This window comes from Marmota monax, unplaced genomic scaffold (genome assembly GCF_021218885.2).
Source record: "Marmota monax isolate L192 unplaced genomic scaffold, Marmota_monax_Labrador192_F-V1.1 WCK01_AAM20220418_F8-fsc00952, whole genome shotgun sequence".
In the NCBI taxonomy this organism is placed as follows: domain Eukaryota; kingdom Metazoa; phylum Chordata; class Mammalia; order Rodentia; family Sciuridae; genus Marmota; species Marmota monax.
This window is the reverse complement of record NW_026693393.1, coordinates 1-117,066: the sequence shown is the minus strand read 5'-3', so window position 1 is coordinate 117,066 and position 117,066 is coordinate 1. Positions and strand designations below refer to the sequence as shown.

At 35.7% G+C, this 117,066-nt stretch overlaps 1 protein-coding gene and 1 pseudogene across 1 annotated transcript; one reads left to right on the top strand and one right to left on the bottom strand.

The window, feature by feature from the left end:
- The first annotated feature begins 9,850 nt into the window (after positions 1-9,850).
- Positions 9,851-96,334, top strand: LOC124101200 (zinc finger protein 91-like). Its single transcript, XM_046457026.2, is given in 5 exon segments — positions 9,851-10,002; positions 34,257-34,383; positions 39,588-41,043; positions 41,045-41,338; positions 95,230-96,334. Coding segments are annotated over 5 exon segments (2,913 nt in total). The 5' UTR covers positions 9,851-9,942; the 3' UTR covers positions 96,206-96,334.
- On the bottom strand, positions 73,366-74,213 carry LOC124101199 (B-cell CLL/lymphoma 7 protein family member A-like; annotated as a pseudogene).
- Positions 96,335-117,066: the final 20,732 nt, after the last annotated feature.

Sequence of the window (117,066 nt, the reverse complement as noted above, 5' to 3'; positions counted from 1 at the left end):
TTAGGATGAAGCTTGAAAAATACATTTATTTATTAGTCAATTTATATTTTCAAAAATAATAATATTTTGGATATAGTGGTTTAAGTTATTAAATTGATTTAAGCTGTCCTTCTTAATTTTTATTATGAATACTAGAAATTTTTAAATTATACTAATGCATTATATTGTTTTTCCCTCTGGGAAAATATTAATGCCTTAGGACATTGCTTAGAAGTTTAAAATAAAATTTGCTTTCTCATAAGACCAGACAGCACAAAAGTTAAATGAAATTTTAAAGTAATTTTGATAAAATTTTTATTCATAAAAGTATATATTTTGGGTGTGTGGGAGATATTCCTCTTGGTTTTATTTTCCCCATTGGGTTTCTCCCCACTGAAATTAAGTTTTCATCACATGAGAAGAACATCATATAGTCTTTTACTTTTCCCCCCTCTCACTAAGGTGTGGCTGTAGAGTTTAAGAGTGGTGAGGATAATACAAATGATGAGAAGTGATGAGATGTCATTCCAAGTCCTCATCAGCCTCCCCAGCTCAAGTGCATTTTTTATTGAGCTGGCTGAACATCTGTTCATTTGCTCTACTCTTTATACTAAATTTTGCAGCTTTTTTACCCTTTTTTCAAACCTTGTTAGTTACCACCAGATTTTGCCATGACATCATTTACTCTAGGGCCAGAAACATCTGGTCTGGTGGTCTGCACCTTGGTCTTCTCACCCTTCCCTCTTATTAGGTGAGGACAACCTGCCAGAGGCCTCACTCTGTTTATCAAGGTGAGAGGAAGTGATTTGTTTATGTCTGAGGGCAATACTGCAGGGCTTCTTTAGGCATGCCTGGTGAGACTGCATGTTTCAAACTGAAGTTTTTAAAATGGAGTTTTTTTAGGCCAGGCCTAAGGCCATCCTCACAATAGTGTAGTTAATTTGTCCAAAATTAAGGTGTTTTTTGTTTGTTTGTTTGTTTCTTTAATGTATTTGTCCTCAATTGAATTTTTTTCATTTTTCTTCTTTTTTTGTACCAGGTATTTAACTCAGGGGCACTGAGATACATCCCCAGTCTTTTTTTTTTTGTATTTATTTAGAGAGGGGGTCTCACTTAGTTGCTTAGTGCCTTGTTTTTGCTGATGGTAGCTTTGAACTCATGATACTCATGTATAATTCTTCTGTGCCACAGGGGTTATGGCCTGTGCCACCAAGTTTGCTTTCAACTGAGTTTTTAAATATGTAAAACAACTTTATTAAAGTGACATTTAGAAGCATTCCTAATATTCAAGCAAACTCCTTTGTCCTGGTGTGGCAGGAAATAAAAGTGGAACTGGACTTTAATTTAAATAACAAGAAAGTTGAATTGCAAGGGCTTAATTAGAACACAGATAATTAGAAGGTTACAGGCCATAGCGCTGTTGTACTTGTTTAAAATAATTTTTTTCTTAGTTGTGGATGAACAAAATATCTTTTTTTTATTATTATTATTATTATTATTATTATTATTATTATTATTAATGTGGGTCCAGTATCAAACAGACTGCCTCATGCATACTAGCCAAGTACTCTACTACTGAGCAACAACCCTAAATCCTTACCTGGTATTTTTTAAAATATTTTTTTATATTTAATTTATTTATATGGGGCACTGAGAATTAAGCTCACGGCCTCATATATGCTAGGCAAGCACTGTACCACTGAGCCACACCTTCAGCTCTTTCCTGGTACTTTTTAAATACCTGTTTTACATAAATTTTAATTAGTAGCTTTAACCCTTTTCCAATATCTGTTTGGATTAAATCAATAACCTAGAAATCAGTGAAGCAAAGTCTAGTTTTATCTCAAACTCTGATTTTACTTCCTCTTTCTTCCCCAGACCAGACACCTTATCACAGTGTCTGAATTAAGATTCTCCCTTGAAGAATTTACTGTATGTTGTCCACATTCCAAACTCCAAAATTTACCTATTCCTTAATTTTGGAAAAGTCTTACAGAATTTTTCCGGAGGTACCAAAATTTCTTGGAGTACTCAGAAGAATCCATATCTGAGTCTTGCCTTTTCGGGAGCAGTTTGAATTATACATATGCAGCCTTTAAGGCAAGTAGATGGATGATCTGCAGCTGGAAGAAACCTTTTCATCAATACCTTGCATCTAAAAGGCACTTCATTTGATTCCTTTTATTAGATACTGTGAATAAACCTACAATAAAAATGGAAGTGAAGTAATATCTTTAACAAAAGTGTTCCAATTTCTTTAGATATTTACCCAGAATTATAATTACTGGGTTATAGGGCATTTTTTAAACCAAGAATTGTTATTGTTATTTATTTTTACTTATTTAGGCACTTTACCACTGTGTTACATCCCTATTTTTTTTTAATAAGACAGGATATCACTGAGTCACTTAGGCCATTGCCAAGTTTCTGAGGCTGGTCTTGCATTTAAGTTCCTCCTGTTTCATCCTCCCAAGCCACTGAGAGTACAGACATTCACAATGATACCCTGCTTAAAAAAATATTATTAGTGGATTATATGGCATTTTTATTTTGAGCTCTTAAGAACCATTATAGGGGCTGGGAATGTGGCTCAAGCAGTAGTGCACTTGCCTGGCATTCATGTGGCACTGGGTTTTATCCTCAGCACCACATACAAATAAAGATGTTGTGTCTGCCGAAAACTAAAATGAATAAATAAATATTAAAATTCTCTCTCTCTCTCTCTCTCTCTCTCTCTCTCTCTCTCTCTCTCTCTTTAAAAAAAAGAACCATGAAATTTTTTTCAAAAGTATCTTTATTAACTTTATATTGTAACCAAAATTTTTATCTATGCATATACACCTATACTCTGGAGTCCCTACTATCTTTCAGATATTTGTTTTGTTTTGTGTGGTTTGGTGCTAGGAATTGAACTCCGTGGGTGCTTACCACTGAGTTATGTCTCCAGTCCTTTTTTTTTTGAGACAGGTGATATATCACTAATATCTCAATAAGTTGCTTATAGCCTTTCTATGTTGTTAAGGCTGTCTTTCAAATCACAATCCTCCTGACTTGCCTCTCCAGCCTCTAGTATATTTGCCACCACACCTAGCTCTTTTAGATTATTATAATAATCTTTTCAACAATACTGCCCAGGCTACAGAAAATCTCTTTGACTGATGCATTTTATCCCTGAGGAAAGTTTATATGAAGTAGCCAATGTAGGACTATTCTGTAAAGATTTGTTGGAATAAACAGGGATCATTGTTTTTTAAGCTCCTTTCTGAACAGCTGTTTGGTATCATAGTTCATAAAAGTGCTGGGAAAAGGATGTAAATTCATTTGTTTGAAATCTACAGAGATTTACATAAGCTCAATCACCTTTTGTTCTAGAGTTTGGAACTTCAGGACATAGTAAGGTAAATAAAATATGTTAAAGTTGAGATATTCAGTACACACATTGACACACACATACACACAAAAAAAAACTTTCTAGGAGCAATTGTTAATTTTGGCATTATTACTAGTGTATCAGGGACATAGTAACATAAACAAAATATGTTAAATGTGAAACATTCAATACACACATACACACACCCACAAAAAAACCCAGAAAAAAAAAACAAAAAACAAAAAACAAACTTTTTCTAGGAGGAATTGGTAGTTCTGGCCTTATTACTAGTGTATCAGTGTTGGGCAGGATTCAGGAAGTGCTAAAATCTCACTCACACTTAGAGTAGTTTACTGGATTCCTCCCTATTTCACCTATAATACAAGCTAGAGTGAACTTCATCTGTCAGCAACAGCAATTGGGAAAATATGCTGGCAGATTTTTTTTGAGATAAATTGACAGCTTTGATATTTGGGTATTTTTGTGTCTTGGTCACAGCTGATGAAACACTTGTGAAAAATTTTATGGCTCCTAGGTATCACCATTTTTTTTGTATCATTTCTTTCATATTTCCTTCTTTTTTTTTTTTTTTGTGGTGCTAGAGATTGAACCCAGGGCCTTGTGCATACAAGGCAAGCACTCTAAAAACTGAGCAACATCCTCAGCCCCTCTCTCACATTTCTGTTCACTAGAGGTGATGATGGTAATTGGGAATTTTGTCCCAAATGTGGTACATTTCTTAAGACCGGACTAATATCCAGTGTATCTAAATCTCTCTACTCATTCATGATTTTGCCAAAGAGATACTCACAGTAGTTTTTTTCCTTAAATTTATCTATAGATGGAGGGAGAGTGTCTCATTTAATATTCTGCTTTATTTTCAACATCATTCCCTCTTAATATTTGCTTTTTATAGTGTTGCTAAGTTTGGAACTGACTATCTTGCACATTCTGCACACACACTCTAACAGTGAACTTTGCCTCTATGTCCCAATTCTAACTTTAGGTTGGATAGATACATTCATTCACGTCTAATGTTATTTTTCATATGGTCCATTTTACATATGCCTTTCTATTGCTCTTAACAATACTATTGATCTACATATGGTTTCAGATTTGATTTATATTATGATATATTGGTCTGTATTATTGCAATATAGTTTCATAATATACATTAAATGTGTCTCATAACAATAACTACATTATTTGTTTTTTTTATTAAAGGTTTTGGGGTATTTTACATATATTTTATTTCTAAGATAATTTTTTTGGTCCCTTCTTTTCTTTTCTTTTATTTGGTACTTGGAATTAAACTCAGGGGAATTGAGCCACATCCCCAAACATATTTTGTATGACATTTAGACACGGTATCTCACTGAATTGCTTAGTGCCTCACTTTTTTTGATGCTGGATTTGAGCTCACAATACACCTCCCAAGGCACTGGGATTACAATTGTGCACCAACAGGTCCAGCTCTCTTCCTGAATTTAAAGAAAAACATGCTAAAATTTTGATAGGAAAATATTATATATTAAATTGAGTTAAAATAGTTGTCTTTGTAATGATTAGTTTTATTTACACACATGCTATTTTATGTGCTTTTGTACATTTTTATTTAGTTTGTGATAAGTTCCACATATTTTCCTTGAAATCCATTATACATGTGATGTATTTAACAGATGTAACTTCAGTATAATACTTATGTGGTATTTTGTACTCTAATTAAACCAAAAATCTTTCTGGGATCCAGAACCATTTTTTCTCAAACCTTATTATTTTTATTTTTCTGAATCACCTCCTCTTTCCTCCTAGGCCGCACATTTCTACTGTATTGACAAGTATAGCTCTAGTCTTATGCTATCACTTACTTGTACACTGTCATTTTACACACATACTATAATTTCTACAGGTCTAAGCTGCTTGGTGAGAAGTATATATATATACAGTTTTCATGATGAAATAACAGCAATTTCTACTCCATCTTTAGTTCATGATAATTTGTTCTGTGTCCTCATCAATACATTGTATTCTTTTTGTTGTTGTTGTTTCTTAATGTAAATTTAAATCAGGGGCACACAGAGACTGGGTCACACATAGTTGCTTTGGGCCTTGCTATGATTCTGAGGCTGGCTTTAAACTCAGGATTATCTTGCCTTAGCCTCACAATCCATTGGGATTAGAGGTGTGTGCCATGGAACCTGGTTCTATTTTATTTTTATATTGAAATATATATTACTTCTGAAAATAATTTATTCTTGATATTAAGAAAGCATAGAATACCATTTTCCCCCACAAATAACCCCCTTTTTTGGAAAATATGTCATTTTTTTGGAAAAGATGTCAGTAGTGCCAGAAGTATAATTTATTAATGTCTAAATGGAAAGTTTATTATTATTATTATTATTATTATTATTATTATTATTATGCTATGTATTAGTTACAAAACTTTATTTGTTCATATTATTATAAGGTATATACTCTTTTCTATAACTTCATAGCATACAACAATGTGTATCAAAATGACATTTTGGGGGTTGGGAGGTGAGGGGAGGGATCATGGGGTTAAAAATGATGGTGGAATATGATGTATATTATTATATAAAGTACATGTATAAAGAAGTAAATTCATGTAAATATAATTTGTATAAAACCAGAGAAATGAAAAATTGTGCTCTATGTATGTAATAAGAATTGTAATGCATTCTGTTGTCATATATAATTAAAAAATATTTAAAAATTAAATATAAATGATGGTATTATGTTCTAACTGAAAATAAATACTACTCCTTTTAAAAATTGAAAAAAAAGGTCTGTTGGACAGTTGTAAACTTTATAAAGTACAAAATGTATCCTGAACATTTGGTAATACATAAACCTAGATGTAGGTATTTATAGTGTTGTCAGCAAAATTTAAAAAAAAAATTCTGTAGAGTTCTCTTTTTGCAATGTACACTCCTAATTATATGAGGTGCATTTTGTACATTTACATGTATACTACCATTATATATAATTAATAAATGATTACTACATCTCACATTAACTATGTTTATTTCAAATTAATTTGTCTTTTGAAAGCACTTATATATGTCACTCTTTGATATGTACCCTTGGTGTGTCTTCAAATTTTTCAACTTTATATATTATGTTCTTTCCTTTATTCTCCTTTTTATAGAATTTCTTTTTCCAAATTATTGAGATTAATGAATTTTAAACATTTCAGTTTAACAGTGCAGTCTGTAGATTTTCTTTTTTAACTTAAGACAAAATACATCCCAATTTTAATAGGCTTATTGTTATGTAAATGACTTTAAAAACCTGCATATATAACATCCTTACCTGACCTTACTCTGGACTATTGATATCTGGGTGGAGGGGATCTCAAAGTGATCCATGGAAAAGGCAGAACAGGGATGGATCAAGATGTGACCTTGGTGGATACTGAGTATGTAGTAGTGAGTATTTATGAAAAAGTATTGGTGGAATAGGTACGGGTAGAGAAAAAAGTGCTGTGAAGAAAAGAGGGAAAGAATGACCAGCTCAAGAGTTCAGATTTAAAAAGTCTAATGGTGGATCAATGGTAGTATGAGGGTAAAGGGTAGTTTCTTTGGAGGCAGAAATAAGGTAGAAGTGAAAGAAAAAGGTAACTCTGGCACAGTCCCCAAGAGAAAGAGTCAAATGAACACGTTATGTGTTTATTTCTTCCCACCTCCAAGTGGAATTGATAAATCAGAGTATGTTTCAGTAGGTAGTATAAAACCATTTCCAAGTAGCTTTACAAATTTATATGGCCACAATCAACATTTGATAATTCCAGTCACATAAAATCTGTGTACTTTTTTATCTGTTTTGTTTATTTATATATTTATTCATTTCATTTTTTTTCATTCACTTTTGCTTTACTATTATTGTGAAATAGTAAAGCAAAAGTGAATATATATATATATATATATATATATATATATATATATATATATATATATATATATATATATCAAACTTCTATAACATTAGATTAAAGTCAGCCAGCCTCAGCAACTTAGTGAGGCTCTAAGAAAATCAGCAAAATCCTTTTTCTTTATAGAATAATTTATTAAAGGCTGAGAGTGTTTCTTAGGGAAAAAGCATATCTGATTTCAATTTGTCATGAGAGAGAGAGAGAGAGAGAGAGAGAGAGAGAGAGAGAGAGAGAGAGAGAGAGAGATCTTGCAAAAATAAAAAAAACGTAATCAGTGACACTCTTAGTGTCAAGGATGTAAATAATTTAAAAGTAATAATGAGCTAGTTGGAAATCTCACCTAGGTTATTAACTACTGCTTGGGAAGTTAGTCTGCTCTCCAAAATATAAAAGTGAGAGAGGAATTCTTTATTAAAGTGTGTATAAGAAAAAAGAGGAGTTTTGACACAGCTTTTAGTTGACCCAGACTGGGTCAACTTTAGTGGGTGATTAGGGTTCTGCCAAGATGATAAATCCTTGAGTTATTTGGAATAATGTGATTTTATCTAGTCTTCATAAATGAAGATTGAGGTGTAATATAAATCAGGCTTGGCAAAGGAAAAACATTTCAATGAAAAGTAAATGTATGAATAAACACATAAAACAATATTTAACAAAACTTCAACATTCAGAATATTTATGCAATTATGTAATCACCAGTAATGTAAAAACAATGACAACTAAAGAATAAGTGAATTAATAAAAAACAAATAAATAATGTAATGAATGAATTAATTAATGAATAGCTAACAAGTGCAAAGATGTAATGTGACTGGAATTGTCAAAGTCAGCTTGTAGCCATGAAAAAGTGTAAAGGTACATAGAAATGGTGTTTTACTACTTACTGAGACATACCCTATGAACTATAAATTCCACTCCTAGGTGGGAAGAGTTGAACACAGAACCCATTCACCTGGCTCTCTCACTTGGGAACTGTGCAAAAAATTACCTTTTTCTTTCCCCTCAAATTTTATTGCTGCTTCCAAGAACACTACCCTCTATATTCACGCTTTCATTGTAGACTTGTAGCATCTGAACCTGTCTACTGTTCAAGTTTTTCTTCTTCTTTTCATTGCTCTTTTTCTCCCTACCCCCATATCATCCACCAATACTTAATTTGTATAGCAAAATCTACATACTCAGCAATCACCAGTCTTATGTCTACTATATCCATTTCCTACCTTGTGCATGACCTCTTTGAGATCCCCTCCATGAAAACATCAATAGTCCAAAGTGATCAGAATGGGGGTAAAAATTGCAGAATATTAAAGGTCAATTACACAACAAGAAAGCTATAAAAAGTGGGCTTCATTTAAAGGTGAAAATAAAAAGAAAATCTTTAGACTTCACTAGTTAAAATAAAGGATCAAAAATTTATGAGTCTCAATAATTTGAATTATACTTGTGAGTCACATTTTGGGGGAAAGGGATATAAGGACATTGTTAATGAGTTTAAAGCTCAAACTGTTTTTTTTTTTTTATGAGACAAAGAATAGAAAAATTTAAAAAAATATATTAAAGTAATTGTGATATCATTTTCATAAAATATATATACATATTTATTCACAAATTGCTTTAACCTTATAAACAGTTATAAGTGTCAATGCATTTCTCTCTGGGCGAGGTCCTATTATTGGAAGAAAACTTTGCCTTAAAATAACCCCATACAGAGGCATTTAATGCAATTAACAGGCCATCAAATAATAATAATAATAATAATAATAATAATAATAATAATAACAATAAGTGAGGTGTGGCGGATTTCAGGGTTGTGAAACATACCTGTTATATAAGTTACTTGAAAAGCCATCACAGGAGAATTTTAAACACTGTCTGAAGACATATATGTAAATATTATTTATAAAAAGTGTTAATGGGTTCTGTAGTGAGGGTGCACAAGTCCAATACACAGTCTTTTTGTTTTCTTGAATATTTTTTGTTGTAGATGGACACACTACCATTAGTAATTTGTTTGTTGGTTGGCTTTTTAATGTGGTGCTGGGTGTTTAACCCAGTACCTCACACATGCTAGGGAAGCACTCTACCATTGAACCATAACCCTAGGCCCCAAAGTCCTTTACTTAATTCATTTTTTGGAGGGATTGTATGTGTGTAGTGCAGGGCATTGAATCCATGGCCTTATATAAGCAAAACACGCACTCTACTGACTAAGCTATATACTCAGCCATGATCTGTAGTCTTTTTTTTATTTAAAAAAAGAAGCGAGAAAATGTATTTCTGCAGACAGCACCTTTCTCTGTATGTCATGGAGAGGATCGAACCTGGGATTCATGGATAGCAGGCTAGCGCGCTACCGCTTGAGCCACATCCGAAACCCCTGGTTTTCGGTCTTTTAACATTGACAATGGAGCAGCCTGTCATTCAGACTTGGATTCTGCACCCACTTGGCTCAGGTTGGAGGCAGTGCCTGAAGCCTTGGCCAATCAGTCTCTTAGGCGAGAACTGTCCAATGTGCACCCAGCTGCTGATGAGGGGGTGGGCTTCCACAAACTTCCGTTCCCTTCCAGTCTGGAGCCGGCCATTTTTTCGATCATTTTTAGGCTTTCTGTCCTGGATCCGGAGCCCAGGTTTCTGTGCTATGGAGAAGCTGAAAAGAAACCACAGGGAGACCGCTGAGAACCCTGAAAGCCAGGAAATGGTAAGTGTGCCTTGTCATCTTGAGACTGCGTAGGAAGGTGGCTTAAGGCTGACAGGAGTGGCAATGGTGGAAACTGGCAGTTGTGGCTAGGGACTCCTCCTGATCCTCTCCAGAGGCTTGTGGCCAGAGGGTCTCTCTGTAGCAGCTTAGCCTTCACCTCCCTCTTACTAGTCTAGTGAGGCTTAGATCAGCAGTTGAAATCCTGGGCATTTTGTTTCATTATTGTATGGTGTTTTCAGCTTCTTTCTAAAGCCCCCTTTGTGGGCTTCCGTGTCCCATGAGTCCAGCATGACTCCAGATTGCATAGTGAAGACTGAGATAATTATCAGGAGAGGACCCCAAATCCATTTGTTGTACTCATGTATGAGATAGGCTGTTGATTTTAGGGCTTGTTACTCATGAGGGTTTGTTTGTTTGTTTATTTATTTATATATTTATTTATTGTGTGTGTGTGTGTGTGTGTGTTGTTTTCTTTTTGGTACCAGAAATTCAACTCAGAGGTGTTCATCCACTGATTCACATTCCCACCCCTTTTTTTAAAAAAATATTTTTATTTAGAGACAGGGTCCCTTTGAATTTCTTAGGGCCTCACAATTTGATGATGCTGGCTTTTAACTCATTCTCTTCATGAGTCCTGAGATTTTTAAATGTAGGGGAAGCAGTATCTCAAATCCAGAACTTCAGTTTAGCTCTCCATAGGTCTCAGAATAAACCCCAAGTTTTCCAGCTCTCTGTTCACATATCCAAAACTAGGGTTCTCTGTTCACAGAGAATAAGATAAATAGAATAGATAGTATAATGACCATGTAATGTGGATAATGGGTCTCACTCAAACACACGTGGCCGCTAACTGAAAGATATGTTAATGAGCACCATTAAGGCCTATTTCAAATGTAAAAGACCTTGAAGCCCACTTGTGGGAACACCTTCAACAAAGTCCTTTGTCCCAGGGGTGATTCCTGATTGAATTTGAACATAAAAGAATTGGTCACAGAAAGAATGAAAGTGAACCCCTGTGGTAGTCAGGATGCCTTTTCCAAAGCCTATTCTAAATGCATTATGCTCAGGTGTTCTGCCCAAAACCATTAGTAAACTTCTAAGATGGCACATCAAGATGAGTTTTTTTTTTTTTTTTTTCTTTTCTGGTATCATTCCTCATATCACATAGTGGGAATTCTATTTCTTAGATTTTTTTTTCTTCAAAATTTATGAGACAAGCACCCAGGTGCAATTGGCAAACTGAGAAATTTTGGTTCATCTCAAAACTCCACTTTCAGCATTATCAATCATTATTTTTTCATATTTTATTTGAATTGGATGCATCATTTATGTTTTTCTACAAGAAATGAAGGGCATTTTTAAAAGAGTTTAATTTATCATTCTGAGATTTTCACATCATGAGAAGAAAGCAGAATAAAATTTGGTGACATTAAAAAGAATGAATCTCTCCTAAATGAGGTTTATGTGTCCCAATTAATAAATTTTAAAACCTGTAATGGGTCATCAATTGATGTTTTATTTATTTATTAATGTATTTGTTTGTTTACTTATTTATGGCCAGACCATTTTATTAAAATAACCCACAGAAGGGGCTGGGGTTGTGGCTGACCTATAGAGCACTCACATAGCACGTGAAAGGTCCTGGGTTGGATCCTCAGCACCACATAAAAATAAATAAATAAATAACCCACAGAAACATTCCAAACATTTCAGGAAACTCTTTTCCTGCCTGGTGTGGCAGGAAAAAATAAAAGTGGAATTAACTTGAATTTAAATTACATGCAATTTCAATCTCTCTCTCTCTCTCTCTCTCTCTCTCTCTCTCTCTCTCTCTCTCCCCCTCCCTCCCTCTCTCTCTCTCTCTCTCTCTCTCTGTACTGCAGATTGACCCCAGGGCCTCATGCTTAGAAGGCAAGCACTCTACAAGCTGAGCTATTTACTCAGCCCCATTTTTTTTTGGGGGGGGGAGACTGGGGATTGAAGTCAGAGGGACTCTACCACTGAGCCACATTCCTACCCTTATTTTGTATTTTACTTAGAGACAGGGTTTGAGTTGCTTAGTGCCTCACCATTGCTGAGACTAGTTTTGAATTCATGTTCCTTATGTTTCAGTCTTGTAAACAGCTGATATTACAAGCATGCACCACCATGCCTGGCCAATTTCAATCTTACGGGCTAAAGTACACAGCAAATTAGATCAAAGTCCATGTCAATAACTCGGTACATTATTTAATATATATATATAATATTTTCTTAGTTGTTGATAGACCTATATTTTATTTACTTATATGTGGAGCTGAGAATTGAACCCAGTGCCTCACATGTGCCAGACAAGTGAGCTACCACTGAGCCCCAGCCCCAGCCCCCGGAACATTTTTTATGGGGGATATTGGAGATTGAACTCAGGAACACTTGACTACTAAGACACATCCCCAGGTTTTTTTTTTTTTTTTTCTTTGCTTTATTTAGAGACAAGATCTCACTGAGTTTCTTAGCACCTCATTTTTGCTAAGGCTGGCTTTGAACTTTTGATACATCTTCCTCAGCCTGTTCAGCAACTGGGATTACAGGCTTGCACCAACACACCCAGCCCCTGGTACATTTTTAATACCTGTTTTACATAGATTTTAACCAGTAGCCTTAACTTTTTTTCTAATATATAGTTGATTTGAATCCATAACCCAGAAATCAGTGAAACAGAATCTATTTTTTATCTGCAACTCTGCTTTTGGTTATGTCAGTGTCTGAGTTAAGATTACCCATTAAAGAATTTACTATGTGTTGTGTTCTCATTCTGACTTCCCATATGACCTAGTTCTGAGTTTTAGAATATCTGAAACAGCTTCCCAGAGATTCCTTTTTTTTTTTTTTTGGAGTATTTAGAAAACACCACTCTCTGAGTCTTGTCTTCTAGGGACCAGTTTGAATTTTAAGTGTGTAGCTTCTGAAGGGATGGACTAATTGGATGCTTTGCAACTGGAAGGCATTTTCTGATATACTTTCTATCTAAAAGGCACTTTATTTGTTTCCTTTTGTTAGATACTGTGAATAAAGGTACAATAAAAAATAGATGTGTGGCAATATATTTAGCAAAAGGATTCCAAATTTTTTACATACATACCAAAAGTTATTATTACTGGATTGTATGGCATTTTTTTACTGTCAATTATTATTCATTTATTTTTATTTATTTAAATACTGGAGATTAACCCCAGGGCACTTTACCAGTGTGCTACATACCCAGTCTCCAACACTTTTATTTATTTATTTATTTTTGAGAGAGGGTTTTACTGAGTTTCTTAGGACCTTGCCAAGTTCTTGAAGCTGGTCTTTAACTTGAGAATAAATCCCTAGTTTTCTACCTCTTATTCTCCTAAGCCACTGGGAGTACAGGCATGTATGATTTTGCACTGCTACCCCAAATTATTACTAGTGGATTATGTGGCATTTTTATTTGGTGCTTTTAAAGAACCTTAACACTTTTATAAAAAATATATTTATTAAATTTATATTGTCAACAACATTTTTACATATTTGTGTACCATTGAATCCCTATTAATTATGAGATATTTGCTTGGTTTTGTATGGTTTGGTGCTGGCTATTGAACCCAGAGTTGCATACCACTGAGACACATCCACATTCTTTTTTATGTTATATTTTGAGACAGGCTCTCATTAAGTTGATTGTAGCCTTGTTATGTTACAGAGGCTGTCTTTGTACTAACAATTCTCCTGTGTCATTTCCCATAGCTTCTAGAATTTCAGGCATATGCCACCACACATGACAATTTTAGATTTTTATAATAGCCATTCCAACAGCACTGCATAGGCTGAATAAAATCTATTTGATTAATGCATTGAATCCCTGAGGCAAGTTTATGTGAAGTAGCCAGTGTAGGAGTGTTGTGTAAAGATTAGCAAGGATTGTGGAATGTGATAGACATTATTATCTAAAGTACATATATGAAGATAGGAATTGATGTGAACATACTTATGATGTGAATATACATATGAAAAATTGTTCTATATGTGTAATAAGAATTGTGATGCATTCCATTGTCATGTATTTAAAAAAATAAAACAAAAAAATCTTTATATGTATTGCTGAGAATCAAACTCAGTGCTTTGCACATTCTAGCAAAGTAGTCTACAACTGAGACACAACTCCAGCCCATGTACCCAGCTTTTTATACTCTCTTTGTAGTAATCAGAAACAACTTTAAAAATTAAAATTGCATTTATACCACTTTCTTCGTACGGTAATGTATTACTAACTAAACTTATTCTTAGTATTTAAAAAAAAATCTAATGGATGACTGTTATTTTTTTCAGGGATTATTTTATCACTTCTTTAGGCATTGGTGAAGGGTCTTTTTTTTTTCAGAATATAGATTCCTTCTATTAACAAATGGGTCCATGCTAACTGTGTTGAAAATAGTGATTCTAAAAGTTCACACAATCCACACATTTCCAAGACTATAGGGGAAAGGGAAAGACAATATTCACAACCAAGAAACCATTTCCCATGGAAGCACAGTATCAGTGTCCATCCTGGAGTGTAATCTAGATCTTTCAGTGATAAGGTTGTTTAAGAACCACAACCATAAGTTTTTGGGATCCTCTAAAGTACACTGAATGGCTTTAAATCACTTACTCTTCTTCAAAATAAAATTTCTACTACCTACTTAAAAAATAAAGCACTATGAATGAGAAAGGTGAATGAGACTTAAGTTCTTTGGAGGTACTGAGGTTGACGTTTAATTATAGTTTATAAATAGTCAAATAAGAAGTGCCTTTGAGTTGTCTCAACTTTTCCAACACATGATATAGAATACTTAGATGAACTGACATGAAATAATGAAAATGCATTTCAGGGAAGTGATATCACAGAAATTTTCAGGGTAGAATCTTGGAAATGTGGGAAAAATACATTAATATACATATGCTTTTCTATAGAAAAAATAAGTGATAAGTACATGAGTATGAGGGTAAATTCAGTGTGCCTCATGCATTGTAGGTTGAAGGTAATGTTAAAGTAGTAACTGAGGAGATCCAGAACTCTATAATCCTGGGAGATATTAATAGCAATTTAGAAAAAGAAAATATAGTTAAATCCCTTTAGATTTGCCTATGTCCTCTGTTCCTCTTACGAATTTGATTCTGTCAAATGAGATTATGTGGGTATGGTTCTCTCTGAATTTATGTTTTCTTTTGTTTTTAGGATTTTGTCAGCTATATCATGTAAAGCCCTGTCTTAAACTCACTTTGGGGGCTCTTACGTCCTGTTCTGGACTGCAGAGCAGAGACTCACCTCACTCATTCTGTGCAATGAATTGACTTTTGTCAATCTTTGCAAACAATGGTTGGAAGAACAAGCATATTGGAGCATCTTTCATATCCTATAATATGGTTGTCAGACCCTGTGAGTTAAAGGGTAGTTACTTGCTATTTTAGAAACATCTTCCCTATGAGAAGGGCTTATCTATATATTTTTTTTTTGTTTTGGAAGCCCCATAAACATAGAAGAGAAGCATTTATAGTCACAAACAAAGGAATGCCAGAAGCCATTAGATATGAGAAAATACAAAAATCTTAGAGCTTTTAGAGGTAAAAAGTGTATTTCTGTTTTGTGTAAGGAAACTAAAATTTCTCTTTACCCTGACAATATTTTGATGTTTTAAACTTGCTTGTAATTTCTACCTGTGTTTTGAATTCACCTATGCCTGGCTATCCCTTACCAGATAACAACCCTCTCTAAAACCTTACTGGTGCCTCATAAATCCTGGCTCCTTCTGACCAAATAACAATTCTCTCTAAATTTCAGTGGCAACTTATAAATTCTAATGTCTGGAGCTGAATTTATTTTCCACCTTGAAATGTTAGCCACGTAGATCCTTAACCTGCTATTTGACTTTGTATTATGATTGTCAAAATCTTGTTAGCTGTAAGTACCTTAGACACCCACCTCCTTTGTAACTTTTTGTGCTGTAAAAACGTTTTCCTGAAGATCAGGGGGATGATCTCTAGCATGGAGTCTTGTAAGAGACAGTCCTGGCCAGCTTTTGTGTACACAATACAATCTTGATTTAATTTGATTTAAAATTTGAGTTGGTGGTCTTTTGTGTTTTGGTTTAACATTAACCTTTTTTAAATGTCACTGTAAATAAAACCAAAGAACACAACAAAACTCCTGTAAGTGAGTCAGATGCATAAAAATAGTCATTCTTTACTGAAAGCACAGTATTCATTATAGAAATGATATAAGCTTAAAAATTAATTAAAAGATATCTCAAATATCAAGTGAATTTAGGAGTTAGAATTTTTTTCTCTTTCAGAATATAGGTAGTAAAATAGGACAAAAGAGAAAATGTGAAGCATAAATATATTAAGTAATATGCAAAAAATCACCAAAATATTTATTACAAAAAAAACGTATCTACAGAAATGGTTCAAAAGAAGCAGTCTTTTTGTCAGGAATAAACATTTGGACAGGAATGGAAGTTTTGGTTCTCTTTTTAAGTAGTTTTACTCCTAGTGAATAATCTTTACACTATTTCTGCATTTTTGTGGTTGGAATTAATTATAATTGATATATCTGCAGAAAAGGTACTGAATGCAGAAAAATATTATTGCTCATGTTTAAATCACCTCCATTATTTGATCTTTCCCTTTTTAAACCAAAAATCTGCATAAAACCATCTCTTAATAAATATCTCTATCTCTGTATATTAGCAGCAACTGAGTTATAAAATTTGCTATGATCACTTGTCTCTTCATGTACTTAAAGACTATGAATTTGCTATTTAGCACTTAGGTATAATACTCTATGATATTCTCTAGTTATTTATGTCACTCTGCCAAGTTTTATACCAAGCTCTTAGTATGTGCCTTAATTACTCTGTGTAGCAATGTAGGATTTATGTCTTATTTGTGACACTTTGTTCCCAGAACTGTGTCTAAAGGGATATTGTAAAACTGATTATTCAGGAAAAAAAAATCTATCTAATATTATATTTTATTTTATATTTATTTATATATTTATGTATACATATTTTTATTATAATTTGAAACACTTTGGTCTTAAACTACACTGATTCTAGTGTATTTTAGCTTGAATTGGTTGTGAGAATCAAACTAACAAGACTTTTATGTGTGTTGGTTGGTGATTTCTGCAACCTCAGGAACCTAGTGAATAATAGCAGAAATAAATAAGTAACTCTTTAGTTTGAGGCAGAACCACCAAACTAGATGATGTTTTGCCTCTGCTTTCTATCTTCATTATTAGAAATTACATGAAACACTTTTGGAATTCTGTTCTGTTAGTCCTTCTGAAAAAATCAATGAAAGTGAATAATAATGCAGGAAAGATAAATAATTAATTTCAAACAATTCATTTCTTAAAATAAATATTTTTTTTTTCAAATCACCAAAAATTCTGAACAGTTAGAAAAGATAAAACCTTTAGAAATATCCTAAGGCAATTTCTCTTTTGCTCAGAACAGTAGACTCTATCTCCAACTCATTCTTCTCTAGAATTGGACTGTGTGCAAATATAAAAAAAAAGTGCTAAGATGCCCCAAATGGCTTATAAGTTTTAAAATCCTGAAAGGAGCTCAAATCTGCCATTTTTCTACTTTACAAAATACAAAATCTTAAATTTGTATACTTAACAAACATTTGCAGAAGTGTAATTCAAAATGACCTAAAAAAATGAAAAATATCATTGAAGGACTGACCCACTGAACATGAGGGACTTATAATATTGAATCCCTTATATTAAATGTCTTTTTATCATTGTCAAAAATTTCCATGTTTATATTATCATTATATTAATCAAAATTTTTATGCATTTAATAACAAATATCTAATTTCCTATTTTATTCAGTCTTTTAAAAAATTAGTAGTAATTAATATTAATAATTTAATTCTCATACTTGTTAAAGTATGAAACGTATACTTTAAAAGCTATGGCTATAGCAATTGAAAAATCCAGCCTAATTTCCTTTTAAGATTGGGAGCCATCTCATCACAAAGGCATGAAAAGTTAACTTTTGCTTCATTATAAATTACTGTGATTTGTAAACTTGCTTGAAATGCCTGCCAGTGCCTTGAACTCACCCATGTCTGGTTTTCCCTGATGAGATAACAACCCTCCCTGAAACTTTAGTGATGACTCATAAATTCTGGCTTTCTCTGACCAAATAAAAACTCACTCTGAAACTTTAGTGGTGTATCATAAATTCTGATGTTGTGATCTAAATTTACTCCCTAAGAGCTAAACCATTTAGACCATTAACCTACTATGTGTCTTTGTATTATGCTTGTGAAAATCCTGTTATTCGTGTAAGTTCTCAAGTCACCCCCCTTTTGTAATTTTTGTGCTATAAAACTACAGTCCTAGAGAAGTGGAGTGCTGTCTCTTTTCCCATGGGTTTCAGGAGAGACTTATGCTCAAATGCGGCACCCCCAAAAGACCACTAGAGACCAAAGAGGTGTTTATTGCAATCTAGCTCAGTCCTCCACACTCACAGAAACTGGTAGCTTAGAGGCCCTGAGCCCGGGGTTTGCAGCAGTTTTATAACTTTTTGGGTAAGGTAGGTACCCAAATACATCATAGCATCTCTTAGCAAATCATCACAAACCTTGGGAAAATCATAAACAACTCTAAAACAAGATTAGAACATTCTCTGGAGGGAACAAGTTGATTGGTTGATTGGTTAGTACAAGATGGGGATTCAGTTGAATAGATTGGCTTAGGCCATGAGGGGAGTATATGCTGAACTATATGGTTTCCCAAAAGGTTATCAACCACCATAAACTACTGGAAGTGTCATTTGGAATCCCAGGAATTTTCCCTGTCTCATGCTGATTGGTGGCTGCTAGGGGGTTGCTATGGATCCCCACCTAGCCTGACTGAGTCAGGGACACCAAGCACAGCAGATCTCTCCTGTTATTTGTAGATAAACAGCTCAGCAGGGTGGGCATGAGCCTAAGAGTGCTCTGTGTTTCTGTCCAAGGACAAGAGTCATGCCCCCTTCCTTGGACAGTCTTTGCTCTGAGGTAGAGGTTAGTTTCTCACCTTGTACCTTATGTTTTTTTTTTTTGTGTGTGTGTATTTTTTTAGCTGTAGCTGGACACAATACCTTTATTTCACTTATTTATTTTTTATGTGGTACTGAGGATTGAACCCAGGGTCTTGCACATGGGAGGTGAGCACTCTATTGCTGAGCCACAATTCCAGCCCCTTATGTGTTGTTTTTGTTGGGCATTTTTACTTTAGGGGTTTTCTTCCCAGTTCAAAGTATTTGCAGGGAAATGGATGGCACTAGAGCAGATTATGCTAAGTGAAGCTAGTCAATCCCTAAAAAACAAATGCTAAGTGTCATCTTTGATATAAGGAGAGCAAGTAAGTACAGAGTAGGGAGGAAGAGCATGAGAAGAAGATTAACATTAAACCAGGATGACAGGTGGGAGGGAAAGGGAGAGAGAAGGGAAATTGCATGGAAATGGAAGGAGACCCTCATCGTTATACAAAATTACATATAAGAGGAGGTGAAGGGAAAGGGGAAAAAAACAAGGGAGAGAAATGAAGTACAGTAGATGGGGTAGAGAGAGAAGATGGGAGGGGAGGGGGGGATAGTAGAGGATAGGAAAGACAGCAGAATACAACAGACACTAGTATGGCTGTATGTAAAAACATGGATGTGTAACCGATGTGACTCTGCAATCTGTATACAGGGGGAAAATGGGAGTTCATAACCAACTTGAATCAAATGTATGAAATATGATATGTCAAGAGCTATGTAATGTTTTGAACAACTAATAAAAAAAAAAGAACTCAAAAAAAAAAAAAAAAAATACAGCACTCAACGACCTGAGATTCTAGCCCTTATTCATGCCTGGATTGGATAATATTCCCTGTCACTCAAAAAAGGGCTCACTTCTCTCAGATTCAATGTTCATGATCTGAAGTCACTTCCAATCAAAAGCATTTTGTGGGAACTGTCTAATCATGTGTCATCAGGGAGGAGGAGGTTGGGCTTTCACTTCTTATCTCCTGAGTCCTCCATTTTTGCCATCTGTAGTCTCACACTTTAGAGTCACAGGTTTTTCTGCTGTGCAGGAACTAAGGATCCCAAGTAGCCCTACTCCTGAGAACCAGGAAATGGTGAGTGTGCATTAGCCTAGCAAGGGATGCTTGGGGAGAAAGACTATTGGAACCACAAGACTGGCTGTGTTGAAAACAGGAGCTAGCACATTGGGACTCTGGGCAGTCTCTGGAGTCTACAGGCTTTACTCCTCCACTTGGCCACTATGTCCTCAGTCCTACTGGCCAACCAGGTGGGGAACATGTCAGTGGCAGAGACTCTTTGCTGCCTTCCTTATGCTCAAAGGGCATCCTCAGAATCTGCATAAAATATTATGTGGCAGGTGTGTTCCTGCAGCCCAGATGCTGGAGATTGACAGGTGGAATAATTATCAAAATCAAATCTCCAAGGTCCATTTTCCTGCAGGAAAGGAGCTGTCATTTTTGGGTACCTAAATTCCTTTTTAGCTAGCTAATTTTCATTTTGACATTCTTTTATTTTTACTTTCTTCATTATTATTATTTTGTTAAAGTTAGGTGAACTCAGGGATACTGTACTACTTAGCCATATCCTTGGTAGTGGAGCCAGATTTACAGATAGGTAGTTAGTGTAGTTAGGTAAATTGGGTCTAATATCCAGTAAAATCAAGAACAAACACCATATTGAGGATGGAGTCCAGGATAGGGGGAATTGAAAATGTGCCCAAGGCCCTGAGCCCATCCCAAGAAAATTTTAATGAAGCAGCTCACTGCAAACATGGAGATGCTAATCCAAAAGACTTTCCTGCCCAGATTGCTCCTTCAGCTCACCTGTCCTCCACACTTTGGGCCTTCCCACCTACATTCCAACACTGCAAGAAAACAGAACAAAGGACAGCAATGTGACAGGAATGCAGGATAGCTGAAGGAAGACCTTAGCTATAAAAAAGCTAAAAAGACCTTAGTTTAAAAAAAAAATCCCTTTCATGGATTCTACCTCTTGGGTCCCCTTTTTCTTCTGGGGAGAAGTCCTTTGTACTGTCCTTTAATAAAGCTTCTACTTTCCACTCTAAACTTGCCTTGGCACACTTCTCTGATGTTATACTTCAGCATTGGGGAAGCAAGGACTCTTCACCAGTAAACAGCCCTAACAGGTTTAAATTTATTTTGAGAAAGGTCCTAGCTAAGTTGCTGAGATTATTTTTGTTATGGTTTGATTTATCTAGAATTTGCTATTGCAATAAAGCATAGTGTTTTTACATACATATGTATTCATATGGGGATCTTATTTATATTGTGATTCTTTATTATTGTAATATTATATTTTCACAATATATATGAATAGTAGGCCATGATAAGTTCTTTTATTGCTCTTATAATTGAAAAGGTTTTTGGCTAAAGTTACATATATCTTTGTAGATGAATTTTAAAAAAATATGCTTTGGTTTCTTACTTCATTTAAAGTAAAGCTTGATTTTTTTTTATTATTATTACATTATTGTTGTATTTAATAGTCAGGTTTATTTTGACATAACCATAAAACATAAAATATAATTTGCTCCCCTTCAGTATCCAGTAGTTCCCCTTTCCCTATTCTCCTACTTTCTTTTATCATATATTTATTTATAGTTTTTTTTTAATTATTGCTTTATACAATACACATAAAAGTAGACTTCACTCTGATATATTCATATTTGTACATAGCAGTTTTGGTGAGATATATTGTCGGTTAATTTGGGGGAATATGATCACCTTTGTAATGATGAATGTTATTATTTACATGGGATGTATAATTCAGTCTTTTATGTGCTTTTTGTGACTTTTATTTTCTCATAAGTTCTATATACTTTGTTTCTAAAAATGTACACATGTGAAATACTACTTGCATAAGGCACCTATGTAAAATTTATACATAGTGTTTTATGCTCTTTTTTAAACTGGATATATTGTGAAATGTGACTGGCACCTGTGACTATTTTTCATACAGATTTTTATTTATCTCTTCCAAGATGTATATTGTATTGAGTCATGCCCTTGGGCTTCAAGTGTTTGGATGAGTACCATTGCATACTTACATGTTATCATGATCACATATGCTCTAATTTCAGTAAGTCTCTGTGATGGGGAGTATCATGTATATTCAATAGCAAAATAGTTTCCACAAATAGATATTAATTTAAACTTCTTTTGAGATAATGATTATTAATTTGCTTTAAATGTTCATCAATATTAATTTTTCCCATGATGGGTTTTTATTTTGTATTTCTTAAATTTCTAAAGATTTTGAATATTTTTATAGTTAATAAACATATCTCATGTATAAATTTGAAGTTCAAACTTCTGTCTTTTATATATTTTTGGCTTAAAAGTTGAGAAAAGGATCCAAAAATGCAGCTAGAGATTGATTTTTTTTAAAAAAAAGAAAAAGTTTTAAATTATTTTTTAAAATTGACTTTTTTTTTACTCATCATTTATTATAGGTTTCTTGTATGATTGTAAGGTTAGGTTATTTAAAGTGGATTATAGAGCTTATCTTTGTTAATTACTACAGGAAAAACTAAATAAGAAATTTCTCTACACTATGGCTGCAGGAAAATGAATAAATTTCTTTAAAATCATATGGTAATAAAATTGTTAAATGACATAATTACTAAACATCCACTCCTTAAAATTTTTTTTCTGTAATATTTTTGGCAGTGAATCATGAATTCTATTATCTGGATTTTGGGATTTAATATAAAATCATATGGAATAAAATTTGGCCAATTCTAGAAATATTCATACATAATTTGTTGTTTACTTAATGACATATTGTGGAGATAGCAACTAATGAACATTTATTTTTAGAAATAGTTACTTTTTTGCTTTTCAGGTTCTAATGAGCCTTTTAGATTTATTTCCTTACTGAGTCACTCAGGGCCACTGATTTTTTTTTTTTTTTTGTAATCTCCAGGCATTTACCCTTCTAAGAAATCTGTCTTGTGAGCTCTGTTTCTGAAGAGTTTCTTAACATGAAAGAAAAAAACAGTCTTTATGTTGCCCCTGAAATGTATTCTCAATGCACTCTCTTCAAAATGGAGAGAAAATAATATTTCCTCAGACTGACATCCCTGTGTCAGGAGCTGACAATACATTGATGGTCTTTGAAGAAATTTCATACAGTTCTGTCTCTGGGTAGTTTTCTGTGGGCTGATGAATTGCCATTTAATATCTAGATACCCATGTTTTTTCATCTGTACTATGGAAATAATTTTAGAGGGCACAGATGAATAATGCTCTTCATGGAGGCTATGAATACCTGTATGTTCTGTAGTGCACAGCTGACAAAGCCCCTGGAATACACTGTGCAGATTTTATTTGGTTAACCATTATCTGCCACTCACATGATTTTTCTTTCAAAAGCTTGTAATAACTTTAGGCATCCATGTCATCCACATTCCCAATTATAAAAGTTTGAATCTTTCTTTTCTGAATTCCACGTTCCGTTTCTCTTGTGGTTCAATGTGGTACAAATAACTATGTTTTTTTTCCTTTCTTTTACACTGTGTTTCTAATAAAAATGTTCTCTGCTCCAAACCTATATTTCCCATGTCCAGCTATGTTTAGAAAATGACATAGATAATTTATTTGATAATTTATAAAGGAGAGTTGAGAATAATTCTTGCTCATGTTTCCCCTCCTTAGAAACTGAACAAAAACTTTTCTTGGTCCTGAAAAGGGAGGACCATAACCAATCATATATATATAAAAATGTTGATTGATTGTATATTCTCTTCTCTGTTCAGATCCTTGGCCCATTTCTTGATTGAGTATTATCATCATCATTATCATCATCATCATCACAATTATTATTATTTGTTTAGTTTTTTTGAGTTCTTTATGTACCCTAGAGATTGGTGCTCTATCTGATATGTGCGGGGTAAAATATTCCTCCTAAAATGTAGGCTCTGTCTTCACCTCACAGATTGTTTCTTTTGCTGAGAATAAACTTTTTAGTTTGATTCTATCCCATTTATTGATTATTTGTTTTAATTCTTGTGCTTTCAGTGTCTTATTAAAGAAATTGGGGCCTAATCCCACATGATGAAGATTAGAGCCTGTATTTTATTCTATGGGACACAGAGTATCTGGTTTAATTCCAAGATCTTGATACACTTGGAGTTGAGTTTTGTGCATGGTGAGAGATAGTGGTTTGTTGAAGAGGCTATCTTTTCTCCAGTGCATGTTTTGACACCTTTGTCTAATATATAATAATTATAATTTTGTAAGTTAGTTGTCTCTGTGACCTCTATTCTGTACCATTCGTCTGCAGTCTGTTTTTTGTTTGTTTGTTTGTTTGTTTTGTTTTGTTTTATTGCAAATGCAATGCTGTTTTTGTTACCATTGTTCTGTAGTATGGTATAAGGTCTGGTATAGTGATGCCACCTGCTTCACTCTTTCTGCTAAGGATTACTTTAGCTATTCTTGGTATCTTATTTTTCCACATAAATTTCATGGTTGCTTTTTCTATTTCTATGAGGAATGCCATTAGGATTTTGATCAGAATTGCAGTAAATCTGTATAGTGCTTTGGGAGAATTTTTATTTTGATAATATTAATTGTGCCTATTGATGAGCAAAGTAGATCTTTCCATCTTCTAAGGTGTTTTTTGATTCTGTTCTTTAGGTTTCTGTAGTTTTCCTTGTATAAAACTTTCACGTCTTTCATTAAGTTGATTCCCAAATATCTTTTTTATTGAAGTTATTGTAAATGTGGTAGTTTTCTTCATTTCTTTCTCATAAGATTTTTCACTGATATACAGAAATGCCTTTGATTTATGGGTGTTGATTTTATATCTTGCTACTTTGCTAAATTTATTTACTAGTTCTAGAAGTTTTCTGGTGGAGTTTTTTGAGTCTTCTAGGTATATAATCATATCTGCCATTTGAAGGTAAATGGATAGCATTGGAGAAGATAATGCTAAGTGATGTTATCCAATTCCAAAAAAAAATGCCAAATATAAGAAGGCTGACTCATAATGGGGTAGGGAGGGGGAGCATGAGAGAAATAGATGGATTCTCAATAAAGAAGAGGAGTGGGAGGAAAACAATGGGGGCAGGGGATTAGCAAGAATGGTGGAATGTGATAGAGACCATCATCAAAAGTACATGCACAAAGACACAAATTTGTATCACCATACTTTATATACAATGAGAGATATGAAAAATTGTGTTCTATACATGAAATAAGAATTGTAATGCTTCTGTTGTCATTTCTTTAAAAAAATCGATAGAAATATGAAAAAAATTGTTCATAAATTATATACATTAAATATTATATATATGCATATATGCATATATATATATATATATATATATATATATATATATATATATATATATATGCATATATATAAATCTAGGGAAAGGCAAGTCTCTTTCCTGAATTTTTAAAAATCAATTAATTTATTAATTTGTTCTAACTTGCTAATAGAGCAGAATGCATTTCACTCTGTAGCACACAAATGGAACACAAGATTTTATTTCTCTTGTTGTTCAGAAAGTATAGTTACAAAACCCATGTAACTCTACTTTGTGTACAACAAGATTTTCATCTCATTCCACCATCTTACCTACCTCTATAATATCTCCCATCACCTCCCTCCCCTTCGTCTTATACAAAGTTTCTTCATTTCTTCCATGCTACATCCCACTTCCCTCATTGTGGATCACCATCCTCTTAGCAGAGAAAACATTATTGTCTTTGGTTTAGGAGGATTGGATTACTTGCCTTAACATGATATTCTCCAACTCCAAAGAAAAGAAAATGTTATAGACAGGCCATTGGGTCTAAGGCCATGTCATAAAAATAAAGAATATTCCATTAGTCAATTTAAATAATAGACTCAAATCTTTGGATCTGGGGGAAATATAAATAATACAAACGCACACACACACACACCATACACTTTCTGGTGAAATCTCCTTGCCCTGACTCAGGGGAGTTTCTCTCTAGTTTTTTATATCTCAGGAGAAATATTGGTTAAAAAAAAATAAATGTATCATTCACCTGTAGAATCAAAAGAAGTGATCATGTCCTTCATCTTCCTGAACTCATAACTCTCAAATATGGTTCTGTGAACTGAGATTTTCTGGAGTCTTGACATAGTTTTGAGGGTGCTGTTCCAAAAATACATATACTTTATTAGTAATATTTTAAATACATAATGGTAATTTTCACATAGTGGAAATTATGGGTTATACTATAAAATTCAATTTTACTTTTTATATGAATTCTAAAAAAATAATTATCTTTCCACCTCATATAATTTTAATGTTCAATCTGTTTCCATACAAGAGAAGTTAACTGAAATTTTACAGGATTGTCACTGTATTATTTCCATCCATAAATAATATATTTACATATATAATCTACACATTCAAAAGGCCTCATATGCAAGTTTAAATGCAAATGCTTTTCTGGGTTGGCTGGATTTTACTTCTCCAAGGATACCTTGCCATAAATTTGATGCAGCCTGAGGATCTGGATTTCAATTCCCAGATCCTCAAAATAAAATAAATAAATAAGTGTACAGACAAGACCCTACAATTGTGACATCATTTATTTCTGGATTTGAGGTTATATCCTGACTCTCAAAAAACTCACTAGGTTCAGATTGAGCATATGAAGACATAAGTTGTGTCCAATCAGGACTCCTTATATAAGCATTGTCCAATCTACACATATTCAGTAAAGAGAAGCAAGTTTTGACCATCTGGTGTCAAGTCTGCCAGAGTGGGTATCCACTTCTAGGCTTCATCACTTATGTTCAGTGAACCTGATTTTTTTTTCTCCTGTATAGGTACTTTGTGATTTATAGAGAGGACATGTGGTTCCTAAAAATAGAGTTAATGATGAGTGTGCAGTGAAATCCTGAGACTGGATGGTGAGTCTGGTTGAAACTGGCTGCACTGACTATGGTGGGAACTGGCAATGGTGGACTAGAATCCCTGGTGTAATCTTTGGTTTCTGCAGTCCTGCGTCTTCTGAGAAAGGTCAGCTATGAGTCTCCACTGGCCAGTCAACTGGACCATATATTAACAGTAGACCCGGAAGTCCTATGTATCCTATAGAATATCTTCAGCCCTACCTTAAATTCTATGTGAGAACATTTGTGGCAATATTTCCGAATCTTCTCAGATTGTGTTGTGGATTCTGGAGTGGGGAGATCATCACAATCACAACTCCATATATTTTTTCCTCCAGGAGGGGGGTGAGATACTCTATAGGTATCTCAGTTTTTCTTTCCTCCTGAATTCATTCTCCTTCTTTTTGGAGATTGTGGTATTGTGGATTGAGCCAGAGGTACTGTACCACTTAGCTACATACCTGGTAGGTTTTTGTTTTATTATTATTATTATTATTTTTTATCTTCAGACAGTTGCTGAGTGTGATTTTAAATTTGTGCACCAGTATTGTGAGTTGTATTTATATATAAAATTTTAGCTTCCTGTTCAATGACAACTTCCCCCTTTCCCAGTATTATCAGTTACATTTTTGCAGTATTATCAGTTACTTTACCCATCTTATATTTCAAATGAACATGGTATTTTCAATTGTTATACCAAAAACTGGATGAGACTTTAAAGTATTTTTTTCTCTCTGAGTGCAATGATGCATGCATATTAATTCCAGAGACTCAAGTGCCTAAGTCAGTAAGATTTCAGTTTCAAGTTAAACATCAGGAACTTAGGTAGACTAATTAGACAATTAGAAAAACCTGTCTCAAAATTTTAAAACATGGCTGGGTATGTAGGCCAGAATTAACATGCTCCTGTTTCAAATCCCCAGTACCATAGAAAAAAAATCAAAAGCAAAATTTTTTGTTGTTGTTGTTGTTTATGAGCATTTTACATGATTGAAAAGTAAAGAAGAATTGCTTGATCTTGGAAAAATCATGTGTTTCTATTCTTCCTTTGTGTCTCCAAAGGCAGACAACCTGTCAGAGTGTCTTTATGCTCAGATTTCCTTTTGTGGAATGTATATGAGAGCATTCTCATTCCCTACTCTGATATTTTCCTGGAACTGTGTTTCAGAACTATGTAATATGAGGACCCCACAGCTGGCAAATCTAATGTCTCTCGCAAGTCCAGACCAGTACTTGGGGCTTTTCTTGTTCAAGAGCAGTATAAATGTAGACAGCTTAGTTTCTCAAAGAAGTAACTGAGAGAACTCTCAACTTCCATTTTTTTTAAATGTCTTCACTAATTTTATAGTCTAGCACAGTGTTTCTTTCTTCCATATTCATATAATTGGAGTACTACTTACTATTCCACTTTTTCAGAGTAGCCATTCTAACAGCTGTTCTCAAGCTGCAGAAGATCTTATAGTTGGCTGGTGCACTAAAATTCTGATGCAAGCTTTTTAAATTCCAGGGTGTCTTATGCTCACTGGAAAAAAAAAAAAATTGATGTGCACCTATTTTAGAAATAAAGAGGGATCTGTGATTGTAACCATTTTTCTTCACTAATATTTGAGATTTTAGCCCATTACAATGTTTGCACACCAATGTGAAAACACTCCTTTTTGATCTAGGGAGATTTGCACCTGCACAGTTACCAGTGCTTTCAATGCTTTGAGGTTTCAGATATAGTCCATTGAATGGAAAAAGTTAATATCAGGACAAATTACTTACAGAAAGAATTGGTTAGGTCTGGTGTTATTAGTAAAGTGAGCTGGGTGAGAGAGCTCAGGAAGTGCTAAACTGCCACTTTGGATTTCAGTGGTGGTCTGTATTTCCCTGTTAATTTTTTGGTACTGTCTAGATAAAAGTTCAACTGTCAGCAACAGCTCTTTGCATTTTTAGAGAATGTTGGCAAATCCCTCTAAGGGATTAAGGGGTTCCCCTAAGATTTAACACCTCTTCCATCTGGTCTAATGGAATAAAGCCCATGGATCTTGCATGGCCATAGAAAACCACTTATTTTTTCCCCCCTGGAGTTGATACTCATGTATATCTTATTCCTTCCTCTGTGTGTACAGATAAATTAGCATTCAAACTACAGGCAATTTAGAGTTAAATAATATATTTCAAACTCAAATCAATCTTCCTTTATTTATATTAACACTGGATTTGGGCATTTCGTTTCAGTAATTTTGCATATTGCTCAAATCAGGAAAATCTTCAAGTGCATATTACTCATCTCGGTAGATATTTTTTTTTCCAGTTTTCCAATGTGTGTGCCTCTAATTCCTTTACAGTTTTAAGAAGGACTCAAAACAGGAGTATATATTTATTTGGTGTATCCATAAATGGAGGGAGATTTATATTCTGCTTTTATTTAGTTTTATTTTATTTTTTTTTTAAATTATCTCTCTTTATATCTGCTGTTTGGTGGATGCTTGTGTATAATTCCAATGTCACACACATTCTGCACACAAGTCCCTTCTTGTGATCTATGCCTTTTATTCTAACATCTACCTTGAGGTTGGATTGTAGCATTCACTCACATTAAATATTTTATTGATATGTTTTGATTTATATACTTATAATAATTAACAATAAAAAGATATTTGCATACATATGAATTGCCCTATGTACTTTTCTGTATTGTGATTTCTTTATCTTAAAATTACTACACTCTTGTAATATTATAGCATGCATTAGTGTCAGGTAATGATCACTAGTACATTTACTCTTATTTTTTTTTTTTTAATATTTATTTTTCAGTTTTTGGCGGACACAACATCTTTGTTTGTATGTGGTGCTGAGGATTGAACCCCGGCTGCATGCATGCCGGGCGAGCGCACTACTGCTTGAGCCACATCCCCAGCCCACATTTGCTCTTATATATGAGAGAGTTCTTGCCTAATTTTATATACATTTATCTTTCCAGGAAAATTTTAGAAGTTTTTGCTTTGATTTCTTCTTTAACAAAAAGTAAAAAATGGTAAAATTTTGACCAGTTATTATTAAAGGGTACCTTGGGGAAAATGATCATTTTTATAATAGTTTTATCCTTTGTAAATATGTTGAATATTTGAGTCTTTTATGTTCTTTTCTGTATTTTTATTTTCTCAAATACTGCATATTCCTTTTGTAAACATATTTACATATGAAATGCAACATTCATGTGACATCAGCATAAAACATACATGGTATTTTATAGTATTTGTCAAACTGGATATAATACATCAACAAAAATTCTAGCTGCTAGAATTTACATTTTACAAAATTTAATAATTATTTCTTCCTCTAGCCATGCCCCTTGATTTCACCTCTGGAAGAATATGGCTGTATTCTCATGTACAGTTGCTGTAATTTTAGTCTCTGTTTCCTGTGTGGGTGTATCATATACATTTTATTACAAAACAGTTGCTACAAATGGATAATAAAAGCTTAATTATTATTTTTCTCTTTTGTGAATGCATTTATTCCACATATTCATCAATGCTATTTAATTCATCTATATGATGTGATTTTATTCAATGTTACCTAATTTCTAAAGATTTTGAGTTTTTATGATTATTGAACACTTAGATATATCCTTTTTAAAGTGACTCTTCAAGAACTTTTTCTGTTTTTATTTTGCAATCTGTATTATTTCTTCTTCTTATAAGCGTTTGATGATATGTGAGGAAAATAGGGTTTCTTATTACCTTGTCAGTTTCACACCTTTTAATGTAATCACTTGATGAATATATTTTTGTATTAATATTTTGTAATTCATAAGTTTAAGCCTATTATATTCTATAATTTTGAAAACAAAAACTTTTTTTTTCTTTTGTGATATTAGGGATTCAACCAAAGTGTCTTATTGCTGAGCATATGCTCAGCTCTGTTTTAAATTTTATTTCTAGATGGGGTTTGCTTAATTTCTTCAGTTGGCCTTAAATTTTGAACTTCATGCCTTAGACTCCAGAATAGTAGATAGTTCAGGTGTGAACCACCATATGAACCCTATCTTTTGTATGTAAACTTTTGAGCTTTGTACTTTCTTATATATTTCAGTATTATTTATTAATAACTTATATTTACCATTTAGTGTGTCAAAATATGTTGTTATGTTTTATGAGTGAAGGGATAAAATAGCATTTTATTATTACACTGTTTTCCCAATATCCTAGCAAGTTTTAAGAGTTTTGTTGTTGGTGTTTTCTGTAGTTCCACCATTTATTTTATTATGAGGTTTACCCTGATTGATTTTACTTTATAACATCAATCATGTGGCATCATGGTATTTTGGTCAACAGTAGACTTTATGTACAACCATGGATCTAGCAAATATCTTAGCCATGTACTAGTCTATACCATCTAGATTCTGTCATTGCACTCAGAGAATTGGAAAATTGCACAAGATTCTTAGGATAAATTTTCCAGAGTGTATTTCCATAAAGTGAGAAATCATTATATATGCCTATATTTGCAATTATACGCTGTATAATTGATATAATTTTTATTTGTTGAATTTTCAAATTTGCTAATGCTTTCTTTTTTTTTTCTTTTTTTTTAATTTTTTTTATTGGTTGTTCAAAACATTATAAAGCTCTTGACATATCATATTTCATACATTAGATTCAAGTTGGTTATGAACTCCCAATTTTACCCCAAATACAGATTGCAGAATCACATCGGTTACACATCCACATTTTTACATAATGCCCTATTAGTAACTGTTGTATTCTGCTACCTTTCCTATCCTCTACCATCCCCCCTCCCTCCCCTCCCATCTTCTCTCTCTACCCCATCCACTGTAATTCATATCTCTCCTTGTTTATTTTCCCATTCCCCTCACAACCTCTTATATGTTATTTTGTATAACAATGAGGGTCTCCCTCCATTACCATGCAATTTCCCTTTTCTCTCCCTTTCCATCCCACCTCATGTATCTGTTTAATGTTAATCTTTTCTTCCTGCTCTTCCTCCCTGCTCTGTTCTTAGTTGCTCTCATTATATCAAAGAAGACATTTGGTATTTGTTTTTTAGGGATTGGCTAGCTTCACTAAGCATAATCTGCTCTAGTGCCATCCATTTCCCTGCAAATTCTCTGATTTTGTCATTTTTTAGTGCTGCGTAATACTCTATGGTGTATAAATGCCACATTTTTTTTTTATCCATTCATCTATTGAAGGGCATCTGGGTTGGTTCCACAGTACATTGCTGGTGGGACTGCAAACTGGTGCGGCCAATCTGGAAAACAGTATGGAGACTCCTGGGAAAGCTGGGAATGGAACCACCATTTGACCCAGCTATTGCCCTTCTTGGACTTTTCCCTGAAGACCTTAAAAGATCGTACTACAGGGATACTGCTACATCGATGTTCATAGCAGCACAATTCACAGTTGCTAATGCTTTCTTTTTTAATTGTATCTGCTTATTTTTTTTTTTATTGGTACTGAATATTGAACCCAGGGGTGCTTAACAATAAAGCCACATCCTCAGTCCTTTTATTTTATATTTTATTTAGAGACAGAGTTGCTAAGTGCCTCACTAAGTTGCTCAATACAATATATATAAGACAATATTATATATAATATTATCTTAGAATTTATGATCCTTTTTTCTTATCCTCCTCAGTCACTGGAACTACAGTTGTCCATCACTAGACTGGGCTCATTTGCTTTTTAAAAGCACCAACATTGATATTGGTAACTCTGTGTTATGTTTATCTTAAATAGCTTCTAATTTTGCTCTTTTCCTTAAGACTTTCTTTACTTTTAGTTTTTAAATTTTACTTTTTATTGGGATGGATGATTCGATAAGAAATTGTAACCATTTTGTGGATTACTAATTTTTTGTATGTTTTATTTTCACCTCAGGTATAGATGAATTCCAATTTTGGCAGCTGTATGGAGGTCTAAGTGAAACATAATAACCTGTATGGATATTGTTAAAGAAATGGAACCACAATTTTACCCAGTTTTTCGACTGCACTGTATATGCCCAAAGGACATAAAATCAGCATACTACATTGACACAGTCACATTAATGTTTATAGCAGCATGATTCAGAATAGCTAAGCTATAAAACCAACCTTTCAATGATGAATTAGTCCATTCAGTGATGACAGGATAAAAAACTGTTGCTTATGTACACAATAAACTATGAATCAGCCGTAAAGAAGAATGACTTTATGACATTTGCCAGGAAATGGATGAATCTGGAGATTTTACGCTAAGTAAAACAAACCATTTCTTTAAAACCAAAGGTTGAAAGTTTTTGCTGATATGTGAAATCTAAAGCTCATAAAGTGGGGAAGGAAAAGAAAAGAAGATCAGTAGGTTGCACAATAGTAAACAAAAAATAAATAAATGAATAAATAAAAGGGACAGGGATAGAAATATAAAATATATATCTCTAAGTGAATCCTACCATCGTATCCACCAACAAGAACAGAATTTTTATTAGGATAAGATATATCCCATGCTTGCATAATACCATAAAAATCGATTTTACTGTCAAGTAGATCTAGAAAGAACAAATAAAATAAAAAACAAATTATATTTGTTTGAAGAGCTATATGTATATTCTATATAAATATCATACAATATAAACATCGATCAAAGTTTATATATATATAAAGTTCATATATATATAGTATGTTAAAAATGTTAAATTATAAAAAGGAAAATTCAAACAGGATTGTTGTTGCTATTTTTATATTAATAACATACATAAATACTATAAAATGTTTGAACTTAAATAAACTATTAAATATTTCCATTAAGTGGTCTGTCTACCTTGTTACATTTCAAAATTTCTCTTATACCATTGGTATTGGAATTACTAGAGATCTCACTACACATTCAGAACAGCCAACTCTATGAGAGAAATAACAAATAAGATTCCACACATTAGTAAATCTCTGATTCGTGGTTGTACAATTAAAATTTGAGGATTTCCTTTCTTAATTACCATAATTTTCTCATCTGAATAATATACATAATTTAGATCATGATATAAAAAATTAGAAAATATATATTTTTACGGTAATGCCTGAGTTTTATATTATGTTTCATAAATGTGGAGTATGTATACTTTTTTGAACTTAAATCACTTTTTCTTCAGAAGTAGATAACAGTATCATGGTGTTCCAAAACACCACCTACATGATAGTCTACTAACTCTCATTTCAACTTCAATTACATTACAGACTGTACAAATGTTCATGTGGTCAATGTGTTATTTATTTGCCTATTCTTATTTTAGGAACTGTTAACATTCAGGGATGTAGCCATTGATTTTACTGAAGAGGAGTGGGAATGCCTTCAGCCTGCTCAGAAAAATTTATATAGAGATGTGATGCTAGAGAACTATAGAAACTTGGCCTTCCTGGGTAAGTTTAATTTCCCTTTAAAATTTGAATTAATAATTATTATTTAATTTACTTCTGTTGCAGAGTATCTTCTGGGAACTTCTCAATAAGAATGAGTTTCAGATTTTTGTTTCAAAGAAAAAGGGTATTTTATACAGATATTTCTCTCTCTCTCTCTCTCTCTCTCATATATATATATATATATATATATAATTTTACTCTTTAATCTGTCTCTTTCTTTGTGTGTTATACATCCTTCCCTTTAGATAAGTAGTACCTAGTATAATTTAGTGGTGTAAATTATTGTAGACTACACATAGCAAGGGACACAGTTGAGTCATTCAAATGTCAAGGAGAAACCAAACTAAAAAATGTTGAAAGAGTAGTTATCCAGCAGAAGAAATTTTCAGAAGCTTAGGTTTATTTATTTTGATTGTAATCATTGAGTACATACTGCCCTATATTTATCACATTTTCAAATTCCTTGTTGTTCTCTATTTTCTTCTTTAATGATGTCCCAGTTTATTCAGATTAACCACCAAAACTTACCTTTTGTTGTGAGGGACAGCATGATCTGTTTCAAATCCTCTTGTGAGGAAGCCTTTAAAGAAGAAAACAGAAGAGAGAGACACACACACAGTGAAAAGGAAAAAAGAAAAAAAAAAACTGGCCACCCCTCTTAACAGCTGCACATATAATACCCCAAAATTACATAGCTTCTGATACCATGACTACATTCTAACCCAGTGTTTCTTTAACCCCAAGTGCTAGATAACCAAGATTGGGTACAGTTAATACAAATAAAGACCCCCTTCTCCATGAGGACATTACCACAGAAACTAGATAGTGCACCTGTAGAGTTGTCTTAATAGCTTCAGGGAGAAAGTGCTGGGCATTACAATTGTGGGACTCAGGGTGCCAGTTACCATCACCCCCACACTTTCCTGTCTATTTCCAAGGTCAGAATACCTAATACCTCCCCTCTTTTTTAAGGCCTTTTGAATAAATAATATTACTTATTTCCTTAATGCTGATGGGGGCAAAAAATAGGGCAGGCATAGACAACAGCAAGTTCCAACATAAGTAAACATCCACCTATGAATATTTTTGACCCAGATGTAATTGAGTAAACATGAAGTTAGCCATTCCAACAAGTCTAAACATCCATCATCTTGTTGAACCTTATTAATTATGTATTTAAGGTAATCTAAGTCTTTTGAAATAAAATTACTATTATAACTTAAATTGAAGGAACACATGTTACTAAACTTCTGATATCCTTTATGATGTAACAATAACACACAATCAATTGCAGCATGATTGTCAAGTATGGCTTGACAATGTTGTTTTTGTTCTTCATTAAGCCTATTTACATCCATGGAGGCATGATTAATACTGTTTATGATAGCATAGGCGAGTTTCATACTAGTTTGCACAACTACTGAATCATTATAGTTTTTATCAAGAGGAATAGACCTTTTATGAATAAATTCCACAGGATGGTGACCTATTAAATACTATGTGGATGGTAAGGACACATTATTCTGCTAAGACAACAATGAATACCATGCGACATTTTTACAGGTATATGACAGTTTCATACAAGTGAGTCAAGATATTGTAATGGGTTCTAGAAGTCCAGGATCTGACAGTACTGAATTTCCCACAGCTGGTGTACACAAAACAGAGCAACATTGTTATTAAGACTAAAGCATTTACAGAGTTTTGTGTGAGTTTAGTAATCAAAGAAGTAACAAAATTATCTAGAGTACATTCTAACCCCATTTTAGCCAACACGTGTTGAGCTGAGGCTGTTAATGATTTTATACCCCCCAAGTAACTAGAATTCAAGTATCTTGGGGTCCTCTTTTAATGTATCTCCTCTTTTGAGGAGAATGATTATTCTCTTGTTTGGATGGACTCTTCTCATCCAGGGTTAAATGAAACTTGGAAATCAGCTTGTGAAGTCCCTGATGTTCATTTATAATTGCTATTTTTCATACATGAAGCTAGAGTCCAAACAGGACATGTTGGCATCAGTGTAGCACTCTATGCTTTTCCTCATGTGATCAAAGGCATAGGATCTTGTCATGCTGGTGAGGTGGAACCTCATATATTACATAATTTTTTTGGTAATGTCTGTTTGAGAATAAAATGTCTCTATTCAATGCAGATGACCAATTTTGTGTATTTACTTTATGTTGTATATTGAGCACATTAACTGTAAATAAAACAATATTTAATGCATATTAATATAAGAGAGGATAGATCTTTGTTTGTTTCCGTTTTAAAAGGCAAGTATTAGGATACAATTTGCTCACTCAACCAAAGTGCGTCCAAAAGAATTATGAGAAATTTCATGATTTAAAACTATATCTCATTGATTAAAAATTGTGCAAAAGGATGAGATGTAAAGGCAGGCGTATTATCCATCTTTAAACAAATAGGGCCTCTAGGAGAAGATCATGCTTGGTTTGTTTCCATGCTCTCTGCTGGAACTGACTTGACATTTTCTTTTTTTAGATTCAATTCTGGTAGTAAAATTTTTTCTTTTGTTTTGTGTTTTGCAATAATGCATTAGTAATCATAAATATTTTGAAGTGAATAAATCATTATACTTCTACTTTGTAATTTTTTAATGTTTTTTGTTTTTTTCTATTTTGATTACTGATTTAATTTCTGGATCATTGTTTTTTTATTGTGGCATGCTTGGATTCTTTTCATACTTTCTATATCTATATCTATCTCTCTCTCTCTCTCTCTATATATATATATATATAGAGAGAGAGAGAGAGAGATACATTGTATACAATATATTGTATATATTGATTCACATGTGGAAGTCAGAAATTTAGTGAGCAAAATTTTGCTCACCAGGTACTGTGTTTTGTGTAGGGTTGATATTATAGTCAAAGTCTCCATATTTTTATTTTATTGAGCATAATAGGGTCAAGAGTTTTATTTTACCACATAGTGAGTGTATTATGTTCTTCATAAATACTATTAGAAGGAATACAATACCTTGTAAGAACAAAACTGATAATTATATGAAATAATGATTGTGTTGATTCATTCTATTTAGTCATATATATATATATATATATATAGAGAGAGAGAGAGAGAGAGAGAGAGGGGGGGGAGAGAGAGAGAGTGTGTCTTTGACTATAATATCAATCCTACACAAAACACAGTGTGTGTGTGTGTGTGTGTATAATATATTTATATATATATATATATATATATATATATATATAATTTCACTTCTCTTTATATATCCTATAGATTTTTAATTTTTACAGTATTTTACAAGTTGCTTAGACTTGTCTTAAACTTGGTACTGCTTGATAAGCCTCTCCCATATTGGTAGAATTTCAGATTTGCACACTAGGCATGCCCCTCTCATTTTTTTCTTAAAGAATTATTCACATAAACATTGTGCTCATTGATGTTAATATTTTTCAATTTCATTCTCTAAACTTTTTAAAATAGTTATTTAGTGTTCTTTGAGTAATTCATAACTGTCAGTATCGTAATGTTAAATTCTTAATGTTTTTTTTTTTCTTTTTTTGTCCCTTGGATTTAGCCATGCTTCTCTTTGTTTATATTTGCTGTACTATTTTTTATTTGTTAATTAAAGGAGCCATCAGTAGATTATATGGTCCATTTTTGAGAAAAAGATATAAAAATTTTTAAATAAATAAAAATAGGCAAGAACAGTGCTGCATCCTGGTAATATTTGCTAATTGGGAGGCCATGCAAATGTACTTCATGATTGAGAGAAGTCACAGAAATTTAGAAACAGCATGGCTCAAACAATTTTAAAAAGACATGTGTTGTAGTTCATGATATAGAATTTTTGGAGTAACCTCAAGCATTACACATGAAACATTAAAAGTTGGATGACCTAAAGACCCAGAATTGCCAGTACTAAATATGTATCCATGAACAATTAAATCTGAAAATTGAAGAGATACCTCTGCTTTTGTGTTTAGTGCAAACATTTTTCTCAGTATTAAAGCTAGGGACTCAATGTGTGTGCCCATCAATGTCAAATGTGTAAAAATATGTACTTATATACTATTATTATTTAGTTATAAAATATTTTGTCTCTTAAAGTGTTATAAGGAATATATGCAGGACTTTCAATTAAATGAAAGGTGGCAGGCAGATATTAAGTTGTAGGAGCATTTGATTCACATGTGGAAGTCAGAAATTTAGTGAGCAAAATTTTGCTCACCAGGTACTGTGTTTTGTGTAGGGTTGATATTATAGTCAAAGTCTCCATATTTTTATTTTATTGAGCATAATAGGGTCAAGAGTTTTATTTTACCACATAGTGAGTGTATTATGTTCTTCATAAATACTATTAGAAGGAATACAATACCTTGTAAGAACAAAACTGATAATTATATGAAATAATGATTGTGTTGATTCATTCTATTTAGTCATTTTACCTTGTATATATAGTATAAAATACCATGATATATTTATAAATAAACAAATTTGTATTTGTCAATAAGGGAAATTCTCATATCACACGAATGTAAAAATATAAAAATCAATTTATTATACTTGATGGTCATGTTTTGAATTCATCCAAGTATTATCGCCATAGGCTATGCAAGGTTTTTATACTCTTTTAAAATGTTTTTTATGAAAAATTTTATAGACATATATGTGTATATTTCTTAGTAAATTTTTTGTTCATATTTCTTTTTTAAGAGCCCATTGCCTCTTTACGCTTGTTGAATATTTATGGTATTATCACTCAAAATCTACTAGTTATTTTCATGTCTCTATGTCACGGTAGACAAAAACCATTTTTTGGACACTCTTTGAAAAAGCCAGAAATGTTTGTATATGTTTTACATTTCTCTTATTCTACTGACAGTGAAGGTAGCTGGTAGATATTTCCTAAATACACAATACTATCTTATGAAGGACAAAAGGCTTTTAACTACACTTTATTATATTACTCTTCTTAATGATGTACTCCTCTTGGATACTGTGGTGTCTACAAGAATTTGGGTAATATTCTCAAGGTAATTTTGTCTGTACATTTTTATTGAAGTAATATATTTTTTGGATTTATGGTGACTTTGGACTTACTAATCTGCTACACTCCTGATGTACTTATTTTACCTTAATTTCATGTTATATATGCAAAATATATTTATCCCAGTCTAATAGGTATTGTTTTTTTTTAAAATTTTTGTTTCTTTCAGCCATGACTTCTAATCACACCCAAGAATATTCACCAGAAAAGGGCCTAAAACATATATTTCATGAAGTGATAAGTGCAAAATATAGAAGTTGTGATCTTGGCTATTTACAACCAAAGAAAATATGGAAAAGTACAAGTGAGAGTGAACACCAGAAATCATATAAAAAATCAGGCCTTGTTCACCACCAGAGAATTTATACTGAAGAGAAGTCCTACAAATATGAAAAATGTTGCAAAGCTTTTAGTAAAAACAAAGGTCTTATTTACCACAGAGGACCCCACAATGGAGAGAAGCTCTACAAATGTAAAGAATGTGGCAAAGCTTTTGGTCAAAAATCACACCTTAATTGCCACAGTAGAACTCACACTGGAGAGAAGCCCTACAAATGTACAGAATGTGGCAAAGCTTTTGGTCGAAAATCACACCTTACTTGCCACATCAGAACTCACACTGGAGAGAAGCCCTACAAATGTAAAGAATGTGGCAAAGCTTTCAGTCTAAAATCAATCCTAATTTGCCACAGTAGAACTCACTCTGGAGAGAAGCCCTACAAATGTAAAAAATGTGGCAAAGCTTTTGGTCGAAAATCAAACCTTATTTGCCACAGGAGAACTCACACTGGAGAGAAGCCCTTCAAATGTAAAGAATGTGGCAAAGCTTTCAGTCAAAAATCACCCCTAATTTGCCACAGGAGAACTCACAATGGAGAGAAGCCCTACAAATGTAAAGAATGTGGCAAAGCTTTTGGTCGAAAATCACACCTTATTCGCCACAGGAGAACTCACACTGGAGAGAAGCCCTACAAATGTAAAGAATGTGGCAAAGCTTTCAGTCGAATATCATACCTTGTTTGCCACGGAAGAACTCATACTGGAGAGAAGCCCTACAAATGTAAAGAATGTGGCAAAGCTTTCAGTCTAAAAGAAGGCCTTATTTACCACAGCAGAAGTCACACTGGGGAGATGTCCTACAAATGTAAAGATTGTGGCAAAGCTTTTCGTCAGAAATCACACCTTGTTAACCACAGCAGAACTCACACTGGAGAGAAGCCCTATAAATGTAAAGATTGTGGCAAAGCTTTTGGTCAAAAATCATACCTTATTTACCACAGCAGAATTCACACTGGAGAGAAGCCCTACAAATGTACAGAATGTGGCAAAGCCTTTGGCCACAAATCACACCTTGTTAACCACAGCAGAACTCACACTGGAGAGAAGCCCTACAAATGTACAGAATGTGGCAAAGCTTTTGGTCACAAATCACACCTTGCTAAACACAGCAGTACTCACAGTGGAGAGAAGCCCTACAAATGTACAGAATGTGGCAAAGCTTTTGTTGCCAAATCAAACCTTATTCACCACAGCAGAACTCACAGTGGAGAGAAGCCCTACAAATGTACAGAATGTGGCAAAGCTTTTGGTCAAAAAATAGGCCTTATTCGCCACCACAGAACTCACTGGAGAGAAGCCCTACAAATGTGAAGGATGTGGCAAAGCTTTTACTCAGAAAACAGGCTTTATTTGCCACAGAGGAACTCACACTAGAGAGAAGCCTTACAAATGCAAAGAATGTGGCAAAGCGTTCAGTCAAAAATCACACCTTATTTGCCACAACAGAACTCACACTGGAGAGAAGCCTTACAAATATAAGGAATGTGGCAAAGCTTTTAGCAAAAAAACAGGCCTTATTCACCACAACAGAACTAACACTGAAGAATAGCCCTACAAATGTAAATAATGTGGCAACCCTTTATAAAAAAAATAAAACTTTATTCACCACAACAGAAGACAACCTTGTGAATGTGAAATGTGAATAAAGTGATAATAACTTTCAAAGAAAAACTAAACCTTGGGGCTGGGGTTGTGGTTTAGTGATAGAGTGCTAGTCTCGCATTTGTGAGATCCTGGTTCAACCCTCAGTACCACATAAAAATAAATAAGTGAAATAAAGTTATTCTGTCCAACTACAACTAAAAAAATAAACACTAAAAAAATGACTAAACCTTATTAACAACAGAATTTATACAGAAAAGAACCCCTACAAATTAAAACAATGCAGCAAATCTCTTAATAAGAAATCAATTCTTATCGCCACTAGGCTATTTATTCTGGAAAGAAGACATGTAAATGTGGAGAATGTAGAAACATTTTCAGTTACTTTACTAGACATCAGAGGAAACACTGGAGAGAAGCTCTACAAATGAGACCATTGTACCATTATTCTAAGAAAGGGACAACATTTAATCATCACCACAATAACCGTAGCATAGAGAAAGTTTTGAAATGTGAAAATTTGACAATTTTCACATTGACAATGTGACAATGCCTCCAAAATTTATTCACCAATACTCAGTACCTGTGGATACATACTGGTTAGAGAAAATACAAATGGGAAAAAAAATTGTAGCCACATGTTTCTTAAACACTGCTTATTTTTGGAGAATTCATTGTGCCCAGAAACCCTAAAAAGTTAAATAATATTTCCAAAACATATTTAAATTTTAAATTCATTGAACATCTGAAAACTCATACTAGTAGTGAACATTGAACAGATTTTGTCCAAAATGTATGCCTTATATAACAATGAAACATTTATAATAAATGTGAGAGTAAAGTTGTTATCTATACATTACACCTTGATGTATATGAGGATCACTAAAATACAGAACTCATTTAAGTTTAGAAAATAAGTAGTTGTCTTTAACTTTTGCTTAAATTTATTAAGCATTATCAAGTTATTTTACAGAAATATCAGTCATAAATACCATACATGAATAGTGAAGAAGCCTCATCTTTGAAAGAATATAATTGTTTTTCTAAATCAATATTTACTATTTTCACTTTTGAATACTGAGAAAAGAATTATATGAAATCTATTTTTGATGTTTAACACTGAAGTGTAATATTTTGAACTTTATTTTTTTTTAATTTCAGTTTAAATTTAGGCATTTTTAAACACTGAGCCACATTCCTAAGCCCTCTCTCCACTTTTGCAAATTTTGAGACTGTCTTTCTAAGTTGCTTGAAACCACACTAAGTTGCTGAGACTGAATTTAAACTTCTGAAACTACTCAACTTCCCAATTTGCTTGGATTACAAGCACGGACCATCATGACAGGTTTACAGTGCATTTTTTTAACCTATATTTACCTTATATAGGCAATATGTCTTTATAACTGAATATTTATTTATATGTTAACACTCATGTATTGCATCCTGTTGTTAAATGACAGACATCACAGTGTTCCACTTGACTAAATGTTCTCTGTAACAGTAAAACATACTATTGAGTAAATAATACTCTAGCATCTCTTAATACTTTTACAGATTTTAATCAAACTTAATGTGGAATACAATTTGCATAAGTCAGATCATTATTTTTTTCTGTTTGTATTTATGGTGAAATTAAGAGTTATAAGAAGGATATAGATATAGGAAAATAAGCCCCAGATTTTCATATCTTGAATTATAAATTTTAACATTTTAACATTTCCTAGGGATTTGAATAGACTGAATTTCCACAAACTTAAAGGTAGCTCTTACAGGAGAGAAGAGCTTTATGTTTCTTGTGTGTGCATAATGGCCTTCTAGACTTCAGCCTCATTGGAGACATTTCATTTTTCTGTGAATGAGGTCAGTGATCAGTGTTTTCATGTGCATAAGTAAATTCTGACATCGTTGTTATTCTATAGGTAGTATTATTTCAGGGCAGGAATCAGAGAAATGGATGTGGAGTCAAGGTTGAGTGAGGCCTTATACTTATGACAAAATAATCAATGAGCTATGTTGTACAGTCTCATTTTCTGTGGACCAAGTAGTAAGAGGTTAACTGAGAAGGTTGTATGTAAAGATTAAGTTTCTTATCATAAAATGTTGGCTTACCAGCTACAATAGGGTAAAGGCTTCTTATACATAGAATCCATACAAAAATCATATTGAATATCATTCACAATTTTATTAACATTACATATAATTCATGAAGAACTGAGCTTACAACAACATATGCCTAAGAACAAGAACAGAGGACATTGTACACTCTCCAATATAGACATATTTATACCAATTATACATGAAACTACACTAAATGAGAAGAAAAATCAATTGGATTAACACACAACAGTATACAAATAAAAACTTGTAAAGACTTTAGCAAGAGACCAATAGTGGATGAAGTGTGGCTTCCAAATGCTAGGGAAAAAATGGACATATAATCAGTTAAAGGTAATTGAAGAAATATAAGTTACCCACTTTGAGCTAGACCAGCATTTGAAAGAAAAAGAGTCACAAAAAAGCAAAGATTATTCACTTCCATTTGTATGCTTTGTAATATTTTCCAAAAGTTTTCTGCATATTTTATTGCAGTCAAATTGGAAACAATCCAGAAAGTTAAAAAAAAGACAAGTATTGCTCCTCTGGTTTTAAAAGCAAGAAAAGGAATAGAGATTTATTGAGCTGGAAAAATTTACTAGTTAGAGGTTAAAAAAAAAAAAAAAAGAACTGAGATTACCAGAGTCTCAGTATAATGTATTTCAGCCATCCCTGGCTGCACAGGGCATTTTTGCTTAACAAAGAATTTGTTCACGTATGTACAGCTTAAATAACATTGCTGTTTTTACTCAGTCTTTTTCATTAATAACAATGATGCACCTTTCAACAGTTTCCAGCCACAAAAATACATAATTTCAGAAATCTTCTGGTTCATCTTCCATATATTCTGCCACAATATTCACCAGGGCAAGATAATATAAACCTTTTGGCAGCCCATCAAGGCATTCACTTCTTTTAATTTTAAGGCCAAACATATACTGCATAGAAAAGTATGATACATGGAACAACATAATTTTACATGGAACAACATAATATTACTTAGTAAAATTTTTTTTCATGAAAAATATATCCCAACTCCTTTGTCTTGGGATTACATTAGAAAAATATGAGGTAATTATACTGTGTTCTATGACCTTAGGCTATGAGCCTTAAAATTACCTTAAAATACAAAAAAAAAAAATAATGTTTATTTTTAAATATAGTTTTTATATTTCAAAACATTCAAATCAAATTCCACAGCAATCGATGATACAAAAAAGATGAGAAAAACAACTGCAGTTTGGTGTCTCATCATGACATTACAATATCTGCTGTAGATTTCCTGTGGCTTCCACTTTTAATTTAAAAAATAATTTTTCCATACAATTTGGGTGAAGTGGAGGACAAAATCTCCTGCATTGCTTTCCTGAGCAAGCCATCATACTTAAAACAACTGAACCCCAAGTCAAAATATGTTTTCTCTACAATCTAATTATACCAGTCCTTAACTCATCTAACATAAAACAAATCCACTTTCTTCTGGTTGAATATATTGAGCCCAAAGATATGGAACCTGGGAGCTAAAAGAAGTATGACATAAAGAACGAGGTCTTTTTGAGCATAAGGCAAATTGCACTTTTTGTATTTGATTTTTCTGCCTGTGAAGATCTACATTTCTCTTCCTACAATGGTATTATGATTGATGGTGACTTGTGTGATAACAGGAGGCTTAAAATGCAGCTACATGTCTTTGAGTCCTTTCACTGGTAAAAATTACTGTAATTTGTACTCTAATAGGAGACTCAAAATGGTGCTATACAAACCTATTTTTTTAATCTGCCTCTTTATTCATGGTTTTCTAATGGTTTTGATCTAGTCAGTTCAGACCATTTCTGATTAATTGGTGTCATCAAGGTGTAAATTCCCTCTGATCAGTAGCAATGAGACAATTCTTCCCATTAAAAATAAAAACATTCTCATAGAGTCTTTGCTATATTCCAAGGAACAACTCTTGCTTTTGCTTTACTAAACAAAATAAATTCCACATATTTGAGTCCCAAAGTAAATGGCAATACATTAACCTAAGCACCATGAGGAATATAAGAAATACAAGATATCATCTTTGAAATATAAAAAAAAATAAGAATCATAAATGCTAAGCCATTACCATCTAAACCATCCCAGAGCTTTTAAATTGTAATCTTAGATGTTCTACTCACTCTCATAGTAAGAGGCCTTAAACTCAAAGATATTTAATCACTCACTAAAGATCACTCAGTGAATGCATAACACTTCTTATTCTAAAGCTTTTCCAGAATTTTTTCATAATACATTGCAAAGTCTCACCTGTCTTCTTTAGAAATAAGACACAGAACTTTTTTAGTCTGTTTTATAATGCTATACAAAATGCCAGAAACAGGCCAATGTATAAAAAGAGATATAACTGCATAAAAATATTTTCTGAGGGGCTGGCATTGTGGCTCAGTAGTAGAGTGCTCACCTGTCACATGCAAGAAGTTGGGTTTAGTTCTCAGCACCACATAAAAATGAATAAATAAATAAAATAAAGGTATTGCATTCAACTACAACTTATAAATAAATAAAAATATTTTTGAGTACATAGTTCTGAAAATCTAAGTGCATTGTACCAGAATCTTCTCAGCTCCTGTGACAGCCCCTTCACCTGCATTACATTTGAGATGGCATTATGGTGAGGGCTCCTTTGAGAAGTAGAGAGAACATAATGAGAAAGGAAGTCAGAGAAATTCAGAAAGAAGACTTGCTCTTTTTGTAACAACCGGCTTTAATAAGAACTATCTTGTGTCCCATGAAAGTTCCATTAACCCTTTCCAAGAGCATCTCCCCCAATGATCTAACCACAATTTACTAGATCTCACTTCTTAAACATTCCACAATTTTCCAACTCTCTCCCTTTGAAACTAAGTTCCAAACACATGAGCATTTGGGGGACATACTCAAATCATAATGAAAGTAATATGAGAGAGATAATGGTAAAAATGAGACATAGAATGTCATTTCTTAGTAGTTATAAAGATTCTAGATACTACAATAAAATGCTTTAGAGTATAGAAATTATTTTAGGTTGATATTTTAAAGACAATAGAGAATTTCACTAAATTACTTTTTGAAGAATGAATGAATTTGAATGTGACAAGACTAATGGGCTAGGTATATTAAAATAAGGGAAAAGTCTGTGCAAAACTCAACGGATGTTTAGTAAACCATGCCTAGGTATAAAAAGAGAATGCTGGGCTTTCTGATTATGGTATATCAAGCCAAATTTTACTGACTAAAATCCGGTGGCCCTCAAAACCAGAGCAAATATTCATATGAAAGATGCTGTGGACATCAGTCTCAAGAACTTCCTACTTAAAATATCTGCTTCCAAATACTACATGATTCATAGTAATTCTCAGGAGTATTATCTTTCTTTCAATTTCAATTTTTAGCTTTCTATATAGTTACCTCACCATATCATGGCCAGATCAATATTTTCTTGAACTTCTTCATATATTAATCTATACACTATCTCATATATGTTTGTTTCTAGATTGTCAGGGATCCCTCCTAGTGAATTCTGAGATGTGCAAGAGGTTGAACAAGCATAGAAATTTGCTTATGAAAAATAAGCCATCTAATAGGTGGGAAGTAAAAGGAGAAAAGATGCAAAAGTCCTCATCTAAACTTGTATGTGCTGATACTACACAAGGTTATTCCAATGATGTCTGGTTTGGGGTAGGGAACTAACTTTTCTTATACACTCACTATGACACAAAGTTCATCAAAAATGGTTGTTACAGACTTTTTGAGAACATCTAAATTTATCTTAGTAATTTCTACATTGAAAAACTACTGTTACCTTTAAACAAAACTATCCATTGCAATAAATCTGAAATAGTTCTTTAATATTGCAGAACAGAAAGTTGATGGCATTATTCACTGAATGCCAATATTTTCCAATAACACCTCACACCACAATATATGTACCTTATATAGTTTAACACCTATAGGAGTTCTTAACAAAATGGATAGATAATTAAAGTAAAGAGTGAAATGAGACTCAAACAACTAATTATAGTAAAAATTATTATTACCTTATTTCAAATACTAGTGTACCCTTTTGCTTTTTTCTCCAAAAGTTATTTTTTTAACCTTTTGGTATGATATTTCATTTCATTTATATAACATGATAAATAGTACTGTTTTTTCATATGTACTCTCTGATGCATCTCAAATATATTTGCATACCCCAAGACCTTAGCAGATTTCTATACACATTATTCACTGGAGAAACAGTAGTTACTTCTGAAATCTATATTGCTCTTTTCAAATGAGGTCTTGAAGTTTATTTTTGTTTGTTTGTTTGTTTTTTGAAATATCTGAAATAATTATAATGAACTTATTTCTAATTAGCATATAGTAAGTGCCTGATAAATATTTGTGAAAAGGATGAAGAAATAATAAGAGCATTTATATAATCTATACAATATGGTATGTGGTATTTCATGATTGTAGCTACAAATTATTGAATATTATAACAATCTTACTATGTGAGTGAGATGTGGGTATGATGAAACAATAATATATAAAAATTGCATGCTGCATTGTTAGTAATTCACCAAAAAATATTTTCAAAAACAGACACTCTGATGTGTGGTTTTTGTCAACTATTATATTATGAATGAATGAAGCTCAGTAAATGAATAATTGGAACTACATACTTGCTTAGGGTGCCTATCATTCATTGTTAAAAAACTTTTAGCTATATAAAATTTTAATACTGTATGTCACATTGTGATAAAATGGAATTTTGATAAAATGTACATTAATAATGCTGAAGTCTTTCATTGAGTCTTATATCAGTTTATGAAATAAACTTGCTATATGTGATTTACTCAATTCTAAGTGTCTTTTGTTTTCAGAAACTGTATGGACAATGCAAATTAAAGTTAACATACTAATATTAATAGCAGAAGCACCACAGGAAAAATGAAAACAAAGAATTGGGAGATTCCACCATTATAGATGTAATTTTCTCAACATCTATTCAATGTATCTAACCCACTATTGATACCAAAATTAATGAGCAACCTCTTCTCATGCTGAATGTGCATGATGCTATTATATAAAATGAAAACAATTGCAAATGTGTCAGAGATGCATTTTGCAACATTAGTTAAAAATAAAATTGATTGATCAGTATCTCACTGTGTTTGACCCCAGCAAATACCCTCTCAGTGTGGAAGATAAATGGGTTAAAAATAAAAAAAAAATTCAAGTAAAATCCATGTTAAAGAATAACAACTATTTTTTCATAAGGAAACTGTCAATGTCTTTTGAAAACAACATGAAAATAAACTGTGCCCTATCACATAAAGGAAAGCAACAATTCTGGTAAAAATCTTTATTTTATTCTTTGAATATGCCAAGTATTCTTTGGCAAACTGCCAAATATATTGTTTAAATTTCACAGGTGTAAATTATATCTGGTTTTCTCTAAATTGTTACTTATTTAATATAAATTTGTTGAGGAATTATTTCTGCGTGTGCTGATTATTAAAATATAGTGAGAAATGTAAGTCATTTAAAGTTCTATGAATTGCAATCCCAGAATTGTGGGAGGAAGCTGTATATAATCATGAGAAACATATTGAGTATGATTAATTTGTTCCAGATATTTATTTCTCTTAGTATCCACTTTTTACATAAACTAGTGCTTTTAAATGGAACTGACTATTAAATATCATAGGAAAGGCTACCCAAGTAATCAGAAGAAGAAATTTAAAAGAAAAACCATCAAATCATAAACACCTGGTTGAAACAAGAACTGGTTAACTGTTGGATCTTAGCTTTTGACTTTGCTAAATTTCCTCCTATCTTTCTTTTGATGATGACTAAGAGGAAGGTACTTCTATTAAGAGCATGACCAGAAAAAATTATGGCAATTTGTTTTTCTAAAACATATATAAAATTGACTTGCTAACTCGCAATAGAATCTAATGAGTATATTTTGTTATGGTCAAAAAAAAAAAAGTATAACTACTCAACATGAAGATTGACCTTTTGAAGAAAAGAATGTGAGGGTGAAAACCAATTTGGAAAGGTAATATGAAATATTTTATATAAAAGTAAAGGCAGGAATAATTAAAATCATTTTGTTATTAGATGCATGTAAAAAATAAAAAGGTAGTGTCCAGGCCTGATACGGTGGTACATACCTGTAATCTCAAAAATCATAGAGGCTGAGGCAGAAGGATCACAACTTCAAGACCAGCCTTAGTAACTAAGTGAGAAGAGCTCTCAAAATAAAATATCAAAGAACTGTGAATATATATGAGTGATAAAGCACCCCTGAGTTCAATCCCCAGGACCATATAAAACAGTAGTTTCCAAAATTTACACACAAATCAGCCACCTCCACTCTATCTGAAACCATGTAAAGTTCTCATAGGCAACTAAATTTAGCCATAACTACTACTAGTTGTCTGATTTTGACCATAATCTTGAAATGTATACATAGACGACCCTTCACAATGTATTCGGTGTTCCCATTGTTTTTTCCAATTGTAATGAGAGAGGGAGGAAAACCAATTTAGCTTATGGGGCCACTTCTTTCTCTTCAGGCCTAATGAATCAAATATTAAAAGGCTTTAGTGTTTAATTGATTATCATTTATGTAATCATAATGATATGTGTTCTGTGATTTCATGCTTAATCTACATTGGACACTATTTTTTCTGAGTATCAGCATCTGTACAGACCACGACACCCCACTCTATTTTTTAATAGTTACAAGTCCCTGCATTCATGCTTCATCAGTTAGTTATTCTCTCTTAAAAATAATCATGTGTTGCAGTCTTTGTCAACAGAAAATTTATGAAGGTTAAAAACCAGTAAGCATTTTCACAGATTTGACTTTAAAATAGTTTTCATCACAAAACACACACCAGAAATAAGAATAATTTTTTTTCCTCTAATTTATTAGCCTTTCTTTTTTTTTTTAATTTTTTTTAAATTTTTTTTATTGGTTGTTCAAAACATTATAAAGCTCTTGACATATCATATTTCATACATTAGATTCAAGTTGGTTATGAACTCCCAATTTTACCCCAAATACAGATTGTAGAATCACATCGGTTACACATCCACATTTTTACATAATGACCTATTAGTAACTGTTGTGTTCTGCTACCTTTCCTATCCTCTACCATCCCCCCTCCCTCCCCTCCCATCTTCTCTCTCTACCCCATCCACTGTAATTCATATCTCTCCTTGTTTATTTTCCCATTCCCCTCACAACCTCTTATATGTAATTTTGTATAACAAAGAGGGTCTCCCTCCATTACCATGCAATTTCCCTTTTCTCTCCCTTTCCATCCCACCCCATGTATCTGTTTAATATTTATCTTTTCTTCCTGCTCTTCCTCCCTGCTCTGTTCTTAGTTGCTCTCATTACATCAAAGAAGACATTTGGTATTTGTTTTTTAGGGATTGGCTATCATGAAATTCATATGGAAAAATAAAAGACCCAGAATAGCAAAAGCAATTCTAAGCAGGAAGTGCGAATCAGGCGGTATAGCGATACAAGACTTAAAACTATATTACAGAGCAATAGTAACAAAAACAGCATGGTACTGGTACCAAAACAGGAGGGTGGACCAATGGTACAGAATAGAGGACACAGAGACTAATCCACAAAGCTACAACTATCTTATATTTGATAAAGGAGCTAAAAGCATGCAATGGAGGGAGGATAGCATCTTCAACAAATGGTGCTGGGAAAACTGGAAATCCATATGCAACAAAATGAAACTGAATCCCCTCCTCTTGCCATGCACAAAAGTTAACTCAAAGTGGATCAAGGAGCTAGATATCAAATCAGAGACTCTGCGTCTGATAGAAGAAAAAGTTGGCTCCGATCTACATATTGTAGGGTCGGGCTCCAAATTCCTTAATAGGACACCCATAGCACAAAAGTTTATTAGCCTTTCTGACATCCAATATCAGGACATGAATGCTGCTCATGGAGGGATGGTCTTACCATCAAGAAAAATCAATACTACTTTCTTCTATTTCATTAAATGTTACAAAAAGTGCATATTTTACTGGGTTTCATATGCAGAACTTGACTTTCCATTATTTGTGTTTAATGGGTTTTTGCTTTCTTTTTCATCACTTTGTTTTTCCTGTATTTTCTAATATTCAATTTTTTTGTGGTGAGGAAAATAGATCACTAGAATCTTCTATCTTTTACTACATTCAATCACTTGACTACTCACTAGCTAATATTACTATTAAACCATCATTTTAAAGGTAGGACTGAGATTTGCTAACACAACTATTTTCAAGGTCTACTGCAGAATCAGCATAACTTTATTGAGCTCTGAAGTTAGAGCCATTGTTTCTGTCCACAAACTCTGTTCCCTTTGTTTTATGTTTCTTCTATATTGAGTAACTCTCTTTTAAATGAGGCACAGAAAATAGCTTTTTAGAATTTTATCATTTATGAAAATCTATTTTTATTTATCATTGATGGACAGTCTGCTTCAGTTTAGAATACAGGTTGAATACTATTTTTCCTTTAAATCTTGAGGTTATTATTTATTTATCATCTATAATCCATCATTAATGATAAGTACTTGGGTTCTATTCTTGCTTTCTTGAAGCTGACCATGGTTTTTCTTTTCAGAATATTCTCTTTGTTTTAAGCATAGCTACTTGAGAAATTCTGGATATATATTTATCATATTTAAATATTATTTTCTTGATTATAGCATTCAATCAAAATGGAATATTTCCAGACCTGATTTTCTTTCCAGCATATACATGTAGGAAACAGGATAAAATATGGAAAATAATATGTCTGTTTTTCAGACACCAAAAACAGGCATAGCAGGGGAGTGAAACCATAAGCAATAAGTGCAGACTGGTGAGGGGAACTATAACTTTATTTTTAAAATTGTTCTTAATAAGTGCAGTTTGATAAAATGTGCCGCAGTCCGGCTGCAGCAAAATAACCGGGGGGGGGGGGGGGGGGGGTGACGAATAACTTGTGTACGTTGATACAGCAGGAGTAGGAGCCGTTTATTGCAGGACAGGAGCAGTGTTTATACATTCCACACAGCTTATCTAATTAGCATAAACTAGATACATCAGTCAACCAATAAGGAATCTCCACACTTAATGGCTCGCTTTTGTTACTTCTCAAACCACTCCCTCTGTCATTTTGCCAGGCACCATCCAGACTTGTTTAGGAACTTTAACATTCCCCTGGCAAAATGCCAGGGGTTATTTTGACTTGTTTACAGACTCTAAAAAAAATGCTGTTAAAACTTATGTGTAAAGGGGAAGTAAGAATAATCAAAGTATACCACTGTAGAAAAACTTGAGGTCTGGCACCTGAGAGCAGACTATGGGGGAAACTTCATGTTATGATCCTAAAGAACCCCCCACTTTCCTTTCACACTCTCACCCACTTAACCTCACAAGAAACCAACAAGACTCTCAAGTTTCAAGTTCAATAGTCACACTCTCTCCAAATACAAAAAGCAGTTACAATTCAACTGAACACAGAAGCTTGTGTGCAGAGTTACGGGGATCTGAGACATCATATAAAAAATTAGGTTAAAGATAATTCTGGGCTTTTTTTTTTTTGTGTGTGTGTGTGTGTGTGTGTGTTTTATTTTGTTCTGAGGGTGTGGCTATTCCTTGGTCACCTGAGCTCAGCAAAGAAACTGTTATTTTGATGAACTATCAGTGGCTGACTCACAATGAAAAACAGACAAATGTTAAAAAAAATTTTTTAAAGCCTAATTATCAAAAAATATCTTGCTGCTTTCTCCCTCCATATTTTGACTTTTAATTTTTTTTTTAATTTTTGATTTTTTTTAGTCCTGAAAATTAGACAGTAAAACAGCTTCTGGAAGAATTTACAACCACTTGCATGAGGGTCTTGGAAGCTGAGAGTCTGGAGCAGGGCTGGGAGAAGCAAACAGGAAGGGGTGTTTCCCTTAGTCACTGGAGGTCAACTATAACTAAAAAGTATCAAAATCAATAAATGTTTGTAAACCAGGAAATGACACAGATTATCAAGTTAGAATCAGTTATAAAAAAATTATACAATGAATAAAATAGAGAAATCATTAACAGGATTAGAAAAAGCTTGATGTAAATTTTATTTTTAGAAGTTTATTGGTGATACATAAAAAATAAAGATGAATTTTATATTTTGATTTTAAATGGAAGGCAGAGAGTTATGCAAGTCATATAGTACTTCAAAAACCTTACTTCAGTTACAAAAGTATAATCTATTGATAGCTTCTACTTATTTTACTCTCTATCTTCCTTGGCATTTCACCTGAGGTCACACTTGTAGAATGTGACCAATAACTAAGCAAATAACTAACCAAGAAGATAATCACTGAAGTTACACACTTTCTCAGAAAACACCAATCAATTTCAGAGCAAAGAAGTGATACAACACCTATTAATTTCCTTCTTTTGGAAAAAGTCCCTTTTGTGAATAAGATAGAAGAGGAAAATGGGCAACCTTTATCAAAATGTTACTAGAAATAAATATGAGTTAGCTTCATTTAGAAGTAAACTGAAATAAAATAACACCATTGTACAGTATCTTTCAGGGTTAACCTTGAAAGATAAAAAATAAATAAATTAATTAAAAAAAAAAAAAAACTCTTTCCAAAGAGCAGAATACTTGGCAGCACACTTCCTCCTTAATTTCACATGGAAAAAGAAGTTTCCTCAGGTAAGAAGATATATAAACTAATAGGAAGATCAAGACCTGGTCAAGGGTCTAGAAGGAAATTTTGAAGTGTATAAAATTTGGGGGGTACAGTAATCAGGTTAGTCTCTGAGAGAGACAATGCAGTGTAAGTATTATGGGATTTCATGCTATCACATACCAAAGCACAAACATCATGGACATTGTACAAGACAACAAAATTGACAACTTGACTTTACTAGTTGTTTTTATCCAGCCTCGGATGATGCACAGGATGAATGAGGACTGAGTACCATAGTGGTTTCCAGTCACTGCATTTTATCTATCAAATGATTCTTCCAAATATCCAGCCAGCTAGGAGGAGAGGTCTATCTCTTGGTTCTTGTGACAGCATCATTCTTTTCATCATTCTATCATAATAAATTGACAAGTGGACCTCTTTTAATGCAGAAATAATTTTAACCAGAAAAACCCAAACTTTTTTTTTTTACATTTTGCTTTTACAGACAATAAATGCTAAGCAAGCACCACTAATAAAGTGCCAATGGATCATGCCTAAAATTGAATCAGACCACACTTACCAAAAATAAAGATATTACTATTGGTCTATGACCATGGTATCCACTGTGTTATCATCTACAAAAGAAATAAAAAGCTGCTGGCCTGGTAGAATTCTGGAACAGGTGATGGTGTTGCTAACACTTCTTAAATTTCATATCATTATATCAGGTTTTGCTACCAAGAGATAAACTACATAGATCCAGGAACCAGAGTATCAAATTTGAAGAGTCTTCACTCATGATCACTTCCATTAACCCACTTGGCAATTATATTTTCTTACGCCATGCCTCTGAATCCTCCAGTTTTAGAAATCTTAATTATTTAAGAGGTCACTTTTCCAACAGGATGTCTAACAAGATTCCAACTAAAATTTAAACTGCAACTGAGGACTCTAAATTCTAAGAAAACATGAAGCATGAGGAGAAATTACAATCCTAGCTAGGCCAATTCACTCTTTTTACCAGAAGAACATGGATTCAATGTTGCAATGGAGATAAAAATCAGATGATTCAATTTGAAAACAGATGATCCAATTCTCTAATTTTTAGTACTCACTTCACTTGCCCTACAGGAATTGTAAAAGTACCAGTACAGTAGCTGTGTCTTGAGAAAATTACAGTGAGGAGGCTCAAATGATTTGGGGATGAGTATGAGTTTCACTCAATTAGCTAAATTATAGAGACCAAAAGAAGTACATTTAGGGGATTTAAATGAACAGCAGAAGAGACACAAGATGACCATTAATTTGACATTCAGTCTACACAGCTGTCAAAAGTGTAATTAATTGCAGTGTTTTCCCTTCTTATTAGTTTTTTTTCAGGAATAGTCTCACCAGACCATAAACTAAGTACAGAACTTAGACTGAAAAGTGAATTTTTGTGGTGTCACTATAGGGAACTGTGTTTTATGGCACCATTAGGACTGAAGGATCCATTTTCCAGACAATTGATGAAAGTGGTCTTTTCAAAATATTTTCATCACTAGAAGAGAGTTTTTCTGGCTATGACCATTCAAGGCTTCCTACACTCAAGACTGTTTGAGACTCATTTAAATCACACTCCATGTCTCAAGTAGGAACAAATATTAAAGTACAAGACAGGGCTGGGGATGTGGCTCAACCGGTAGCGCGCTCGCCTGGCATGCGTTCGGCCCAGGTTTGATCCTCAGCACCACATACAAACAAAGATGTTGTGTCCGCCAAGAACTAAAAAATAAATATTAAAAATTTTCTCTCTCTCTCAAGAAAGAAAGAAAGTGCAAGACAACTCCAAAACTTCAGTTTGAGTAAGCAGAAGCCTCCTTTGAGATTAGACTGCAACCCCAGATTCTGTGTGCCCAAACGTGCTTCCTTCCCTTTATTTCCATTGTGCAGATCTGAAGCACACTCACTTATAGACTTCCAAGATGCCTAGTCATGGTCTTAATCTACCTCCTGGGGAGCCCTAGTTAGAACTCAAATGCATCCTTCATTTACTTCCAGACTTTCTGTTTTCCAGAAGTTCTTTGAAGTCTTTTGTCACTGGAGATCACCTCTTCTTTTCATTGTAGGTGTTTATCTCATTTTATGTGTCTCTTTGACTGTTTCTTTAATTCATTGTGGGTAAAATAGACTTATATATTTGAAGATCCAGATCTCTAAGTAAAATAATTAGTTTAGTTTATGGGCTTATAATACACAGTCAAAAATGTTCAATGCATTTTAATATAAATTTAGATCCATGATTAAAATTGGAGAAAATAAAATAGGCTTTATAAGGATGTAATTCTGCACTACAAAGTTATCATTGTTTTTCACAAAGGATAGGAATTTTGGAAGATAACATGGCACCACAAAAAAAAAAAAAAAAAAAAAAAAAGCACTATTTTTATATATAGTTATGTTTGAAAGAGAATAATAAAGTCACCATAAATTAATGATATAATATAAAACAAAAAGCTTTATGACCAAGTTCTGCTTATTTTTGACAAAATATATTTGAAGCAAATATACCAAATCCATGAATCTCCTCAAAATACTATAAAGATACAGTGAATAGCATTTTTACACAAATCATGTAATTTTATGATATTATGTAAATTTTCTAGACATAGATGTAGAAGCTAAATATACTAATATTCTCTCTCAAGGCACATTTATTTTGAAGCATAGTTCCATAAATCTGCAAATACAATTAAATTTTACTTATTATACACAGATCAGTAGCTCAAATGACCAAATACTTGGAAATAATTTCTTTTGAATATTTCTATTTCCTACACAATAAGGTCAGCTTTAATATATTTTCTCCTTTTCAGTGACACAGAATTTTAAAATTCTAAATAAATTTCTCCTGTAGGCTCAAAAATCACCATATAACTATGGTACTAATACAATTAGTGATGGATTTTACAAGAAAAATTCTTTGTACTTTTAAGGGAGTTGTTGGAAATGAAACACTAGGTCAACACATGATCCTTCAAAAAATTATAATAATGCATGCACAGCAATAAATTTGGAATAAAGAAGGTATAGACATGTGTTAGCTACAGGACTTTCAGAACATATGCTTTGGACCAAAAAGACAATTATTTTGCTTTGTAATTACAGCACTTTTCATAGCTGTGTGAGGAGTTTTAGGTCCATGTTTTTGTTTTGTGATCTCACATGCTTCATTTATTCAGAGGTATTTATGTAATATATGCTTTTATGAGTAATTTGAAATTATATGTAACTTTCTAATTATAGAATATTGTTTTAGAAAATCTTGGTAATCACACAGTTTCTAAATTAGAGAGCAATTACCATGCAAGATAGAAAATGCACAGTGGCTAAAAGAAGTCCTCATTCCAGAGTCTAGCCTTAGCATTTTCACAGAGTTGATTGTGAATAAATTCATATGGTTCATAAAGTTAAGATCTGTTGAATCTTATCTTGACATTCAAGATGGTCAATGTGAAAGCATAATGTTTAAGACTGTATGTTCTTTGAATATTATGTAAAATACTCAAGGAAAGAAGATTAAGTGACCAGATAAGAGTTTAGCATTTATAGATTTATATCTAAAAAAAGTCTTCTAGTGTGTATTCTCAATTGAAAACTGATGTTTTAAGCCTATGTTCTATACTGAATGTTTTTACTTAAGTTTTGTCTGTGGCAAAACATGAAAATAGTCATATGAAAGTAGGCACTTTTCCTATTACTTACCATTTAACCACAACTCACATTTTGAGACTGCACATACTAATTGAATGGACAAGTGTATGCCAATGTCATATTTCAGGGAAAATGCCTTGTATGGTGTAATAATTGTTAATACTCCTGTCTTTTCCAGGACAGTAATCTGGTAGGTAATATCTCCAACTAAGAATATAATGTTGTCCATAAGATTAATTTTCTAGCATATTTTAAATATAGTCTCCAAGGCAAATTTTTATTTAATGTGAAATGTTCTTACATTTTAAAAAAGAGAGCTATGTTAGAGCAGTTATGTAATCCTAAACACTCAAAGTTAAAAAAAAAAAAAAGTTGAATTTCTAAAGGGTTTCCTTGTTCCCTGGAGAGAGTTAATCTCCTTCTCCTTCCTTCTTTCCTTCCCTTCATCCTTTCTTTCTTCCTTCATTCCTTCCTTTCTTCCTTCACCCTTTCTGTCCTTCCTTCCCTCCTTCCTTCCTTCCTTACAGCTCTGCCTCACACAAACACACGGTGCCTCTGACTTACTCCTCCCTGCCAAAACTGCCCTGCCTTCCCTGACTTCCTTCCTTAGAGTCTCCTGCACTGAATGGGGAAGACATGTCCCATCTTGAGAAGGATATTCTGCATCTCCCTGTTTGCTCTCTGAATGATGCCACTTCCTGTGATTGTTGGTTTTCAAATTCCAGACTGATATTGATGTTAGGGATTTAGAAACAAAAGACTAGACTTGGCACCCCTAAATACCCACCTAAATCACCAATTTCTGTTAAAATGCTTCTGACACTCTTCGTGTGCTTAACTTGTTATGAGAGACAGTAAAATTGTGTAATTAGTACGATACATATGTATGTTTGGTACTATTCACAGAGAGCTGTAGCCTGGGTTGAATATACAAACATAGGCACACACACCTGCAGGTATTGCTGGGTGGTTTTTAACTAATGTACTTACTTTGTAAGATGTCACCTTTAGCAGCAGACAGGGCCTATGACATGTGTTTATCATGTGGTCACGGCTGCCCACAACCCCAAAGAGAGCCAGCATGGTGGCCCCTTCTCTCCTGCCCTGGCTGGAACCAGGACGCTGACCTTCCTTTCTGCCTGTTGGCGCCCCCTGCTGTCTCTTTCTTCTTGCACAACTGGGTCCCTTTGAGGAGCAACATCTCTGTGTGGAATGATGCTCTTTTGTTCTCAGTGGAAAACTGTAATCCTTTTTCCTATTCTCTCACTTCCCAAGCTCAATTTCTTAGAATGTGGGATTCAGAAAAATGCACCTATATCATTTTCCCAAGAAATGCCAGAAAGAAATCCCCAGGTGGAAGCTAGTATCATAATAAATACCTATTGCTTTGGCCTAGCCAGGAATTATCTTTCCTACTTTCAGAAGACTTACCACAGATTTTGCTTGTGGAACTTTCCCTGTCCTGCTCTGCCAGGGTCAGCCATGGTGCCTGCTTCTCCATGTTTTTTTCCTGTTCTACTCCTGGCTGCATCCTGATTCAAGGGTGTGTGCACAGTGCCACAGCTGACCAGTCAGAGCCACTGACCTCTCACTAACTGAGGGCACAAAACCCCAGCTTAGGTGCCCAAGACGGAGTCAGAGAGTTGAGGAACATTAAGGTTCCAGAGCCTTCCTTCCTTTGTCTCCAGTCTTCCCACAACCCAATGTTGTAAAATTCCAGCAAGTTATTAGTTTTTGCTTCTTTTATTTATTTATGTTTCCTTGGAACCAAGCAAAACCTGATCTAATGAATATATATATATATATATATATATATATATATATATATATATACATATGTGTGCATGTGCATGTATGTATATGCATGTGTGTATATAGACCTATATAATAAATACATATCTATTTATATATTTTATGTTGATGCTAATTATATCATTTCATTTACACATTTATACATAAATATATCTTAATATATTTAATATCTATTTTTTATGTTTATATGAATAAAGTGTATCTTTTCATCAGTGGCCCACATCGTGCTGCTTCAGACGTTGGGCCAGCTGTCACTTGCTTTGGGGCTTGCACCTTCTTCCTCCCTATCTATTTGTTTTTTTTTTAATTTTTTATTTTTAATATTTATTCTTTAGTTCTCTACGGACACAACATCTTTGTTTGTATGTGGTGCTGAGGATCGAACCCGGGCCGCACGCATGCCAGGCGAGCGCGCTACCGCTTGAGCCACATCCCCAGCCCCCTCCCTATTTGCATGTGTCCTGGAACTGACTTATCTTACCAACAAAATCATTACATTAGATGCCGTGTGTTTTAGTATGGGACTTCACAGGGACTCAAAAACATCCATCAAACCATAGAGCTTTGGCATAAATTAGTTTCATTCCAAGAGACAGCGAAATTTCCTGAGCCTTTAGGGCCTTATCATGCAGATTTTGTGTATGTGTACGTGCATGGTGGTGGTGCACACATGAGTCAGAATTCCCCAAAGAATCAGAATCAATGTGAGAGTGGGGGAGAAAGAGTAGGACGAAGGAGGAGAAGGACTAGGGGAGGTAAGAAGGGAGGAGAGGCAGCATGAAGCACTGGTCACATAAATATGCAGTCTGAGAAGAGCCACGGTCAAGCTGGAGGCTGGATGGCAGGTGGTGTGGATCAGAGGCCTGAGAGCTGCAGAGCCAGCAGTGAAGACCCCAGTCCAGACCTTCAGCCTGTGCACTCAAGGAAGGCACAGAGGGATGCAAAACTGCAACATTCTGAGTCCAAGTTGAACTTCAGTGTCTTATCAACCCAACAGGTTATGATCAGGGTAGAAAATAAATTGCTAAACAAAAAAAAGTAGGAACATGATAGCAACTAGAGAAGTAGCTGAAACAGACCAGTAGTAGGCTCCCTGCTGCTCTCTGGCCCTCTAGCAAGGTTCCCGCCAGTGCATGCATGTGGCTCACACTGCTCACCCACATCACCACTCCCAGGAGGAAAAGGAGGGGAGATATATCTGAGGAGGCCACTCAGAAGCACATTCTTGCCAATGCTTGCCCCACAGTGATGGCTTGTCCCATGGCCTCAGTGGGCTGGGTGAAGCAATTCTAACTGGCAGCCATGTGATCCCCCAAAGTAGGAAATTGTCATCACCAAAAGGAGGAAAAAGCCAATGTTCATTGGAGATCAGTGACTGTTCACTGCTCCCTGGGCCATTAAGAGAGGGCTGGGAGACTCCACAGTATTTCTCTTCGGGGACCACAGGTGCACACCCCAGCACCACCTGAGCTATGCTAGAGATGCCTGAAAACCTGGATATGCCCTAGACACCCTTTTAAACAGACTCCAACATGAAATTGAGGGGAAATCATCTCCCTCTCAGCTGTAGTTTATACACCAAACTCTGGCTTTTAGCATCTCTTTAAGGTTCTTCCTTTTATTTATACACCTGATCAATAAGACTTCTTGTTTTCTTAGGGTAGAATTATATGCTTTCTGAAGTCTACACAGTAGAAGAAATTCTTCCTCACCCAATTTTGATTGTAAAGCACTAAACCTTTTTAAAAAATAACTAAACTTCATGCCATGCATAAAATCCTCTGTGTGTGTGTGTGTGTGTGTGTGTGTGTACATGTGTACACCTTCATGGATGTGCTGTGCCATACCCAGTGTTTTAGTGGGCTTTTGCATCACTGTGACCAAAATACCCAATGAGACCAACTTAAAGGAGGGGAAGTTTATCAGGAGCTTATGGTTTTAGAGGTTCCTGTCCATAGATGGCAGACTTCATTTCTCCAGGCCTGAGGTGAGACTGGAGGATATCATGGGGGAAGGATCCAGTAGAAGAAATCTGCTCAGTTTATGGTGGGATCAGGAAGCAAAGAGACAGAGAGGGAGGGGAAGAAGCTGCAGGAAGGCCCAGCTCCTTCAGCCACATCCCACCTGCCAACAGCTACCACCCAGCCTGTCCATTCCAACTGGGATGGACTGATTAGGTTCCAGCTCTCACAGTCCAATCACTTCACCTCTGAATATTTCTGCATTAACCCAGGAGCTTTGGGGAGACACCTCACATCCAAACCATAACACCCATCATCATATCCATCAGGGCAGAGGGTAGAGAGAAAAGGGTGTGGCTGTCTGGTGATCTTGCCCCCTTGGCCCCTGCAAACCTTGGATCAGGGTTGCCTAGAGTGCCTGGAACAGAGGCATCCTCATCCTGAATAATGCTGTGCCCACCATGTAACTTTCAAGCTGCCCCTGGAGGCTTTAATTCCATTGGAAACATTTTCAGAAACTTTACATTTAAAGCCAATTTCTAAGTTCTATTTTATTACTTTATTTATCAATTTGTGTAGTGGTGCTAGGGATAGAAGCCAGGGTCTTAGGCATACTGGACAAGTGTCTCACCTGAACTACATCCCTGCCCTCAAATATCTCTTCACAGGGAGAGCCTCCACTTTCACTCTTGGTGAAACGCGGTGCCAATCCCAGAAACTCATTTACAAAGTCCTTGTGGGGCAGACACAGGTCCTGGTGTCCTGGAGAGCAGCCTGGAGCTCCAGCCACTGAGCTCCCTGTCACCTGTGGCAAAGATCTCTATGTCTTTTTGCAGAATCCCTGGTCACTCTTTGAGTACTGTCTGACAATCACACTCCAGTGTCTCTTTGTTTGGCCTGAGGCTCTGGGGTAGGATAAGGAGAATGAAACCACCCGAAAGTTGTGAAGGTCCTCTCTGTCCTGTCTGTGTGTCTGGCTCTTACTCCATTGGCCCCAGAGAGCAGAAGAGCTCAGCCACCATGGGCAGTCTCCAGGCAGGGTACTGGCATTAAGAGACTGGCCTAATGTGTGGGGTTGCAAGCAGAGCTGCTGGCCCCATGTGGTTCCAGCTGTCCCCCACCCATATCTGTTTGGTCTGGGAAGCAGATGCCATGTTGGGATGTAGTGGGATCATCACCTCTCATTAAACAAGAGACACTGGAGCTGCTGGGTATCCCTCCATAGAAGGGGCCATCTGCTGCTCTCTCTGCCTGGACCTGGGACTCAGTCTCTTGCTCTTTGCCCTCACCAGAGGTCTCTCTGAATACCCTATAGTGCCCACATTTTGTTCCGCCATTCTTGCTTCCCTGGCCTTCTTGGTTTCTACCCACAGGCCCCATAAATACCTGACATCATGTATATGCATCTATCATCTCTCTCCCCCACTAGGATGCAACCCCATGGCAACAGAGACTTGGATTGATTTCACTTGTTGCTGTCTGCCTGGAGCCCTGGAAAGTTTCTGGCATGCAGTATGTGGGCAATAAAAATAAATGAGCTGCTTAATGAATTATGAGATTGTTTTAAAAAAGAGAGGGAGATGCGTCTGTCAAGGATTTCACAGGGTACCTGGCCTGTGGCAGGTCCTCCACAAAAAATAGCTATTTGTATTGCTGTCACCAGACTTCCAGAGAAAGACTGAGCTGGTGACTCTTCTCAAACCTTAGCTCTGTAGTTTCATGTATAGGGAACTTGTTTACCATTGTCATAGTGTTCAGAGGTGTGGCCTTTGGGAAACAGAGCCCTCAGGCATGGGTTAATCCATTCCTGAATTATTGGATTAAACCATTCCTGAATTAATGGTTTAATGGGTTAGCCTTGGAGTGAGCTCTCTCTAGCACCTGTCTTGCCTGGGAAGCCATCTGCCATGTTGTGTTGCAGCCAGAGATGCACCAGATACCACACCTGGGAATTTCTGGCCCCTGGAACTCTGAGGTAAATCAACTACTGTTCTCTATAAAGTGCTCAGTCTGTGGTACTCAGTCACCTTTTGTTCCAGAGCTTGGAACTTCAGGACATAGTAATGTAAACACAATATGTTAAAGTTGAGACATTCAGTACACACATACACACACATACACACACAACTTTTTCTAGGAGCAATTTGTAGTTCTGGCATTATTCCTAGTGTGTCAGGGTTGGGACAGGATTCAGGAAGTGCTAAAATCTCACTCAAGCTAAAAGTAGATTACTGGATTCCTCCCTATTTCCCTAAAATACAAGCTAATGTGAACTTCATCTGTCAGCATCAGCAGTTGGTAAAATATGCTGACAAATGTTTTTTTGAGATAAATTGACATCTTTGATAATTGGGTATTTATGTTTCTTGATCACAGCTGATGAAACACTTGAAAAGGCTTTTATGGCTCCTAGATATCACCACAATTGTTTTGTATCACTTCATATATATATATATATATATATATATATTTTTTTTTTTTTTTTTTTTTTTTTTTTGTGGTGCTAGAGATTGAACCCAGGGCCTTGTGCATACAAGTCAAGCACTCTAAAAACTGAGCTACATCCTCAGCCCCTCTCTCACATTTCTGTTCACTAGAGGTGATGATGGTAATTGGGTATTTTGTCTCAAATGTGGTACATTGCTCAAGACAGGACTAATATCCACTGTATCTAAATCTCTCTACTCATTATAATTTTGCCAAAGAGACACTCATAGTAGTTTTTTCTTAAATGTATCTATAGATGGAGGGAGAGTGTCTCATTTTAATATTCTGCTTTATTTTCAACATCATTCCCTCTTAACATTTGCCTTTTATAGTGTTGCTAAGGTTGGAACTGACTACCTTGCACATTCTGCACACACACTCTTACAGTGAACTTTGCCACTAGGTCCCAATTCTAACTTTAGGTTGGATAGATTCATTCATTCAATCTAATGTTATTTTTCATATGACTGGTTTTACATATGCCTTTCTACTACTCTTAACAATACTATTGACATATATATGGTTTCAGATTTGATTCATCTTATGATTTATTCTTCTGTATTGCAATATAGTTAAATGTGTCACATAACAATAACTATATTATTTGTTTTTTCATTAAAGGTTTTGTGGTATTTTACATATTTTATTTCCAAGATGATTTTTTGGTCCCTTCTTTCCTTTTCTTTTATTTGGTACTGGGAATTAAACTCAGGGGAACATAGCCATTGAGCCACATCCCCAGACCTATTTTGTATGACGTTTAGAGATAGTGTCTCACTGAGTTGCTTAGGGCCTCACTTTTGCTGATGCTGGCTTTGAGTTCACAATAAACCTGTCTCAGCCTCCCAAGGTGCTGGGATTACAATTGTGCACCAGCACATCCAGCACTCTTCTTGTATTTAAAGAAAAACATGCTAAAATTTTGATGGAAAAATATTATATATTAAATATAGTTAAAATAGTTGTCTTTGTAATGATTAGTTTTATTTACACACATGGTATTTTATGTGTTTTTGTAAATTTTTATTTAGTTTTTGATAAGTTCTACATATTTTCCTCGAAAGCCATTATACATGTAATGTATTTGACAGATGTAACTTCAATATAAAACTTATGGGGTATTTTGTACTCTAATTAAACCAAGAATCTTTCTGGGCTCTAGAAACCAATTTTTCTCAAACTTCATTATTTTTATTTTTTATTTTTTTGAATGTACCTCCTCTTTCCTCCTAGGCCATAGATTTCCACTGTGTTGACAAGTATAGCTCTACCCTTATGCTATCCTGTAACTGTACACTGTTATGGTACACACATAATATAATTTCTACAGGTCTATGCTGCTTGGTGAGGAGTACTTCATATATACATAAACAGTTTTCATGACGAAATAACAGCAATTTCTACTCCATCTTTCTTCATGAGAATTTGTTTTGTGTCCTCATCAATACTCTGTATTCTTTTGGTTGTTGTTGTTTCTTACTGGAAATTTAAATCAGGGGCACACAGAGACAGGTCACACATAGATGCTTAGGGCTTTGCTAAATTTCTGAGGCTGGTTTTGAACTCAGGATTATCTTGCTTTAGCCTCCCAATCCAATGGGATTAGAGGTGTGTGTCATGGAACCTTGTTCTATTTATTTTTATTTGAAATATATATTACTTCTGAAAATAATTTATTCTTGATATTAAGAAAGCATAGAATATCATTTTTTTCCCACAAATAACCCCCCCCTTTTTTGGAAAAGATGTCTTTTTTTGGGGGGGGAAAGATGTCAGTAGTACCAGATGTATACATTATTGTTTTCTAAATGCTAAGTTTATTATTATTATTATTATTATTAGTAGTAGTAGTAGTAGTAGTAGTAGTAGTATGCTATGTATTAGTTACAAAAGTTTATCTGTTCATATTATTATAAGGTATATACTCTTTTCTATAACTTCATAGCATACTTCAGTGTGTGTCAAAATGACCTGTTGAGGGTTGGGAGGGAAAGGAAGGGCTCATAGGGTTAGAAATGATAGTGGAGGGCTGGGATTGTGGCTTAGTGGTAGAGTGCTCACTTAGCATGGGTGGGACTTGGGTTCAATTCTCAGCACCACAAAAAAATAAAGGCATTGTGTTGTGTCCATCTACAAAAAAAGATTCTCTCTCTCTCTCTTTAAAAAAACTTTATTAAAAAAATAAATGATGGTGGAAAATGATGTATATTATACAAAGTACATGTATAAAGAAGTGAATTTGTGTAAATATACTTTTTATAAAACCAGACAAATGAAAAATTGTGCTCTATATGTTTAATAAGAATTGTAATGAACTCTGATGTCATATATAATTAAAAAGTAATTAAAAATAAAAAATAAAAGATGGCATTATGTTCTAATTGGAAATAAATACTACTCCTTTTAAAAATTGAAAAAAAGGTCTATTGTTCAGTGATAAGTTTTATAAAGTATAAAATGTATCCTGAATATTTGGTAATACATAAACCCAGATTTAGGTATTTATAGTGTTTCAGAAAAATTAAAAAAAAAAAAGCTTACTGTAGAGTTCATTTCTTGCAACATGTACTCATAATTATATGAGATGCATTTGGTACATATACATATATACTACCATTATATATAATTAATAAATGATTACTACATCTCACATTAACCACATTGATTTCAAATTAATTTGTCTTTTGAAAGCACCAATATATGACACTCTTTGGATATATATACTTGGTGTGTCTTCAAATTTGTCACTTTATGCATTATGTTCTTTTCTTTACTCTCCTGTTTGTAGAATTTCTTTTTCCAAATTATTGAGATTAGTGAATTTTAGGCACTTCAGTTTAACAGTGTGGTCTGTAGATTTTCTTTTTAACCTCAGCTAAAATACATCCCACTTTTTATAGGCTTATTGTTATGTAAATGACTTGTAAAAACCTGCATCTATAACACCCTAACCTGACCTTACTCTGGACTATTGATATCTGAGTGGAGGGGATCTCAAAGTGATCCAAGGAAAAGGCAGGATCGCGATGGGTCAGGATGTGAGATTGGTGGATGCTCAGTATGTTGTAGTGAATATTCATGAAAAGGTATTGGTGGAGTAGATAGGGGAAGAGAACAAAAGTGCTGTGAAGGAAAGAGGGAAAGAATGACAAACTCAAGGGTTCAGATCTAATAAGCCTTGTGGTGGATCAATGGTAGCATGAGGGTAAGGGGTAGTTTCTTTGGAGGCAGAAATAAGGTACAAGCAAAAGAAGAAGAAGGTAACTCTGTCACAGTCCCCAAAAGAAAGAGTCAGATGAATGGATTATGTGTTTATTTCTTCCCACCTTGGAGTGGAATTGATAATTCACAGAGTATGTTTAAGTAAGTAGTATTAAACCATTTCCAAGTAGCTTTACAAATTTGTGTGGCCACAATCAACATTTGAAAATTCCAGTCACATAAAATCTTTGTACTTTTCCATCTATTTTATTTATTTATTTATTTATTCATTCATTCATTCCATTTTTTTCATTCACTTTTGCTTTACTGTTATTTTGTATGTTCCCCTGGTGAGTATTCAATGATACATACACACACACACACATACACACACACACACACATAATTGTATATATATATTCACGCTATCATTGTAGACTTGTAGCATCTGAACCCATCTACTGTTCAAGTTTTTCTTCTTTTTTTTTTCATTGCTCTTTTTCTCCCTACCCCCATATCGTCCAACATTATATATATAATGCTCACTTCTATAACATTATATTCTAAAACATTAAAGTCAGCCAGCCTCAGCAACTTCGTGAGGCTGTAAGAAAATCAACAAAACCCTTTTTCTTTATAGAAAATTTTATTAAAGACTGAGAGTGTTTCTTAGCAAAAAAACATATCTGATTTCAATTTGTAATATGAGAGAGAGAGAGATCTTGCAAAAATAAAAAAAAAATAATCAGTGACACTCTTAGTGTCAAGGATGTAAATAATTTAAAAGTAATAGTGAGCTAGTTGGAAAACACATCTAGGTTATTAACTGCTGCTTTGGAAAGTTAGTCTGCTCTCCAACTTATAAAAGTGAGAGAGGAATTCTTTATTAAGGTGTGTATAAGAAAAAAAAAAAAGGAGTTTTGACACAGGTTTTAGTTGACCCAGACTGGGTCAACTTTAGTGGGTGATTAGGGTTCTGCCAAGATGATAAATCCTTGAGTTATTTGGAATAATGTGATTTTATCTAGTCTTCATAAACAAAGATTGAGGTCTAATATAAATCAGGCTTGGCTAAGGAAAAACATTTCAATGAAAAGTAAATGTATGAATAAACACATAAAACAATATTTAACAAAAAGTTAACATTCAGAATATTTATGCAATTATGTAATCACGAGTAATGTAAGAACAATGACAACTAAAGAAAAAGTGAATTAATAAAAAACAAATAAATAATGTAATGAATTAATTAATTAATGAATAACTAACAAGTACAAAGATGTAATGTGACTGGAATTGTCAAAGTCAGCTTGTAGCCATGAAAAAGTGTAAAGGTACATAGAAATGGTGTTTTACTACTTACTGAGATATACCCTATGAACTATAAATTCCACTCCTAGGTGGGAAGAGTTGAACACAGAACCCATTCACCTGGCTCTCTCACTTGGGAACTGTGCAAAAAATTACCTTTTTCTTTCCCCTCAAATTCTATTGCTGCTTCCAAGAACACTACCCTCTATATTCACGCTATCATTGTAGACTTGTAGCATCTGAACCCGTCTACTGTTCAAGTTTTTCTTCTGTTTTTTTTTTTTTTCATTGCTCTTTTTCTCCCTACCCCCATATCGTCCACCAATACTTATTTTGTATAGCAAAATCTACATACTCAGCAATCACTAGTCTTATATTTTACTGTATCCATTTCCTACCTTGTGCATGACCACTTTGAGATCCCCTCCATCAAAACGTCAAGTCCAAAGTGATCAGAATCGGGGGTAAAATTTGCAGAATATTAAAGGTCAGTTACACAACAAAAAAGCTATAAAAAGTGGGCTTCATTTAAAGATGAAAACAAAAAGAACATCTTTAGACTTCACTAGTTAAAATAAAGGATCCAAAATTTATGAGTCTCAATAATTTGAATTATACCTGTGAGTCACTTTTTTGGGGGGAAGGGATATAAGGACATTGTTAATGAGTTTAAAGCTCAAACTGTTTTTTTTTTTTATGAGACAAAGAACAGAAAAGTTAAAAAAAAATCAAAGTAATTGTGATATCATTTTAATAAATAAAATATATACATATTTATTCACAAATTGCTTTAACCTTATAATCAGTTATAAGTGTTAATGCAATTCTCTCTGGGTTAGGTACTATTATTGGAAGAAAACTTTGCCTTAAAATAACCCCATACAGGGGCATTTAATGCAATTAACAGGCCATCAAATAATAATAATAATAATAATAATAATAATAATAATAAGTGAGGTGTGGCGGATTTCAGGGTTGTAAAGCATACGTGTAATATAAGTTACTTGAAAAGCCATCACAGGAGAATTTTATACACTGTCTGAAGACATATATGTAAATATTATTTATAAAAAGTGTTTATGGGTTCTGTAGTCAGGGTGCACAAGTCCAATACACAGTCTTTATTGTTTCTTGAATAGTTTTTGTTGTAGATAGACACACTACCATTAGTAGTTTGTTTGTTGGTTGGCTTTTTAATGTGGTGCTGGGTGTTCAACCCAGTACCGCACACATGCTAGGGAAGCACTCTACCACTGAACCATAACCCTAAGCCCCCAAATCCTTTACTTAATTCATTTTTTTTTTTTTTGGCGGGAGTGTATGTGTGTAGTGCAGGGCATTGAATCCATGGCCTTATATAAGCAAAACAAGCACTCTACTGACTAAGCTATCTCCTCAGCCCTGATCTGTAGTCTTTTTTAAAAAGATTAAAAATGAGAGAGAGTGTATTTCTCTCAGACACAGCACCTTTATTTGCAAGTCGTGGTGAGGATCGAACCCGGGCCTCAAGAACGACAGGCGAGCACGCTACCGCTTGAGCCACAACCCCAGCGACCTATTTGCAGTCTTTCAATAGTGACAATGGAGCAGCCTGTCATTCAGACTTTGATTCTGCACCCACTTGGCTCAGGTTGGAGGCAGTGCCTGAGGCCTTGGCCAATCAGTCTCTTAGGCGAGAACTGTCCAATGCGCACGCAGCCGGTGATGAGGGGGCGGGCTTCCACGAACTTCCGTTCCCTTCGCGTCTGGAGCCAGCCAGTTTTTCAATCTTTTTTAGGCTTTCTGTCCTGGATCCGGAGCCCAGGTTTCTGTGCTATGGAGAAGCTGAAAACTAACCACAGGGAGACCGCTGAGAACCCTGAAAGCCAGGAAATGGTAAGTGTGCCTTGTCATCTTGAGACTGCGTAGGAAGGTGGCTTAAGGCTGACAGGAGTGGCAATGGTGGAAACTGGCAGTTGTGGCTAGGGACTCCTCCTGGTCCTCTCCAGAGTCATGTGGCCAGAGGGTCTCTCTGTAGCAGCTTAGCCTTCACCTCCCTCTTACTAGTCTAGTGAGGCTTACATCAGCAGTTGAAAACCTGGGCATGTTGTTTCATTATTGTATGGTGTTTTCAGCTTCTCTCTTTTTTTTTTTTTTAAATTTTTTTTTTTTTTTTTTTACTTTCTGAAATGAACCATTGTACATTGTACAAACCATCTACTGATGGAATAAATAAGTGAAAAATTATACTGCTGTACCACACACCAAAGAAGAAAATCATTTAAGAGGGGGGAAAATTAGGTAACGGTGAAAAAAGGCTCTTTATACCTCTAACCAGGTCCTCGGCCATCATGAACATTCCAAACCATGACACCTTTAGATGATGGGAGGTCACCACCCATATGAATCCGTCATCAGCCTTCCGGGTTATGGGTGTAAGTGCCAGCACTTTGTGGAATGTGTAGCCGCAGCTCCCCCACCTTCAAGTTTTGTGGGAGAGTTAAGTTTGCCCTGGGAGCCCATTAGGCCACGGGGCCTGATGTCCATTTCAGGCAATCGCTTAGGATCCCCACCCCTGGCTCCGCCGGCTAAAAGGTCTTAGATTCCGTGGTGGGGACGAGGGCGAGGGGTGCAGGGTGGGTGGGGAGCAGCAGCTCCAAGGAGCAGACTGCCTGGGGAAGGAAGCACATTGGATTTCTGCAGTCTAACCATGCCACAGGGAAGGCCTTTCCGGCCAGCGTGGAGTGCAGGGCCGCTGGCGCTCTGCGTGGCGTGGCCTTGGCAGGGCCCAGCTGGTCCCAACTGCTGGCCCATTCCTACCTTCAGGCACTTCAGAGAAAAACTAATGACAGCCTTGGTACCGTGGACATCTTCATCCTCCACCGGGCCGGGTCCCCTCGCGTGTCCAGAGAGGCCATGTGAGCAGAGGAGGCCTGGCTGCCTTCCTGTCTCCATGGATGCTGTTGGAGTCTCCTTCAGCTCTCTGGGTTGTAACCTCTCCAGTTTTCCAAAACAGAAATAAATATCCAGATTCATCTTTCATCAAAATGGAGCTTTGCTGCAAAGAAAAAACGTTACTCTAACTCTACAGGATCTGAAGGTAAAGCCGCCTTGAGATATGTTGAGAGGTGGCACCTGGGGTCACTTCCACGCTGAGGCGCAGAACACAGTTCTCAGCAGAACTGACCGCCTGAGGGGCAAAAGTGATAAGTACAAGGATTTTTTTTTTTTTTTTTTTTTAAACAGAACCTTAAGATTTTTCAAAGTGTTTTTTTTTTTTTTCCTTCCCTTATTTCAGGAGACATTTTGCATGAGGTATTTGAAATTCAAGAACATTTTGATTCTTCTTGAAGTGCAGGAAATGTATATGCTCCCTTAAAAACAACAACAACAACAACAACAAACAATAGGAGCTTCACCCTCAGAAACCCTTAGGAATTGGAACCTGGCAGACACTTCCCATGGTGGTCGGGAGAAAGATCCACATGTCACAGTGGTACCTGAATATGCACCAATTAGCCCAAACACAAACAAAAACAAAAACCCCCAACAAAACCCGAAGTCCCCCTCCCACCCCCCAGTAACACACAACTCAAAGGGAGTCAGAACTCCAGTGCAGTAAAGAAAGCTGAGGAAAAGGTTTACGGTCTGAGGAGTCCAAGACCGTATGTTAATTAAGAGCAAACCAGGCCTCAAAACTCAATAGCTAGGCAGTTCATCCAAGGGGGCATCTCTGCTTTGAGAGGACCATCCCAGCGCAGGCCACTCACAGGGAGGGGAATTCAGTCGCTCCTTTCTGGAGGGTGTGCAAATCTTTCCAATTCCTTGGTGCCTTGATTCTGGCCTTTAAGGCCCAACCATCAAGGCCTGATCCCTGGTGGCATAAATGTCCTGGGAATGAGATTCCATCCAACTGTCGACTCTGGGAGTCAGAACATTTTGCAGAAGTGAGTGGGTTTCCTCCGATTGCAATCTTGCCTCTGGGGCTGGGGGAGGCCAAGGATGGGGTGGGGGGCTGGTCAGAGGGCAGCAGGTTTCTATGGATTTGAAATCCAAGCAACATCCCGTGAAAAAGTTCAGCACCAGCTGCTCCCACTGCCTGCTCCCACCTCCTGGCCCTGCTATCCTCTTAAGGAGACAAACACGCAGTCAGCCAGAGAAGCCAGTTGGTCTTCGGAGGTCCAGGAGGAAGCAGTGACGGAGGTGGTGGTGACAGTAGGGGCAAGAGGGTGGAAGTGCCAGAAAAATCTAAGGGCTTTGCATGTCCATCTGGGCTGCTGGGAACTTGGAAATACCCAGCCCCCAAGGCCCTGAGGAGGTAAGGGCATGGCCTGGACCCAAGGAGGCCAGCCCTTGAGGACTGGGCCCTGGCACCTATAATTCCTGGAGTCCTGGAGGCTGGTGCCCACCCCACCCAGGGCTCAGAGGGGGCCCAAGTCCCCCCTTCCAAAACTGGGCCAGCTGAGGAGTGTCTACTGTCCTGCAGCTCCAGCCTGCCCACTCCACGGCAGTCCTGGGCAGGAAGGAGCAGGGCGAGGAAGGTGGTGGCCGCTGCCTCATCTGGACTGAGAGGGCACTTTGTAAAGGGAGATACAAAACAACCAGGAAATGCCAGATGTCACCTCAAGGGCACAAGGCACAAAAAAAGAAAGTGGAAGGAATTGGTAGAACAGTGAACAGCCCCCGACAGAAAAGCAAATTCCTGATGGGTACCACCCTCCAATAGCTGATATGGATAAATAGAGAAGTGTGTGTGGGGGGGGGAAACAGCAGCAACACCAATGTGACCTTGGCTTCTGAGACAGTGTGGACGCTCATGAGCTGTCAGCCCGCCTCCCAGGACAGCCGCTTCGGGGTTCGGGTGTTTCACTTCACAGCAGAGTTCTTCAGTGTCTGAGAAGTTCGCCGTTCTGGGTTTTCTTGGATTTGCACTTGGTAAACTTGAAACATTAGGAGTCCTGTTTGCGCCCAAGAGGAATGGCGCTCACAGCGCTTTCTAGGGTGAGCCGGAGGAGCAAGCTCCCTGTCTACTCTCTTCCGAGTTCTGTTGAGAGGCTCCAGCTGCATCTGTTTAGAGGGTGGCACTCCTTCCAAATCCTGAGAGATCGTGGACATCTCTGCCGCCAGCCCCGACTCTGCACACGGCTGCCATTCTACTTTCTCTGAACTGTTCATCGAGTTTTCCATCCAAGACTGAGTTCTGCTCATCAGAAGCGGCTTTGGCCCCAGGGTGCTCCTTCCCCTCGTCCACTTTGGCTTCCGTGCCGCCGCTGGGCATGGTGGAGTTGGGCTCTGGTGCAGGGCTGGAGTTGCTGCTGTTCTCCTGTTGGATGGGGGAGGCATCTGCTAGGGAGCTCTGGTGGCTGTTATCTTCGTGCATGTCCATCGTCCCGGGGAGGTGCTGTTCTCTGGGGTGGTGACCTCGGAGCCACACTTCAACTTTTGGCTCCGTCACAGGGACCCATTTGTAGATTCGGGACGTGTCACCCAGAGTCACCCACTTCTCCCATTTGCACACTTTCTCGATAGCCGCCATGACCCTCTTGACATCATCTTTGGCCCGGCTCCTGGTCTCGGCTGGAACCGACCTGCCCGACATGGTTCTGGCGGGGAGAGAGGATGGGGGAGTGCTCTCACTCACTCACATGCATACCACACACTCGCGCGCGCGCACACACACACACACACACACACACACACACAAAGCCTGATGCCACCGTGCGCTGGGGCCCAGTGCCTTCAGCTTCTTCCTAAAGCCCTTTGTGGGCTTCCAAGTCCCAGGAGTCCAGCATGAGTCCAGATTGCATAGTGAAGACTGAGATGGTCATCAGGAGAACCCCAAATCCATTTGTTGTACTCATGCATGAGAGAGGCTGCTGATTTTAGGGCTTGTTACTCATGAGGGTTTGTTTGTTTGTTTATTTATTTATATATTTATTTATTGTGTGTGTGTGTGTGTGTGTGTGTGTGTTGTTTTCTTTTTGGTACCAGAAATTCAACTCAGAGGTGTTCATCCACTGATTCACATTCCCACCCCTTTTTTAAAAAAATATTTTTATTTAGAGACAGGGTCCCTTTGAATTTCTTAGGGCCTCACAATTTGATGATGCTGGCTTTTAACTCATTCTCTTCATGAGTCCTGAGATTTTTAAATGTAGAGGAAGCAGTATCTCAAATCCAGAACAGACATCTGAAATCCGGAACTTCAGTTTAGCTCTCCATAGGTCTCAGAATAAACCCCAAGTTTTCTAGCTCTCTGTTCACATATCCAAAACTAGGGTTCTCTGTTCACAGAGAAAAAGCATAAAATAGAATAGATAGTATAATGACCATGTAATGTGGATAATGGGCCTCACTCAAACACACCTGGTGGCTAACTGGTGTTCTGCCCAAAACCATGAGTAAACTTCTAAGACGGCACACAAAAATGAATTTTTTTTTCTGATATCATTCCTCATACCACATGTTGGGCGCTCTATTTCTTCTTGCTTAAATAGATTATTTTTTCTTCAAAATTTATGAGACAAGCACCCAGATTCAATTGGCAAACTGAGAAATTTTGGTTCATCTCAAAACTCCACTTTCAGCATTATTAATCATTATTTTCCCATGTTTTATTTCAAATGTATGCATCATTCTTAATGTTTTTCTTCAAGAACTGGAGGGCATTTTTAAAATATTTTAATTTCTCATTCTGAGATTTTCACATGAGAAGAAAGCAGAATAAAATTAGGTGACATTAAAAAGAATGAATCTCTCCTAAATGAGGTTTATGTGTCCCATTTAAGGATTTTTAAAAACTGTAATGGGTCATCAATGAGGGTTTATTTATTTATTAATTAATTTGTTTGTTTATCTATTTATGGTCAGACCATTTTATTAAAATAACCCACAGAAGGGGCTGGGGTTGGGCTGGAGATGTGGCTCAAGCGGTAGCGCACTTGCCTGGCATGCGTGCGGCCCGGGTTCAATCCTCAGCACCACATACAAACAAAGATATTATGTCTGCCAAGAACTAAAAAATAAATATTAAAAAAAAAAAAGAAGGGGCTGGGGTTGTGGCTCAGTGATAGAGCACTCACCTAGCACGTGCAGGGTCCTGGGTTCCATCTTCAACACAACATAAAAATAAGTAAATAAAAATAAATAAATGAATAACCCACAGAAACATGCCAAACATTTCAGGAAACTCTTTTCTTCTGGTGTGGCAGGAAAAAATAAAAGTGGGACTAACTTGAATTTAAATTACATGCAAGTTCAATCTCTCTCTCTCTCTCTCTCTCTCTCTCTCTCTCTGTATTGGGGACTGACTCTAGGGCCTCATGCTTAGAAGGCAAGCACTCTACAAGCTGAGCTATTTACTCAGCCCCATTTTTTTGGGGGGGAGACCAGCGATTGAAGTCAGGGGCACTCTACCACTGAGCCACATCCCTACCCCTATTTTGTGTTTTACTTAGAGATAGGGTTTCACTGAGTTGCTTAGTGCCTCACCATTGATGAGACTGGTTTTGAATTCATGATCCTTATGTCTCAGTCTTGTAAACAGCTGATATTACAGGCATGCACCACCATGCCTGGCCAACTTCAATCGTAAGGGCTAAAGTACACAGCAAATTAGATCAAAGTCCATGTCAATATCTTGGTACTATATATATAAAGTTGTTGATAGACCTTATATTTTATTTACTTATATGTGGAGCTGAGAATTGATTCCAGTGCCTCACAAGTGCCAGACAAGTGAGCTCTACTGAGCCCCAGCCCCAGCCCACTGGTACATTTTTTATGGGGGATATTGGAGATTGAACTGATGAACACTTGACTACTAAGTCAAATCCCCAGGATTTTTTTTTTTTTTTTACTTTATTTAGAGACAGGATCTCACTGAGTTTCTTAGCACCTCACTTCTGCTAAGGCTGGCTTTGAACTTTTGATACTTCTTCCTCAGCCTTTTCAGCAACTGGGATTACAGGCTTGCACCAACACACCCAGCCCCTGGTATATTTTTAATACCTGTTTTACGTAGATTTTAACCACTAGCCTTTACTTTTTCTCTAATATATATTTGATTTGAATCCATAACCCAGAAATCAGTGAAACAGAATCTATTTTTTATCTCCAACACTGCTTTTGGTTATGACAGTGTCTGAGTTAAGATTCCCCATTAAAGAATTTACTATGTCTTGTGTTCTCATTCTGACCTCCCATATGACCTAGTTCTGAGTTTTAGAATATCTGAAACAAGGTTCCCAGAGATTCCAAATTTTTTGGAGTATTTAGAAAACACCACTCTCTGAGTCTTGCCTTCTGGGACCAGTTTGAATTTTAAGTGTGAGCTTCTGAAGGGATGGACTAATTGGATGCTTTGCAGCTGGAAGACATTTTCTGATATACTTTCTATCTAAAAGGTACTTTATTTGTTTCCTTTTATTAGATACTGTGAATAAAGATACACTAAAAATAGACATGTGGCAATATCTTTAGCAAAAGGATTTCAAATTTTTTACATATATACCTTGAGTTATTATTACTGGATTGTATGGCATTTTTTTTTACCAAGAATTATTATTTATATCTTTTTATTTATTTAAATACTGGAGATTAACCCCAGGGCACTTTACCCAGTGTGCTATATACCCAGTCTCCAACACTTTTATTTATTTATGTATTTTTGAGAGAGGGTTTTACTGAGTTTCTTAAGACCTTGCCAAGTTCTTGAGGCTGGTCTTTAACTTGAGAATAAACCTCTAGTTTTCTACCTCTTATCCTCCTAAGCCACTGGGAGTACAGGCATGTACGACCTTGCACTGCTACCCCAAATTATTACTAGTGGATTATGTGGCATTTTTATTTTGGCCTTTTAAAGAACCTTAACACTTTTATAAAAATATATTTATTAAATTTATATTGTCACCAACATTTTTACATATTTGTGTACCCTGGAATCCCTATTAATTATGAGATATTTGCTTGGTTTTGTATGGTTTGGTGCTGAGTATTGAACCCAGGGGTGCATACCACTGAGATACATCCACATTATTTTTTATGTTATATTTTGAGACAGGCTCTCATTAAGTTGATTGTAGCCTTGTTATGTTAATGAGGCTGTCTTTGAACTAATAATTCTCCTGTGTCATTTTTCATAGCTTCTAGAATTTCAGGCATATGCCACCATACATAACAATTTTAGATTTTTATAATAGCCATTCCAGCAGTACTGCATAGGCTGCAGAAAATTAGTAGCAATTAATATTAATAATTTAATTCTCATACTTGTTAAAGTATGAAACCTATACTTTGAAAGCTATGGCTATAGCAAGTGAAAAATACAGCCTAATTTCCTTTTAAGATTGGAAGCCATCTCATCACAAAGGCATGAAAAGTTAATTTCTGCTTCATTATAAATTACCATGATTTGTAAACTTGCTTGAAATGCCTACCAGTGCCTTGAACTCACCCATGTCTGGTTTTCCCTGATGAGATAACAACCCTCCCTGAAACTTTAGTGATGACTCATAAATTCTGGCTTTCCCTGACCAAATAACAACTCACTCTGAAACTTTAGTGGTGCATCATACATTCTGATGTTGTGATCTAAATTTACTCCCTAAGTGCTAAACCATTTAGACCATTAACCTACTACATGCCTTTGTATTATGCTTGTCAAAACCCTGTTATCCGTGTAAGTTCTCAAGTCACCCCGCTTTTGCAACTTTTTGTGCTATGAAACTGCAGTCCTATAGAACTGGAGTGCTGTCTTCTTTTCCCTTGGGTTTCAGGAGAGACTGTTATGCTCAAATGCGGGACCCCCAAAAGACCACCAGAGACCAAGATTGATGTAAGTACCAAAGAGGTTTTTATTGCAAGCTAGCTCAGTCCTCCACACACACAGAAACTGGTGGCTTAGAGGCCCTGAGCCCAGGGTTTGCAGCAGTTTTATAACTATTTGGGGAAGGCAGGTACCCCACATACATCATAGCATCTCTTAGCAAATCATCACACACCTTGGGAAAATCATAAAGAACTCTAAAACATGATTAGCACATTCACTGGTGGGAACAAGTTGGGTAAGGGTGATTGGTTAGTACAAGATGGGGATTCATTTGAACTGATTGGCTTAGGCCATGAGGGGAGTATGTGCTGAACTATATGATTTCCCAAAATGTTATCAACCACCATAAAGTACTGGGAAGGTCATCTAGCATCTCAGGTATTTTCCCTGTCTCATGCTGATTGGTGGCTGCTAGGGGGTTGCTATGGATCCCCACCTAGCCTGACTGAGTCAGGGACACCAGGCACAGCAGATCTCTCCTTTTATTTGTAGATAAACAACTCAGCAGGGTGGGTATGAGCCTAGGAGTGCTCTGTGTGTCTTTGCAAGGACAAGAGTCATGCCCCCTTCCTTGGACAGTCTTTGCTCTGAGGTAGAGGTTGGTTTCTCACCTTGTACCTTATGGTTTTTTTAATGTATTTTTTTTAAGCTGTAGCTGGACACAATACCTTTATTTCACTTATTTATTTTTATGTGGTACTGAGGATTGACCCCAGGGTCTTGCACATGAGAGGTGAGCACTCTACTGCTGAGCCACAATCCAGCCCCTTATGTGTTGTTTTTATTGGGCATTTTTACTTTAGGGGGCTTCTTCCCAGTTCAAAGTTCAATCTGTCACCTAAAAAGAACAGAGATAAAAAAAAAATTAAATAAAATTTGATAGTTATTGTCATTATTTTATATTAATTCCTGAATAATATACAAGCGTATATAATCCATAAACTGAAATGACCTTATATGTAAGTTTAAATGAAAATGTTCTGTTGGTTGGGTTAGTTCCCACTTATGGAAAAAAACCTTGCCTTAAAATAACAGCAGCCTGGGGTACATTTCTCAGATTAAAAAAAAAAAAAGCAGCACTCAACGACCTGAGATTCTAGCCCTTATTCATGCCTGAATTGGATAATATTCCCTGTCACTCAAAAAAAGGGCTCACTTCTCTCACATTCAGTGTTCATGATCTGAAGCTCCTTCCAATCAAGAGCATTTTGTGGGAACTGTGCAATCCTATGTGTCATCAGGGAGGAGGAGGGTGGGCTTTCACTTCTTATCTCCAGAATCCTCCATTTTTTCCATTTGAATCTCACCCTTCAGAGTCACAGGTTGTTCTGCTGTGCAGGAACTGAGGTTCCCAAGTAGCCCTACTCCTGAGAACCAGGCAATGGTGAGTGTGCATTGGTCTAGCAAGGGAGGCTGGGGCAGAAAGACTATTGGAACCACAAGACTGGCTGTGTTGAAAACAGGAGCTAGCAGATTGGGACTCTGGGCAGTCTCTGGAGTCTGCAGGCTTAAGTCCTCCACTGGGCCACTATGTCCTCAGTCCTTCTGGCCAACCAGGTGGGGAACATGTCAGTGGCAGAGACTCTTTGCTGCCTTCCTTATGCTCAAAGGGCATCCTCAGCACTTGCATAAAATACTATGTGGCAGGTGTGTTCCTGCAGCCCAGATGCTGGAGATTGACAGGTGGAATAATTATCAAAATCAAATCTCCAAGGGCCATTTTCTTCAGGAGAGGAGCTGTCATTTTCGGGTACCTAATTTCCTCTTGAGCCAGCTAATTTTCATTTTGACTTTCTTTTATTTTTACTTTCTTCATTGTTATTATTTTGTTAAAGTTAGGTGAACTGAGGGATACTGTACTACTTGGCCATATCCTTGGTAGTGAAGCCAGATTTACAGATAGGTAGTTAGTGTAGTTAGGTAAATTGGGTCTAATATTCAATAAAATCAAGAATGAAAACCATATCGAGAATGGAATCCAGGAAAAGGGGAATTGAAAATGTCCCAAGGCCCTGAGCCCATCCCAAGGAAATTTTAATGAAGCAGCTCACAGCAAACATGGAGATGGTAATCCAAAAGCCCTTTCTGCCCAGATAACTCCTTCAGCCCACCTGTCCCCCACACTTTGGGCCTTCCCACCTACATTCCATCACTGCAAGATAACAGAACAAAGGACAGCAATGTGACAGGAATGCAGGATAGCTGAAGGAAGACCTTAGCTATAAAAAAGCTAAAAAGACCTTAGTTAAAAAAAAAAAAAAAAACCCTTTCATGGATTCCACCTCTTGGGTCCCCTTTTTCCTCTGGGGAGAAGTCTTTTCTGCTGTCCTTTAATAAAGCTTCTACTTTCCACTCTAAACTTGCCTGGGCGCACTTCTCTGGTGTTATACTTCAGCATTGGGGAAGCAAGGACTATTCACCAGTAAACAGCCCTAAGAGGTATAAATTTATTTTGAGAAAGGTCCTATCTAAGTTGCTGAGATTATTTTTGTTATGGTTTGATTTATCTAGAATTTGCTATTACAATAAAACATACTGTTTTTACATACATATGCATTCACATGGGGATCTTATTTATATTGTCATGCTTTGATGATTATTGTAATATTATAATTTCACAATATATATGAATAGTAGTAGGTCATGATGAGTTCTTTTGTTGCTCTTATAATTGAAAAGGTTTTTGGCTAAAGTTACATATAACTTTGTAGATGAATTTTGAAAATTTATGCTTTGGTTTCTTATTTAAAGTAAAGCTTTTTTTTTTCTTTATTATTATTTCATCATTGTTGTATTTAATAGTCAGATTTATTTTGACATAACCATAATATATGGAATATAATTTGCTCCCCTTCAATATCCAGTAGTTCCCCTTTCCTTATTCTCCTACTTCTTCTATCATATATTTATTTATAGTTTTATTTTAATTATTGCTTTATAGAATACAAATAAAAGTAGACTTCACTGTGATATATTCATATTTGTACATAGCAATTTTGGTGAGATATATTGTGGGTTAATTTGAAGGAAAATTATCACCTTTATAATGATTGGTTTTATCATCTATACATGGGATGTATAATTCAGTGTTTTATGTGCTTTTTGTGACTTTTATTTTCTCATAAGTTCTACATATTTTGTTTCTAAAAATGTACACATGTGAAATACCACTTGCATCAGGCACCTATGTAAAAATTATACATAGTGTTTTATGCTCTTTTTTAAACTGGATATATTATGAAATGAGACTGGCCCTAGCGACCATTTTTCCTACAGATTATTATTTATCTCTTCCAAGATGTATATTGTATTGTGCCATGCCCTTGGGCTTCAAGTGTTTGGGTGAGTACCATTGCATACTTATATGTTATCATGATCACATATGCTCTAATTTCAGTAAATCTCTGTGATGGGGAGTATCATGTATATTCAATATCAAAATAGTTTCCACAAATAGATACTAATTTAAACTCCTTTTGAGTTAATGATTATTAATTTGTTTTAAATGTTCATCAATATTACTTAATTTTTCCCATGATGGTTTTTTATTTTGTATTTATTAAATTTCTAAAGATTTTGAATTTTTATAGTTAATAAACATATCTCATGTATAAATTTGCAGTTCAAACTTCTGTCCTTTATATCTTTTTGGCTTAAAAGATGAGAAAATGATCCAAAAATGCAGCTAGAGATTGATTTCAGGAAAAAGAAAAAGGTTTAAATTATTTTTTTTAAATTGACTTTTTTTACTCATCATTTATTATAAGTTTCTTGTATGATTGTAAGGGTAGGTTATTTAAAGTGGATTCTAGGGCTTATCTTTGTTAATTACTATGGGAAAATTAAATAAGAAATTGATCTACACTATGGCTGCAGGAAAATGAATAAATTTCTTTAAACTCATATGGTAATAAAATTCTTCAATGACATATTCACTAAACATCCACTCCTTAAAAAAATTTTTTTCTGTAATATTTTTGGCAGTGAATCATGAATTCTATTTCTGGATTTTGGGGTTTAATATAAAATCATATGGAATACAATTTGGCCAATCCTAGAAATATTCATACATAATTTGTTGTTTACTTAATGATATGTTGTGGAGACAGCAACTAATGAACATATTTATTTTTAGAAATAGTTACTTTTTTTTTTCTTTTCAGTTTCTAATAAGCCTTTTAGATTTATTTCCTTACTGAGTCACTCAGGGCCACTGATGTGTTTTTTTTCATTTTGTAATCTCCAGGCATTTACCCTTCTAAGAAATCTGTCTTGTGAGCTCTGTTTCTGAAAAGTTTCTTAACATGAAAAAAAAAAAAGAGTATTTATGTTGCCCTGAAATGTATTCTCAATGCACTCTCTTCAAAATGGAGAGAAAATAATATTTCCCCAGACTGACATCCCTGTGTCAGGAGCTAACAATACATTGATGGTCTTTGAAGAAATTTCTACAGTTCTGTCTCTGGGTAGTTTTCTGTGGGCTGCTGAATTGCCATTTAGTATCCAGATACCCATGTTTTTTCATCTCTACTATGGGAATAATTTTAGAGGGCACAGATGAATAATGCTCTCCATGGGGCTATGAATACCTGTATGTTCTGTGGTACACAGCTGACAAAGCCCCTGGGAGACACTGTGCAGATTCTAATTGGTTAACAATTATCTGCTACTCACATGAATTTTTTTCAAAAGCTTGTAATAACCTTTTCACTTTAGGCATCCATGTCATCCACATTCCCAAGTATAAAAGTTTGAATCTTTCTTTTCTGAATTCCAGGTTCCATTTCTCTTATGGTTCAATGTGATGCAAATATATATATATATATATATATATATATATATATATATATATATATATATATATATATATATATAGTCTTTCTTTTACACAGTGTTTCTAATAAAAAATGTTCTCTGCTCCAAGCCTATATTTCCCATGTCCAGCTATGTTTAGAAAATGACGTAGAAAATTGTATTTGATAATTTATAAAGGAGAGTTGAGAATACTTCTTGCTCGTGTCTCCCTTCCTTAGAAACTGAACCAGAACTATGCTTGGCCCTGTAAAGGGAGCACCATAACCAATCAGATATATAGAAAAAAGTTGATTGATTGTATAATCTCTTCTAAGAATTCTCTGTTAAGACCCTTGGCCCACTTCTTGATTGGGTTGTTGTTGTTTTTGTTGTTATTATTATTATTTGCTTAGCTTTTTGAGTTCTTTATGTACCCTAGAGATTAGTGCTCTATCTGATGTATGAGGGGTAAAATTTCATCCTAGGATGTAGGCTCTCTCTTCACCTCACAGATTGTTTCTTTTGCTGAGAATAAACTTTTTAGTTTGATTCCATCCCATTTATTGATTATCTGTTTTAATTCTTGTGTTATAGGTGTCTTATTAAGGAAATTGGGGCCTAATTCCACATGATGAAGATTAAAGCCTGCATTTTACTCTAGTAGACACAGAGTCTCTGGTTTAATTCCTAGCTTCTTGATACACTTCCTTTTCAATGACAACTTCCCCTTTCCCAGTATTATTAGTTACTGTTCTGCAGTATTATCAGTTACTTTACCCATATTATATTTCAAATGAACACGGTATTTTCAATTGTTATAACAAAACTGGATGAGACTTTTAAAGTATTTTTTTTTCTCTCTCTGGGTACAATGATACATGCATATTAATTATAGAGACTCAAGTGGCTAAGCCAGTAAGATTGCAATTTCAAGGTAAACATCCGTAACTTAGACAATTAGAAAAACCTGTCTCAAAATTTTAATACATGGCCGGGTATGTAGCCCAGAATTAACATGCTCCTGTTTCAAATCTCCAGTACCATAGAAAAAAAAATCAAAAGCAAAATTTTTGTTGTTGTTGTTTATGAGCATTTTACATGATTGAAAAGTAAAGAAGAATCCCTTGATCTTGGCAAACTCATGTGTTTCTATTCTTCCTTTCTGTTCTGTCTCCAAGGGCAGACCACCTTTCAGAGTGTTTTTATGCTCTGATTTCCTTTTGTGGAATGTATATGAGAGCATTCTCATTCCATACTCTAGTATTTTCCTGGAACTGTGTTTCAGAACTATGTAATATGAGGATCCCACAGCTGGCACATCTAATGCCTCTTGTAAGCCCAGACCAGTACTTGGGGCTTTTCTTGTTCAAGAGCAGTATAAATGTAGAGGGTTTAGTTTGTCAAAGAAGTAACTGAGAGAACTCTCAACTTCCATTTTTTTAAAATGTCTTCACTAATTTTATAGTCTATCACAGTGTTTCTTTCTTCCATATTCATATAATTGGAGTACTACTTACTATTCCACTTTTTCAGAGTAGCTATTCTAACAGCTGTGCTCAAGCTGCAGAAGATCTTATAGTTGGCTGGTGCACTAAAATTCGGATGCAAGCTTTTTAGATTCCAGGGTGCCTTACGCTCACTGGAAAAAAATTGATGTACACCTTAAAATAAAGATCTGTGATTCTAATAATTTTCTTCACTAATATTAGAGATTTTAGCTCATTACAATGTTTGCACACCAATGTGAAACCACTCCTTTTTGATCTAGGGAGATTAGCACCTGCACAGTTGCCAGTGCTTTCAATGCTTTGAGGTTTCAGATATAGTCCATTGAATGTAAAAAGTTAATATCGGGACAAATTACTTACAGAAAGAATTGGTTAGGTCTGGTGTTATTATTGAAGTGAGCTGGGTGAGAGAGCTCAGGAAGTGCTAAACTGCCACTTTGGATTTCAGTGGTGGTCTGTATTTCCCTGTTAATTTTTTGGTACTGTCTAGATAAACATTCAACTGTGAGCAACAGCTCTTTGCATTTTTAGAGAATGTTGGCAAATCCCTATAAGGAATTAAAGGTTCCCTTAAGATTTAACACCTCTTCCACTCTGGTCTAATGGAAAAAAGCTCATGGATCTTGCATGGCCTTAGAAAACCACTTACATTTTTTTCCCCCTGGAGTTGATACTCGTATACATCTTATTCCTTCCTCTGTGTATACAGATAAATTAGCATTCAAACCTGGAATCTAAAAAGCTTGCATCAGAATTTTAGTACACCAGCCAACTATAAGATCTTCTGCAGCTTGAGCACAGCTGTTAGAATGGCTTACTCTCAAAAAGTGGAAGAGTAAGTAGTACTCCAATTATGGATATGGAAGAAGGAAACACTGTGCTAGACTATAGGAAATTTAGAGTTAAATATGCTGTATTTCAAACCCAAATCAGTCTTCCTTTATTCTATTAACACTGGATTTGGGCATTTTGTTCTAGTAATATGGCTTATTGCTCAAATCAGGATGATGCTCAAGTGCATTCTACTCATCTCTTGGTAGATTTTTTTTTTTTCAGTTTTCCAACGTGTGTGCCTCTAATTCCTTTACAGTTTTAAGAAGGACTCAATACAGGAGTATATATTTATTTGGTGTATCCATAAATGGAGGGAGGTTTATATTCTGCTTTTATTTTTATTTTATCTTTTTAAAAATTATCTTTCTTTATATCTGCTGTTTGGTGAATGCTTGTGTATAATTCCAGTGTTACACACATTCTGCACACAAGTCCCTACTTGTGATCTGTGTCTCTTGTTCTAACATCTACTTTGAGGTTGGATTGTAGCATTCATTCACATTAAATACTTTTATTGATATGTTTTGATTTATATACTTACAAGACTTAACAATAAAATGATATTTGCATACATATGAATTACCCTATGTAGTTTTCTGTATTGTGATTTCTTTATCTTAAAATTACTACACTATTGTAATATTATAACATGTATTAGTGTCAGGTAATGACCACTAGTACATTTGCTCTTATATATGAGAGAGTTCTTGGCTAATTTTATATACATTTAAATTTCCAGGAGAATTTTAGAAGTTTTTGTTTTGATTTCTTCTTTAACAAAAAGTAAATCATGGTAAAATTTTGACCAGTTATGATTATAGTTTAAATTAGGGAAAATGGCCATTTTTATAATAGTTTTCTTTGTAAATATGTTGAATATTTGAGACTTTTATGTGCTTTTTCTGTATTTTTATTTTCTCAAATACTGCATATTCCTTTTTTAAATATACTTGCATATGAAATGCAATATTCATGTGACATCAGCATAAAACATACATGGTATTTTATACTGTTTGTCAAACTGGATGTAATACATCAAAAAATTCTAGCTTCTATAGTTTACTATTTATAAAATTTAATAATTATTTCTTCCTCTTTAACCATGCCCCTTTGTTTCAACTCTGGAAAATATGGCTGTATTCTCATATGTACAGTCGCTGTAATTTTAGACTCTGTTTCTTGTGTGGGTGTATCATATACATTTGATTACAAAACAGTTTCTACAAATGGATAATAAAAGCTTAAATTTTTATTTTCCTCTTTTGTGAATGCATTTATTCCACATATTCATCAATACTATTTAATTCATCTATATGATGTGATTTTATTCAATGTTACCTAATTTCTAAAGATTTTGAGTTTTAATGATTATTGAACACTTAGATATATCCTTTTTAAAGTGGCTCTTCAAGAATTTATTCTGCTTTTCTTTTGCAATATTTTATTTTTTCTTTCCTCTTATAAGTGTTTGATTATATGTGAGGAAATTAGTTTTTTTTTTTTACCTTGTCACTTTTGCACCTTTTAATGTAATAATTTGATGAATAGATTTTTATATTAATATTTTGTAATTCATAAGTTTAAACATATTATATTGTATAATTTTCAAAACAAAAAACTATTTTTTTTCTTTTGTGATATTAGGGATTCAACTAAAGTGTCCTATTGCTGAGCATATCCTCAGCTCTCTTTTAAATTTTATTTCCAGATGGGGTTTGCTCAATTTCTTCAGTTGGCCTTAAATTTTGAATTTCATGCCTTAGACTCCAGAATAGAAGATATTTCAAGTGTGAAACACCATATGCACCCTATCTTTTGTATGTAAACTTTTGAGCTTTGTACTTTCTTATATATTTCAGTATTATTTATTAATAACATATTCAGCATTTAATGTGTCAAAATAAGTTGTTATGTTTTATGAGTGAAGGGATAAAATAGCATTTTATTATCACACTGTTTTCCCAATATCCTAGCATCTTTCTTTGGAATGAAAGCCATTTTTCCTCTTCCCTGCACTGTAATCTTCATTATGTATCACTGCCTAAATAACAAGAGACTTACCAAGAGTTTTATTGTTGTTGTTGTTTTCTGTAATTCCACCAATTATTTTATTATGAGGTCTACCCTGATTGATTTAACTTCATAACATCAATCATGTGGCATCATGGTATTTTGGTCAGCAGTAGACTTTATGTACAACAGTGGATATAGCAAATGTCTTAGCCATGTACTAGTCTATACCATCTAGATTCTTGTCATTACACTCAGAGAATTAAACAATTGCAGAATATTCTTTTGATAAATTTTTCAGAGTGTATTTCCATCAAGTGAGAAATAATTATATATGCATATATTTGCAATTATGTATTACATAATTGACATAATTTTTATTTGTTGAATTTTCAAATTTGCTAATGCTTTTTAAATTGTATCTGCTTTTTTTTAAAAAAAATTTATACTGAAGATTGAACCCAGGGGTGCTTAACATGAAGCCACATCCTCAGTCTTTTTTTTAAAATATAGTTTATTTAGAGACAGAGTCTTGCTGAGTTGCTAAGTGCCTCAATAAGTTGCTCAATACAATATATATAAGACGATATTATATATAATATTGTCTTAGAATTTATGATCCTTTTTCCTTATTCTCCTCAGTCACTGGAACTACAGTTGTCCATCACTTGACCTGGCCCATTTGCTTTTTAAAAGCACCAACATTGATATTGGTAACTCTCTCTGTGTTATGTTCATCTTCAATAGCTTCTAATTTTGCTCTTTTGCTTAATATTTTCTTTACTTTTAGTTTATAAAATTTACTTTTCATTGGGATGGATGACTTGATAATAAATTCTTAATCATTTTATGGCTTACTAATTTTTTTCTGTATGTTTTATTTTCAACCTCATGAATTCCAAGTATTGCAGCTGTATGAAGGTCTAAGTGAAAGATAATAACCTGTACAGATATTGTTAAAGTAAGGAAACCACAATTTAACTCAGTTTTTTGACTGCACTGTATATACCTGAAGGATATAAAATCAGCATACTACATTGACACACCCACATTAATGTTTATAGCAACACAATTCACGATAGCTAAGCTATAAAACCAACCATTCAATAATGAATGGATCCATTCAATGATGACAGGATAAAAAACTGTTGCTTATGTATACAATAAACTATTAATCAGCCATAAAAGAACTACTTTATAATATTTGCTAGGAAATGCATGAATCTGGAGATTTTATGCTAAAAAAAGCAAACCATTTCTTTGAAACCAAAGGTTGAAAGTTATTGCTGATATGTAAAATCTAAAGTTCATAAAATGAAGAAGGGTAAGAAAAGAAGATCAGTAGATTGCACGATGGTAAAATAAATAAATAAATGAATAAATAAATAAATAATGATTAAATAAATAAATAAAAGGGAAGGGGATAAAAATATTAAGGATATATATATACCTGAGTGAATCCTACCATCATAGTCACCAAGAAGCACAGGATTTTAATTAGGATAAGATATATTCCATGCCTGCTTCATACCATAAACATTGATTTTACTATCAGGTAGAACTAGAAAGAACCAATAAAATATAAAAAAAATATATATATATATATATTTGTTTGAAGAGCTATATGTATATTCTATTATAAACATCATACAATATATACATCAATCAAAGTTTATATATATATATATATATATATATATATATATATATTACATATTTTGTATGTGAAAAAATGTTAAAATGAGGGCTGGGGATGTGGCTCAAGCTGTAGCGCACTCGCCTGGCATGCGTGCGGCCCAGGTTCGATACTCAGCACCACATACCAACAAAGATGTTGTGTCCGCCGAGAACTAAAAATAAATAAATTAAAAAAAAATGTTAAAATTATAAAAAGGAAAATCCAAACAGGATTGTTGTTGCTATTTTGTATATTAATAACATACACAAATACGATAAAATGTTTGAACTTAAATTCACTATTAAATATTTCCATTAAGTGGTCTGTCTACCTTGTTACATTTCAAAAATTTTCTTATACCATTCGTATTGGAATTACTAGAGATCTCACTACATATTAAGACCAGCCAGCTTTATCAGAGAAATAACAAATAAGATTTTACACTTTAGTAAATGTCTGATTAGTGGTTGTACAATTAGAATCTGAGGATTCCCTTTCTTAATTACCATAATTTTCTTATCTAAACAGTATGTATAATTTAGATCATGATACAAAAATTTTAAAATATATATTTTTGTGGTAATGCCTGAGTTTTATATTGTGTTTCATAAATGTGGAGTATATATACTTTTTTGAACTTAAATCACTTTTTCTGCAGATGTAGATAATGGTATCTTTGTGTTCCAAAACACCACCTACATAATAGTCTACTAACTCTCATTTCAACTTCAATGACATTACAGACTGTGCAAATGTTCATGTGGTCAATGTGTTTATTTATTTACCTATTCTTATTTCAGGTACTGTTAACATTCAGGGATATAGCCATTGATTTTACTGAAGAGGAATGGGAATGCCTTCAACCTGCTCAGAAAAACTTATATAAAGATGTGATGTTAGAGAACTATAGAAACTTTGCCTTCCTGGGTAAGTTTAATTTCCTTTTAAATATTTTAATTACTAATTATTATTTAATTTACTTCTGTTATATCTTCTGGGAACTTCTCTGTAAGAATGAGTTTCAGATTTGTGTTTCAAAGAAAAAGGGCATTTTTAGTACAGATATTTTACTCTTTAATATATATTATTTTATTCTTTAATCTCTCTCTTTCTTGGTGTGTTATACATCCTTCACTTTAGATAAGTAGTACCTAACATAATTTAGTGATGTAAACTATTGTAGCCTAGACATAGCAGGGGACACAGTTGAGATGTTCAAAAGGAGAAAACCAAACTAAAAAATGTTGACAGAGTAGTTATTCAGCAGAAAAAATTTTCAGAAGCTTATGTTTATTTCTTTTTATTGTAATCATTGAACACATACTGCCCTATATTTATTACATTTTCAAATTCTTTGTAGTCCTTTGTGTTCTTCTTTACTGATGTCCCAGTTTATTCATATTAACCACCAAAACTTACCTTTTGTTGTGAGGGCCAGCATGGTCTCTTACAAATCTTCTTGTGAGGAAACCTGTAAAGAAGCAAACAGAAGAGAGACACACACACACATTGAAAAGAAAAAAAGAAAAAACTGGCCACTCCTCTTCTTGGCTGCATATAGTATACCCCAAAATCACATAGCTTCTGTTACCGTTCATACATTGTAACCCAGCCTTATTTTAACCCCAAGTGCTAGCTAACCAAGATAAGGTACAGTTAATACAAACATAGAGCCCCTTCTCCCTAAGGACATTACCACAGAAAGTAGATAGTGCACTTGTATATTTGTCTTAATAGCTTCAGGGAGAAACTGCTGGGCATTAACATTGTGGGTCTCAGGGTGCCAGTTACCATCACCCTGTCTATTTCCAAGGTAAGAATACCTACAGCCCCACCTCCTTTTTAAGGCCTTTTGAATAAATAATATTACTTATCTCCTTAATGCTGGTAGGGGCAAATTTGTGCAGGCATAAACAACAGCAAGTGCCAACATCAGTAAACATTCACCTATGAATATTTTTTGACCCAGATGAAATTGAGTAAACATGAAGTTAGCCATTCCAACAAGTCTAAACATCCATCATCTTGTTGGACCTTACTAATGATATATTTAAGTTAATCTAACTCTTTTGAAATAAAACTACTATTATCACTGAAATTGAGGGAACATATTTTATTAAACTTCTGATATCTTTTATGATGTAGCAATAACAGACAATCAATTGCAGCATGATTGTCAAGTATGGCTTGAAAATGTTTTTGTACTTCATGAAGCATTTAAACAGCCATGGAGGCATGACTAATACTTTTTATGGTAGCATAGGCGAGTTTCATAGTAGTTTTGTAAGCCCGTTGAGCTAATCCAGGGGAACCCATTAAGGAGAATGTCAAAGCAACAAATTCTGCCTTAGAGAGAAGATTCACTGAATCATCAGAGTTTTTATCAAGAGGAATAGACATTTTATGAATAAATTCCACAGGATGGTGACCTAGTAAATACTATGTGGATGGTAAGGACACAGTTATTCTGCTAAGACAACAGTGAATACCATGAGACATTTTTGCAGGTATGTAACAATTTCATCCAAGTGAGTCAAGATATTGTAATGGGTTGTAGAAGTCCAGGACCTGACAGTACTGAATTTCCCACAGCTGGTGTACAAAAACGGAGCAACATTGTTACTAAGACCAAAGCATTTACAGAGATTTGTGTGGGTTTACCAATCAAAGCAGTAAGAAAGTTACCTAGAGCACATTCTAACCTCATTTTAGCCAACACCTGTTGAGCTGAGGTTGTTAATGGTTTTATATCACCCCAAGTAACTGAAATTATACTATGTTGGGTTCCTCTTTTAACGTTTCTCCTCTTTTGAGGAGAATGATTATTCTCTTGTTTGGAGGGATTCTTCTCTTCCAGGGTTAAATGAAACTTAGGAATCAGCTTGTGAAGTCCCTGATGCACATTTATAATTGCTATATTTCATGAGTCAAGCTAGAGTCCAAACAGGAGATGTTGGCATAAGTGTAGCAGTCTATGCTTTTCCCCATGTGATCAAAGGCATAGGATCATGTCAGATGGAGTCTTATATATTACCTAATTTTTTTGGCAATGGATGTTTGTGAATAAAATGTCTATTCACTGCAGATGACCAATTTTGAGTATTTAACTTTATGTTGTATATTGAGCACATTAACTGTAAACAAAACAATATTTAATGCATATTAATATGAGAGAGGTTAGATCTTTGTTTGTTTCTGTTTTAAAAGGCAAGTATTAGGATACAATTTGCTCACTCAACAAAATCTTGTCCAAAAGGATTATGAGAAATTTCATTATTTAAAACTGTGTCTTATTGATTCAAAATTGTGCAAAAGGATGAGATGTAAAGGGAGGGGCATTATCCACCTTTAAACAAATAGGGCCTCTAGGAGCAGATCATGCTTGGTTTCTTTCCATGCTCTCTGCTGGAACTGACTTGGCAGTTTCTTTCTTTAGATTCAATTCTGTTAGTATTTTTTTTTCTTTTGTTTTGTGTTTTGCAATATTGCATTGATAATCATAAATATTTTGAACTGAAAAATTCATTATACTTATACTTTGTAAGTTGTTTTCTATATTTCTTATTATTTTCTATTTTGATTAATGATTTAATTTCTGGATCATTGCTTTTTATTGTGGCATGCTTAGATTCTTTTCATTCATATATATATATATATATATATATATATATATATATATATATATATATCCCACTTCTCTTTATATATCCTTTAGGTTTTTAATTTTTACACTATTTCACAAGTTGCTTAGACTTGTCTTAAACTTGGTTTTGCTTGGTAAGCCTCTCCCATATTGGTAGAATTTCAGCTTTGCACACTAGGAATGCTCCTCTCATTTTTTCCTAAAGAATTATTCACATACACAATTTGTGCTTATTTATATTAATATTTTTGGTTTCAATTTCACTGTCTAAACTTTCTTTAAATAGTTATTTAGTGTTCTTTTAATTTTTTTTTTTTTTTTTTTTTAGTTTTTGGTGGACACAACATCTTTATTTTATTTTATATGGTGCTGAGGATCGAACCCAGTGCCCCGCACATGCCAGGCGAGCGCGCTACCTCTTGAGCCACATCCCCAGCCCCATTATTTAGTCTTCTTTGAGTAGTTCATAACTGCCAGTATCCTAGTTTTCAGTTCTTTATGTTTTTTTTTTTCTTTTTTGTCACTTGGATTAAGCCATGCTTCTCTTTGTTTATATTTGCTGTATTATTTTTATTTGTTCATTAAAGGAGCCAATCATAGATTATATAGCCCATTATGGGAAAAAAGTATAAAAAACTTTTAAATAAATAAAAATAGGCAAGAACAGTGCTACATCCTTGTAATATTTGCCAATTGGGAGGCCATGCAAAAGTACTTCATGTTTTAGGGAAGTCATAGAAATTTAGAAACAGCATGACTCAAACAATTTTAAAAAGACTTGTGTTGTATTTCAGTGATATAGAATTTGGGGGGTTAATCTCAAGCACTACACATGAAGAATTAAAAGTTGGATGACCTAAAGATCCAGAAATGCCAGTGCTAAATATGTATCCATGAACAATTAAATCAGAAAATTGAAGAGATACCTCTGCTTTTGTGTTTAGTGCACATAGTATTTTCAGTTTAAAGCTAGGGACTCAATGTATGTGCCCATCAAAGATCAAATGAGTAAAAATATTGTAGTTATATACTATTATTATTCATTTGTAAAAATATTTTATCTTTTAAAATGTTATAAGAAATATATGCAGGACTTTGTAGTAAGTGAAATGTGGCATGCAGAGATTAAGTTGCAGGAACATTTGATTCACATGTGGAAGTCTGGAAATCAGAAATTTAGTGAGTAAAATTTTGCTCACCAGGTACTGTGTTTTGTGTAGGGTTGATATTATAGTCAAAGTCTCATTTTTTTTTTATTTTATTGCACATAAGAGGTTCAAGAGTTTTGTTTTACCACATGGTGAGTGTATTATATTCTTTATAAATACTATTAGAAGGAATACAATACCTTGTAAGAACAAAACTGATAATTATATGAAAAAATGATTATGTTAATTCATTCTTTTTTTGTGCATTAATTCATTCTATTTAGTCATTTTACCTTGTACATATAGTATAAAATACATGATATATTTAGGGAATAAAAAAAGGTGTATTTGTCAATGAAAGAAATCATCATATCACACAAATTTAGAAATATAAAAATCAATTTATTATACTTGATTGTTATGTGTTGACTTCATCCAAGTATTATGGCCATAGGCCATATACTCTTTTAAAATGTTTTTATGGAAAATTTTATAGACATATATGTGTATATTTCTTAGTAAATTTTTTGTTCATATTTCTTTTTAAGAGTTCATAGCCTCTTTACCCTTGTTGAATATTTGTGGGATTATCACTTAAAATATACTAGTTATTTTCATGTCTGTATGTCCTGGTAGACCAAAACCAGTTTTTGGACACTCTTTGAAAAAGCCACAGATGTTTGTATATGTTTTACATTTTTCTTATTCTACTGAGAGTGAAGGTAGCTGGTAGATATTTCCTAAATACACAATATTATCTTATGGAGGACAAAAGGCTGTGGATGATAAAAGTAACATACTTACCTTCTCTTTATTATATTACTTTTCTTAATGATGTACTCATCTTGGATACTGTGGTCTCTACAAGAATTGGGGTAATATTCTCAAGGTAATTTTGTCTATACATTTTTATTAAACTGATATATTTTTTCTTTATGATGATTTGGACTTACTCTTGATGTACTTATTTTATCTTAATTTCATGTTATGTATGCAAAATATATTTATCCCTGTCTAATAGATATTGTTTTTTTTTAATTTTCTGTTTATTTCAGCCATGACTCTTCATGATACCCAAGAATATTCATCAGAAAAGGGCATAAAACATATATTTCACACAGTGATAAGTGGGAAATATAAAAGTTGTGATCTTGACTATTTACAACAAAAGAAAATATGGAAAACTACAAGTGAGAGTGAACACCAGAAATCATATAAAAAATCAGGCCTTGTTCACCACCAGAGAATTCACACTGGAGAGAAGCCCTACAAATGCAAAGAATGTGGCAAAGCTTTTAGTCTAAAAACAGACCTTATTCGCCACAGTAGAACTCACACTGGAGAGAAGCCCTACAAATGTAAAGAATGTGGCAAAGCTTTCAGTCAAAACTCACACCTTATTCGCCACAGCAGAACTCACACTGGAGAAAAGCCCTACAAATGTAAAGAATGTGGCAAAACTTTCAGTGTAAAATCACACCTTATTAGCCACAGCAGAACTCATACTGGAGAGAAGCCCTACAAATGTAAAGAATGTGGCAAAGCTTTTGGTCAAAAAACAGACCTTTTTAGGCACAGCAGAACTCACACTGGAGAGAAGCCCTACAAATGTAAAGATTGTAGCAAAGCTTTCAGTGTAAAATCACACCTTCTTCGCCACAGCAGAACTCATACTGGAGAGAAGCCCTACAAATGTAAAGAATGTGGCAAAGCTTTCAGTCAAAAAGCAGGCCTTATTTGCCACAGTAGAACTCACACTGGGGAGAAGCCCTACAAATGTAAAGAATGTGGCAAAGCTTTCAGTGTAAAGTCACCCCTTATTTGCCACAGCAGAACACACACTGGAGAGAAGCCCTACAAATGTAAAGAATGTGGCAAAGCTTTCAGTCAAAAAGTAGGCCTTATTTACCACAGGAGAACTCACACTGGGGAGAAGCCCTACAAATGTAAAGAATGTGGCAAAGCTTTCATTCTAAAATCACTCCTTATTTGCCACAGCAGAACACACACTGGAGAGAAGCCCTACAAATGTAAAGATTGTGACAAAACTTTCAGTCGTAAAGTAGGCCTTATGTGCCACAGTAGAACTCACACTGGAGAGAAGCCCTACAAATGTAAAGAATATGGCAAAGCTTTCAGTCAAAACTACACACTTGCTTAGGGTGCCCATCTTTCATTGTTAAAAAATCTTTAGCTATATAAAATTTTAATACTCTATGTCACATTGTGAGTGTTTTATTGAATCTTATATCAGTTTATGTAATAAACATGCTATATGTGATTTCCTCAATTAGAAGTGTCTTGTGTTTTAAGAAACTGTATGGACAATGCAAATTAAAGTTAACATACTAATATGAATAGCAGAAGCACCATGGGAAAGATGAGAATGAAGAATTGGGAGATTCCATCATTATAGGTGTAATTTTCTTTTCATCTTTTCAATGTACCTAACCCAGTATTGATACCAAAATTAATGAGCAACCTCTTCTCATGCTGAATGTGCAAGAGGCTTTTATATAAAATGAAAACACTTGCAAATGTGTCAGAGATGCATTTTACACCATTAGTTGAAAATACAATTGATTGATCAGTATCTCACTGTGTTTGACCCCAGCAAATACCTTCTCAGTATGCAAGAAAAATGAGTAAAAAAAAAATCCACGATACAGAATAACAACTATTTTTTTTTTCATAAGGAAACTGTCAATGTCATTTTGAAACAACATGACAATAAACTTTCCCCTATCTCGTAAAGGAAAGCAACAATTCTGGTAAACTTCTTCATTTTATTCTTTGAATATGCCAAGTATTCTTTGGCAAACTGCCACATATATTGTTTTAATTTCACAGGTGTAAATTATATCTGGTTTTGTCTAAATTGCTACTTATTTAATACAAATTTGTTGAGAAATTAATTCTGCATTAGCTGATTAGTGAAATATAGTGAGGAATGGAAGTCATTGAAAGCTCTATGATTTGCAATCCCAGAATGGTGGGAGGAAGCTGTATATAATCATGAGAAACATACTGAGTACTATTAGTACGTTTCACATATTTATTTTCCTTAATATCCACTTTTCACATAAACTAGTGCTTTTAAATGGAGCTGACTATTAAATATCATAGGAAAGGCCATCAGAGCAATCAGAAGAAGAAATTTTTAAAAAGCAATCAAATCATAAACATCTGGTTGAAACAAGAACTGGCCAACTGTTGGATTTTATCTTTTGACTTTACTAAATTTCCTCCTATCTTTCTTTTGATGATGACTAAGAGAAAGGTACTTCCATTAAGAGCATAACCAGAACAATATATGGCAATTTGTTTTTCTAAAACATATAAAATTGACTTGCTAACTCAGAATAGAATCTAATGAGTATATTTTGATATGGTAAAAAAAAAAAAAAAAAAGTATAACTATGCAACATGAAGATTGGCCTTTTCAAGAAAAGAATATTAGGGTGAAAACCAATTTGGAAAGTTAGTATTGAATATTTTATATCAAAGAAAAGGCAGGAATATTTAAAATATTTTTGATTATTAGATGTGTGTAAAAAATGAAAAGGCAGTGTCCAGGCCTGATGTGGTTGTACATACCTGTAATTTCAAAAATCATAGAGGCTGAGGCAGAAGAATCACAACTTCAAGGCCAGCCTCAGTAACTAAGTGAGACCAGGTCTCAAAATGAATATTGAAGATTTGTGAATATACATAAGTGATAAAGCACCCCTGGTTTCAATCCCCAGTACCATATAAAACAGTAGTTTCCAAAATTTAGACCCAAATCAGCAGCCTCCACTCTGTCTGCAATTATGTAAAGTTCTAAAAGGAAACTAAATTTAGCCAGACCTACTACTAGTTGTCTGATATTGACCATAATCTTGAAATATGTACATAGAAGACCCTTCACAATGTATTAGGTGCTCCCATTATTTTTTTCCAATTGCAATGGGAGAAAAATGAATTTAGCTTATGGGGCCACTTCTTTCTCTTCAGGCCTAATGAATCAAATATTAATAGGCTTTAATGTTTAATTGATTATCATTTATGTAATCATAATGATATGCATTCTGTGATTTCATGCTTAATCTACATTGGACACTTTATTATTTCTGAGTATCAGCATCTGTAGAGACCACCACACCTCACTCTATTTTTTAATAGTTCAAGTCCCTGTGTTCATGCTTCATCAGTTATTATTCTCTTTTAAAAATAATTATGTGTTGCATTCTTTGTCTACAGAAAATTTATGAAGGTTAAAAACCAGTAAGCATTTTCACAAACTTGACTTTAAAATAGTTTTCATCGCAAAAGACACACCAGAAGTAAGAATGATTTCTTTCTCTAATTTATTAGCCTTTCTGACATCCAATATCAGAACATGAATGCTGCTCATGGAGGGATGTTCTTACCACCAAGAATAATCAATACCACTTTCTTATATTTCATTAAATGTTACAAAAAGTGCACATTTTACTGTGTTTCATATGCAGAACTTGACTTTTAATTATTTGTGTTTAGTGGGTTTTTACTTTTTTTTATCACTTTGTTTTTCCTGTATTTTCTAATATTCATTTTTTGTGTGTGATGAGGAAAATAGATCACTAGAATCTTCTAACTTTTGCTACATTCAATCACTTGACTACTTACTAGCTAATATTACTATTAAACCATCATTTTAAAGGTAGGACTGAGTTATGCTAACACAACTATTTTCAAGGTCTACTGCAGAATCAGCAGAACTTTATTGAGCTCTGTAGTTAGAGCCACTGTTTCTGTCCACAAACTCTGTTCCCTTTGTTTTATTTTTCTTCTGTATTGAGTAACTCTCTTTGAAATGAGGCATAGAAAATTGCTTTTTCGAATTTTATCATTTATGAAAATCTATTTTTATTTATCATTGAAGGACAGTCTGCTTCAGTTTAGAATACCAGGTTGAATACTATTTTTTTCTTTAATTGTTGAAGTTATTCTGTATGTATCATCTACAAACCATCATTAATGATAAATACTTGGGTTCTATTCTTGCTTCATTGAAGCTGACCATAGTTTTTTTTTTTTTTTTTTCCAGGATATTCTCTTTGTTTTAAGCATAGCTACTTGAGAAATTCTGTAGATATATTTAGCATATTAAAATTTTATTTTCTTTCCAATATATACATGTAGGAAACTGGATAAAATATGGAAAATAATATGTCTGTTTTTAAGACACCAAAAACAGGCATAGCAGGTGAGTGAAACCATAAGCAATAAATGCAGACTGGTGAGGTGAACTATAACTTTATTTTAAAAATTGTTCTTAATAAGTGCAGTTTGATAAAATGCTGTTAAAACTTATGGGTAAAGGGGAAGTATGAATAATGAAAGTATAACACTGTGAGAAAAACTTGAGGTCTGGCAGCTGAGAGCAGACTGTGGGGGAAACTTCATATCATAATAGGAAAGAACTCCCCACATTCCCTTCACCCTCTCAGTCAATCTCACCAGAAACCACCAAGACACCCAGAATAAAAGTTTCAAGTTCAATAGTCACACTCTCTCCAAATACAAAAAGCAGTTACAATTCAACTGAACACAGAAGCTTGTGTGCAAAGTTACGGGGATCTGAGACATCATATAAAAAGTTAGGTTAAAGATGATTCTGGTTTTTTTTTTTTTTGTGTGTGTGTGTGTTTTGTTTTGTTCTGAGGGTGTGGCTATTCCTTGGTCACGTGAACTTGACAAAGAAACTGTTATTTTGATGAAGTATCAGTGGCTGACCCACATTAAAAACAGACAAATGTTAAAAAAAATTTTAAATCCTAATTAAAAAAAAAAAGTGCTGCTTTCTCTCTCCACATTTTACTTTTTAAAGTTTTTTTTTTTTTTTTTTTGTCCTGAAAAGTAGACAGTTAAATAGCTTCTGGAAAAATTTATAACCAACTGCATGAGGGTCTGGGAAGCTGAGAGTCTGGAGCAGGGCTGGGAGGAGCAGACAGGAAGGGGGCTTTCCCTTAGTCACTGGAGGCCAACTATAACTAAAAAGAGACAAAAATCAATAAGTGTTTGTAAACCAGGAAATGACACAGATTATCAAGTTAGTATCAGTTATAAAAAATTCATATAATCAAGAAAATAGAGAAATCATGAACAGGATTATAAAAAAATAGGTGTAAATTTTATTTTTAGAAGTTTATTTGTGATACATAAAAAATATAGATGAATTTTATATTTTGATTTTAAATGGAAGGCAGAGAGATATGCAAGTCATATAGTACTTCAAAAACCTTACTTCAGTTACAAAAGTATAATCAATTGATAGCTTCTACTTATTTTACTCTGTATCTTCCTTGGCATTTCGCCTGAAATCACACATGTAGAGTATGACCAATAACTAAGCAAATAACTAACCAAGAAGATAGTCACGAAGTTTCACTCTTTCTCAGAAAACCCCAATCAATTTCAGAGCAAAGAACTGATACAACACCTATTCATTTCCTTCTTTGGGAAAAGGTCCCTTTGTGAATCAGATAGAAGGGGAAATTGGCCAACCTGTATCAAAATGTTACTAGAAATAAATATGAGTTAGCTTCATTTAAAAGTAAACGGAAATAAAATAGCACCGTTGTACAGTATCTTTCGGGGTTAGCCTTGAAAAATAAAAAACATGAAAAAAGCTCTTTCCAAAGAGCGGAATACCAGGCAGCACACTTCATCCTTAATTACACGTGGAAAAAGAAGTTACCGCAGGTAAGAAGGTACATAAACAAATAGGAAGAAATCAAGACTTGTCAAGGGTCTAGAAGGAACTTTTGAAGACTATAAAATTTGGGGATACAGTAAGCAGGATGGATCTCTGAGAGAAACAATGCAGTGTAAATATCATGGGATTTCATGCTATCAAATAGCAAAGCACAAACATCATGGACATTGTACAAGACAACCAAGTTGACAACTTGGCTAGTTGTTTTTATCCAGCCTCGGATGATGCACAGGATGAATGAGGACTGAGTACCATAGTGGTTTCCAGTCACCGCATTTTATCTATCCAATGCTTCTTCCAAATATCCAGCCAGCTAGGAGGAGAGGTCTATCTCTAGGTCTTGGGACAGCATCATTCTTTTCATCATTCTCTCATATTAAATTGACAAGTGGACCTCTTTTAACCCAGAAATAATTTTAACCAGAAAAACCCAAGAATTTTTTTTTTTAATTTTGCTTTTACAGACAATAAATCCTAAGCAAGCACCACTAATAAAGTGCCAATAGATCATGCCTAAAATTGAATCAGACCACACTTAACAAAAATAAAGATACTACTATGGGTCTATGACCATGGTATCCACTGTATTATCACCTACAAAAGAAACAAAAAGCTGCTGGCCTGGTAGAATTCTGGAACAGGTGATGGTGTTGCTGACACTTCTTAAATTTCACATCAGTATATCAGGTTGTGCTACCAAGAGATAGACTACATAAATCCAGGAGCTAGAGTGTCAAAGTTAATGAGTCTTCATTCATGATCACTCCCATTAACCCACTTGGCAATTATGTTTTTTTTTACGCCATGCCTCTGCATCCTCGAATTTCAGAAATCCTAATTATTTAAGAGGACACTTTTCCAACAGGATGTCTAACAAGATTCCAACTAAAATTTAAACTGCACATGAGGACTCTAAACTAAATTCTCTGTACAAAAAAAAAAGGAAAGCAAGAGGAGAAATTACAATCCTAGCTAGGTCAATTCACTCTTTTCACCAGAAGGACATTGTTTCCATGATGCAATGGAGATAAAAATCAGATGATTCAATTTGCAAACAGATGATCCAATTCTCTACTTTTTAGTACTCACTTGCCCTGCAGGAATTGTAAAAGGACCAGTACAGTAGTTGTGTCTTGAGAAAGTTATGGTGAGGAGGCTCAAATGATTTGGGGATGAGTATGAATTTCACTCCATCAGCTAAGTTGTAGAGACCAAAAGAAGTACATTTAGGGGATCACAAATGAACAGCAAAGAGACACAAGGTGACCATTAATTTGACATTCAGTCTACAGAGCTGTCAAAACTGTAATTAATTGCACTATTTTCCCTTCTTGTAAGTTTTCTTCAGGAATAGAGTCTCACCAGTACCATAAACTAAGTACAGAACTTAGACTGAAAAGTGAATTTTTGTGGTGTCACTATAGGGAACTGTGCTTTATGGTACCATTAGGACCAAAGGATTCATTTCCCAGACAATTTCTGAAAGTGGCCTTTTCAAATTTTTTTAATTAGTAAAAGAGAGTGTTTCTGGCTATGACCATTCAAGGCTTTGTACACTCAAGACTTTTGAAACGCATGTAAATCACACTCCATGTGTCAAGTAGGAACAAATATGAGAGTGCAAGACAGCTCCAAAATTTCACTTTCAGTAAGCAGTAGCCTCTTTTGAGATTACACTGCAACCCCAGATTCTGTGTGCCCAAACGTGCTTCCTTCCCTTTATTTCTTTTTTTATATATTTTTTTAAGAGAGAGAGAGAAATTTTTAATATTTATTTTTTTTCAGTTTTCGGTGGACACAACATCTTTATTTTATTTTTATGTGGTGCTGAGAATCGAACCCAGCGCCCCGCGCATGCCAGGTGAGCACTTAACCGCTTGAGCCACATCCCCAGCCCCTCCTTCCCTTTATTTCCATTGCGCTGATCTGAAGCACACTCACTTATAGACTTCCAAGATGCCTAGTCATGGTCTTAATCTACCTCCTGGGAAGCCCTAATTAGAACTCAAATGCGTCCTTCATCTACTTCCATACTTTCTGTTTTCCAGAAGTTCTTTGAAGTCTTTTGTCACTGGAGATCACCTCCTCTTTTTATGTGGATGTTTATCTCATTCTATGCTTCTCTTTGACTGTTTCTTTAATTGACTGTGGGTAAAATAGCCTTGTATATTTGAAGATCCAGATCTCTAAGTAAAATAGTTAGCTTAGTTTATGGGCTGATAATACACAATCAAAAATGTCCCATACATTTTAATATGAGTTTAGATCCATGACTAAAATTAGAGGAAATAAAATAGGCTTTATAAGGATGTAATTCTGCACTACAAAGTTATCATTGTTTATTACAAAGGATATGAATTTTGGAAGATAACATGGCACCAAGAAAAAGAATCACTATTTTCTATATATAGTTGTGCTTAAAAGAGAATAATAATGTTACTATAAATTGATGATATAATATAAAACAAAAGGCTTTATGACCAAGATCTGTTTATTTTTAACAAAATATATTCGAAGCAAAAATACCAAATCCATGATTCTCCCCCAAATACTATAAAGATACAGTGAACAGTATTTCTACACAAATCATGTAATTTTTATGATATTATGTAAATTTTCTAGACATAGATGTAGAAGCTAAATACACTAATATTCTCTCTCAAGGCACATTTATTTTGAAGCATAGTTCCATAAATCTGCAAATACAAATTTTAATTATTATACACAGATCAGTACCTCAAATGACCAAATACCTGAAAATAATTTCTTTCAAATATTTCTATTTCCTAGACAATAAGTTCAGCTTTAATATATCTTCTACCTTTTCAGTGACACAGAATTTTAAAATTTTAAATAAACTTCTCCTGTAGGCTCAAAATTCACCATATCACTATGGGACTAATACAATTAGTGTTGGATGTTACAAGAAAAATTCTTAGTACTTTTAAGACAGTTGTTTGAAATGAAACACTAGATCAACACAATCCTTCAAACAAAGTATAATAATGCATGCACAGCAATAAATTTGGAATAAAGAAGGTACAGACATTTATTAGCTACAGGACTTTAAAACCACATGCTTTGGACCTAAAAGACAATTATTTTTCTTTGTAATTACAGCACTTTTCATAGCTGTGTGAGGAGTTTTAGGTCCAAGTTTTTGTTTTGTGATCTCACGTGCTTTATTTATTGAGATGTATTAATGTAATATATGCTTATATGAGTACTTTGCAGTTATTTGCCTCCTTCTAATTATAGAATATTTTTAGAAATTATTGGTAATCACACAGTTTCTAAATTAAAGAGCAATCACCATGCAAGCTAGAAAATGCACAATGGCTTAAAGTACTCCTCATCCCAGAATCTAGCCTTAGAGTTTTCACATAGTTGATAGTCAATAAATCTATATGGTTCATAAAGTTAAAATATGTTGAATCATATCTTGACATTCAAGATGGTCAATATGAAACCACAACATTTAAGACTGTATGTTCCTTGAATATTATATGAAATACCCAAGGAAAGAAGATGAATGGCCAAATAAGAATTTAGCATTTATAGATTTATATTTTAAAAAAATCTTCTAGGTTGTATTCTTAAATGAAAACTGATGTTTTAAGCCTATGTTCTATACTGCATGTTTTCACTTAAGTTTTGTCTGTGGTAAAACATGAAAATAGTCATATGAAAAGTAGGTACTTTGCCTATTACTTACCATTTAACCACAACTCACAGTTTGGGACTGTACATACTAATTGAATGTGTATGACCAGTGTATGCCAATGTCATATTTCAGGGAAAATGCCTTGTATGGTGTAATAATTGTTAATACTCCTGTCTTATCCAGGAGAGTAATCTGCTAGGTAATATCTCCTACTAAGAATATAATGTTGTCCATAAGATTAATTTTCTAGCATATTTTAAATGTAGTCTCCAAGGCAAATTTTTATTTAATGTGAACAATTCTTACATTTAAGAAAAGGGGGTAGGTTAGGGCAGTTATGTAATCCTAAACACTCAAAGGAAAAAAAAGTTGAATTTCTAAAGGGTTTCCTTGTTCCCTGGAGAGAGTTCATGCCCTTCTCCTTCCTTCCTTCCCTTCTTCCTTCGTTCCTTCCTTCTTTCCTTCCTTCTCTTCTTCCTTCCTTCCCTTCTTCCTTCCCTCTTTCCTTCCTTCCTTCCCTCCTTCCTTCCTTCCTTACAGCTCTGCCTCACATAAACACACAGTGTCTCTGTCTCACTCCTCCCTGCCCTGCCAAACTGCCCTGTCTTCCCTGGATTCCTTCCTTAGAGTCTCCTGCACTGAATGGGGAAGACATGTCCCATCTTGAGAAGGATACTCTGCATCTCCCTGTTTGCTCTCTGAATGATGCCACTTCCTGTGATTGTTGGTTTTCAAATTCCAGACTGATATTGATGTTAGGAATTTAGAAACAAAAGACCAGAATTGGCACCCCTAAATACCCACCTAAATCACCAATTGCTGTTAAAATGCTTCTGACACTCTTCGTGTGCTTAACTTGTTATGAGAGACAGTAAAATTGTGTAATTAGTACGATACATATGTATGTTTGATACTATTCACACAGAGCTGTAGCCTGGGTTGAATATGCAAACATAGGCACACACCTGCAGGTATTGCTGGGTGTTTTTTTTAACTAATGTAAGGTCTAAACTTTTAGCAGGACTAGTTCTGCACAGAACCCCATGTAGAAATGTCAGGGAAGGGCTTGTTTTGCTTCAGAGCCTGTTATTTCTTGGAGCACCACCATGGAGTGGAGGAAAGAGTGGTGTGTGATTAGCACAGCGCTGACTTTGGAAGATGTCACCCTTAGCAGCAGACAGGGCCAAGGACATGTGCTTATCATGTGGTCACAGCTGCCCACAACCCCTAAAAGAGCAAGCATGGTGGCCCCTTCTCTCCTGTCCTGGCTGGAACCAGGACACTGACCTTCAGTTCTGCCTGTTGGCGCCCCCTGCTGTCTTTTCTTCTTGCACAACTGGGTCCCTTTGAGGAGCAACATCTCTGTGTGGAATGGTACTCTTTTGTTCTCAGTGGAAAACTGTAATTCTTTTTCCTATTTCTCTGACTTCCCAAGCTCAATTTCTTAGGATGTGGAATTCAAAAAATACACCTATATCATTTTCCCAAGAAATGCTGGAAGGAAATCCCCCACTGGAAGCTAGTATCATCATAAATAGCTATTGCTTTAGCCTAGCCAGGAATTCTCTTTCCTACTTTCAGAAGACACACCACGGATTTTGCTTGTGGAACTTTCCCTGTCCTGCTCTGCCAGGGTCGGCCATGGTTCCTGTTTCTCCATGTTTTTTTCCTGTCCTACTCCTGGCTGCATCCTGATTCAGGAGAGTGTGCACAGTGCCACAGCTGACCAGTCAGACCCACTGTCTTCTCACTAACTGAGGGCACAGAACCCCAGCAAAGGTGCCCAAGACGGAGTCAGAGTTGAGTCTTTTCATCAATACCATTAAGGTTCCAGAGTCTTTCTTCCTTTGTCTCCAGTCTTCCCACAATCCAAAGTTGGAACATTCCAGCAAGTGATTAGTTTTGCTTGTTTTATTTATATATGTTTCCTTGGAACCAAGAAAAACTTGATCTAATGACCACATATGTGTATGGACGTAGTAGGCATATGTGTGCACGTGCATGTATATATATGCATGTGTGTATATAGACCTATATAATAAATACATATCTCTATATATTTTATATTGATGCTAATTATATCATTTCATTTACACATTTATACATAAAATATATAATATATTTAATATCTATTTTTATATTTATATGAATAAAGTGTATCTTTTCATCAGTGGCCCACATCGTGCTGCTTCAGACGTTGGGCCAGCTGTCTCTTGCTTTGGGGCTTGCACCTTCTTCCTCCCTATCTATTTGCATGTGTCCTGGAACTGACTTGTCTTAGCAAGAAAATCATTACATCAGATGCCTTGGGTTTTAGTATGGGACTGTACAGGGACTCAAAAGAAATCCATCAAATCATAGAGCTTTAGCATAAATTAAGTTTCATGCCAAGAGACAGTGAATTTCCCTGAGCCTTTAGGGCCTTATCATGCAGATTTTGTGTATGTGTACGTGCATGGTGGTGGTGCACACATGAGTCAGAATTCCCCAAAGAATCAGAATCGATGTGAGGGTGAGGGAGAAAGAGCACGAAGGAGGAGAAGGACTAGGGGAGGTGAGAAGGGAGGAGAGGCAGCATGAAGCACTGGTCACAAAAATATGCAGTCTGAGAAGAGCCACGGTCAAGCTGGAGGCTGGATGGCAGGTGGTGTGGATCAGAGGCCTGAGAGCTGCAGAGCCAGCAGTGAAGACCCCAGTCCAGACCTTCAGCCTGTGCACTCAAGGAAGGCACAGAGGGATGCAAAACTGCAACATTCTGGGTCCAAGTTGAACTTCAGTGTCTTATCAACTCAACAGGTTATGGTCAGGGTAGAAAATAAATTGCTAAACAAAGAAAGTAGGAACACAATAGCAACTAGAGAAGTAGCTGAAATAGACCAAAAGTAGGCTTATCTTTCTGGAATATTCCAGATGTAGGCACATTGTCCGGGGTGTCAGTAGCTGCCCTCCAAGTATTGTGCCAAGCCCCCATACTCCTCCTGCTGCTCCCTGCTGCTCTCTGGCCCTCTAGCAAGGTTCCCGCCAGTGCATGCATGTGGCTCACACTGCTCACCCACATCACCACTCCCAGGAGGAAAAGGAGGGGAGGTACATCTGAGGAGGCCACTCAGAAGCACTTCTTGCCAGTGCTTGCCCCACAGTGATGGCTTGTCCCATGGCCTCAGTGGGCTGGGTGAAGCAATTCTAACTGGCAGCCATGTGATCCCCCAAAGTAGGAAATTGTCATCACCAAAAGGAGGAAAAAGCCAATGTTCATTGGAGATCAGTGACTGTTCACTGCTCCCTGGGCCATTAAGAGAGGGCTGGGAGACTCCATGGTATTTCTCTTTGGGGACCACAGGTGCACACCCCAGCACCACCTGAGCTATGCCAGAGATGCCTGAAAACCTGGATATGCCCTAGACACCCTTTTAAACAGAGACCACCAATGAAATCAAGGGGAAATTATCTCCCTCTCAGCTGTGGGCTAGATACCAAACTCTGGCTTTTAGCATCTCTTTAAGGTTCTTCCTTTTATTTATCCACCTGACCAATAAGACTTCTTGTTTTGTTAGTGTAGAAATTATATGCTTTCTGAAGTCTACACAGTAGAAGAAATCCTTCTACACCCAATTTTGATTTCAAAGCACTAAAACTTGAAAAAAAGAACTAAACTTCATGTCATGAATAAAACACTCTGTGTGTGTGTGTGTGTGTGTGTGTTTGTGTACATGTGTACACCTTCATGGATGTGCTGTGCCATACCCAGTGTTTTCATGGGCCTTTCCATCATTGTGACCAAAATACCCAATGAGAACAACTTAAGTAAGGGGAAGTTTATCAGGGGCTCATGGTTTCAGAGGTCCCAGTCCATAGATGGCAGACTTCATTTCTCCAGGCCTGAGGTGAGACTGGAGGATATCATGGGGGAAGGATCCTGGAGAAGAAATCTGCTCAGTTTATGGTGGGATCAGGAAGCACAGAGACAGAGAGGGAGGGGAAGAGGCAGCAGGAAGACCCAGCTCCTTCAGCCATGCCCCACTGGCCAACAGCTACCACCCAGCCTGTCCATTCCAACTGGGATGGACTGATTCGGTTCCAGCTCTCACAGTCCAATCTCTTCACCTCTGAATATTTCTGCATTAACCCAGGAGCTTTGGGGAGACACCTCACATCCAAATCATAACACCCATCATCATATCCATCAGGGCAGAGGGGAGAGAGAAAAGGGTGTGGCTGCCTGGTAATCTTGCCCCCCTGGCCCCTTGAAACCTTGGATCAGGATTGCCTAGAGTGCCTGGAACAGAGGCATCCTCATGCCGAAGAATGCTGTGCCCACCATCTACCTTTAAAGCTGCCCCTGGAGGCTTTAATTTCCATTGGGAACATTTTCAGAAACTTTACATTTAAAGTCAATTTCTAAGTTCTACTTTATTATTATTATTATTATTATTATTATTATTATTATTATTATTATTATTATTATCAATTTGTGTAATGGTGCTAGGGACAGAAGCCAGGGCCTTGGGAATACTGGACCAGTGTCCTACCTGAGCTAAGTCCCTGCCCTCAAATGTCTCTGTTTACTCTTCACAGGGAGAGCCTCCACTTTCACTCTTGGTGAAACGTGGTGCCAATCCCCGAAATCTCATTTACAAAGTCCTTGTGGGGCAGACACAGGTCCTGGTGCCCTGGAGAGCAGCCTGGAGCTCCAGTCACTGAGCTCCCTGTCACCTGTGGCAAAAGTCCCTATGTCTTTTTGTGAAGTCCCTGGTCACTTTTTGAGTACTGTCTGACAACCACACTCCAGTGTCTCTTTGTTTGGCCTGAGGCTCTGGGGTAGGATAAAGAGAAAAAACAACCAGAAAATTGTGCAGGTCCTCTCTGTCCTGTCTGTGTGTCTGGCTCTTACTCCATTGTCCCCAGAGAGCAGAAGAGCTCAGCCACCCTGGGCAGTCTCCAGGCAGGGTACTGGCATTAAGAGACTGGCCTAATGTGTGGGGTTGCAAGCAGAGCTGCTGGCCCCATGTGGTCCCAGCTGTCCCCCACCCATATCTGTTTGGTCTGGGAAGCAGATGCCATGTTGGGATGTAGTGGGATCATCACCTCTCATTAAACAAGAGACACTGGAGCTGCTGGGTATCCCTCCATAGAAGGGGCCATCTGCTGCTCTCTCTGCCTGGACCTGGGACTCAGTCTCTTGCTCTTTGTCCTCACCAGAGGTCTCTCTGAATACCCTATAGTGCCCACCTTTCCTTCTGAAATTCTCACTTCCCTGGCCTGCTTGGTTTCTACCCACAGGCCTCATAAACACCTGCCATCATGTATATGCATCTATCGTCTCTCTCCTTTACTAGGATGCAACCCCATATCAGCAGAGACTTGGATTGATTTTACTTGTTGCTGTCTGCCTGGAGCCAAAGAGAGTTTCTGGCATGCAGTAGGTGGGCAATAAAAATAAGTGAGCTGCTTAATGAATTATGAGATTGTTGTGAAAAACAGAGGGAGATGTGTCTGTCAAGGATTTCACAGGGTACCAGGCCTGTGCAGATCCTCCATACAAATTAGCTGTTTGTATTGCTGTCATCAGACTCCCAGGGAAAGACTGAGCTGGTGACTCCACTCAAATCTTAGCTCTGTAGGATGCCTCCCAGGTTACAGCAGAGATGCACACACCACCCAATGCATTTGCTGTGGGTGTAGTCTCAGTATTTCTAAGATCAGCACAAGAAGTGGAAAACCAAACACAGTTTGAATTACAAATTCCTGTGGTTCCAATGTGTTCCCCAAGTTTCATATATAGGGAACTTGGTGAGCATTTTCACAATGTTCAGAGTTGTGGCCTTTGAGAAACAGAGCCCTCATGCATGGATTAATCCATTCCTTAATTAGTGGATAAAACCATTCCCGAATTAATGGTTTAATGGGTTAGCCTTGGAGTGAGCTCTCTCCAGCACCTGTCTTGCCTGGGAAGCCATCTGCCATGTTGTGTTGCAGCCAGAGATGCACCAGATACCACACCTGGGAATTTCTGGCCCCTGGAACTCTGAGATAAATCAACTACTGTTCTCTATAAAGTGCTCAATCTGTGGTATTCAGTTACAGCCACAGAAAACCAAATCAGTCACGCTTGAAGCGTCTTTAAGAAGAACTTACTGAAGACTCACCTGATAATTTTCTCTAGTACCAGCCCAGGTGTTCCTCCATATTAAGAGACTGGTGGTTCTTCTGTTGAGTAACAGATGGAGCAGTAGGCCTGTGTTAGGGACACGGATGTACCAAAAGTGGTGACAATAGTTGAAGCCATTATCATGGTTATTGTGTAAGTATCAGAATGGTTCTCAGTTGGGCAAAATGTGGTCTTGGACCCAACGTGGGAGATGAGCAGTCTGTGTCTTCTAAGGCACCTTGGTTGGTGTGCTCTCGTAGATGTCAGGCCCAGTGGCCATGGTGGCTTCACTTGTGCTCATTCTGCCTGGTGTGTCCCTCTCCACCCTCCCTACTCTTTCTACCACACATGTGGTTAAAGTGCTTGTGTTTGTGGAGTCATAGCAGTGACATGAGACTGTCCTGCTCAGATTGTTCCCCAGCTGGAAGAATCTTTAAAGCCCTCCTATCCAACCTTCCTGTTTTGCACTGGGTCTGTAAGGAAAGCAGAGGTGGCCAGTCTCTAGCACGCAGTTAAAAAGCTCCAGGACTAAAACCCAGCAGTGTGGCCCTCTGGTCCAGTGACTTTTCTGACCCTTACTCAGCTGCCTTCCAAGTCTCCAAAGTCACACTGCCATTCTCCTGTCTTCTTTTCCTGCTCCTAAAGCCAGAGAAGAGGACTGTGTCCTTCAGTCCCCCTACTCTGAGGGTAGGACCCACGCATCCTCTGAGGAAGGCAGTGCTGTCCTCCACTCTGGCCCCGCCTCAGTCTCCACCCCAGTGCTTCCCCAGGAGTGACTAGATTTCCTCATGGCCTGCAGGAACTGACCCACTGCTCTGTCAAGGAACCTGTGTCCCCCTTTCCCATCCTCCAGCAGCCACCATCATGCTTGGTAGGGAACATCACCCTGGAAGCCCCTGTCATGGGAATCAGGACAACACAGGCCACAGGAGTCTCCTATTTTCTTTTGGAGTGGGGTTGAGCAGGGGCAACTTCATCAGAGACCAGGAGACACATCCAGACAGACAGCCCAAGTGGGATAGGAGGAGGACTCTGAGACTCCAGCCATATAAACACAAGTGCATTTTTTAAATAATCAGCATTCACATGGTAGATGGTAGATGATTGTGGTAGATTAGATTGTGGTAGATTAGAGTGTGGCTAGGAATGGCCTCATATCACAGAGTTGCCCAGAGGAGGCTTCTCACAGGGCAAGACATAATACAGAGCAACAGTGTGTTGCTGGAGAGCCAGCGGAGTTCTAGAAAATGTCTGACCACTGATGAATTGGATTCTGCTTTTGTGTTTAGACTGGGGCCATTGGACCACTTTCCCAGTCCTTCAAGCACAAATCCACCAAGGCCACCACCATCCACCTCACTCCCCCCATTCACAACTGCCACATGCCACCCACACACGTATGCATGTGTGTGCAAACACACACAAAATCACACACAACAAACACAAGCATTTTCTTTCCTTCTCCTCTGGTTTTGGCCTCTTCAGTCTTCTCAAGGGTTATGACCATGTAGGAAATGCCACTAAGAAGGAGACACCGAGAAGTGAGAGCCAGTTGGAACAGGGCTGCTCATGGATTTCCCCAGGTCCTTTGATGGTGCTAGGTGTTAGTTACCCAGCATCCTCTTCCCCCTGAGTTCTTTTTCTTGGGGATCCCATTGGAGACAAGACCTCCACATCTCACTTACAGCTTCCCTGTTTCACCATGAGAGTCATTCAAGTAGGGAAGCAGGGAGAAGGACAAGGGAACCTTACAAGGTTTGTATCTGTCTGAGTCTTTGCCTTCTAAGGCCTGAGGTGGCTGTTCTCACCACCTTGAGGTTGAAAGTAAAGTCAGTGTGTTTCAGCAGGTCCCTCTCCAGGGTGACTGACAATGCCATTTTGTGTTTTGAATGAATTTGGCTCCAGGGGTTTCTTCTCCAGCCATCATATTGGGAAATCTTGATGATAAAGAGCAGGGACACAGACAGCTGTAGGAATCCCCTGTGCATGGTTCTAGAAGAGCATCATGATACAGTTTGTCTTAGGAGCATTTCCAAGTGTGAGGAGCTGAGGCTCTGCCATGATTTACTGACACCACAGGGGATATATGTGACATGACATAGAAACCCTTGCTTATTCCCTCCCTTTTTAGTTACTTACTGGATTACTGCTCCAAACCAAAAGTCCATCATGTATTCTCCCTGGTAACCTGCTGTCCTTGATCAAAGGCTTGGAGCCTGGGGTTTACATGATCTATGCACCAAGATGCTGTTCTAACAGAAATAAATTAGGTCCCAACATCTGAGAGTCATCATGTCTATGCATACATGGCAATTTTTAGGAAAATCACAAGAGGATCAAAAGCAAGATTAAACCACATCTATTTGGGTTTAAACGATATTGTCTGTGTAGTTAGTTGTTTCCACATGTGTGTGTGTGTGTGTGTGTGTGTGTAAACCTGCCCAGCTGTTTTTTTTTATCTTAAATCTTTAGTCTTTATTAAAGAAGTGTTTCCATTGGCTAGCCAGTATTATTTCTAAGAGTTAAAGTATTTTGGAAAAGGGGCTAAGGAAAAAATCCTATCCCTGGAGTCCTTTCTGGCTTCACAGAAAACTGACACAGAAGTTTCATTGAATTCTAAACAGAAAGGATTTTCTCAACTGTGTGTCTTTGGAGATAAATTAGGTCCTTCCACCTTTTTCTACAAGTGACTGATTACAGTTGATGTTGATAAGAAACTCAAAGCAAAAAAAAAAAAATCCCAAAAGACACACATGATATAATAAACAAACATTTATGTGAACGTGTGTGCCATTGAATAGGAATGGGTTGCTTTTGAAAACTGCCATCTATCAGTAAATAATCTCATTTAACAGGGGTAGGGGTGTGAATACCCCACACGGTGTTTCTTTTGGACATCTGACACCTCCATCTATTAAGAAATCACATCTGATTACAAAATCCTCTGATTTTTTTTCCTCCCTTTTGAGTTTCTTAACTGGAGCTGCACTAGTTGGTTCATTAGACTGACACTCAAAAGCAAAAAGAAAAGAATGAATCAAAGGAATGTGACACAACAACCCAGACCCTTCTAAGCCCTTGCTCAGCTGCTTCCTGGGAGATGGTCATTTGGTGCAGTTTCTAGCTATTTGGAAAAGCCACCAAAATGTTTACACGCATGCATGCACACTCGCCTGTAGGCCCGCATGCCTGCCCGCCTGCACACACATGCAGAAGCTCACACAAACACAGGCATCGACTGTTGTTCTCACCACATGTCAACCAGCAGCAGGCAATGGGAAAGCGGATGTTGTCATCAAATAAATAAGTGTTCCTTGCGGCGCCTGCAACCGGTTCTCTGTTGGACACAAGCAGGGGGTTCACTTTCTCTTTCAGACAAGGATGTCCTAGAGTTTTGGTGCTTGGTTCATGTGCTTCCCCCTGCTAGGAGGCCAAAAGAAGTGGTTCCACTCCTCCTCAATTTTGATGGCCATAAAACTCTGTGTTTGAAAATAAGTGACTATTAAGTCCATGCATTTTTAATTCACGGGGTGCTTATGTGCTAACTGTGTCTTTCATGTGTTCAGAAGGCTCTGTGTGGGCAGTGCTGGGCTTGGCCATCCTACCTGCCTCACCTCCATCACTGAGTATCGTGGCTGCCTTTGGCTCATTCTCCTGTTCACAGGCTGGGGTTGTGCCGTGGCTAACATCACAATAGTGCAGTCAGGATTAAATGAGAAAGGTCATGGATGTGGCTCACAGTGTGCCTGCCACAGAAGAAGGGTTCAAGAAATATTTGGAATTGCTGTGTTTGGATCTTGAATGTATCTCCAAGGCCCATGTGTTGACAGCTTCATCCTAGTGTAGGGGGATCTGGGAGGCGGGTAGAGCCGGTTAAAGCTGGGGCTGATGAGAGGCTTTAGGTCAATGGGGCATGCCCCCAAAGAAGACTGTGGGGCCCTGCTGTCTTTCTCCCTTGTGATTACCCAGGAGGTGAAAGGATCTTCTCTGTTCCTACCATGATGTGCTGTCACCTGCTAGGGGGCTAAAAGCAAGAGGTCCAACCACCAGCTGACTAAAACCTTCAAAACTCTATGCTAAACTAAACCTTTCCTCTTTGTAAGTTGATCATCTCAGGTAGTTTGTTACAGGAATGGACCATTGGCTAACACAGTTAACATGATTCTTTGGAGACTGGCCTAAATCTGTCTGCTCCTCACCTGATATTGCTCCATTCTATCCTGTGTGCTTAGGTCAGAGGCCAGGTTTCTTTTCTGAACATGGAGTTGAGAGTATCTGGTCTTTCTATCTTGAGATTTCTCACTCCATTCCCTCTCTTTCTCTTTTTTATCTCCCACTCCTGGAAAAGCCATGGTCTTTCCTTCTGGAACCCATCTCCTCTAGAGAGATAACATGGGTGGTGCCAATGTCAGTCAAAGGCAGTGACCCTTACATGCTCACTCAGTGGAAAAGACTGCAATGACTTGGTCATGCTGCCGTCCTTGGCCCAGGGTAAAGCCCCGAGCAGAGTGGGCCGTGGATATATAACAACAAGTCCTGTGTTCTTGGCCTGGTCCTTCTGGCCTTGCCTGAGCCTGCACTCCATCCCTGTGATCTCTCAAGGCCCTTCACATGCCTGCCCTTGGGGGTGATTAAAATACTGCCTTTCCTGAGCCTCCTACCATGGCCTCCTCTCCTTGTCTTCCTTTCCCAGGTTCATCTTGCAGTCACTCCTCTTCGGGAACCTTTATGGCTCCTGTTACAGCTGGGTTAGGGACGGTCAGAGTGAGTCCACTCTTCTAAAAGCAGACAGAGAAGATATCAGGATGTTACTGTCTATGGAGGAAGAAAATTTTTAAATTGTCTTCTAAAACACAGATAAAATTTACAGAGCTTACTGTGTGCCAGACGTGGGGCTCGATGCTTTGTCCACCCGTATCTCTGTCTTCCTGAAAATTCCATGAGGTGAGTCCTATTCTTCCCATTGATTAATAATGAGTCAACGTTAAGAAGTTAACCTTGCTAAGCACATGTGGTCTGGGTGCGTACCACGGCCTAATCATTTTTCTTGCCCCTTTGTCTGTCGATGAGTTCATTGGCACCAAAACAAGCATGCTAAATGCAGAGTAGGTTCCCTGCTAAATTCCCCCAGAAGCCAATCGGGCCACGCATTGCAAACTAATGTCTCTCAGACCAAAGTGCAGCCCCATGGCTCCCGGGCATACCTTGGTTTTACAAGGATTCCAGTTATGTGGGGTCTCCCACTCATCCCCACAGCCGGTTCTTTGATCATCAAAACCACCCTAGGATCCAAAACTGCATAAGTCCCACTTTGCAGATGTGGAATGAGCAGGGGTGTTGCTGGAGCAATTAGCCAAGGCTGTGGGGTGCGTATGTGGCTGGACTGAAAAACAGACCCATGTTCTCCCAGTTTCAGAAAGCCTGCAAGCGTCACTCAGAGGCTACAAAACTGGAAAGTCACATCATTTTTTCAGCACAAATAGACATTGAAGATCTAAATCCTGAGCTTATAATGGAACAGTGAGAACTCCATGTTTTGTTTGTCTGCCCACATCTTGCCCGGGAGGTGACTTGAGGACAGAGTCCTGCTTTTAATAAACACAGAATGATGGAAGTTGGATTTCCAATGCCTATGTATATATAATTAGAGGAACCACCCTCATTCTTGTACTTTAGTCAATATTTAGATTCAATATATCTCAGAGCATTTGAGAGCCTTACAGTGACTATTAGAATCAACTGGGACAATGTAACAGAATTAGTCCATTGGGACTTACATGCAAGACAAATTTATAAATGTCTCAACCCAATCATACCACTTGATTTTGACTTTATTGTAATTTTAATATCCCTGGGTACATTGCAAACACTTTGGTCTTAACCAGATGTAATTCAACTACGGTCACTATTGGTGGTTATGGAACAATGCAACAAACCACAATGAGAAGTGACTTTTGGACATATGTGAAGTTCAGCCTTTGGCCAATGGAATGGATGATTCACAGTGCCAAGCTTAGGCACCCCTTCCCCCAGATGTACAATGTGAATCAGGTGGGTGAATGGTGAGAATGGCCTTAGGCCTGAGCCTAAGCAACTCCATTTTAAAAACTCCAGTTTGAAACCTGCATTCTCACCAGGCACACCCACAGATCCCTCCAGATGACCTCAGACAATTACTTCCCCTTACTCTGATAAACAGAGTGAAGCCTCTGGCAGGCTGCACTCTCCTGATAAGAGGATAAAGTGAGAAGATAAGGGTGGAGACCACCAGACCAGATGTTTCTGACCCCAGGGTAAATGATATCCTGGAGAAGTCTGGTGGTGGCTAATAAGGATTTCAAGGGGGGTCATAAAGCCCCAAAATTTAGTGTAAAATATAGAGCTAATGAACAGGGATTCAGCCAACTGAAACAAGGATGCACTCAGGCTGGAAAGCCTGGTGAGGAACTGGACTGACATCTCATTACT